The sequence below is a fragment of the Hippopotamus amphibius genome, chromosome 2 (genome assembly GCF_030028045.1).
Source record: "Hippopotamus amphibius kiboko isolate mHipAmp2 chromosome 2, mHipAmp2.hap2, whole genome shotgun sequence".
In the NCBI taxonomy this organism is placed as follows: domain Eukaryota; kingdom Metazoa; phylum Chordata; class Mammalia; order Artiodactyla; family Hippopotamidae; genus Hippopotamus; species Hippopotamus amphibius.
In genome coordinates this window covers 59,806,902-59,930,052 of record NC_080187.1, presented here as the reverse complement: position 1 = coordinate 59,930,052, position 123,151 = coordinate 59,806,902, and the positions used below count along the sequence as shown (strand labels likewise).

At 40.8% G+C, this 123,151-nt stretch overlaps 2 protein-coding genes and 1 pseudogene across 2 annotated transcripts; all 3 read right to left on the bottom strand.

The window, feature by feature from the left end:
* Positions 1–13,570: 13,570 nt before the first annotated feature.
* LOC130845227 (tumor necrosis factor receptor superfamily member 10B-like) lies at positions 13,571–84,242 on the bottom strand. Its single transcript, XM_057722135.1, has 9 exons — positions 83,996–84,242; positions 72,344–72,446; positions 42,352–42,465; positions 41,473–41,584; positions 40,287–40,537; positions 39,776–39,807; positions 39,144–39,317; positions 22,232–22,304; positions 13,571–21,038 (listed from the first exon to the last, which is right to left on the bottom strand). Exons 1-9 carry the CDS (start codon positions 84,176–84,178, stop codon positions 20,725–20,727), a joined length of 1,356 nt encoding a protein of 451 aa, XP_057578118.1. The 5' UTR covers positions 84,179–84,242; the 3' UTR covers positions 13,571–20,724.
* On the bottom strand, positions 78,156–79,304 carry LOC130845228 (acidic leucine-rich nuclear phosphoprotein 32 family member B-like; annotated as a pseudogene).
* Positions 84,243–119,129: 34,887 nt separating the features above from the next.
* On the bottom strand, positions 119,130–120,035 carry LOC130846048 (exosome complex component RRP43). The gene has a single exon (XM_057724009.1). It carries the CDS (start codon positions 120,027–120,029, stop codon positions 119,199–119,201), a length of 831 nt encoding a protein of 276 aa, XP_057579992.1. The 5' UTR covers positions 120,030–120,035; the 3' UTR covers positions 119,130–119,198.
* Between the last annotated feature and the right edge of the window lie 3,116 nt (positions 120,036–123,151).

Genomic DNA, 123,151 nt, shown 5'->3' with positions numbered 1-123,151 from the left:
AGATTTGCCTCACACAATGCAGATCCCGGTCAAGCAGGCTCTCCCTGACAGGAGATTTATGAGTGTGATAGAGGTTTAAACCTCATATCATGTAGTGGCTGGAAGTCTTATGTCCCAGTATTCTCATCTTTATTATCCTACTGTCTCTTTCTCTTTTTTCAGTCTTTACTGCCTCACCTCCCTTTACTTCTCCCTTGATCCTTTTACCTGCACTCCTGTCTCCTTTATCCTGAAAATTTCTTGTCTGTGACTCTTTAAGTTTTTGTCATTGGTATCTTTGTTTTATGTAGTTTTGTCGGTTCAACTGCTCCTGCAAGTCTCTGCCAAAATTGTGGGCAAGGTGGAGCATTTAAACCTTGAAATACAAATGCAGCCCACGTTGCCTGAGGCTCCAGCCTTGGGTTAGTTGGTGGGATTTTAAAGAACAAAAACAAAAGAAAGGAGCTTGCTTGTTCTCCTCTTCTGCTTTTGAAACACGGAACTATTCTTTCTGCCTGAACTTGAGGGGCATGCATCTCTCTCCTCTGCCTTTGCGGTGTAACTATTCTGCCTGGGCTCTCAGGAACTACCTGATTCATCTGTAGTCCCCTAGACTGAGGGGAAAAAAAAGGGCCATTTTAAATTCAAGCGGGAAAACTATGAGATCTCTGGTTCTATAAAAATTGGCCTGTCTGGCTTAAGCCCATGGGTTTAATTAATACAGACCTGTCTTCACAGTTATCAACATTCAGTATAATATTTTTATTGTACCTAGGGTTACTGAAAGTCAATAAATGCATATTGTTTTGTTATGAAATTTGTCAACAGGAAAAATAACCTGATATTATTAAAATTTTAAGTAAATGTAATTGAGATAGGAGCTTTTTGGTAAACTCTATAGGAATAATTACATTTTGGAAATGTCCCTCTAAAACTGTTTCTCCAAATTTTGGTAACTTGAAACTAAATTAAGTTAAATGATAGGAATTCTTGAATATCCAGGCCATTTCAAATAAGATGAAAAATTTAAATATTAATTGCTAAACAGGTCTAAATTTACCTGCTTTTGTCTTCTTGTGAGAGAGAAACTAAAGATGTTTGGTGCCACCTTGAGATGTTTTTACCAATCTATAGAATGCTAATATAGAAGACAGTTCATGGTTGCTTAAGGAAAGTAGGATGTGTGCTTTCAGAAAAGAAGGTATGAGGAATGGAAATATATTTTGTCAAAGGAAAAAGGGTGGTTTTGTCCTAGAGCATGTTATTTCTGAATGGAAAGAGTAAGGGACAAAGTATGGCTACAGAAAGTTGCAGAAGGTTTGTGGAAGAGGAACATTGAAAAAAGAATTTTGTATGTGGTCAGAGTTTCTAAGGTTGGATTAAACCGAATTAGGTAAATGGATTTTATCAAAAGTAAGCTGATGCAGGACTGGATTTGGTTTCTCTCTGTTGGAATGCTGATTTGATAACAGATTGTGTGAGTTTCTGTTCCTTTAAGTGATCTGTATTTACTTTTGATTTTTTTTTTTTTCACCTTTGCTGAAGGAATAATTATTTCACAGTGACTCATGATTCTACTTGACCTGGTGCTTTAAAACTTTTTGAGATTTTTGACAGACTTCCCAAATATCAGATTCTAAATAAAGTTCTTTTGATCTCCAGCTAAATTTGGGGTGCTTCAAAGGGCCCTTCGAACATCCCAAAGAGAGATCCTGAACGAATTGGGTTCACTGGGTATGTAAAGTTACATGGGAAAAATTGTCCAAACTCTCTGTTGCCTGTGTCAGATGGAATCATCAGGTTTTCCCCAGTTTTATTGTAGCCACCAAACAGATAGGGGAAAGAGATTTGGGTTCTTCTGCTATCTAGATTCTCACCTTACTCTATGTCCAAAAAAATTCCCTGTGGGAATACTCCCGCCTCTAGGTCCTCAGGTCCTGACCCCTGTGGCATTTTCCATTGTGCCCAACTCCGCACATTCCCCCAGGAGTTCCTTTTGTGCACCTCTAGGACACCCTTCACTCCAGGCCTCGGCAGCCCATACACTGTTCCAGACTACCTATTGGGCTGTCCACTTCCAAGCAGCCCACTTCCTAGGCTTTATAGATGCTCAATCTCAAGGAATACACCCTGAGATAGGGAAAATTTTTATAGGACATAAGCTTCATAGACAACAGTTCCCCTCCCCCCCATCAAGGAGAACCCTGGCAGCACACTGGCATTGGTTCAAACTTCCCCTATTGGGGACCCCTCATGCAAGGGACTGGAGACCGGAGGCACCTGGTCAGGGGTCGATGGGAGAGTAGAGGACACTCAAGATCCCATTAGGTAGGAAGGGAATTCAGAGGACGCTCTAATTCCCCTTCTGACAAAAGTGCCTGGTAAAATGTTGCCAGGACGCTGGACTTCATTTCTAGGAGTGCTCTTTGTTGCAGGTTATTCAACATGGGAGGATCCTCTTCTAAGCCAGAAGAAACACCTCTGGGATATATCCTTAAAAACTGGAAAATTTTTAAAATAGATGGGCTGGAAAGGGAAAACCTTAAACTCTACTGTAGGGGCTTCCCTGTTAGTCCAGTAATTAAGACTCCATGCTTGCTCTGCAGGGGGCACAGTTTCCATTCTTGGTCAGGGAAGTCCTGCATGATGTGCTGCATGGCCATAAATTATATTAAATAAAATAAAATAAAAATAAAATTGTTTTAAAAAAACCTCTACTGTAACACTGTCTGGCTTTTATATAAGTTGAGGGGATGGAGAAAAATGACCCAAAAAAATGAGTCTCTAAATTACAATACCATCTTGCAATTGGATCTTTATTGTCACAAGATGGGAAAATGGACTGAGGTTCCCTACATTCAAGCCTTCATAGTCCTTTACCAAAACCCTGCTCCAAGTGGCTCCTGTAATCAAAAGCCCGGGGAATCAGAAAGCACTCCTGACATTTTAGATGATCTCCTTTTAACCTTTCCCAATCCTCAGGGGGAAACCAAATCTTCCCTGCTTTTCCAGAGCAACCTGCTTCTCCAGAGCCACCTACTTCCCCAGAGGCGTCTACTTCTCCAGATCCCTCTGACTGGTCCCCAACTCCACCTCCCTATGTCCCTTTATACCCTCCATTACCTCAGGAAGGAGAGACTAGTCCCTCCAGGGTAACTTGTCATGGAATTTCCTACCACCCGGTATCAGGAAAAGTGTGCCCTCTTATGGAAGTGGCAAATGGTGAAGGGATAATCAGAGTACCTGTGCCCTTCTCTTTAACTGATTTAGCCTAATGCAAACAGAGACTGGGCCAATTTTCTGAACACCCTAGTAAGTTTGCTGAAGGGTTCCAGCCCTAACTTGGAGGGATGTCCAAACAGCCCTATCTACTTGCTGTACCTCTGAGGAAAAACAGAGAATTTGAGCAGCAGCCCAGGAGCATGGTGACCAGCTTGCCAGGGGCCAACTTGAACATTTTGTTATGGGTGGAGACACAGTCTCAAATCAGGAGCCCCATTGGAATTATAATTCTTGGGAGAGAACAGAAGACAGGAAGCAGATGATACAATGTGTATTAGAAGGGATGAGAAAGTGTATCCAAAATGCCAGTTAACCATGAAAAGGTTAAAGAAGTGACCCAAGAAGAAAAAGAAAATTCAGCTCTCTCAGGGACAGCTTGTGAAGACTTTTATCATTGATTCATCCACTCCCAAGAGTCATTCCCTACTGGGACAACATTTTTTTTTTTCATAGAAATGTGTGGGTTTTTTTTATATAAACGTTATTTATTTATTTATTTATTTATTTATTTATTTATTTATTTATTTATTGCCTGTGTTGGGTCTTCGTTGCTGCACACAGCTTTCTCCAGTAGTGGCGAGTGGGGGCTACTCTTCCCTGTGGTGCCTGGGCTTCTTATTGCGGTGGCCTTTTGTTGCAGAGCATGGGCTCTAGGTGTGGGGGCCTCAGTAGTTGTGGCACATGGGCTCAATAGTTGTGGCTTGAGGGCTATAGAGCACAGGCTCAATAGTTGTGGCACACAGGCTTAGTTTCTCCGTGGCTTGTGGGATCTTCTGGCCCAGGGATCAAACCCGTGTTCCCTGCATTGGCAGACAGATTCTTAACCACTGCACTACCTAGGAAGTCCCATGGGACAACACTTTATCAGCCAGTCTGCCCCTGATATTAGGCAGAAACCCCAAAAGTTACAATTAGGCCCACAAACCCCAATGCCCCAACTCCTAGAGGTGGCCCTTTGGGGTAGTTAATAATCAAGGTCAAGCTGAGAGGAAGAGAGAAACTGGCACAAAAACAGGCAGGCCAGGGCTCAGGCTGAACTGACAGCCATAGCTGTTAGCCATGCCTTGCAACCTCAGGACAAACCAAGGGGGCGAAGGAAGTTTAACCATCTGCTTGGAGGTAAAACCAGCAAGGGGGAAAGCTTCAAATGTAAGTCAACTGGCCACTGGGCCCAGAAGTGCCCCAAAGAATCCCCCGGTCCATGCCCAGTTTCCAAACCAACAGTTCATGGAAGTGGAAATGTCCTCAGTCCCAAAGGGAAAGGGGGACTCCCACTCCTGAGATGGCCGTGCTGGACAACTGAGGTGGCCCAGGGATTCTGGTGGCTCCCACCAATGAGATATCTATCTCCATCGAGGAACCCAGGGTGATCCTTGATGTGGCAGATGAGAAAATCAGTTTTTTAATTGATATGGGAGCCACTTACTCCGTCCTCATCTCTCATGCTGGCGACCTCTTTCCTCCAAAAGCTGTACGGTGCCTGGTGTCGACAGAAAGCCTTACACCCATTTCCTCACTGAGCTTCTCACTCGTCAGTTTGAACAGTGTTTGATCTCACATGACTTTTTAATTGTGCCTGAGTGTCCTACCCCACTACTGGGAAGAGACATTCTGGGTTCCATCAGAGCTATATTACAATTAAGAGGTCCAGAGCAGCCCTTTTTCTTGACTCTAAGACAGACGAGCAGGAAGAATAAGGTCCTGTTCCCAGCTATATTCTACATGCAGTAAACCCTGCTGTTTGGCACAAAGGAGTCCCTGGGATGGCTATAAATGCCCAACCTGTAAAAATTAGCCTTGATGCAGAAGTTGCTTATCCTAACAAGAGACAGTACCCCATAAATTTGAAAGCAAAAAAAGGTTTGCAATCCCGCATAGACAAATTATTTTTTCCCCCACATTTCTGTTTTTTCTGTTTTCTTTTCTTTTTATTGGAGTATAGTTGCTTTACAATGTTGTGTTAGTTTCTGCTGTACAACAAAATGAATCAGCTATATGTATACATCTAACCTCTCCCTCTTGGTCCTCCCTCCCACCCACCCCCCATCCCACCCATCTAGGTCATCACAGAGCACCGAGCTGAGCTCCCTGTGCTATACGCATGTTCCGCATATGTGTTAATATACAATATTTGCTTTTCTCTTTCTGACTTATTTCATTCTGTATGACAGAATCTCTACAAGCGACCCAATTTCATTGATTTTTATGGCTGAGTAATATTCCAATGTATATATGCACCACATCTTCTTTATCCATTCCTCTGTCAATGGACTTTTAGGTTGATTTCATGTCCTGGCTATTGTAAATAGTGCTGCAATGATATTGTGGCACATGTGTCTTTTTTGAATTATGGTTTTCTCAGGGTATATACTCAGTAGTGGGATTGCTGAGTCATATTCTATTTTTAGCTTTTTAAGGAATGTCCATGCTGTTCTCCACAGTGGCTATATCAATTTACATTCCCACCAACAGGGCAAGAATCTTTTCTCCACACCCTCTCCAGCATTTATCTTTTATAGGTTTTTTTGATGATGGACATTCCTATTGGTGTGAGGTGATACCTCATTGTAGTTTTGATTTGCATTTCTCTAATAATTAGTGATGTTGAGCACCTTTTCATGTGCTCCTTGGCCATCTGTATGTCTTCTTTGGAGAAACGGCTATTTAGGTCTTCTGCCCATTTTTTGATCCGGTTGTTTGGTTGTTTTTTTTTGTTGTTGTTGTTGTTTTCGATATTGAGCTGCATGAGCTGTTCATATATTTTGGAGATTAATCCTTTGTCAGTTGCTTCATTTGCAAATATTTTCTCCAATTCTGAGGGTTGTCTTTTTGTCTTGTTTACAGTTTCTTTTGCTGTGCAAAAGCTTTCAAGTTTAATTAGGTCCCATTTGTTCATTTTTGTTTTTATTTTCATTACTCTAGGAGATGGGTCAAAAAAGATCTTGCTGTGATTTATGTCAAAGAGATTTTTCTGTTTTCCTCTTGAGTTTTATAGTATCTGGTCTTACATTTAGCTCTTTAATCCATTTTGAGTTTTTTTTTTTTTACTATGGTATTAGGTAGTGTCTAATTTTATTCTTTTACATGTAGCTGTCCAGTTTTCCCAGCACCACTTTAAAAAATTTGTATTTATTTAATTTATTTTAATAAGGATCTTTTAAAAAATATTCATTTATTTATTTGGTTGCACCAGGTCTTAGCTGCAGCAGGTGGGCTACTTAGTTGAGGCATGCAGGCTCCTCAGTAGTGGCATATGAACTCTTAGTTATGGCATGCATGTGGGATCTAGTTCCACAGCCAGGGATCTAACCCAGGACCCCTGCATTGGAAGTGCAGAGTCTTAACCACTGCACCACCAGGGAAGTCCCTCCAGCACCACTTATTGAAGAGACCGTCTTTTCTCCATTGTATATTCTTGCTTCCTTTGTCATAGATTAGGTGACCAGTGGTGTGTGGTATTATCTCTAGCCTTTCAATTTTTACCATTGATCTACATTTCTGTTTTCATGCCAGTACCATACTGTCTTGATTACTGTTGCTTTGTAGCATAATCTGAAGTCAGGGAGCCTGATTCCTCCAGCTCTGTTTTTCTTTCTCAAGATTGCTTTGGTTATTTGGGGTCTTTTGTGTTTCCATTCAAATTGTGAAATTTTTTGTTCTAATTCTGTGAAAAATGCCATTGGTAATTTGATAGCAATTGCATTGAATCTGTAATTGCTTTGGGTAGTGTAGTCATTTACACAATATTGATTCTTCCAATCCAAGAACATGGTATATCTCTCCATCTGTTTGTGTCATCTTTGATTTCTTTTTTTTAATAAATTTATTTTATTTTATTTTATTTTATTTATTTATTGGCTGTGTTGGGTCTTTGTTGCTACACACAGGCTTTCTCTAGTTGCGGAGACTGGGGGCTACTCTTCGTTGTGGTACATGGGCTTCTCATTGCTGTGGCCTCTCTTGTTGTGGAGCATGGGCTCTAGGTGTGGGGGCTTCAGTAGTTGTGGCATATGGGCTCAATAGTGGCTCATGGGCTCTAGAGCGTAGGCTAAATAGTTGTGGCACACGGGCTTAGTTGCTCCGTGGCATGTGGGATCTTCTCAGCCCAGGGCTTGAACCCATGTCCCCTACTTTAGCAGGCAGATTCTTAACCACTGTGCCACCAGGGAAGCCCATCTTTGATTTCTTTCATCAGTGTCTTATAGTTTTCTGAGTATAGATCTTTTGTCTCCCTAGGTAGGTTTATTCCTAAGTATTTTATTCTTTTTGTTGCAGTAGTAAATGGGATTGTTTCCTTAATTTCTCTTTCTGGTCTTTCATTGTTACTGTATAGGAACGCAAGAGATTTCTGTGCATTACTTTTGTATCCTGCAACTTTACCAAATTCATTGATTAGCTCTAGCAGTTTTCTGGTGGCATCTTTAGGATTTTCTATGTATAGTATCATGCCATCTGCAAACAGTGGCAGTTTTACTTCTTTTCCAATTTGTATTTCTTTTACTTCTTTTTCTTCTCTGATTGCCATGGCTAGGACCTCCAAAACTATGTTGAATAAGAGTGGCAAGAGTGAACATCCTTGTCTTTTTCCTGATCTTAGAGGAAATGCTTTCAGTTTTTCACCATTGAGAATGATGTTTGCTGTGGGTTTGTCATATATGGCCTTTGTTGTGTTGATGTAGGTTCCCTTTATGCCCACTTTCTAGAGAGTTTTTATCATAAATGGGTGTTGTTTTGTCAAAAGCTTTTTCTCCATCTATTGAGATGATCATAGGCTTTTTATTCTTTTATTTGTTAATGTGGTGTATCACATTGATTGATTTGCATATATTGAAGAATCCTTGCATGCCTGGGATAAATCCCACTTGCTCATGGTGTATGATCCTTTTAATGTATTGTTGGATTCTCTTTGCTAGAATTTTGTTGAGGATTTTTGCGTCTATGTTCATCAGTGATATTGGTCTGTAATTTTCTTTTTTTGTGATAATTTTGTGTGGTTTTGGTGTCAGGGTAATGGAGGTCTCATAAAACAAGTTTGGGAGTGTTCCTCCCTCTGCAATTTTTGGGAAGAGCTTGAGAAGGGTAGGTATTAGCTTTTCTCTAACTGTTTGATAGAATTCACTTGTGAAGTCACCTGGTCCTGGACTTTTATTAGCTGAAAGATTTTTTTTTTGGTTGCTTATAATTTTTATCAGTGATTTGTTTTTTGCAAACTTATAACCAAAGATGTTTAACAGCTGTGGGATGAAAAACACAAACATTAAATACAGGAAATTAATTGCAGTGATTTCAGGAATCACTTCTAGTATTTAAAATTTTTTGCTCTCTCTTCCTTTTAGAAAAGATTAATTTAGCTACTTTAAGCTTCTCTATTCAGATCATAGACTAATCTGTTTGTTTAGGTGATTCTTTTTTTTCCCCCCTCAGATCTTTATTGGAAGATTTTAAATTACAGTTTCAGTTTCATTATTTGTGATTGGTCTGTTTATATTTTCTAATTCTTTCTGGTTCAGTCTTGGAAAGTTGTACCTTTCCAAGAATTTGTCCGTTTCTTCCAGGTTGTCCATTTTATTGGCATATAGTTACTTGTAGTAGTCTCATGATTTTTTGTATTTCTGCGATGTCAGTTGTGATTTCTCCTTTTTCATTTCTAATTTTATTGATTTGAATCCTCTCATTTTTTTTCTTGGTGGATCTGGCTAAACGTTTATTGATTTTGTTTATCTTTTCAAAGAACTGACTTTTAGTTTAATTTATCTTAGCTATTGTTTTCTTCATTTCTATTTCATTTATTTCTGCTCTGATCTTTATGATTTCTTTCCTTCTACTAACTTTGGGGTTTTTTGTTATTGTTGTTATTGTTTTTTTTCTAGTTGCTTTAGGTGTAAGGTTAGCTTGTTTATTTGAGATTTTTCTTGTTTTCTGAGGTGAGATTGAGTTGCCATGAACTTCCCTCTTAGAACTGTTTTGCTGCATCTCATAGGTTTTGGGTTGTTGTGTTTTCATTGTCATTTGTTTCTATGTATTTTTAAATTTCCCCTTTGATTTCTTTAGTGATCTCTTCGTTATTCAGCAGCATATTGCTTAACCTCTATGTGTTTGTGTTTTTTACAGTTTTCTTCCTATAATTGATTTCTAATCTCATAGCATTGTGTTCAGAAAAAATGTTTGATATGATTTCAATTTTCTTAAATTTTCTGAGGCTTGATTTGTGACCCAAGATATCATCTATCCTGGAGAATGTTCCATGTGCACTGGAGAAGAAAGTGTATTCTGCTGCTTTTGGGTGGAATGTCCTATGAATATCAGTTAAATCTATCTGGTCTATTGTGTCATTTAAAGCTTGTGTTTTCTTATTTATTTTCTGTCTGAATGATCTGCCCATTGGCATAAGTGGAGTGTTAAAGTCCCCCACTATTATTGTGTTACTGTTGATTTCCCCTTTTATGGTTGTTAACATTTGCCTTATATGTTGAGGTGATCCTATGTTGGGTACATGGATATTTATAATTGTTATATCTTCTTCTTGGATTGATCCCTTGATCATTATGTAGTGTCCTTCCTTATCCCTTGTAACAATATTTATTTTAAAGTCTATTTTATCTGATATGAGTATTGCCAGTCCAGCTTTCTTTTGATTTCCATTTGCATGGACTATCTTTTTCCATCCCCTCACTTTCAGTCTGTATGTGTCCCTAGGTCTGAAGTGGGTGTCTTGTAGGCAGCATATAGAAGGGTTTTGTTTTTGTATCCATTTAGCCAGTCTTTGTCTTTTGATTGGAGCATTTAATCCATTTACATTCAGGGTACTCATCAATATGTATATTCCTATTACCATTTTCTTAATAGTTTTGGGTCTGTTTTTATGGGTCTTTTCTTCTCTTGTATTTCCTGCCTAGAGAAGTTCCTTTAGCATTTGGTGTAAAGCTGTTTTTGTGGTGCTGAATTCTCTTAGCTTTTGCTTATTTGTAAAGATTTTGATTTTCCCATCAAATTTGAAGGGGATCCTAGCTGGGTAGAGTAATCTTAGGTGTAGGTTTTTCCCTTTCATCACTTTAAATACATCCTTCCACTCCCTTCTGGCCTGCAAAGTTTCTGCTGAAAAAATCAGATGATAACCTTATGGGGATTCTCTTGTATGTCATTTGTTGCTTTTCCTTTGCTGCTTTTAATATTTTTTCTTTGAATTTAACTTTTGATAGTTTGATTAATATGTGTCTTGGGATGTTACTCCTTGGGTTTATCCTGTATGGTACTCTCTGCGATTCCTGGACTTGGGTGGCTATTTCCTTTCCCATGTTAGGGACGTTTTTGACCATAATCTCTTCAAATATTTTCTCAGACCCTTTCTCTTTCTCTTCTTCTTCTGGGACTCCAATAATTCGAATGTTGATGTGTTTAATGTTGTCCCAGAGGTCTCTGAGAGTGTTCTTATCTTTATTCTGCTCCTCGACAGTTATTTCCACCATTCTATTTTCCAGCTCACTTATATATACTTCTGCATCAGTTATTCTGTTGTTGATTCTTTCTGGTGTATTTTTCATTTAAGTCATGTTGTTCATCACTGATTGTTTGTTCTTTAGTTCTTCTAGGTCCGTGTTAAACATTCTTGTATTTCCTTAATCAGTGCCTCCATTCTATTCCCGAGATTTTGGATCAACTTTACTATCATTACTCTAAATTCTTTTTCAGGTTGGTTGCCTATTTCCTCTTTATTTATTTGGTCTTGTAGCTTTTTATCCTGCTCCTTCGTCTGTAACATGTTTTTTTTGTCATTTCATTTTTTTGATGGATGAGGCTGTGTTCCGGTCTTACTGGTTGTTTGGCCTGAGGTGTCCAGTACTGGGGTTTTTAAGCACTTGGGTAGAGCTGGGTCTTGGTGCAGAGATGAGGACCTCTGGGAGATCTCATACCAATTAATATTCCCTGGGGTCTGAGGTTCTCTGTTAGTCCAGTGATTTGGACTCAGTGCTCCCACCACAGGAGCTCAGGCCTGACCCCCAGTCAGGGAATCAAGATCTTGCAAGTTTCATGGTGTGGCAAAAAAAACAAAAAACAAACAAACAAACAAACAAACAAAAAGAGCAAAACAATAACAAAGAATAAAAAATAAAATAAAATTAGAAAAATAAATTAGAAAAAAAATATGAATGAAAACACAAACCACAATGCAAAACAGAACCACAACAGCAAAAAAAAAAAAAAAAAAAAGGCCGGAAAAGGCCTTGGGGGGTGGGGCTTGGGGGTGGGGCCTAGGCTCAGGACCCACATGGCCAGAAAAGGCCCTGAGGAGAATGGGGGTGAGGAACTAGGCTCTGCATGGAGGGAGGGAGCCTCAGAGGGCTGAGATTTAGGCCTGGGGCCCCAACAGGCTCGCTGGGGTCAAGTGGGTGGGGGAAATGCTGGCCTCATTCCCCTCTGATCTCCCAATCCCCTGAAACCCTGAAGGTTTCTCCCTGTCCCTGCTAATCCCTGCTCTGTGTGTGGGCCCCTCCAAGCATGGGAACCCCTCCCCCAGCCACCCCTCAAGGGTGCTGGTCCCATCCCACCTCCACTTGTCCTCCTCTCCTTCTTCCCCCATGTCCTACCTGGTCACTTGGGGATTCCTCCCACCCCTTTAGGTGTCCAGGGGTTCTCACCAGCACCTGGTAGGTGTCCTAGTTGTGAGGAGATGTGAACACACACCTTCCTACTCTGCCATCTTGACTCCTCCTCTGACTCATAGATAAACTCTTAAAACATGGCCTCTTAGTGCTCTGTCAGTCTTCACGCAATACCCCTATTCTGCCAGTTGTTAAGCCAAATGGGGAACATTGAATCGTACAAGACCTTAGAGCACTAAATGATGCAGTGGTCCCTATACATCCTCTCATGGCCAATCCTTATAATATATTAGTCCAGGTTCCTGGAGATGCCAAAAGTTTTACTGTGCTTGACCTCAAGGATGGCTTCTTTTGCATCCCACTTCATCCCTCATCATAGTATCTGTTTGCCTTTGACTGAACTAACCCCAACTAGGGCCAAATGCAACAATATAGCTGGACAGTATAGCTTCAGGGATTTTAGGGCAGGCTACATTTGTTCACCCAGGCCCTAGGAAAAGAACTAAGGGAAACACACCTAAAAGAATGGGCCATTCTACAGTATGTAGATGATATATTAATATGTAGTCCCACCATGGAGGCCTCAGATCAAAATACCATTGAAGTCCTTAATTTCCTTGGGGCCTGGGGTTACATGATCTCCCAGAAAAAAATCACAAATGTCAAAGCAACAAGTTAAATATCTGGGATATATTATAAACCCTGGAAGTAGACAGTTATCTCCATATGGAAAACAAACTATATTAGGCCTAAGTACCCCAAAGACAAAAAAAAATCTTTATACTTTCCTAGGCATGGCAGGATTTTGCAGGATTTGGACTAATGGCTAAGCCTCTATATGAAGCCACTAAGGACGCAGATATAGAACAATCATTACTTTGGACGGGGAAAAAGAAAAGGCTTTTAGCAATATAAACCAAGCCCTTACCATAGCTCCTGCTCTGGGTCACCCCAATTAAAAAAAAAATTATCTTGAATGTAGCAGAAAAACAGGGGACAGCCCTGGGGATCGTTGTATAAAAGCTGGGAGAATTTCCTCAGCCTATAGGCTGTTTTTCCAAACAACTAGCTTCCATGGCCCAAGGTTGGGCTGGCTGCCTCCGGGTGGTAGCTGCCACTGCTTTATTAGTGAAAGAAGCTAACAAGCTTAACTTTGGACAGCCACTGGCAATGCAGATCCCTCATCAAGTACAAGAGATTCTGGAGATTAAAGGCTACCATTGGATAACTGGAGGCCACCTTATTAAATACCAGGATTTACTCCTTGACTTCCCAGAGATAACCCTCAAAAGTTGCCACACCCTCAACCTGGCTACACTGATGCCCACTGAAGGCCCAGAACTAACACATTCCTGCCTTGAAACCCTTGACCAGGTTTATGCCTGTCGGCCTGACCTAATAGACCAGACCATAGAAAACCCCGAGGAAGAATGGTTTACTGATGGTAGTAGTTTCATTAAAGATGGCGTCAGGAGGGTGTGCCATTGTGAACACTTATAATGTTACAGAAGCAAAACATTTGCCACCTAACACTTCAACTCAGGGGGCTGAACTAATAGCCCTAACTCCAGCCTTAACCTTGGGGGAAGGAAAATTACCTATACAGACACAAAATATGCCTTCCTTGTTTTACATGTCCATGCAGCTAACTGGAAAGAAAGAGAACTTTTTTTTTTCATTTTATTTATTTATTTATTATTTTTGGGGGGTACACCAAGTTCAATCATCTGTTTTTATACACATATCCCCGTATTCCCTCCCTCCCTCGACTCCCGACCACCCTCCCTTTCCAGTCCTCTAAGGCATCATCCATCCTCGAGTTGAAATCCTTTTGTTATACAAAAGAGAACTTTTAAATGCAAAAAATTTCCCTGTAAAATATGGGGCTGAGATTTTACATCTCACAGAACTGTCTCAAAAGGCAGTCACTCACTGCCATGGGCACCAAAAGGAAAATTCTCAAATTACCCAAGGGAACAACAGGACAGATCAGGAAGCAAAGAAAGCAGCCCTGATGCCCATACCAGGTAGAGACCAACATTGAGAAAATTTGACAACAAGCCACTTGGCTTCAGCAGTTAACCACAAATCCTCTGTATTCAATATGGGCGGAGAAACTTAAAACTAGTTCTCTAGTTTGCTCTCTTGGATCCCACAAGGTATAAAAACCTTTCTGGCAGGAGGTTTTCATTTTCTTATAACCCTTTCCTTTTCAGTCATATTGATTTATGCCATATTTTGTTTACTGCTCTGTTGTCTTCCCTACTGCTGTAAGCCTGTGACTAAGACTTTTCTGTTCAAGAAGGGATCAACAAGTCCAGACCTTCCATTCTAAAAATAGAGAAACATGTTAAACTTTAACCCTGAGATTAACAAAAAATATATACCCAAGCAGAATGGCTTGTTGGCAGAGATGACATCCCTCCACTGTCTAGTCAACAGTTAAGAAAGCCCTCCCAAAGTTAACCTGGTTCCTTTCCTTTCTAGGCCCTTTCATGGCTATTGTTGTTCTTTTCCTTTTTAGTCCTTATTTCTTTAACCTTTTGGATAAGTTTGTGTCTTTTAGGCTCCAACAGTTTGAAGTAAGGTTCATGATGGTTCAAGGAATTCAGCCCATTCCAGCGGAGAGTGGCCCAGGTTCCTACAGGTCCTTGGAACAGTTAGCAAGGGACTTTTACACCTCTAGGGTAGGCTAGGGTCTGTGGCCCCTGTCCAGCAGGAAGACGTTTCAGAAGAAGAGACCTACAGCCCCTTACCCCTTAAGAATAAGGGTATAGAGTCTCTCAGAAGGGAATGAGACCAGCTGGGACCTGGGATCTTTGCTGCAGTGCTGCAATGCTTGCACCTGGACAAACATCTCCTCAAGCAACAAAATACAAAGAAACTATATGTGAATAAAAATAACTGCATGCAAGCACAGTTGGGGCAAATTCTGAACAAAAGGTACAGAGAGACCAAAAAACCTAACTGCCACTTTTGAAGAACACAGAGCAAAAGCAGGGTACTACACATGCCTCCTGCACACAATACCACCTAAAGGGTGGGCAAACCACCTAAACCACCCCTCTGGCCTGACCTCTGGACACACCCCTACCCTCATCCCATATAAGGAACAAGCCTGCCCCGCCTCCCAGGGAGTGAGCAAGAAAGGGAACCTGACCCTGTTGTTTGTTCTCACTCCCCACTGCTGCAGCAGGGGCCTCAATAAAGACTTGCCTGAAGAAAAAAAAGACACATTAGACCAGTTGTAATTAATTTATGTGTGTGTGTGTGTGTGTGTATAAAACATTCCATCCAAAAGCAGCAGAATACACAATTCTTTTCAAGTGCATATGGAACATTCTGCAGGATAGACTATATGCTAAGCCACAAAACAAATCTCAGTAAATTAAAGAAAACTGAAATCATATCAAGCATCTTTATGACCACAACACTATGAGACTAGAAATCAACTACAAGAGAAAAACTGCCTAAAACCACAAACATGTGGCAGCTAAACAATATACTACTAAACAGCCAATGGGTCACTGAAGAAATAAAAGAATAAATTAAAAAAAACACATGGAGGAGACATATGAAAATGAAAACACAATGATCCAAAATCTACAGGACACAGCAGATGCAGTTCTAAGAGGGAAGTTTATAGTGATACAAACTTACCTCTGGAAACAAGAAAAATATAAAATAAATAACCTAACCAAAGGAACAAGAAAAAGAAGAAGAAACAAAACCCAAAGTAAGTAGAAGGGAAAAAATCATAAAGATCAGAACAGAAATAAATGAAATAGAGACAAAAAAAAGTAGAAAAAAAATCTAAGAAACTAAAAGCTCGTTCTTTGAAAGGATAAACACAATTGATAAACCTTTAGAAAGACTCACAAAGGAAAAAAGGGAGAGAGCCTAAATCAGTAAGTCAAAAATGAAAAGAAGTTACACCCAACACCACAGAAATACAAATGATCATAAGAGACTACTACCAACAACTATATGCCAATAAAACGGACAACACAGAAGAAATGGAAACATTCTTAGAAAGGTACAATTGCCCAAGACAGAACCAGAAAGAAACAGAAAAAAGGAACATACCAACTACCAGTAATGAAATTGAATCAGTAATCAAAAAACTCCTCCAAAACAAAAGCCCAGAACTAGAAGTCTTAATAGGGGAATTCTACCAAACATTTAGAGAAGAGTTAACACCTATCCTTCTCAAATCATTCCAACTAATTGCAGACAAAGGAATGCTTCCAAACTCATTCTACAAGGCCAGCATCACCCTAATATAAAAGCTGACAAAGATATCACACACACAAAAATTACAGTCCAATATCACTGATGAAAATAGGTCCAAATATCCTCAACAAAATATTAGCAAACAAAATCCAACAATATATTGGAAGGATCTATATACCATGATCAAGTAGAATTTATCTCAGGGATGCAAGGATTTTTCAATATCTGCAAATATGATACCCCACATTAACAAACTGAAGAATAAAAACCATATGATCATCTCAATAGATGCAGAAGAAGCTTTTGACAAAATTCAATACCCATTTATAATTAAAAACTCTCAAAGTGGGCATAGAGGGAGAATACATCATAATAAAGCCCACATATGACAAACCTACAGCTAACAACATACTCAATGGTGAAAGGCTGAAAGCATTTTCTCTAAGATCAGGAACAAGGCAAGGATGCCTGTTGTCACCACTTTTATTCAACATAACATTGGCAGTCCTAGCCACAGCAAACACACACACACACACACACACACACACACACACACACACACACACACAATTCCTTCCAATTTAGAAGGAATCCAAATTGAAAAGGAAGAAGTAAAACTGTTATTGTTTGCAAATGACATAGTAATATACATAGAAAATCCTAAAGACACCACTAGAAAACTGAGAATTTGTCAATGAATTTGGTAAAGTTGCAGGATAAAAAATTAATATACAGAAATCTGTTGCATTTCTTTTTTAAAAAAATATTTTATTTATCTATCATCTATCTATCTATTTATTGGCTGCATTGGGTCTTCATTTTTGTACTTGGGCTTTCTCTAGTTGTGGTAAGTGGGGACTACACTTCATTACGATGTGCAGGCTTCTCATTGCAGTGGCTTTTTTTCTTGTTGCGGAGCACGGGCTCTAGGCATGTGGGCTTCAATGGTAACGGAGTGCAGGCTCAGTAGTTGTGGCACATGGGCTTAGTTGCTCCGAAGCACGTGCAATCTTCACAGACCAGGGATCAAACTTGTGTCCGCTGCATTGGCAGGTGGAATCTTAACCACTGCCCCACCAGGTAAGTCCCTGTTGCATTTCTATACACTAACAACAAACTATCAGAAAGAGAAATTAAGGAAACAATCCCATATACCATCACATCGAAAGGAATAAAATACCTAGGAATAAACCTACCTAGGAAGGTTAAAGACCTGTACTAGGAAAAATAGAAGACACTGATGAGAGAAATTGAAGATGATACAAACAAATGTAAAGATACACTGTGTTCTTGAAAGAATTAATATTGTTAAAATGACCATGCTATCCAAGGCAACCTACAGATTCAATGCAATCCCTATCAAAATACCAATGGTATTTTTCATAGAAATAAAACAAATAATCTTAAAATTTGAGTGGAAACACAAAAGACCTGGAATAGGCAAAACAATCTTGAGAAAAAAGAACAGAGCTGGAGGAATCATACTCCCTGATTTCATACTATACTACAAAGCTACAGTAATCAAAACAGTATGGCACTGGTACAAAAACAGAAATGTAGATCAATGGCACAGGATAGAAAGCCCAGAAATAAACCCATGCACCTATGGTCAATTAATCTATAATAAAGGAAGCAATACAATGGAGACAAGACAGTTTCTTCAATAAGTGGTGTTGGGAAAACTGGAGAGCAACATGTAAAATAATGATATTAGCATAGTCTCTAACACCATACACAAAAATAAACTCAAAATGAATTAATGACCTAAATGTAAAACCAGATACTATAAAACTCCTAGAGGAAAACATAGGCAGAACACTCTTTGACATAAATTGCAGCAAGATCTTTTTTGACCCACCTCCTAGAGTAATGAAAATAAAAGCAAAAATAAACAAATGGGACCTAATTAAACTTAAAATTTTTTGCAAAGCCAAGGAAACCACAAACAAAACAAAAAGACAATCTACAGAATGAGAGAAAATATCTGCTAATGATGTGACTAACAAGGGATTAATCTCCAAAATATACAAAGAACTTATACAGCTCAATAGCAAAAAAACAAACAACCCAATCAAAAAATGGGCAGCTACATGTAAAAGAATGAAATTAGAACACTTTTGCACATCATATACAAAAATAAACTCAAAATGGGTTAACAACTTAAATATAAGACCAGAAACCATAAAACACCTGGAAGAAAACAGGCAGAACACTCTTTGACATAAATCATAGCAATATATATTTTTGATCTGTCGCCTAAGACAAAGGAAACAAAAGCAAAAATAAACAGATAGACCTAATTAAACCTAAAAGACTTGCATGGCAAGGGAAACCACTGACAAAACAAAGAAACCCTATTGAATAGGAGAAAGTAGTTGCAAATGATATGACTGATAAGGGGTTAACAACCAGACAACTCAATTAAAAAATGGGCAGAAGACCTGAATAGACATTTTTCCAAAGAGGAAATGCAGATGGCCAACAGGTACATGAAAAGATGCCCGACAGCGCTAATCATCAGAGAAATGCAAATCAAAACCACAATGAGATATCATCTCACACCTGTCAGAATGGCTATCACCATAAATAAGTTTTGGCAAGGATGTGGAGAAAAAAAGAACCCTCATACACTGTTAGTGGGAATGTAAGTGGTGTAGCCACTTTGGAAAACAGTATGGAGGTTCCTCAAAAAACTATAAATAGAATTACCATGTGATCCAGCAATTCCACTACTGGGTAAATATCCAAAGAAAACATAAACTCTAATTCTAAAAGATATGTGTACCCCAATGTTCATAGCAGCATTATTTACAACAGCCAAGTTATGGAAACAACCTTAGCGTCCATCAACAGATGAATGGATGTGAATACGAGGTACATGCATATAATGGAATACTACTCAGCCATAGACAAAGAATGAATTTGCCATTTGCAGCAACATGGATGGACTTAGAGGGCACTATGCTAAGTAAAATAAGTCAGATAGAGAAAGATAAATACTGTATGATATCATGTATATGTGAAATCTAAAAAATACAACAAACTAGTGAACATAACAAGATAGAAGCAGACTCACAGATACAGTGGTTATCAGTGGTGAGAGGGAAGGGGGAAGGGACAATATAGGGGTAGGGAATTAAGATGTGCAAACTGTGATGTGTAAAATAAGCTAAAAGAATATAATACACAACATGGGAAATAAAGTAACTATTTTATCATTATTCTAAGTGTAGTATAACCTTTAAAAATTGTGACTCACTATATCATATACCTGTAACTTACATAATATTGCACAAATAAAGAAGTAACAGAAAGGGATACAAGAACAAAACTCTAAAGTTCCAGCCATTCTAGGCTCAATTCTCACAGGTTTTAACAATTGGTACCTGAAACTAACACAATATTGTAAATCAACTATACTTCAGTTTTAAAAAATGGAAAATTTCAAAAAAAAAAAGAAAGTATACATTCCAATGGTAAATAAAGAAAAAAGAAGAATTGGTAATTATATGTTCCCTTCAATGCAGAAGTGAGACACATACAGAGGCACTAAGCTCCTCATATTTGGAATCTGAACCCTAAAAAGGAAGTTCTGGGACTCAGGTTCACAGAGTACTGGAAGTGAGAGGGCCCATCTAGTGCTGAATCATCCAACATTGAATACAATCCATGAGCACCGTCCACTCTTCCTCCCAGAGAACTTGGTAGATACTGGGAGCAGATCCCTGTCCTCTCTCCCCGGAGCCCAGATGGAACTGAAGGTTCACTAACAAGACCAGACATGGCACATGACAGAGAAGCTATTTGACACTCACATCTAACCCATGTCCCACCCTTCCCACTCAGGTCCACAGGAGGAGGCCCATGCATGACAGCCCAGTTCATGGATACCAGACACAGGGCTGCATGTGGATGCCACTTCTCCTCACCTGTAATAAATAATATAAATAATCCCACAACTGTAAACTTGTCAGTTGGAAATGATGAACACTTTAAAAGTTGCTGGTCATCTAATCCTAGACAAAGTCAAACTCCCATATGAGGGAGAACTGATCCCATCGGTGCCTCCCAGTGTGATGGACTTCATCCTCCTCCCCCTTTGCACTTTTACTCATTTTGTGATTGCCTGCTCCCATCCAGGGAACCCATGTAGTCAACCTAATAAGCATATTTCCAAAAGGTTTCCTATGTTCATATAAATTTATACAAAAATATTAAAATGGAAAGATTCTTATCATAAAATATTGTCATAATTAAACATAAGTACACACATATCAACATGAGTGGCTCTCACAATATAAAAAATACACGTAAAAAGTGCAATTCTGGTAGGATGACAAAGTACACTAAACTAAATGACATCCTAAATCAACTCTTAGAACATACACAGGCATAAGTATTTATAAATATTTCTGCCATCATTTGTCAATGACATTTCATAAAAACTACTCCTGTTTTACTAAAAAGTTCTAGAACTCTACAACTGCTGCACATATCGCATGAGAGTGTTCTTTCAAGTATTGGTCAAGTGCTGGCTGTTTCATCCAGGCTGGTGTCCAATCATGCCTCCCTTTCCAGGAGAAAAGGTAAAGTAGGGAAGCTCTGGTTTCATAAAGAGATTCTTTTACACTCAGGACACAATAGAATCTGCTTCACCATCTTCATAGACATACTTTCCCGAGTCCAGCAGGTGGTCCTGAATTCTCTCCTTTGCCAATCTTTCCCCCAGTGTTTCCAAGGCGTCCAGCAGGGTGTTGACTGATGCCTGCCGTCCCTTGCTGCTGAGCCAGGTCTCCAGCATTTCATACAAGGCATCTCGAGGGACCCGGACCCTTTCTCTGACCAGACGGATCTCATTTTGCTTGAGACCCAGCTTCCTCATGAGCGAATCCCAGAGGTAACATGGCACCATGGTTGCAAAGTCATCGAAGAACAGTCTCAGGCCTAGATTGGGAGAAAGTCGCAGAGACAGAGTTGAGGCAGGGTTCAGAAAGGGCAGAGGAGCCTCAGGCCAGCCTAGACCCCACGGGGGGACCTGAGGAGCTCCCCCTGCTGGTGAACCTGCTGTTCTGCGTCCCTGACCTGCTTCCCATCAGCACAGAGTCAGGCCACACTGCATGGGCCTCACCTGTACCCAAGGCACTGCAGGCAGTCCAGGTCACCAGAGAGTCCTGCCCTAAGAGGGGGATGAGGGCCCACTGGGGAGGGGAGATGGACATATAGTGAGGGAGAAGGCAGTCTGTAGTAGGAGACAGAGGGTGGGACACAGTGGTGCAACAGACCTCAGAGGAGGGCACCTGCCCTTCTCACAAGAGTGAGGTCCCCTGGCTACCACCTCTGCCCTGGGGACAGAGCAAGGGCCTTGAGGTAGGAAGGTCTCTGGCCTCACACCCAGCTCGGCCTCACTGACTGACACTGCAGCAGAGCTAGATGGGGACAGACTCTGAGCAAGAACTTAACCCGTAAAATGCAGTAAACCCCCCCTGCCTCATGAGACTGTACTTGGGATTCAATGCGACGCATGTGAAATGCAGTGCACACCATCGTCCATAGGTATATAAGGTGGGCACCGAACACAAATTTATATTTTCTAACAGCTACACTGAAAAGTGTCAAAAAAAATAACAAGTAATACTAATTTTCGTAAAATATGGTACTAATTCAATATATTCTAAAATTGTCATTTCAGCATGTAATCAGTATACAAAACAAAACTGCTGAGACATCTTACAGTCCTTTTTTCTACCAATTCTTTGAAATATGGTATCGAGTTATACTACAGCTCATCAGATTTGGCCACAGGTCAGGAGCTCCACAGCCTCTTGGGGCCAGTGGGTGCCCTGCTGGACAGCACAGCCCCTTAGATGCCTCAGGGAGGGCCAGCCTGGCCCTGAGCAGCAAGGGAGGAGGGAGGATGGTGGAGGACGGAAGGACAGGGAGGTGTTAGGGGCCACTGATAGGGGACAGAGGGGTACAGGGTGGGGAGAAGAGGGGGCAGAGGGGGAATTAGAGTCTTGATGGTCTGGGGACAAGCCATCCCCTGCTCTGAGTTGCCCTAACAGCTATAGGGACAGCAGTGAGGACACTGTCCCTCTTCCCTCCACTCCTGCCCCGCTGCCTGGTAAAAAAACACTCACTGTCAATGGGGTCTGAGCCATTTGCTGGAACCAGTATCCTTCTCATCCGGAACCTTTCAGCTCCTGCTGGTTCCTGTAAAACACAATGGAGAAAAGCCTTGGTCTTAGTCAGGGGTCCATGATTCCAGACTGAGCCCGGCAACCAGCCCACTGTGTGACACGGGCAGCCACCTCCCCTCCCAGGTCTCTATGGAGATGGAGAGGAGTTTCCCACCCTGAGCAGTTCACAGGCTCATGTGCTCATGGAGGGGCATGTTCCTGCAGTAATGCTCACTTCTTAAGTGTCTGCTACAGCTTTGACAACTGTATAGAGCTGAGTAGCCATCACCCAATCAAGAAAGGGAACATTCCCACCCCCACACAGTCCCTTCTGCCCCTTCTAATCCTTTCCTACCCACTCCATCAGGAGACAAGGACTCCATCCCAGGCTTTTTGTAACTCAAATGAAGAGTATTTACAAGGGCATTTTGGAAAATGTAAATTAAGGGTCTATTATATGTATATGAAGGTGCTTTGACCAATAATAATGTACCATATCAACAGTCTAAATAAGGGAATGAAAGCATGTGATAGCCTCCGTGGAGACTGGAAAGGCATTTGACAGAATTAAACATGAATTCTGACTTTTTAAAAATATCTAAAAATAGGAGGCTGCATCCTCAATGATAAAATCTTCTATATGAACACGAGTCAACATCATTCCTTATGGTGAAATATTGGAGGCATTCACAATGAAATCAAATCAAGATCAAAATATCTGCCTTCTCTAAGCATTTTTGAACATTGTGAGTTCTGGATGATGCAGCAAGCAAGATATGAAGCAAAAATGAGGCAGGACTAGAGGAAGTGGACAGAAATAATAATTATTATTTTAATGTGACTGTATATATCAAAAACCCTAAGGTTTAAGCTACAGTACTTAAAAATTAATGCATGTTTTTTTGTTTTTTTGTTTTGTTTTGTTTTTTAGCAGCAAACAGAAACTTTATTCATTGGCCAAAGGATGGAGAAGGAGGAGCTCATGCTCTAAAAATACTTTCTCCCCATTACAGGCAAGGCAAAATTCCTGTAGAAAAAGGTGAAGGAGGTTATAGGGTACGGGGATCTTTTATCATCCTGACTTGTGGAAACAGGTGGCGATTTTCCAGAATGCAGCTCATGCCTCTTTTCAGCCCTCGTGTGGTCCTTCAGTGTCTGGGTCAGAAGCAGGTCTAACCAACATGGCACAGTAGGTCAGAGATCTTATTACAATGAGATGGTAATGAGATGTAGAGAGACCTTTGTCCCAATTTTTAGATTTAGCTAGCTTATGCCGGTTTCTTGTGGTTAAGCCTTCTTCTAATTATGCAGAAACAACTAGAAGATACAGTCAGTTTTGGGTTTTCTGCAAGTTTGCCCAGAGTAGGGGGGTTACCAGAAGTGGGAGGCTTCTTTACCTCCTTGCCTAAGACAGGTGCCCTTATTCTTTAGTTTAGGTACAGATTGACTTGCTCCCCTGGGTGACAAAATTTTTCCTTATTTTATTGACAAGGAAACTGAGACTCAGTGTTAATCCTAATTCTGAAATAAACATGATTACCATACATTGGATGACTTCTCTCTCCTAAAGCCGCTGGGTAGCTCTTTGTTTTCAGATAGTCAAATGGCAAAGTTATAATAGCTTCCTGTTCTTAAATTGTTAGTACCAATTTAATCCCTAAGATTAAAGGTGAAAATAGATTAATCTCTTCTGATACATTTTTTAAGATTGAGCAGTAGGGAATTCCCTGGCAGTCCAGTGGTGCAGTGGTGAGGACTCTGTATTTTCACTGCCAAGGGCCTGGTTTCAATCCCTGGTGAACTAGGATCTCACAAGCTGCAAAGTGCAGCCAAAAAAAAAAAAAAAGATTGAGCAATAATATTTATCATCTCCCCCAAAATCTTACTTTGACATTGTTTCCTACCTTCTGAAAAGCCTCACCCTTTTCCTATATGAAAGCATTGTTTCATTTACTTTATTTCTTATTTTATTTTATTATTATTATTATTTTGGCTGCATTGGGTCTTTGTTGCTGTGTGTGGGCTTTCTCTAGTTGCGATGAGTGGGAGCTACTCTTAGTTGCGGTGTGAGGGCTTCTCATTACGAATGCATGTCTTGATAAATGTTAAAAACATAGCAGAAACAACATATTAGAAAATGGGATTATAAGAGGATCCAACCATTAAGAGTAAAAAAACACATGAGATATACAGAAACAGCTTTGACAAGAAATAGGCATAATCTATCTGAAGAACTCAAATCTTAGTTGAGCCATAATAAAAATCCTTGACTTGAAATGCTATCTCCTTTTTAAAATATATTTTTCATTGAGTTATAGCTGATTTACCATATCATACTAGTATCAGACGTACAATGTAGTGATTCAAAATTTTTATAGATTATATTCCATTTAAAGTTATAAAATATTGGCTATATTTCCTGTGCTATACAATCTATTTTTGTAGATATTTGTTTTGTATATAGTAGTTTGTACCTCTTTTTTTAAAATAAATTTATGGGGCTTCCTAGGTGGCGCAGTGGTTAAGAATCCGCCTGCCAATGCAGGGGACACAGGTTCGATCCCTGCTCCAGGAAGATCCCACATGCCACGGAGCAACTAAGCCCGTGTGCCCAAAAAACAAAAAACAAAACAAAACAAAAAAAAAATAAATAAATTTATGTATTTATTTATTTTATTGGCTGTGTTGGGTCTTTTTTGCTGTATGCGGGCTTTCTTTAGTTGCGGTGAGTGGGGGCTACTCTTCGTTGTGGTGTGCGGGCTCCTCATTGCCGTGGCTTCTCTTGTTGCGGAGCATGGACTCTAGGCATGTGGGCTTCAGTAGCTGCAGCACATGGGCTCAATAGTTGTGGCTCACGGGCTTTAAAGCGCAGTCTCAATAGTTGTGGTGCATGGGCTTAGTTGCTCCATGGCATGTGGGATCTTCCTGGAGCAGGGATCGAACCCATGTCCCCTGCATTAGCTGGCGGATTCTCAACCACTGCGCCACCTAGGAAGCCCGGGGCCACTATTCATTGTTGTGCGCAGGCTCCTCATTGCAGTGGCTCCTCTTGTTGTGGAGCACAGGCTCAATAGTTGTGGTGCACGGGCTTAGTTGCTCTGTGGCATGTGGGATCTTCCCGGAGCAGGGCTCGAACCTGCATCCCCTGCATTGGCAGGTGGATTCTTAACCACTGCACCACCTAGGAAGTCCGGTTTGTACCTCTTAATCCCCTATCCCTGTTTTGGCCCCCCCACTTCCCTTTCCCCTGGTAACCACTAATTTGTTCTCTGTATCTGTGAGTCTGCTTCTTTCTTGTTATATTCATTTGTTTTTTTATTTCTTAAATGCCACATTAGGTGATAACATATAGTATCTATCTTTCTCTGTCTGACTTATTTCACTAAGCATAATACCCTCCATGTCCATCCATGTTGCTGCAAATGGCAAAATTTCATTCTTGTTTATGGCTGAGTAGTATTCCATGATATATATATGTATTTATGCATGTGGGCTTTCTCTAGTTGTGGTGAGGGAAGGCTACTCTTCCTTGCCGTGAGTGGGCTTCTCATTGCAGTTGCTTCTCTTGTTGCAGAGCACGGGCTCTAGGCACACAGGCTTTAGTAGTTGTGGCACACAGGATCAGTAGTTGTGGCTCATGGGCTCTAGAGCACAGGCTCCGTAGTTGTGGCACATGAGCTTTGTTGCTCCATGGCATGTGGGATCTTCCCAAACCAGAGATCAAACCCGTGTCCTCTGCATTGGCAGGTAGATTCTTAACCACTCAGGGAAGTCCCAATACATGCATCTTTTAGAATTAGTGTTTTCACTTTTTAAAAAATATGAATCCAGTAGTGGAACTGCTGGATCACATGGTAATTCTATTTATAGTTTTTTGAGGAAACTCCATACTGTTTTCCAAAGCGGCTGCACCATTTACATTCCCACTAACAGTGTATGAGGGTTCTTTTTCCTCATATCCTTGCCAAAACTTGTTATTTATGGTCTTTTTGATGATAGCCATTCTGACAGGTGTGAGATGATATCTCATTGTGGTTTTGATTTGCATTTCTGATGATTAGTGATGTCAGGCATCTTTTCATGTACCTGTTGGCCATCTGCATTTCCTCTTTGGAAAAATGTCTATTCAGGTCTTCTGCCCATTTTTTAATTGAGTTTTCTGGTGTTTTTTAAATATTGAGTTGCATGAGCTATTTATATATGTTGGATAGCAACCCCTTATCAATCATATCATTTGCAAATATTTGCTCCTATTTAGTAGGGTGTCTTTTTGTTTTGTCAATGGTTTCCTTTGCTGTACAAAAGCTTTTAAGTTTAATTAGATCTATCTGTTTACTTTTGCTTTTGTTTTCTTTGCCTCAGGCAACAGATCCAAAAAAATATTGCTATGACTTATGCCAAAGAGTGTTCTGCCTATGTTTTCTTCCAGGTGTTTTATGGTTTCTGGTCTTATATTTAAGTTGTTAATTCATTTTGAGTTTATTTTTGTATATGATGTGCAAAAATGTTCCAATTTCATTCTTTTACATGTAGCTGTCCAGTTTTTCCAGCGTCACTTACTGAAGAGAATGTCTTTTCTACATTGTTTATTCTTGCTGCCTTTGTCATAGATTAATTGACTCTAAGTGCATGGGTTTGTTTCTGGGCTCTCTATTCCATTATGTTGATCTGTGTGTCTGTTTTTGTAGCTTTGTAGTATAGTATGAAATCAAGGAGCATAATACCTTCAACTTTGTTCTTTCTTAAGACTGTTGTGGCTATTCCAGGTCTTTTGTGTTTCCACACAAATTTTAAGATTATTTGCTCTATTTCTATGAAAAATACCATTCATATTTTGACAGGGATTGCATTGAACCTGTAGATTGCCTTGGATAGCATGATCATTTTAGCAATATTAATTCTTCCAATTCAAGAACATAGTGTACCTTTCCATTTGTTTGTGTCATCTTCAATTTCTTTCATCAGTGTCATATAGTTTTTCAAGTACAGGTATTTTACCTCCTTAGTTAGATTTATTCCTAGAAATTTATTCTTGTTGATGTGATGGTAAATAGGATTATTTCCTTAATTTCTCTTTCTGATAGTTTGTTGTTAGTGTATAGAGATGCAACAGATTTCTGTATATTAATTTTGTATCCTGCAAATTTACCAAATTCATTGACAAGCTCTAGCAATTTTCTAGTAGTGTCTTTAGGATTTTCTATGCATATTACAGTTTTACTTCTTCCTTTTCAATTTGGATTCCTTTTCATGTATTTTTTTGTGTCTGTTTGCAGTGGCTAGGACTTCCAATACTATGTTGAATAAAAATGGTGACAGCGGGCATCCTTGCCTTGTTCCTGATCTTAGAGAAAATGCTTTCAGCTTTTCACCATTAACTATGTTGTTAGCTGTGGGTTTGTCATATATGGCCTTTATTATGTTTAGGTATGTCCCCTCTGTGCCCACTTTTTAATTATAAATGGATATTGAATTTTGTCAAAAGCTTCTTCTGCATCTTTTGAGATGATCATATGGTTTTTATTCTTCAGTTTGTTAATGTTGTGTATCATATTGATTGATTTGTACAAACTGAAAACTCCTTACATCCCTGGGATAAATCCCAGTTGATAATGGTGTATATTTCTTTTACTGTATTGTTGGATTCAGTTTGCTCATATGTTGTTGAGGATTTTTGTATCTATGTTCCTCAGTGATATTGGACTGTAATTTTCTTTTTTGTGATATCTTTGTCAGCTTTTAGTATCAGAGTGATGCTGGCCTTCTAGAATGAGTTTGGAAGCATTCCTTTCTCTGCAATTAGTTGGAATGGTTTGAGAAGGATAGGTGATAACTCTTCTCTAAATATTTGGTAGAATTCCCCTCTGAAGCCATCTGGTCCTGGACTTTTGTTTTGGGGGAGTTTTTTGATTACTGATTCAATTTCATTACTGGTAGTTGATCTGTTCCTATTTTCTATTTCTTCATAGTTCAGTCTTTGGAGATTGTACATTTGTAGGAATTTGTTCATTTCTTCTATGTTGTCCAATTTATCAGCATGCAGTTATTTGTATTGATTTCATAATGATCCTTTATATTTCTGCAGAGTTGGTTTAACTTCTCTTATTTTTTTTACTTATGATTTGTATTGATTTGGGGCCTCTCACTCTTTTCTTGATTAGTCTGGTGAAAGGTTTATTAATTTTCTTTTTCTTTTCAAAGAACCAGCTCTTAGTTTCATTGATCTTTTCTACTGTTTTGTTTAGTCTCTATTTCACTATTTATTCTCAGATCTTTAGGGTATTTCTTCCTTCTACTTATTTTGGGTTTTGTTTGTTCTTCTTTTTCTTGTTTCTTGAGGTGCAAGGTTAGGATGTTCATTTTAGATTTTTCTAGTTTCCTGAGGTAAGCTTGTATCACTATAAACTTCCCTTTTAGAACTGCTTTTGCTATGTCTTATAGATTTTTGGATCATGGTGTTCTCATTTTCATTTGTCTCCAGATATTTTTAAAATTCTCCTATGATTTCTTCAGTGATCCATTGGTTGTTTAATAGTATATTGTTTAGACTCCATGTGTTTATGTTTTTTGCAGTTTTTTTTTTTCTGGTAGTTGATTTCTAGTCTCATTGCACTCTGGTCAGAAAAGATACTTGATGTGATTTCAATTTTCTTAAACTTATCAGGTTTCCTTTGTGGCCTAGTATATGATCTATCCTGGAGAAATGTTCCATGTGCATGTCTATACAGCACAATGTATATTCTGCTGTTTTTGGATGGAATGTTCTCTCTCTCTCTCTCTCTCTCTCTCTCTCTCTCTCTCTCTCTATATATATATATATATATCAATTAAGTACATCCGGTCTAATGTGTCTTTTAAGGCCAGTGTTTCCTTATTGATTTTCTTTCTGGATGATCTGTCCATTGATGTAAGTGAGGTGTTAAAATCTCCTACTATTATTGTGTTACTGTCAATTTCTCCCTTTATGTCTGTTCATATTTGCTTTATGTGTTTAGGTGCTACTACATTCAGTGCATATATATTCACAACTGTTATATCTTCTTCTTGAATCGATCCCTTGACAATTAGTTCATGTCTTTCTTTGTCTCTTATCACAGTCTTTGTTTTAAAGGCTATTTTGCCTGATATAAGTATTGATACCCTGGATTTCTTTTGATTTCCATTAGCATGGAATACCTTTTTCCAACCCCTAACTTTTAGCCTGTGTGTATCTTTAGAGCTAGTGGGTCTCTTGGAGGTATCATATATATGGGTCTTGTTTTGTATCCACTCTATGTCTTTTGATTGGAGCATTTAGTCTTTATTCATTTAAAGCAGTTATTGATAATTATGTACTTATTATCATTTTGTTAATTGTCTTCAGATTTTGGGGGTAATTCTTTTTATTTTTCCTTTTTCTTCTTTTGTTCTCTTCTCTGTGACTGATGACTATCTTTATTGTTATGTTTGTATTCTTTTCTCTTCTCTGTGTGTATGTACTATAAGTTTTTGATTTCTGGTTACTGAGAGGTTTATATATATCAAACTATCTATATGTGTGTTTGTGTGATTATTTTAAGTTGCTGATCTCTTACTTTCAAGAGAATTTTATAAACCCTGTTTTTTTATTCCTCTTGCCCCTCAATTCCTGTTTTTTACATTATATTTTATACCTTTTGGTTTTGTATATTTCATCACTACTTATTGTGGATATAGATGATTTTAATACTTCTGTTTTTTACCTTCCTACTACCTTTTATGTGGTTGATTTACTATCTTTACTGTATATTTGCCTTTACCAATTAGGTTTTTACTTTTGTAAGTTTCATGTTTCTAGTTGTGGGCTTTTCTTTTCCACTAAGAGAAGTCCCATTAACATTTCTTGTAAGGCTAGTTTGGTGGTGCTGAACTCTTTTAGCTTTATTAGGTCTGTAAAACTTTTTATTATGTTCATCAAATAAGAATGAGAGACTTGCTGAGTATTCTTGGGTATAGGTTTTTCCCTTTCAACACTTTAAATATATTGTGCCACTCCCTCTGGCCTGCAGTTTCTGCTGGAAAGTCAGCTCATGGCCTTATGGGAGTTCCCCTATATGTTACTTGTTGCTTTTCCCTTTTTGCTTTTAATATTCTCTCTTTATCTTTAATTTTTGCTATTTTAATTACAATGTATGTTGATGTGGTCCTCCTCAGGGGTTATCAGGGCTAGTGCCAGTCACTGGTATGTGGAGCCAAATCCTGAGATCTCTGGCTGCAGGGCCATAGAGGTCCTGAAGCTGGAGTCAGCCCACTAGTGGGTGGGATTGGATCTTGAAGCCACTGGCTGAGGGGCTCAAAGTGTCCCAGAGCTATAGTTGGCCTGCTGTTGTGCATGGCTGTGGGCCGGTGGGGTTCCAGAGCTTATGGTGGCCTGCTGATGTATTAGCTGGGTCCTGATAAGTCTGCTGAGAGGTGGCAGTATTCCTGAGGCTGGGGCCCAGTGGGTCCTATGGCTGGTGTCTGCCCACTGGTGGTGGGGGCTGGGTCTCTGGCTGCAGGGCCCTATGATTTTCTGGGACTAGTGCCTGTACACTGGCGTGTGGGGCTGGGTTCTGGGCCTACTGGGAGACAGGGCTGTCCAGGGGCAGCTGTGGGCTCAGGTGGTCTTAACTCAGGCTGCCTACTGGTGGGTGGGGCTGTGTCTCTACCTGGCTAGGTGCTTGGCCTGAGGCATCAAAGTGCTGGTGCCTATAGGCTGGTGGATGGGGGTAGGGCTGAATCCCAAGGCTAATCAGCTAGAGCAAGAATTCCAAAATGATGCTTTCCAGCACCAGCATCCATGTGGTAGAATGAACGCCCCCAAATTGCTACCAGCAGTGTCTATGTCCCCAGGATGAGATCCAGTTGCCTCTTGCCTCTCCAGGACTCTCCAGGATCAGGAGGTAGGTCTGATCCACACTTCTTTCAAATTTCTGCTCTTCCCTGTGTCCCAGAGGTTGTGAGATTTTACGTGCTCCCTTTAAGATGCAGGTTCTATTTCCCATAGCCCTCCAGGTCTCCTGAAAGTAAGGCCCCATTGGCCTTAAAGCCAAATGTTCTAGGGGCTTGTCTTCCTGGTGCAGAACTCCTGGGCTGGGGAGCCAGATGTGGGGCTCTTGCTCCTTGGGGAGAACTTCTGCAAATATAATTAGCCTCCCATTTGTGGGTTGATTGCCCAGCGATATGGGTTTTTACTGTACTACAACTCAGCCATCTTCTGGTTCCTTCTTTATATCATTAATTGTAGAAAATATTTTCTGGTAGATTCTGGTATTTCTCATCAATAGTTCCTCTGTAAATAGTTATAATTTTGTTGTGCCTGTGAATGGAGGTGAGCTCAGGGTCTTTCTCCTCCACCATTATGTTTACTCTCTCAATACTATCTTCTTTGATAAGAACAGTATTGAATATTAACAAGATCTTAATTCTTCCTAGATCAATTTATGAATTTAAGGTAATATAAAAAGTTTCAATAATTTTCTTAGGTGAGGAGGATATCTGATAAAAAATTCCAAATTTTATCTGGGTAAGCAATAAATTTTGAAAAAGTAAGTTAAGAGGGCTCTCTCAGGTATTAAAACATATTAGACAGTTTCACTGGTATTGTATATAGATGGCATATGCATAAAGATTTTAGCAAAGAATCACTGAAAATTATCCCTCATAGTTACCTGAAGTAAAAAGAACTAAAGGGCTGGAAAAAGATTACAGGATGAGGCCTTCACGACTCACTGAGAAACTTTCCACACTGCTTAAATTTTCTCAATGTGGATATGTATTAACTACTGTGAAAAAATGTAAAAAGTGATCAATCAAGATGGAGGGATTATTTGTCTTTTCTGTTTGTTTATTTGTTTCCTTTTACACTTTCTCTTTAAACAGAATGCAGTATAGGAGAAGAATCAAGATGGCGGAGTAGGAGGACGTGCGCTCACTCCCTCTTGCAAGAGCACCGGAATTACAACTAACTGCTGAACAACCATCAACAGAAAGACACTGGAACTCACCAAAAAAAAACCACCCCACATCCAGAGACAAAGGAGAAGCTGCAATGAGATGGTAGGAGGGGCGCAATCATGTTAAAATCAAATCCCATAAATGCTGGGTGGGTGACTCACAAGCTGGAGAACAGTTATACCACAGAAGTCCTGAGGGTTCTGAGCCCCACATCAGGCTTCCTAACCTGGCGGTCCAGCAATGGGAGGAGGAATCCCCAGAGAATCAGACTTTGAAAGGCAGCGGGATTTGATTGCAGGACCTCCACAGGACTGGGGGAAACGAAGACTCCACTCTTGCAGGGCACACAAAAAAGTGTGCTCACCAGAACCCAGGGGGAAGGAGCAGTGACCCCATAGGAGACTGAACCAGACCTACCTGCTGGTGTTGGAGGGTTGCCTGCAGAGGTGGGGGGCAGCTGTGGCTCACCAAGGAGACAGGGGAACTGGCAGCAGGGGTTCTGAGAAGTGCTCATTGGTGTGAGCCCTTCCAGAGTCCACCATTAGCTAGCTCCACCAAAGAGCCTGTAAGCTCCAGGGCTGGGCGACCTCAGGCCAAACGACCACCAGGGTGGGAACACAGCCCCACCCATTGGCAGACAAGCAGATTAAAGTGTCACTGAGCTCCACCCACCAAATCAGATTAAAGTGTCACTGAGCTACACCCACCCAGCCCAACCCACCATCAGTCCCTCCCATCAGGAAGCACTCATGAGCCTCCTAGACAGCTTCCTCCACAAGAGGGCAGACAGCAGAATCAAGCAGTATCAGCACTATTTCATCTTGTGGAACTGAAAATCACAGCCACAGAAAGATGGAGAAAATGAAAAGGCAAAAGACTTTGTACCAGATGAAGGGACAAGATAAAACACCAGAAAAACAACTAAATGAAGAGGAGATAGGCACCCTTCCAGAAAAAGAATTCAGAATAATGATGGTGAAGATGATCCAGGACTTTGAAAAAAGATTGGATGCAAAGATTGAAAAGTTGCAAGAAAAGTTTACCAAAGACCTAGAAGAATTAAAGAACAAACAAACAGAGATATGCAACACAATAACTGAAATGAAAAATACACTGGAAGGAACCAATAGCAGATTAACTGAGGCAGAAGGACGAGTAAGTGACCTGGAAGACAGAATGGTGATAATCACTGATGTGGAAAAGAATAAAGAAAAAAGAATGAAAAGAACTGAAGAGACCCTAAGGGACCTCTGGGACAATGTTAAATGCACCAACATTCGCATTATAGGGGTCCCAGAAGGAAAAGAGAGAGAGAAAGGACCTGAGAAAATACTGGAAGAGATTACAGTTGAAAACTTCCCTAACATGGGAAAGGAAATAGCTACCCAAGTCCAGGAAGCGCAGAGAGTCACAGGCAGGATAAACCCAAGGAGAAACACGCCAAGACATACAGTAGTCAAACTGACAAAAATTAAAGACAGAGAAAAGCTATTAAAAGCAACAAGGGAAAAATGACAAATAACATACAAGGGAACTCCCATAAGGTTAACAGCTGATTTCTCAGCAGAAACTCTACAAGCCAGAAGGGAGTGGCATGATATATTTAAAGTGATGACCGGGAAGAACCTACAACCAAGAATACTCTACCCAGCAAGGATCTCATTCAGATTTGATGGAGAAATCAAAAGCTTTACAGACAAGCAACAGCTAAGAGAATTCAGCACCACCAAACCAGCCTTACAACAAATGCTAAAGGAACTTCTCTAAGCGGGAAACAGAAGAGAAGAAAAGGACCTACAAAAACAAACCCAAAACACTTAAGAAAATGGTAATAGGAACATACATATCGATAATCACCTTGAATGTAAATGGACTAAATGCCCCAACCAAAAGACAAAGACTGGCTGAATGGATACAAAAACAAGACCCATATATATGCTGTCTACAAGAGACCCGCTTCAGACCTAGGCACACGTATAGATGGAAAGTGAAGGGATGGAAAAAGATATTCCATGCAAATGGAAATCAAAAGAAAGCTGGAGTAGCGATACTCATATCAGATAAAATAGACTTTAAAATAAAAAATGTTACAAGAGACAAGAAAGGACACTACATAAAGATTGAGGGATCAATCCAAGAAGAAGAGATAACAATTATAAATATATATGCACCCAATATAGGAGCACCTCAATACATAAGGCAAATGCTAACAACTATGAAAGAGGAAATTGACAGTAACACGAACATAGTGGGGGACTTTAACACCCCACTTACACCAATGGACAGATCATCCACACAGAAAATTAATACGGAAACACAAGCTTTAAATGACACAATAAATCAACTGGATTTAATAGATATCTATAGGACATTACATCCAAAAACAGCAGGTTACACCTTCTTCTCAAGTGTACATGGGACATTCTCCAGGATAGAACACATTTTGCGTCATAAATCAAGCCTTGGTTAATTCAAGAAAATTGAAATTGTATCAAGCATCTTTTCTGACCACAATGCTATGAGATTAGAAATCAATTACAGGAAAAATACTGTAAAAAACACAAACACATGGAGGCTAAAGAATATGCTACTAAATAACCAACAGATCACTGAAGAAATCAAAGAGGAAATCAAAAAATACCTAGAGACAAATGACAATGAAAACACAACGATCCAAAACCTATGGGATGCAGCAAAGGCAGTTCTAAGAGGGAAGTTTATAGTGATACAATCCTACCTCAAGAAACAAGAAACATCCCAAATAAACAATCTAACCTTACACCTAAAGAAACTAGAGAAAGAAGAGCAAAAAAAACCCAAAGTTAGTAGATGGAGAGAAATCATAAAGATCAGAGCAGAAATAAATGAAATAGAGACAAAGAAAACAACAGCAAAAATCAATAAAACTAAAAGCTGGTTCTTTGAGAAGATAAATAAAATTGATAAACCTCTAGCAAGACTCATCAAGAAAAAGAGGGAGAGGACTTAAATCAATAAAATTAGAAATGAAACAGGAGGAGTTACAATGGACACTGCAAAAATAAAAAGCACCATAAGCAATTACTACAAGCAACTATATGCCAATAAAATGGACAACCTGGATGAAATGGACAGATTCTTAGAAAAGTATAAACTTCCTAGACTGAATCAGGAAGAAATAGAAAATATGAACAGACCAATCACAAGTAATGAAATTGAAACTGTGATTAAAAATCTCCCAACAAACAAAAGTCCAGGACCAGATGGATTCACAGGTGAATTTTATCAAACATTTACAGAAGAGCTAACACCCACCCTTCTCAAACTCTTCCAAAAAATTGCAGAGGAAGGAACACTCCCAAACTCATTTTATGAAGCCACCATCACCCTGATACCAAAACCAGACAAAGATACTACAAAAAAAGAAAACTACAGACCAATATCACTGATGAATTTAGATGCAAAAGTCCTCAACAAAATACTAGCCAACAGAATTCAACAACACATTAAAAGGATCAAACACCATGATCAAGTGGGGTTTATCCCTGGAATGCAAGTATTCTTCGATATACGTAAATCAATCAATGTGATACACCACATTAACAAATTGAAGGATAAAAACCACATGATCATCTCAATAGATGCAGAAAAAGCTTTTGACAAAATTCAACACCCATTTATGATAAAAACTCCCCAAAAGGTGGGCATAGAGGGAACCTACCTCCACATAATAAAGGCCATATATGACAAACCCACAGCAAACATCATTCTCAATGGTGAAAAACTGGAAGCATTCCCTCTAAGATCAGGAACAAGATAAGGATGTCCACTCTCTCCACTACTATTCAACATAGTTTTGGAAGTCCTTGCCACAGCAATCAGAGAAGAAAAAGAAATCAAAGGAATCCAAATTGGAAAAGAAGAAGTAAAACTGTCACTGTTTGCAGATGACATGATACTATACATAGAAAATGCTAAAGATGCCACCAGAAAACTACTTGAGCTAATCAATGAATTTGGTAAAGTTGCAGGACACAAAATTAACACACAGAAATCTCTTGCATTTCTATACACCAACAATGAAAGATCAGAAAGAGAAATTAAGGAAACAATCTCATTCACCATTGCAACAAAAAGAATAAAATACCTAGGAATAAACCTAACTAAGGAGGTAAAAGACCTGTACTCAGAAAACTATAAGACACTAATGAAAGAAATGAAAGAAGACACAAACAGACGGAGGGACATACCGTGTTCTTGGATTGGAAGAATCAACATTGTGAAAATGACTATACTAAAAAAAGCAATTTACAGATTCAATGCAATCCCCATTAAATTACCAATGGCATTTTTCACAGAACGAGAACAAGAAATTTTACGATTTGTATGGAAACGCAAAAGACCCCGAATAGCCAAAGCAATCTTGAGAAGGAAAGACGGAGTTGGTGGAATCAGGCTTCCTGACTTCAGGCTATACTATAAGGCTACAGTGATCAAGACAGTATGGTATTTGCACAAAAACAGAAATATAGATCAATGGAACAGGATAGAAAGCCCAGAGATAAACTATGGTCAACTAATCTATGACAAAGGAGGCAAGGATATACAATGGAGAAAAGGTAGCCTCTTCAATAAGTCGTGCTGGGAAAACTGGACAGCTACATGTAAAAGAATGAAATTAGAACACTTCCTAACACCATACACAAAAATAAACTCAAAATGGATAAAAGACCTAAATGTAAGGCCAGACACTATAAAACTCCTGGAGAAAAACATAGGAAGAACACTCTTCGATGTAAATAACAGCAAGATCTTTTTTGATCCACCCCCTAGAATAATGGAAATAAAAACAAAAATACATAAATGGGACCTAATGAAACTTCAAAGCTTCTGCACAGCAAAGGAAACTAGAAGCAAGACCAAAAGACAACCCTCAGAATGGGAAAAAATATTTGCAAATGAATCAACAGACAAAGGATTAATATCCAAAATATATAAACAGTTCATCCAGCTCAATATCAAAAAATAAACAACCCAATCAAAAAATGGGCAGAAGACCTAAATAGGCATTTCTCCAAAGAAGACATACAGATGGCCAAGCACATGAAAAGCTGCTCAACATCACTCATTATTAGAGAAATGCAAATCAAAACTACAATTAGGTATCACCTCACACCGGTTAGAATGGGCATCATCAGAAAATCTACAAACAGTAAATGCTGGAGAGGGTGTGGAGAAAAAGGAACGCTCTTGCAATGCTGGTGGGAATGTAAATTGATACAGCCACTATGGAAAACAGTATGGAGGTTCCTTGCAAAACTAAAAATAGAACTACCATATGACCCAGCAATCCCAATGCTGGGCATATACCCAGAGAACACCATAATTCAAAAAGACACATGCACTCCATTGTTCATCGCAGCACTATTTACAATAGCCAGGACATGGAAGCAACCTAAATGTCCATCAACTGATGAATGGATAAAGAAGATGTGGTACATACATACAATGGAATATTACTCAGCTGTAAAAAGCAATGAAACTGGGACATTTCTAGAGACATGGATGGACCTAGAGACTGTCATACAGAGTGACGTGAGTCAGAAAGAGAAAAACAAATATTGTATATTAACACATATATGTGGACTATAGAAAAATGGTACAAATCAACCGGTTTGCAAGGCGGAAATAGAGACACAGATGTAGAGAACAAACATATGGACACCAAAGGGGATAGCGGGGAGGACTGGTGGGGGAAAGAATTGGGAGACTGGGATACCAAACTGTACACTCTAAATATATACAGTTTATTGTAAAAAATAAACAAATAAAAAGTTAAAAAAAAATTTAAAAAAAAAGAATGCGGTATATAGTTGACCCTTGAATGACATGGGTTTGAACTGCACAAGTCCATTTACATGTGGATTTTTTTTCACTAAATATGTACTATAGTACTATATGATACACAGTTGGTTGAATCTGAGGATGCAGAGCCATGGGTACGTGGATTTTGGACGGTCTGTGTCCCTATACTTAGCTTTGTTCAAGGGTCAACTGCTGATGCAGGAAAAAAAACACCCCAAAAGAACCCTCTAGATGGAAAGAGATCATTGTCCATATAAATATCTCACATGTGATAGAGGAAAGACCAAAAGCAGAGGGAAATGGGAGAATCGGTTGCTAAACAGGGTTAGAGGAAGGAGACAGTGACTCAGAATTCAGGGAGCTCCTCATATCATATCGTATCACAAAATAAATTCCAGTTAGATAAAATTGTTATATGCTAAAAAATCATCATTAAATTTAAAAACTCTAAGAAATTAGAGAATTTCATCTTATCTTACGTTGGGGGGAATGACTTTTTAAGCTTATGAAGAATGAGAAATATTTCCACAGGTTGACTACTCAGTGTCAAAACTGATGAACTGATATGAACCCAAACTGGATGTCCAGGTGTGTGTAGATAGTAAAAAAGCACTTCTACATGCTGGCCCCGAAATTCTACTTCTTCGAAGGAGCCACCATACAAATATGATCAGCTATCTGGACTAAGATTTATTTTCATGCATGTTTAGTGTAATAATAATTTTGTAACAAATTTGATACTCCTATTATTTTGAGGAATGGCTTATTATATTTTTATAGCTTTGCAGTGGAATATTATGCAGCCCTCAATCATTCAACAAATATGGGAGTGCCCACTTTGTGCCTGCCTGTTCTAGACTGAGGATACAGTGAGAACTGACCATATAATAAGTAGTGTAACATTGCATAGAGCTGACAGTCTACAATATCAGGGTAGCAGGCTCGTTTCCCCTTCAGGACTCTGACCTCCCTCCATCACCACTTCCCCATGGCACAGGAGACCTGACCAGCATCTGCCTTTCCCTGTTTCTATTGCACTCCTGGGCAAGCAGAAGGGCCTGGGCACCACACTCACCAGCAGAAGTTTTGCTTCCCCCTGGGACTGGGCCATGACATCTGTTGGCTTCATCTGCTCTTCTACAAACTGCTTAGGGACCGGATTGATCAGCGAATCTCTGTTGATCAGCATATTGTGGGCATTGTCCACAGCCTCAGGACCTCTTAAGGGATGTGAGCGCCAGAAAAGGACCTTGGGAAGGCAAAGAGCTGACTCAGGAGCCCATACCCACAGATCCCTGTAGCATCTGGGAGGGGACATTATGGGTTCTGCCTCCCCACCTACTCCCATACTGTGCCCCTCAGGTGGGGGCAGACTCAGCACATCCAGGGCTCTGTTGATGGTACCCAGACCCTGGTGCTGGACAACCACCCCCCCATCCCATGCCTCATGGTCCATCCAGGGTTATGGGGTGAGGGTGTCTCACAAGCAGTAAGAAGGACAGGGCTAGCACTGCCAACTAGCCTTAGGGCTGCTCTCAACAGGGCAGTTGCTCTCCTACAGTCAGCCCAGAGCCCCCAGGCCACTGGTGAGAGCCAGGGACAACAGCATAGGATACATTGAGGACCATGTCCACCCAGCACCTTATTGTGGGTCTGAAGCAGTTACTGAGGGCCTGATGCCACCAGGTCCTACAGAAACCAACTCACCCTGTCCTTCCACTTAGGGTCCACACGACAACCTAGAAGAGAAGAGGCATCCACCTGAGCAGTGCAGAGGGCCCTCTTACAGCACCTCCTCTCCCCCCACCCCCCACCCGGGACAGTGCCAGGGACAGGGTGTGGGCTGGGGGCTCAGACACTGAACAAGGAGCCCAGGGCCTGGTGACAGTGAGCAGGCCATCCCAAGTCTGGAGAACCCTCGGGGAGGGAGACGCGAAGGGGAAAAATGACGTAAAATGAAACCCATATAAAATCCTTGTGGGCTTCTGCTGAACAGCCCTCTCCTCCTGACTCTTGTCACCCAGTCAAGGTGCGGACCACCTCTCTGCCCTGGCTGGGGCTCCTGAAGACATTAAGAGCCGACCCTGCCCCCTGCCCACCAGATATGGCCGGAGGAAGAGGGGACTGTCAGCTGAGATGAGGAACAGGAGGACTGGGGAGACGGAGGAGGGGGCCGGGGCCAGAGCCAGCAACTTCCCCTGCCCTCCCAGAACCTCACCTTTAAAGAAGAACTGCCAGAAAACATATGCGATCGTCATCAGCAGCAGGACACTGGCAGTTACAATTCCGATCACCAGCAGTGAATTGCCCGAGGAGGGAGAGGGAGTGGTGGACAGTCTCGGTCGCGTGATCACTGGCTCTCCAGGAACCATGGCCTCCCCACTGGCCTGGGTACCTGATTTTTGGTCCACACATTTGAGGTCACTGAAGGGGCTACAGGGCTTGGCCATGACCATCCCATCAGGGCACCTGGGTACAGACACACAGAGGACATGGAGGGGAATCCGTCAGGAAAGCTGGTCGGCTGAGGAGGAAGAGGGCACAGACTCCCACCTGGGGTCCCCCAACAAGACAGTGGAGGAGGGACAGGCTTCTCCTGTCTGCAGGGCAGGGTCCCCTCAGCCCCCTTGTTGGGTGGGAGAAGGACCTGGGCTTGGCCACTTCAGCCCCCAGGGCTCCTGATGAGTGTTCAGAGCTGCCCCTTCAGGAGCTGGGCTTGTGTGAGGAGGAACCTCATCCGGTCAGAAGGGTTTTGGTACAAGCCAAGCCTCATCCTCCAGTCAAGCTTTAATACAAGGAACCTCTTGTCCTGTTGACTCTTCCTACCAATCACAGCCAACTCTGGAGCATCAGAGGAGAGTGAATTACTATGGGCCCCTAAGTCCCCAAATAGGAAAGATTCAGGTCTTATTGAGGGAACGAGGGCTGGATGTGAGGTCAGCTGAGTTGGCTTGGGGCTTTAAAGGAAACTTGAAGGAGGTTCAGTCTTATTAAGACTTGACTGTGGGGACTTTTGTGTTCATGAGCCCTTTCCTGCATAAAAAAAAAATTAAAAAATTCCATTTTATGAGTGAATTGTCACAAAGATGAATATAAGCCAGGCTGCATGCTACTCATTTTCTTCCCTCTGATATCAAAAGAAATGGAAAATTTCTATTGACTGCCTCATGGATCCTAGTCAGTGGCCTACTGTGTCTAATAGAAAAGCTGACCTGGCCAAAGGCAAGCAGTGCTAAGGAGGTGTGGGAAGGTGCAGGGGGCAGCAGGGGGACACGCAGATAGACGAGGAGAGGCTGCTGCAGGCTCAAGAGACTGCACCAGCACAGGGAAGCCCTGGGGTGGAAGTGGGGCTCTGCGGTATTTCCCTTGAGCTGTTGGGAACCATCTAGGCTCCCACGTCTCACCCAGAGCTGCACTTCTGGCAGAACTCAGGTGAATCTCCTTCGTGGAAAGTTCCAGGTTTGCATTGACACTGTGTGTCCTTAGTCACCGTGCAAGGGGTCCTCTCTTCTTCACCTGAAGACAAAGGATAAGGTTTGGGGATATGTTTCTGGCTCATGACCCTCAACCCTTCTTCACCAACCAAAACCCCACCCACTTAGCTCTCCTCAGTTTATTGTAGCCTGGAGTGTCAAATTCTGCAGCAACACATGTGAGGCATATAAAGGACAGCCCCTGTTCACCTGTCACCAAGACTCAGAGGTGTGAGAAAAGGACCATGATTCATTATTTAATGCATTAGGACAAGGAGGGAAATCTTTTAGCTCACAGAGTCAGTAGGAAGGGCCAGGTATAATCTGAGAGACCCTGGATGGAGAGGAACCCTTAGGTGACTTCTTAAAACCTAGCCCTGCTGGAGAGGCAGAGGGGCCCTAAGCTGTGAAGGCTGAGAGAGGCCAAGCCCTGCCAGGAGCACAGAGCACAGAGCTAAGAGGGGCTTGGCACAGGACTAGACCCATGTCACAGCTCAAATCTAGCATTTTGCACTTGGCCAGGTCTTTTCTTATGCTGTAACTATACAGATCCCACCCCTCTTCCCCATCAAGGGACAGATTACTTTCCCTCCACTTTCATTTAATGATTTAAAAGATTTATCAACTGTGTGGCATGCATTATAAAAATAATTTCTATTTTTATTATATTGACCTAAGACATAATCATAAAACAGGGTATGATGAAGACCAAGAAGAACTGGAATTGGAATCCAGGTGTCCTGATTCCATGTTGAATACAATTTCCACCTCATCATGCCTGCACTTGTTATAAGTCCCCACGTTCTGTACCTGATTTACAGATTGTACATGGTAGGCAGGAAGGGAGCATATTCCAGTGATTAGTAAAGTCCACTCCATTTGCACAGGATATACAGTCTTTTCCACCTTCTGATACATGGTACCCTGGGAAGAGAGAGAAAATCTGGTGAATGAATCCCCACAGGATTCCCAGGGGCTGGCAGTGGTGACTGGGGTATCCCTCTTTCGGCCATCGATGGAATCCAAATGCGGGAATTCATTTTATCTGGCATCAGCCAGTTCATCAATTCTGCATCTACTATACACCCTTGACTAGTATGGTAACAGAAATACATTACAGGGTTTCCCTGGTGGTGCAGTGGTTAAGAATCCGCCTGCCAATGCAGGGAACACGGGTTTGAGCCCTGGTCGAGGAAGATCCCACATGCTGCAGAGCAGCTAAGCCCATGCACCACAACTACTGAGCCTGGGCTCTAGAGCCCACGAGCCACAACTATTGAGCCTATGTGTCACAACTACTGAAGCCTGTGTGCTTAGAGCCCATGCTCCACAACAAGAGAAGCCACCACAATGAGAAGCCCACACACTGCAACGAAGAGTAGTCCCCACTCTCTGCAACTAGAGAAAACCCACATGCAGCAACGAAGACCCAAAGCAGCCAATAAATAAAAAATAAACTTATATAAAAAAAAAGAAATACAAGTCAATATAAAATTCAAATATTATAGGAGTCATGTTAAAAGAGCAGAAGGAAACAGGTCAAATTAATTTTAATAATGCATTTAAATCAATATATTCAAAATATCACTTAAAGATGTAATAAACATAAACCATTCAGATAGTTTACATTAATTTTTCAAAATATGTCTTAGAATCCAGGGAATATTTCTCCTTTACATCACTCAGTATTCAGAGTGGCCATATTTCAAGTGCACAATACTCACATGGACCTAGTGGCTACTAAATTGGACAGTGCCATCAGGTCCCTAGGGAGTAACAGAAGAAAGTCTTAATCCCTGTCCCCAATGAGCTCCAGGTCAGTGGAAGATACAAACAAGATCAGAAGTAGTATGACAATCACAGAGAAGCCTTCAGTTAAAGTTCATGCCATCCTCCAGCAAAATGGAGGGAAAAATGGGTCCTGTATGTAAAGAGTCAAAGAAAGATCCAAAGAAAGCGTGGCTTTGTGCCCTGCAATACAAAGGCATTCTCCAGGCACTGAGCTGAGACCTTATAGAAGCTGTCGCTGGCTGGGAGCCCATGTCCCAAATCATACAAAAATTCTTTTCAGCTTATTTCACTTAGCACGATGTTTTTGAGGTTCATCCATGTTGTAACATGTGTCAGAATTTCATTCTTTTTTAAGGATGAATAATATTCCACTGCATGTATATAAACTATTTACTTTATCTGTTCATCCATAAATGGACACTTGGGCTGCTTCCACTTCTTGGCTATGATGAATATTGCTATGAACATGGGTGTACAAATATCTCTTTGAGACCTTGATTTTAATTCTTTTGGGCATATATCCTGAAGCAGGTATGCTGGATCATACAGTATTTCTATTTTTTAATATCTTCAGGAGCCACCATACTGTTTTCTGCAGCAGTTGCACTATTTTTACAATCTCACCAACAGTGTACAAGGGTTCCAACTCTCCACATCCTCACCAACACATTATTTTCTGTATTGCGATAGTAGCCATCAAATGGGTGCGAGGTGATATCTCATTGTGGTTTTAATTTGCATTTCTCTTATGATTAATGATGTTGAACATCTTTCCATAAGCTTATTGGCCATTTGTATATCATCTGTGGAGAAATGTCTAGTTAAGTCCTTTGCCCATTTTTAAATTGGGATGCTCTGTGTTTTTGTGGTTGAGTTGTAGGATTGATTTATATACTCTAGGTATTAAACTCTTATCAGTTATTTGATTCAGAAATATTCTCTCCCATTCTGTTGATTGTTTCCTTTGATGCACAGTTTTAAATTTTGATGTACAGAAAGTCCCCTACCTACAAGCATTCAAGTTATGAACTTTCAAAGATGTGAACGTGTGTTTGCATGTTCAATCAGGTAAGTTATTTCATATGTCTGGTGTACATTGTCATGTGCATGCATCCTCTACAGGTGGTTGTGCTTTTGTGTATTTACTGTATAGTACTGTATAGAGTACATTAGTACAGTATCTTTATTTCAAGCCCAGGATGTCCAGAAGCAAGTGTAAAAGCAGCAGTGATGTAGCTGGTACTGCTAAGAAGCACAAGTGATAACAAGGGAAACAAAAGTGAAAATAATTGAGAGGAGTGACAAGAGGAAGAAGAAGTAACTGAAGAACCAAAGAGATTCGTGACACAGGAAATGGTAAGGGGATTTTCTTTATTTGAGGAGGCACTATTAGTTTTTGAGGTACAGGACCTGAACGTAGAATGGTACATGAAGGTTGCAGCAGCTGTTCAGAATGCAATCCAGTGTTACCATGTCATCTATGATGAGAAAAAAAACGAGCTACTACCCAGACATCACTGGATCATTTTTTCAAGAGGATAGATAGAATAAAATCCAGCAAGGAACCAAAACCTGCAGCCAGAGGCCCCAGGAACCACCTCTGCCCATCAGTGGGCTGGCACTAGCCCTGTGAACCACTGGGTGCCAGCCCTACCCACCAGCAGGCTGACATCAGCTCTGAGACATTTTATGCCCCTCAGTCACCCTCTCTGGGATCCAGCCCCACTCACCAGTGGGCTGACACCAGCTTTGGGACACCCCAGACCCTGTAGCTAGTCATGTCAGGAACTGGTCCCACTTATCAGCAGGTGACACTAACTCTGGGACCGCTGGTCCTGCAGCCAGCCACCATGGGACCCTGCTCCAACCACCAGTGATCCAGCACTAGCCTTGGACCTCCTGGGGCTCCACCTTGTGTTCCAGCCCTGCCCACCAGTGGCCAGCAGACACCACATTAGGCAGGGACTAGCTGCCAAGTGAACTGAGGGCCAGCCATGCCTACAAGTCAACCCATAGTAGTCAGCCTGCTATAACAGAAGGGCCCACATAGCACACATGGGGTTACCCCTAGAGCATACAGCTCTGATGATGAGAGGGGAGTGTGTTGCTGGGACCCATAGGACATCTCCAACAAAAGGCAATTTCTCCAAGATTGGGAAATGTAACCAACATACCAATCCACAGAAATAAAAACAGTGAATTAGGTAAAATGAGGTGACAGAGGAATATGTTCCAAATGAAAGACCAAGATAAAACCCCAGAAGAATTAAGTGAAAATAGAGATAAGCAACCTACCCAATAAAGAGTTCAAGGTAGTGATCACAAAGAGTTCTTTTAAGAACTCGGGAGAAGAATGAATGGACACAGTAAGATTTAACAAAGAGTTAGAAAATATAAAGAAGAACCAAACAGAGCTGAAGAATATAATAACTGAAATAAAATATACACTAGAAGGAATCAACAGTAGATTATACAGAGGAATGGATCACTGAACTGGAAGACAGAGTAGTAGAAATCACTCAAGTTTCACAAAAAAGAATTTAAAAATACAGGACATTTTAAGAGAACCTGGACAACATCAAGTGTACTAAATTCACATTATAGGTGTGCCAGAAGGAGGACAAAAAGAGAAAAGGGGGCAGAGAACATATTTGAAGTCACAATAGCTGAAAATTTCCCTGACCTGGGAAAGGAAACAGACATCCTGGACCAGGAAGCACAGAGGGTCCCAAACAGGATAAATCCAAAGATGACCACACCAAGACATACTGAAATTAAAATGGTAAAAATTAAAGATAAAGAGAGTATATTAAAAGCAGCAAGGGAAAAGCAACAAGTTACACCCAAGGGAACTCCCATAAGACCATCAACTGACTCTTTAGCAGAAACTCTGTAGGTCAGAAAGGAGTGGCACAATACATTTAAAGTGACAAAAGGGAAAAACCTACAATGAAGAAAACTACTTGGCAAAGCTATCATTCAGATCTGAAGGAGATATTAAAATTTTACAGAAAAGCAAAAGCTAAACGACTTCAGCACCTCCAAACCAGTTTTACAAGAAATGTTAATGGAACTTCTCTCAGCATAGAAGAAAAGACCACAACTAGAAATATGAAAATTATGAAAGTAAAAAGCTAATTGGTAAAGGCAAATATACAGTAAAGGTTGTAAATCTACTTATAAAACCAGTAAGAAAGCTAAAAGACAAAAGCAGTAAAATCATCTATATCCACCATAAGTAGTTAAGGGATACATAAAACAAAAAGATGTAAAATATGATATCAAAAAAAAGTAAAGATTGGGGGTTGGGGAGTAAAAATGCAGTTGCAGTGTTGTTAAACTGTGTTCAAATTTAAGAGAGCAGCAACTTAATCATATGCATATGATTATTTCAAAAATTTATGTTAGATAGACACACAAAGGGAAAGGAATCCAAAAAAAAAAAACACTGAAGATAGTCATCAAATCACAGGGAAGAGAGGAAAAGAAGAAAAAAGAAACCAAAAAACAACAAAACCCCAAAACAATTAAGAAAATGGTAATATGTACATGTCTATTGATAATTACTTTAAATATAAATGGACTAAATCCTCCAATCTGCTGCTTACAAGATACTCACTTTAGCACTAAAGACACTCACACCAAAAGTGAGGAGATGACAAAAGATATTCTATGCAAATGGAAAAGAAAAGAAAGCCAGGGTAGCTATGTTAATATCAGACAAAATAGCCTTTAAAACAAAGACAGTTATAAGAGACAAAGGAGGATATTACACAAAGATCAAAGAATCAATCCAGGACTTCCCTGGTGACACAGTGGTTAAGAATCTGCCTGCCAATGCAGGGGACATGGGTTCAATCCCTGGTCCAGGAAGATCCCACATGGCACAGAGCAACTAAGCCTATGTGCCACAATTACTGAGCCAGCACTATGGAGCCCATGAGCCACAATTATTGAGCCCACGTGTTGCAACTACTGAAGCCCATGTGCCTAGAGCCCATGCTCCACAGCAAGGAGAAGCCCACGCATCTCAATGAAGAGTAGCCCCTGCTCACTGCAACTAGAGAAAGCCCTGTGTGCAGCAACAAAAACCCAACACAGCCAATAAATAAATAAATAAATTTATTTAAAAAAGAGAATCAATCCAAGAAGATGATATAATAATTATAAATATATATGCACTCAACATAGGATCACCTAAATATATGACAAATATTAACAGGAAAAAATGACAGTAACACAAATATAGTAGGGAATTTTAACAGCCCACTTACATCAATGGACAGATCATCCAGACAGAAAATCAAAAAGGAAACACTGACCTTAAATGACACATTAGATCAGATGAACTTAATAGATATATATAGAACATTCCAACCAAAAGCAGCAGAATATACATTCTTTTCAAGTGCACGTGGAACATTCTCCAGCATAGATTGCATGCTAGGCTACAAAAGAAGTCTTGGTAAATTTAAGAAAGTTGACATTATATCAATCATCTTTTCCTATCACAATGCTATGAGATCAGAAATCAACTACAAGGAAAAAAAATGCAAAAAACACAAACAAGTTGAGGATAAATAAACAAATACTAAGCAAGCAACGGATCACTGAAGAAATCAAAGAAGAAATTAAAAAATACCTGGAGACAAATGAAAATGAAAACATATGACTCAAAATGGGATGCAGCAAAAGCAGTTTTAAGAGGGAAGTTGATAGCAACACAAGCCTACCTCAGGAAACAAGAAAAATATCAAATAAACAATCTAATCTTACACATAAAGGAACTAGAAAAAGAACAAACAAAACCCAAAGTTAGTACAAGGAAACAAATCATAAAGATCAGATCAGAAATAAATGTAATAAATATTTAAAAATCAATAGACAAAATCAATGAAAGTAAGAGCTGGCTCTTTGAAAAGAAAAACAAAATTGATAACCCTTTAGCCAATGCATTAAGAAAAAAAGAGAGAGGGCCCAAATCTATAAAATCAGGAATGAAAAAGGAAAAGTTACAACTGACACTACAGAAATACAAAAGATCACAGAGAGATTACAACAAACAATTATACATTAATAAAGTGAAGAACCTAAAAAAAAAAAAAAAAGAAAAAAAGAAAAGAAAGAAAAATGAAAGAAAGAAAAGAAAAGAAAAAATCCTAGAAATGTCCAATCTCCCACAACTGAATCAGGCAGAATTAGAAACTTTGAAGAGAGCAATTACTAGTAATGAAATTAAATCAATAATTAAAAAAATTCCAAAAAACAAAAGTCCAGGACCAGATAGCTTCACACAGGAATTCTACTAAACATTTAGAGAAAACATTCATCATCCTCAAACTATTCCAAAAAATTGCAGAGGAAGAAATGCTTCTGAAGTCATATCTGATACAAAAACCAGACAAATATATGGAAAAAAATTACAGCCCAATAACACTGATGAACATAGATGCAAAAGTCCTCAGCAAAATATGAGCAAACTGAATCCAACAATACATTCACAGGATCATACACCATGGTCAATTGAGATTTATCCCAGGGATGCAAAGATGGTTTAATACACAATGTAATACACCACATTAACAAACTGAAGAATAAAAGTCATCTGAATTGATGCAGAAAAAGCTTTGACAAAATTCAGCATTTATTTGATAAAAACTCTCAACAAAGTAGGTACAGAGGGTACACACCTCAATATTATAAAGGCCATATATGGCAAGTCCACAATTACCATCATACTCAATGGTGAAAAGCTGAAAGCATTTCCCCTAAGATCAGGAACAAGAAAAGGATGCCCACACTTGCCACTTTTATTTAACATAATATTGGGAGTTCTAGCCATAGCAATCAGACAACAAAAAGAAATAAAGGCATTCATGGGGGCTTCCTAGGTGGCGCAGTGGTCAAGAATCCGCCTGCCAATGCAGGGGACACGAGTTCAAGCCCTGCTCCAGGAAGATCCCACATGCCACAGAGCAACTAAGCCCATGTGCCACAACTATTGAGCCTGCGCTTTAGAGCCAGTGAGCCACAACTACTGAGCCCATGTGCTGCAACTACTGAAGCCCATGCGCCTAGAGCCCGTGCTCCAAAGCAAGAGAAGCCACGGCAATGAGGAGCCCGTGCACCACGACGAAGAGTAGCCCCCACTCACTGCAACTAAAAGAAAGCCCGCGCACAGCAAAAAAGACCCAACACAGCCAATAAAATAAATAAATAAATAAATAAATAAATAAATTTATTAAAATAAAAAAAGAAAGAAAGAAAAGGCATCCAAATTGGAAGGGAAGAAGCAAAACTGTCACTGTTTGCCAAGGACATGACATTATACATAGAAAATCCTGAAGACATCACCAAAAAACTACTAGAACCCATCAGTGAATTCTGTAAAGTTGCAGGATACAAAATTAATATAGAGAAATCTGTTGCATTTCTATACACTAGCAATGAACTATCAGAAATAGAAATTAAGAAAACAATCCCATTTAGTATTACATCAAAAATAATAAAATAACTAGAAATAAATCTAAGTAAGGAGGTAAATGACCTATACTCAGAAAACTATAAGACATTGGTGAAAGAAATTTAAGACGACACAAACAGATGGAAAGACATACTATGGTCATATATTTCAAGAATTTGTATTGTTAAAATGACAATACTACCTGAGGAAATCTACAGATTCAATGCAATTCCTATCAAAACACCAGTGACATTTTTCACAGAAATAGAACAGATAATTCTAAATTTTTTAATGAAACACAAAAGTCCCCAAATAGACAAAACAATTTTGAGAAAGAACAAAGCTGGAAGTATCACACTCCATGGTTTCAAACTACACTACAAAGCTACAGCCATCAAAACAGTATGGTACTGGCACAAATGGAATAGAAGAGAGCCCAGAAATAAACCCACACTTATATAAATAATCTATGACATAAGAGGCAAGAATATACAATGGGAACAAAGACAGCCTCTTTAATAAATGGTGTTGGGAAAACTGTTAGGCTCCATGCAAACTGTACTATCTTCTCACACCATATACAAAAAATAAATTCAAAATGGTTTAGAGACTGTAATGTAAGGCCTAAAATCATAAAACTTTTAGAAGAAAACATACGAGCTCACTCTTTGACAACAGTCTTAGCAATATTTTTTTGGATATATCTCCTCAGGCAAGGGAAACAAAAGCATAAGCAAATGGGACTGTATCAAACTAAAAAGTCTTTTCACAGGAAAGGAAACTATCAACAAAATAAAAGCCTACCTGCTAAGTGGGAGGAGATATTTGCAAACAACATATCCAATAAGGGTTTACTATCCAACATATAGAAAACTCACACAACTCAACATCAAAAAAGCAATCCAATTAAAAACTGGGAAGGGACTTCTTAGGTGGTGCAGTGGTTAAGAATCTACCTGCCAATGCAGGGGACACGGGTTCGATCCCTGCCCCAGGAAGATACCACATGCTGTGAAGCAACTAAGCCCATGCACCACAACTATTGAGCCTGAGCACTAGAGCCCGTGAGCCACAAATACTGAAGCCTGTGCACCTAGAGCCCAAGCTCCGCAACAAGAGAAGCCATCACAATGAGGAGCCTATGCACCACAATGAAGAGTAGCCCCTGCTTGCTGCAAGTAGAGAAAGCCCGTGTGCAGCAACAAAGACCCAAAGCAGCCAATAAATAAATTAATTAATTAACTTATTAAAAAAAAAAAAAACTAGGCAGAGGATCCGAATAGACATTTTTCCAAAGAAGACATACAGATGGCCAACAGGCATGTGAAAAGATGCTCAACATTACTAATCATCAAGGAATTGCAAAAAATAATCAAAATCACAATGCAATACCACCTCTCACCTGTCAGAATGGCTATTATCAAAAAGACTACAATAACAATTGTTGGCAAGGATGTGGAGAAAAGGGAACCCTTGTACACTTTTGGTGGGAATGTAAATTGGTTCAGCCACCATAGAAAACAGTATGAATGCTTCAAAAAATAGAATTACTGCATGATCCATCACTTTCACTCCTGGGTATTAGCAAGAGAAAACAAAAACACTAATTTGAAAAAATATATGCACCTCTATGTTCATTGCAGCATTATCTACCATAGCCAAGATATGGAAGTAACCTAAATGTAAATCAACAGATGAATGGATAAAGATGTGGTAAATATACACAACAGAATATTAGTCATAAAAAAGAACACATTCTTCTCATCTGTGACAACATGGATGAACCCAGACAGTATTATGCAAAGTAAAAAATTTAGAGAAAGGCAAATAACGCATGATTTTACTTATACGTGAAATCTAAAAATCACACAAAAAAAGAACAAACATAACAAAATGTACACAGAGTCATTACATACAGAGAGCAAATAGGCAGTTGCCTTAAAGGAAACGAGTAGAGAGAGGAGAGAAATAGGTGAGGGAGGTTAAGAGGTACACACTCCCTGTTGTAAAATAAATGAATCACAAGTATGACACGTACAGTGTGGGGAATATAGTCAATAATTATGTAATATGTTTGTATGGTGATAGATGGTAACTAGACTTATCTTGGTGATCGTTTTGAAATTTATAGAAATATCAAATCACTATGTTGTGTAACGGGAACCAACATAGTGTTGTAGGTCAATTATACTTCAAAAAAAAATAAACTCATGGAATAAGAGATCAGATTTGTGGCTACTAGCAGTGGATGATGGAGGGAAGAGGAATTGGATGAAGGTAGTCAAAAGATAAAAACTTCCAGTTATATGTTAAATAAGCACTAGGGATGCAATTTACAACATGATAAATATAATTAACATTGCTATATGTTACATATGAAAGATGTTAGAGAGTAAATCCTGAGTTCTCATCACAAGGAGAAATATTTTTTTCTACTCCATTAATTTTTAGCTACATGAGATGACAGATGTTCACTAAACGTACTGTGGTAATCATTTCATGATGTATGTTAAGTCAAATCATTATGCTGCCTACCTTAAACTTATACAGTACTGAACGTCAATTATATCTCAATAATACTGGGGGAAAAGGAACAGAACTTATCCCAAGAAAAATGATTTCTTCAAAATAAAGAATAGGGAAAATTGAAAACAGGTTTTTAAAAATGTTCTCTTATAAAACTATTGTTGACTTCAAATCTCTTTTATTTGTTCTTAATACAGCCATCCCAGCTCTCTTTTGGCTGTAATATCTTTTCCCATCCATTTACTTTCAATCTGTTTGTGTCTTCACATCACTAGAGGGGTTAAGTGCCAATGTGAGCAAGCAGAACAACAATAACAAATCAGTGAACATGAAGATAAGGCTATTAAAATTATCCAGTCTCAGGAGCAGAAACAAACAAAACGAATGAAAAAAATGAACAGAGCCTGAGGGACCTGGGGGACGCCATGAAATGCACCAATATACACATCATGGCAGCCCCAGAAGGAGAAAAGAGAAAGGAGCAGAAAAAAAAATATTTGAAGCAATAATTGGCAACTTTAAAAAAGTTTCTTATAAGATTCGACTATATATCCAAGAAGCTCAGTGAACTCCCAAGCAGCATTTAAATTTAAAGAGCTCCGTCCAGAAACATAGTCAAAAGCCATACAGACAAGCAGAGAAGCTTTAAAACAGCACGGTAAGAGATCTAGGTGGTGAAGTCGCGCTCTCCAAGGCCTAAGCCGGAGGTTCCTGGCGAAGGCGACCCCTCTTCTGGTTCTGCCCTCGGGCCCCTCACCTCTCCTCCCTGCCAGCCCGACGGGTCGGCGGTGTGTGGCAGGCAGGGATGCGGAAACCAGCCCAGCGTCGTCTCCAGCCGACGCCGACCCCGCGGGTCCTCTGACGCAGCGGACACTCTCGCCTCCTTGGCTTGTGTCTCGCGAGAGGCTCTCCCTGGGGTGGGGTTTGGGGCGGGGGGCGTCCTTCGGTGCGAGAGCTCTTCTCGCCCTGCCCGGGACGGTACCCCTGGAGCATCCAGGTCGTCCCTCAGGTGCCCGAGGCCGAGAGGTGGCGCCGTTTCCCACTGCCAGCGAGCCCCTCGGATCCCCACCGCGGTGGTGCGTCCCACAGCAGCTTTCTTGGGGGTCGAGACGGTAAGGGAGGCGCGCCTGTCCGCCTTGTGGGGCAGCTTCCTCGCGGCAGTCCTCGCCGAGTGCCGGGGCCGGGGGCGGGGGCGGGTAATGACTAGGCCGGCTCGCGCCCCGTGCTCCCCCTTCGCCAGGGCTGCACGCGGGCGTGTGAGCGACTGTGGCGGTCCGACGATGCCAAGCGGGCTCTGTCAGACGAGCCTCCTCAAGAGGCAGACGGCGGAGGCTGAGGCAGCGCAGGCTTTTCCCGCCCGGCCTTGACCGCGAACGCGCACCCAAACCGCAGGCCACCCCGCTCCCCCTAATCGAGAACTGGCTGAAGGGCTTCCTTGCGCCCTGCCGGGAGACGATGGGTGGGGGGCGCCGCGCCCTCGGTGAGAAAGCCTTCTCTAGCCGTCCGAGAGGGACCTGGGGGTACCGGACCCGTAGCCTCCGCCCCCCAAAGCGCGCAGTAGCTACCGCGGCGACTGCCACAGCGTGTGGGCAGAACCCCTTGCCTCCGCAGGAAGGGCGCGCCGGGCCCGCGGTGGGGCCGAGTGTCGCTCTCTGTCTGCTGCCGCCCGCGCCTTCGCGCTCGGAGTCGGGGAGGGTCCAGCCAGGCCGGGCGGGCGTCCGGAGCGGAGCCGCGTGTGCGCGTGCATGCGCGGTGCCCCAGTCGCGTGCCAAGGGCGGGGGACGCTCCGTCCCGACTCTCCGGTTCCCCGCCCCCGGCGAGCAGCTGTCCCGCCTGCTCTCCTCCGGAGTCGCAGCCGGTGGCGGTGCGCGGGCACGGGTCGGGCCGCCTCGCTCGGGAGTGTTTCCCCGGGACGTGAGGCCCCGGGGCGGATCAGATAGAGACGGATCTTTGGGGATGGATGGATGATTGGGTGGACGCCCCTCTGTGGCTGGGGACTGTCGCGCGGAGGCCCGGGCGGCGGGGCCGGGTCTCGGGAGGCTCCAGAGTGACTCAAGCCGGCCGGCATCCCAGGGTTCGCAGGACTGCTCTCGTGTCTGTCGCAGTGGGATCCAGTGCTTGCTTTCCTGGTGGCCCGATGGCTTCTGAGACCTTCCTTCCCCAGGCAGCGCCGGGCGCCCCTGCCTCGCGGCCCTCGCCCAGCGTGCACGCCGCCCCTCTCCGTCGCTGCTACCAAAACAGCCTCGCCGTGTGCGGGAGTCACTCCCAGCCGCCACAGCCGGCGACGTCCCCGGGCGAAGTGCTCTCGGACTGGATCCGGGGCTCGGCGCGTGGGGTCGTCAGTACGTGTCAGGAAGAGAGTTCTCGCGGGCCGGACGGGGCTCTGCGGTGTCCGCGGTGATAGTCACGAGCACTGCGAGGGTGCCCCGGAGCCGAGGAGGCCAGTCGGCCTTCTGCGTGCCAAGGGATCGCCCCTGTGCTGGAGGCCTCTGTTGGTGAGACCCCCGCGTAGTGCCCCTGCGGGCGACTCGCGTCTGGGTTGTTTTGGCAGCCCCCGGGATCCTCCAAGCCGCGCGCGGCCTCCTATCCCGGCCACCGCTTTTCTGGCGCCCCTTTTCGACGCCAGTTGTGCCTCGTTCCCCTCTCTCTATCAGTCCGTCTGTTCCTCCCGTCTGCAGACCCCCGGGCCGCGACGCGCTCCCGTGCGTCTCACTTCCCGGTCCCGCCGCGGCTCTCCTGCGTGTGCATCGCCGCCGCCCGACTGCCAGTGGCGTTGCGTGTGGGCGCGGGACCAAAGTCCTCCGCGGCGCCCCGCTCCGGCGCGTTCGCCCCAGCACTAGTCGGGTCCTGGCCAGCCGCCGTGGACCCGTCGCCGTGGCCGCGCCGCCCCTGGGGAACGAGAGCAAAACGTGCGCCCGCTTGCTCAGACGCAACTGCCTGGAGCCCTGGCCCCGCTCCAGTGCCGCCAAGGGGACCCCGCCCGGGGACGCCCCCGCGCCCCTCCACGCCGCCAGGGCACCTTGCATCCTTGTTCGCTTGCGGGTGGTCAGCCGTCCTAACCTCCGCCCCGGTGTTCTACTCCCCAACTTCTTCGACTCTGGGGGTCCGCGGCCATGTTACCCACATCCTGCCTCTTGTGCTGGACACCCCTCGCGCGCAGTTGCAGGCCAGCTTTCTTGGTCTGCCGGGTTGGAGCCCTGGCTCTTGTCTACCTGGTTGATCCTGCTAGCAGCATATGCTTGTCACAAAGATTGTCATGCATATCTAAGTACACAGGGCCCTTACTGCGAATGGCTCATTAAATCAGTTATGGTTCCTTTGGGTCGCTGGCTCCTCTCCTACTTGGATAACTGTGGTAATTCTAAAGCTAATACATACCAATGCGTGCTTTGGGGGTGGTGCATGCATTTATCAGCTCGAAACCAAACGAGTCAGCCTCCCCACGGGCCCCAGAAAGGGTGGCACTGGCAGCTTCCCTGGTTCTCGGTAACTTTGGCCCATTGCAGGCCCTTTGGGGGCCATGACCTATTCAAATGTCTGCCTTCTCAACTTTTGATGGTAGTAGCTGCCCCCACCATGGTGACCATGGGTAAGGGGGAATCAGGGTTTGAATCCAGAAACCCAGCACATAAGACATGATTCATCACATACAAGGGATTCTCAGTAAGATGATGAGCTTGACTTCTCATTAGAAATCTTGGAGGCCAGCAGGCAGTGGAAGGACAAATATAAAGTGCTTAAAGAAAGAAAGAAAGAAAAGAAAAAACAGAAACAAATAACTTGTCAACCATGAAGTTCTATATCCTGCAGACTGCTGGCAGATTTCTGGATTTTGCCCTTGCCAGCTTCCACAACTGCATGAACAATTCTTGAAAATAAATCTTTGTCTATCTATATATACAATTTCTATTGGTTCTTTTTCTCTGGACAATTCTGACAAATTTTTGGTACTGAGAGTGATTCTAGAAGAACAGTATCTTTTTTTTAAAGAAATTTTATTGAGATATAATTGGCATACAATAATGCATATATTTAAAGTGTACAATTTGATATTTTTTCTTATTAGTAATGTACATATGGCAATCCCATTCTCCCAGTTCATCCCACCACCCCCCACCCCCTCCACCCCCCACCGTGGCTTTACCCCCTTGGTGTCCATATGTTTTAGAAGAACAGAATCTTAAGGATGATGGGGTTTCTGGAATTGGTTCTCTAATCTGATTAGACTTAAACACACTGATGCCTCTATTTCCTATAATAGAGTACATGGCCAAGGGGGAGGGGGGTGGGAGAGGTTGGATTTGGAGTTTGAGAGTAGCAGGTGCAAGTTGTATATAGAATGGATAAACAATAAGGTCCTATTGTATGGCACAGGGAACTATATTCAATATCCTATGATAAACCATAATGGAAATAATATGAAAAAGAACATATATATGTGTGTGTGTGTATATATGTATATGTATGTATGTATGAGTTACTTTGCTCTACAGCAGTAACTAACTCAACATTGTAATTCAACTATACTTCAATAAAAAATAAATTTAAAAAAAGATTGCACGCATAGTCCATGGATTGATGTGACAATAGAGACATGCACAATATCACCATTGGATCTTCTAATCAAATAAGAGACAAGGTCTCCTATAGGCACATGAAAAGATGCTCAACATCACTAATTATTAGAGACCTGCAAATCAAAACTACAGTGAGATATCACCTCACACCCATCAGAACGGCCATCATCAAAAAGTCTACAAACAATAAATGCTGGAGAGGGTGTGAAGAAAAGGGAACCCTTCTATACTGTTGGTGGGAATGTAAATTGGTATAGCCACAATGGAGAACAGGGCGGAAGTTCCTTAAAAAACTTAAAAAAAAGAGCTACCGTATGATCCATTCCTGCGCATATATCTGGAGAAAAACAGTTGGAAAGGATACATGCATTCCAATGTTCATTGCAGCACTGTTTATAATAGCCAAGACATGGAAGCAACCTAAATGTCCATTGACAGATGAATGGATAAAGAAGATGTGGTATATATATACAATGCAATGTTACTAAGCCATAAAAAGGAACAAAATAGTGACATTTGGAGCAATATGGATGGACCTGGAGATTATCATACTAAGTGAAGTAAATCAGACAGAGAAAGACAAAAAAAAGTGATACAAATGAATTTATTTACAAAACAGAAACAGACTCACAGACTTAGAGAATGGACTTATGGTTACCAGGGGGGAAGAGTTGAGGGGAGGGATAGTTAGGGAGTTTGGGACTGACATGTACACACTGCTATATTTAAAATAGATAATCAGGACTTCCCTGGTGGCTCAGTAGTTGAGAATCCACCTGCCAGTGCAGGGGACCCAGGTTCAAGCTCTGGTCTGGGAAGATCCCACATGCCATTGAGCAACTGTGCCATGCGCCATAACTACTAAGCCTGTGCTCTGCAGCTCCTGAAGCCCGCACGTGCCTAGAGCCCATGCTCTGCAGCAAGAGAAACCACTGCAATGAGAAGCCTGTGCACCACAACAAAGTGCCCCCACTCACCTCAACTAGGCAAAGCCCACACGCAGCAACAAAGACCCAACTCAGCCCATAAATAAAAATAAATAAATAAATAAATTTAAAAAAATAGATAACCAACAAGGACCTATTGTAAAAATAATTTTAAAATTCAGAAGTAAAAGTGCAATTTCTCCCCTTTTCAAAGTCTTATAGGTTAACACTATAAAGTTTTTGATGAATATCCTTTTTAGACCTTCTCTTATGTGTACTACCTTTATAACTAAAAAAAAGGTATTGAAAATGTCAAGAGACATGGAACAGCTCTACTACACTTGTATTTTCATTGTTTAGTTTCACAGTTCCCTTCTGCTATCCAACTATGAAGATGGTATCTTGGAAAAAAATTCTTTTATTATAAACTCTAATGAAGTGGTAAAAGTGAAAAATAAAAGAAACAAGGTCTAGATGACCATTTATATTTAACACTTTTTTATACCTTTTTATTTTAAAGGTGTATTTTATTTTACTATTTTAACACCTTTTGGGACTTTTTAAAAAATTGTGGTAAAAATATACAGCTTTCAATTTACCATCTTCTCCATTTTAAAGTATACATTTTAGTAGTGTTACGTATATTCACAATGCATGTTGTGCTACAGATCTCTAGAACTTTCATCTTATGAAATAGACACTCTGTATCCATTAGAACTAATTCCCCCTCCCTACTCTCCCCAGCCCTTGGCAATCATCTTCCTACTTTCTATTTCTATGATTTTGAGTACTTTAAATACTTTCTATGAGTGTAATCATACAGTAATTGTCCTTTTATGACTGTTTGTTGTAGCATGTGGCAGGATTTCCTTCTTTTTCAAGGCTGCATAATATTCTATTGTATGTATGTAACACATTTTCTTACATTTGGGTTGCTCTCACCTCTTGGCTATTGTGAATAATGTTGCTCATATATGAAGGAGTATACAAATATCTGTCTGAGATCCTGCTTTCAATTCTTTTGGATATATTCCCAGAAGTGGAATTGGTGGATCATATGGTAACTCTATTTTAATTTTTTTTAGGAGTCTTCATACTGTTTTCCATTATGACTGTATCATTTTACATTCCTACCAACAGTGCACAAGGGTTTCAATCTTTCTGCATCCTCACCAACACTTGCCATTTTCTGTTCTTTTGATAGTGGCCATCCTAATGGATATAAAGTGATATCTCATTGTGGTTTTGATTTGCATTTCTCTTATGATTAGTGAAGTTGAGCACCTTTTCATATGTTTATTAACCATTTTTTTTGACTTCTTTGGAGAACTGTCTATCCAAGAACTTTGCCCATTTTTAAACTGGGTTATCTTTGTTGTTGTTGAGTGGTAAAAATTTCCTTATATACTCTGGATATTAATCCCTTATCAGATATACAACTTGCAAATATTTTCTCACATTCAGTAGACTGTTTCACTCTGTTGATTGTTTACTATCATGTGCAGTTTTAGAGTTTTATGTAGTTCATTTGTCTTTTTTTGTTTTTGTTGCCCCATGCCTTCAAACATTATTATAAAACTAATGAACAAAATGAGATTGGCTGCCTGCTTTTAATTTTGCTGGACAAAATGGGGATAGAAGACGATGAGCTCAGGGATTTGAATTCCCAGCTTAATCACTGCATAAATGACCTGAGAGCTTCTATGTCCACCCTGAAAGAGACACATTTCCTATAGTTGTAGAGCTGAGAGTGCTGAAAACCAAACCTGGTATCTAGTGGCTGAATCACAACACAAATTGTGCATGCAGTACACTCTGAAAGAACTGCTTGACTTTTCCAATTTAAGTAGAATCTGGGGAATATGTGTGGGATGGATATTAAGGCTGTGGAATAATGCTAGAAAGAACATAAAGTTGGATCAGGCCACATTTATTGATATGGGTCAACTAATGTTGCAATTTGGGAGTTACAAAGGGCTCTAATTGTTTGATCGGTTGGTTGGTTGGCTGGCTGAAACATGGACTAAAAAGTAGCTCACGGTAAAATGAACTTGGAATGCCAGACCTGTTTTGGTATACAGTAAGGGAAGGGAAAGACTCAGAGAGAGTGGAATGTTAGAGTGGGTTTGGCATTTAAGACCTGCTCACACACTCTGGGATGGTTCAGAGGACACATCTTTCACTAGGACTCTGGGAAATAACTTTGTGAAGGATCTCTAGCATCCTTGAAGAGCTCTGTGATTGCTCTTCTCTGTAGACCAGAAAGTACTGTGGGAACTGCAGCCACTGAATTAGGAAACCTAAATGTAATGAGGGTAATTGGATCCCAAGGTGGCAGGGGCCAAGTGGTGGCACTCAATGGCCAAACGTAAGGTGGGCATGGTTATTAAATGGACAGCAGAGTCCGAGTAGTGCTCAGAATAGTTTTACTCACAGAAACCTGTGACATTGGTGAGTTGGTCATGGTGTTCCTAGAACTGAAATATTTAGGAAAGTCTACAAAATTTAAGCAGAACAATTCTAGGTCAAGTGATCAAAACTCTAACTTGAATCATAAAAGCAGAGAGTCATGGCCCCTTAATCAATTCCCAGACTTGAGCCTGTCTACAGACCTAGAACACTTTGAATGAAGGAGAATCTGGGTACCCTTGAGGAAAAACCCTGACATACTGCCAAAAGTTTATATTGTTAATCTTTCTCTGAGCCTTACCCAAAAGGACCTATAGCCTTTTACCAGAGTGACTGTGCTTTGGGGAAAAGGAAATAATCAGACCTTACAGAGATTATTGGACACTGGCTCTAACCTGACACCAGTTCCAGGAGACAAAAAACATCACTGTGGTCCACGAGTCAGAATAGGGGCTCGTGAAGGTCTGGTGAACAATGGAGTTTTAGCTCAGGTCCATCTCACAGTGGGTCCAGTGGGTCCCCAAACACATCATGCCATGATAGCTCTAGTTCTGAGATGCTTAATCGGAATAGATGTACTCAGCAACTGGAAGAATCCCCATATTAGTTTCCTGAGATGTAGAATGAGGGCTACTAGGTGGGAAAGACCAAGCAGAAGCCACTAGAACTGCCTCTACCTAGAAAAATAGTAAACCAAAAGCAATACTGCATTTCTGGAGAGACTGCAGAAATCAATACCACCATCCAGGACTTGAAGGATGCATCCATTTTTTCTGTCTGGCCTGTGCAGAAGACAGATGGATCTTGGAAAATGACAGTGGATTATTGTAAGCTTAACCATTGCAACTGTAGCACCAGATGTGGTTTCATTGCTTAAACAAATTAATACATCCTCTGGTACATTTGCCTGGTTGACGTGACAAATGCTTTTTTTTCTCCGTATCTGTTAGTAAAGACCAGCAACCAGCAAGTCCAGCAATAGACCTTCACTCTCCTACCTCAGAGGTACATCAGCCCTCCAGCCCTATTTCATAATACAGTTCACAAGATCTTGATGGCCTTTCCCTTATATGGGACATCACACTGGTTCATTACATTGATGGTGTTATGCTGATTGGACCTCGTGAGCAAGGAGTAGTAAGTACTTTGGTAAGACATTTGCATATTAAAGAGTGGGAAAGAAATCCAACTAAAGTTCAGGGGCTTTCTGCCTCATTGAAACGTCTGTGGGTCCGGTGTTGTGGGGCATGTGGAGCTGTCCTTTCTAAGGTAAAGGATAAGCTATTCCATCTGTCTCCACCTACAACAGAGAAAGAGGTACAACACCTAATGGGCCTCTTTTGATTTTAGAGCAAAATATTCCTCATTTTGATATGTTATTACAGCCCATAAGGGAGTGACCCAAAAAGCTGCTAATTTTGGGTGGTGCCCAGAACAAGAGAATGTTGTGGAGGTTGATTACACTGGACCACTTCCATCATTTTGTTCTTATTGAAATAGACACTCTGAATATAAATTTGCCTTCCCTACATGCAACGCTTCTGCCAAAACTACTATCCATGGACTTTCAGAATACTTATCTACCCCTGTGGTATGTCTCATACCATTGATCTGACCAAGGAACTCACTTGACGGTAAGTGAAGTGCAGCAATGAGCCCATTCTCAAGGAATTCCCTGATCTTATCATGCTCTCCACCATCTTGAATCAGCTGGCTTGATAGAATGCTGGAATGACCTTTTGAAGACTCAGTTACAATGCCAGCTAGATGGCAATACCTTGTAAGGCCAGGACAAGGTTCTCCATAAGGCTGTATATGCTCTGAATCAGCATCCAATGTATGATATTGTTCTTCCATAGCCAGCATTCATGGATCTAGGAACCAAGGAGTGGAAATGGGAGTGGCACTACTATTATCCCTAACTATACACTAGCAAAAATTTTGCTTCTCGTTCCCATGACCTTATGCTCTGCTGGCCTAGAGGTTTAGTTCTAAGGGGAGGAATGCTTCCACCAGAAAGCCCAGCGATGATTCCATTGAACTGGAAGTTAAATGGAACCCAGCCACTTTGGGCTCTTCATGTCTCTGAATTAGCAGGCAAAGAAGTTACTGTGCTGACCCTGACTGCCAAAGAGAACTTGAACTACTACCCAGTGAAAGTAAGGAAGGTCATGTCTAGAATCCAGAAGATCCCTTTGGATGTTTCTTAGTATTGCCGTGCACTGTGGTTAAAGTCAGTGGAAATCTATAACAGCTCAACTCAGACAGGACTAATGGCTCAGACCCCTCAGGAATGAAGGTTTGGCTCACTCTACCATGCACAGATCCATGATCAGCTAAGATGCTTGCTGAGAGCAAGGGAAATGGAATGGGTAGTGTAAGATAGTTTAAATACCAGGTATGACAGCATGACCAGTTATGGAAACAAGGGCTGTAACTGTTATAAATATGTCTTCTTTAATATGTTATGCATGTGCTTTTGTATTCATATATGCTAAACAAATATCTTTGTTTTCTTTCCTCTCTTATCCCCTTATCATATAACATAAGATATATTGACTCTCCATCATAGTATTTAAGTATTGGTGTATTTTCAGATGTATGCAGCATTGTTGGATCATGTTAGATAGAACTGTGACCTTGTTATTGTCTTTATTTGGAGATTGAGTACGGTCAAAAAGATTTTAAATCTTTAAAAATTTTGTATTTGTTTTCCAGAGAAATGGAACCAATAGAGAGAGACAAAGAGTGTGTGTGTGTGTGTGTGTGTGTGTGTGTGTGTGTGTGTGTGTGTGTGTGTAGAAAGAAAAAGATTTTTCAAGGACTTGGTCCACACAGGGTAGGTGGACAGGGAAGAGTTGCAGTTTGATTCTGAAGGCAGTCTGCTGGCAGAATTCCCTCTTCCTCCAAAAAGGTGAATCTTTTTCTATTAAGACTTTCAACTGGGACTTCCCCAGTGGTCCAGTAGTTAAGAATCTGCCTTCCAATGCAGGGGATGCAGGTTCGATCCCTGGTGGAGGAACTAAGATCCCACATGCCACAGGACAACTGAGCTCGCACACTCTAGAGCCAGTGAGCCACAACTAGAAAGAAGCCTGCGCACCACGACGAAAGATCCCCAATGCTACAACAAAGATCCCACGTGCCGCAACTAAGACCTGACACAGCCAAATAAATAAATAAATAAATAAGACTTTCAACTGATTGAATGAAGTCCACCCACATTAAGGAGGGTAATATGCTTGACTCAGAGTCGACTGACTTAAATGTTTATCTCATCTAAAAAAAAAAACTGCCTTCACAGAAACATCTAGGAAGTATTTGACCAATTATCTGGGTACCATGACCTAAATTAGTTGACACATCAAATTAATCATCACAAATCCACCCCTTGTCAACTGGACACCCATACACATCTCCAGAAGATCCCTGTTAATAGGTGCACAACGTACAAAGATGTGATCTCTAACAGCATTATATAGGAGGAGAGATGGAGATGTATAGGAGCACAGTGTTTGGATTCCATTGAAATGTTGCCAGTATTATAAAAACTAGATTTTTATCAGTTTAAGATGGTAATTGTAGTCTCCAAGGTAATTATTTTTGAGAAAATAACAAAAATACACAGAAAAGGAAAGAAGAAAGGAATTGAAATGGTACTCAAAAAATCAACCAAATTTTTGAAAAGACAGTAATGGAGAAATTGAGGAACAAAATACATAAGGCATAAAGAAATTAAATACCTAAAGAACAGAAGTAAGTTTTACTTTATCAGTAATAATATTAAATGTAAATAATTTAAACCCTCCAATTAAAAGGCAGAGATGATCAGAATGGGGGGGGGAGGGATTGAAACTATAATCCTTCTACATGCTGTCCATGAGTCTCCTGATTTTTTTTTTTTTAATTTATTTTGGCTGCACTGGGTCTTCACTGTGGCATGCAGGCTCTTTGTTGTGGCAGGAAGGCTCTACAGTACATGGGCTCAGTAGTTTGGGTGCCCAGGCTTAGTTGCAGTATGTAGGATCTTAGTTCTCCAACCAGGGATTGAACCTGGGCTCCCTGCATTGGGAGCACCGAGTCTTAACCACTGGACCACCAAGGAAGTTCCTCCTGATTTATTTTTATCAATATTGAAATATACTTTAAAAACCCTACCTTAGGGCTTCCCTGGTGGTGCAGTGGTTAAGAATCCTCCTGCCAGTGCAGGGGATATGGGTTTGAGGCCTGGACCGGGAAGATCCCACGTGCCTCAGAGCAGCTAAGCCCATGTGCCACAACTACTGAGCCTGCACTCTAGAGCCTGTGAGCCACAACTATTGTGCCCATGTGCCGCAACTACTGAAGCCCATGTGCCTAGAGCCGGTGCTCCACAGCAAGAGAAGCTACCACCATGAGAAGCCCGAACACCACAATGAAGAGTAGCCCCTGCTCTCCACAGCTAGAGAAAGCCTGTGTGCAGCAATGAAGACCCAGTGTCGCCAATAAATAAATAAGTAAATAAGTAAATAAATAAATAAATAAATTTACCTTACACAAATCTTACTTAATAATGTATTATCATGATGACAATTTATATCAATAATAAAAATGTGATTAATAATGATGCTGTGGCAACTAAGAAGGCTGCTGGAAAACAATGAAATGTCTTTCTTACACTCTTCTTAAAAGAAAATAAAATCTGGATGAATCAATTACTTAATTTAAAAATAGAAAACCACAAAACTACTGCAAATATATATGAGAAATTTCTCTTATACAAGTTTATAAAGAGAAAGAACTATCTCAGTGTATCCCTCATCCTTCCTAATCTGTCCGTGGCTCTGATCACCACCATATTCAGGCCCACCCATCTTGTCCCTGGACCACAGCAACAGCTGCCAGAAGCCCTTCTGTGTTTACAGTTTTGTTGGTTTTTTTGTTTGTGACTAAGCTCTTCCCTCTCCACATCCTGATACCTTGACAGGCCCGCACTGAACGTGGAATGGAAAGGCACAAGAGCATTTCTTGTGATGCGCATGGAAATGCACATTCTTAAAGGGATTTTAAGCACCCCTTCAATGCTACTTTTGTCCTGAGGGTGTGCTTAAAATCCTTTGCCAGCTCTGGATGCCCTTGTACAGATGATCAATTTCTCACTCACTTTCCTTCTTGGGGTGAAGGAAACACATGCAGTGCAAAAACCTCAGTTAACCACTATATCAGGCATGATTCCTGCTGCTTTTCCCAGGGCTCATAGAACTACATGGAACACAGACATCACACCAGGTAGAACAACTAGGGGTACACCTCACAGACATGCCCTGGAAGGCCCTCCACCTGCTTCTGGTCTTGTCCTCTTTCAACCCAAGAGTGTGCTCTTTCCTTTGTTTCTTTTTCATTTATTACTGATCTGATCTTTATGATTTCTTTGCTTCTGCTAACTTTGGGGTTTTATTTGTTCTTTCTCTAATTGTTTTAGGCGTAAGGTTAGGTTGTTTATCCGGTATTTTTCTTGTTTCTTGAGGTAGGATTGTATTGCCATAAATTTCCCTCTTAGAACTGCTTTTGCTGCATCCCATAGGTTTTGGGTCATCGTGTTTTCATTGTCATTTGTTTCTAGGTATTTTTTTATTTCCTCTGATTTTTTCAGTGATCTTTTGCTTCTTTAATAGCATATTGTTTAGCCTCCATGTATTTGTATTTTTTACAATTTTTTTTTCCTGTAATTGATATCTAGTCTTTTTTTTTTTTTTTTTTTTTTTTTTATTATTATTTTATTTTATTTTTTTGGGGGGTACACCAGGTTCAATCAACTGTCTTCATACACATATCCCCATATTCCCTCCCTTCCTTGACGCCCCCCCCTCGATTCCCCCCCACCCTCCCTGCCCCAGTCCTCCAAGGCATCTTCCATCCTCGAGTTGGACTCCCTTTGTTATACAACAACTTCCCACTGACTATTTTACAGTTGGTAGTATATATATGTCTGTACTACTCTCCCGCTTCTTCTCAGTTTCCCCTTCACCCCCCGCCCCCTTCCATACCTCGAGTTCTCCAGTCCATTCCCTGTATCTGCTTCCCTGTTCTTGTCACTGAGTTCATCAGTACCATTTTTAGATTCCGTATATGTGAGTTAGCATACAATATTTGTCTTTCTCTTTCTGACTTACTTCACTCTGTATGACAGATTGTAGTTCTATCCACCTCATGACATATAGCTCCATCTCATCCCTTTTTATAGCTGAGTAATATTCCATTGTATATATATGCCACATCTTCTGTATCCATTCATTTGTTGATGGGCATTTAGGTTGCTTCCATGTCCTGGCTATTGTAAAGAGTGCTGCAATAAACATTATGGTACAAGTTTCTTTTGGGATTATGGTTTTCTTTGGGTATATGCCCAGGAGTGGGATGACTGGATCATATGGTAGTTCTATTTGTAGTTTTTTAAGGAACCTCCAAATTGTTTTCCATAGTGGCTGTACCAACTTACAGTCCCACCAACAGTGCAGGAGAGTTCCCTTTTCTCCACACCCTCTCCAACATTTGTTGTTTCCAGACTTTGTGATGATGGCCATTCTGATTGGTGTGAGGTGATACCTCATTGTGGCTTTGACTTGCATTTCTCTGATGATGAGTGATGTTGAGCATCTTTTCATGTGTTTGTTGGCCATCTGTATGTCTTCTTTGGAGAAATGTCTATTTAGGTCTTCTGCCCATTTGTGGATTGGGTTATTTGCTTTTTTGGTATGAAGCTGCATGAGCTGCTTGTATATTTTGGAGGTTAATCCTTTGTCCGTTGTTTCATAGGCAATTATTTTTTCCCATTCTGAGGGTTGCCTTTTAGTCTTGTTTATGGTTTCTTTTGCTGTGCAAAAGTACAGTCATTTTCACGATGTTGATTCTTCCAATCCAGGAACATGGTATATCCCTCCATCTGTTTATGTCATCTTTGATTTCTTTCATCAATGTCTTAAAGTTTTCTGCATACAGATCTTTTGCCTCCTTAGGCAGGTTTATTCCTAGGTATTTTATTCTTTTGGTTGCAATGGTGAATGGGAGAGTTTCCTTAATTTCTCTTTCTGCTCTTCCGTTGTTAGTGTATAGGAATGCAAGAGATTTCTGTGCATTAATTTTGTATCCTGCTACTTTACTAAACTCATCAATGAGTGCTAGCAGTTTTCTGGTAGAGTCTTTAGGGTTTTCTATATATAGTATCATGTCATCTGCAAAGAGTGATAATTTTACTTCTTCTTTTCCAATTTGGATTCCTTTAATTTCTTTTTCTTCTCTGATTGCTGTGGCTAACACTTCCAAAACTATGTTGAATAACAGTGGTGAGAGTGGACACCCTTGTCTTGTTCCTGTTCTTAGAGGGAATTCTTCCAGTTTTTCTCCATTGAGAACAATGTTGGCTTTTGGTTTGTCATATATGGCTTTTATTATGTTGAGGTAATTTCCTTCTATGCCCATTTTCTGGAGAGCTTTTATCATAAATGGATGTTGAACTTTGTCAAAAGCTTTTTCTGCATCTATTGAAATGATCATATGGTTTTTATCCTTCAATTTGTTGATATGATGTATCACGTTGATTGATTTGCGTATATTGAAGAATCCTTGCATCCCAGGGATAAACCCCACTTGATCGTGGTGTATGATTTTTTTAATGTGCTGTTGCAGTCTGTTAGCTAGTATTTTGTTGAGGATTTTTGCATCTATATTCATCAGTGATATTGGTCTGTAGTTTTCTTTTTTTGTGACCTCTTTGCCTGGTTTTGGTATCAGGGTGATGGTAGCCTCATAGAATGAGTTTGGGAGTGCTCCGCCTTCTGCAATATTTTGGAAGAGTTTGAGAAGGATAGGTGTTAACTCTTCTCGAAATGTTTGATAGAATTCGCCTGTGAATCCATCTGGTCCTGGGCTTTTGTGTGTTGGGAGATTTTTAATCACTGCCTCAATTTCTGTACTTGTGATTGGTCTGTTCATGGTTTCTATTTCTTCCTGGTTCAGTCTTGGAAGATTGTATTTTTCTAAGAATGTATCCATTTCTTCCAGGTTATCCAATTGATTGGCATATAGTTGCTTGTAGTAGTCTCTCGTGATGTTTTGTATTTCTGAGGTGTCCGTTGTGACTTCTCCTTTTTCATTTCTATTTCTGTTGATTTGCATCTTCTCCCTTTTTTTCTTGATGAGTCTGGCTAATGGTTTATCAATTTTGTTAATCTTCTCAAAGAACCAGCTTTTAGTTTTATTTATTTTTCTTATGGTTTCTTTCCTTTCTTTTTCATTTATTTCTGCTCTGATCTTTACGATTTCTTTCCTTCTGCTCACTTTGGGGTTTCTTTGTTCTTCTTTCTCTAGTTGTTTGAGGTGTAAGGTTAGGTTGTTTATTCGATCATTTTCTTGTTTCTTAAGGTAGGACTGTATTGCTATAAACTTCCCTCTTAGAACTGCTTTTGCTGCGTCCCATAGGTTTTGGGTTGTTGTGTTTTCATTGTCATTTGTTTCTAGATACTTTTTGATTTCCTCTTTGATGTCTGTAGTGATTCCTTGGTTGTTTAATAGTGAATTGTTTAGCCTCCATGTGTTTGTATTTTTTGCAGTTTTTTTCCTGTAATTGATATCTAGTCTCATGGCGTTGTGGTCTGAGAAGATGCTTGATATGATTTCAATTTTCTTGAATTTGCTGAGGTTTGATTTGTGACCCAAGATGTGATCTATCCTGGAAAATGTTCCGTGTGCACTTGAGAAGAAAGTGTAGTCTGTCGTTTTTGGATGGAATGTCCTATAAATATCAATTAAGTCGAGATGGTCTAATGTGTCATTTAAAGCTTGTGTGTCTTTATTTATTTTCTGTTTGGATGATCTGTCCATTGATGTAAGTGGGGTGTTCAAGTCTCCCACTATTATTGTGTTACTGTCGATGTCCCCTTTTATAGCTGTTAGCATTTGCCTTATGTATTGAGGTGCTCCTATATTGGGGGCATAGATATTTACCATTGTGATATGTTCTTCTTGGATGGATCCCTTGATCATTATGTAGTGCCCTTCCTTGTCTCTTTTAATAGTCTTTACTTTCAAGTCTAATTTGTCTGATATGAGTATTGCTACTCCAGCTTTCTTTTGACTTCCATTTGCATGGAATATCTTTTTCCATCCCTTCACTTTCAGTCTATATGTATCCCTTGGTCTGAAGTGGGTTTCTTGTAGGCAGCATATAGAAGGGTCTTGTTTTTGTATCCATTCAGCCAGTCTGTGTCTTTTGGTTGGAGCATTTAATCCATTTACATTTAAAGTGATTATTGACATGTGTGTTCCAATTACCATTTTCTTAATTGTTTTGGGTTTGTATTTGTAGGTGTTTTCCTTTTCTTGTGTTTCCTACTTAGAGAAGTTCCTTTAGCACTTGTTGTAAGGCTGGTTTGGTGGTGCTGAATTCTCTTAACTTTTGCTTGTCTGGAAAGCTTTTGATTTCTCCCTCAAATCTGAATGAGATTCTTGCTGGGTAAAGTATTCTTGGCTGTAGGTTTCTCTCTTTCAGGACTTTCAGTATATCCTGCCATTCCCTTCTGGCCTGCAGAGTTTCTGTAGAAAGGTCAGCTGTTATCCTGATGGGTTTTCCCTTATATGTTGTTTGTTGCTTTTCTCTTGCTGCTTTTAATATTTTTTCTTTGTGTTGAATTGTCGTTAGTTTGATTAATATGTGTCTTGGTGTATTTCTCCTTGGGTTTATTCTGTATGGGACTCTCTGTGCTTCTTGGACTTGGTTCATTATTTCCTTTCCCATGTTGGGGAAGTTTTCCACTATAACCTCTTCAAATATTTTCACAGACCCTTTCTTGTTTTCTTCTTCTTCTGGGATGCCTATAATTCGAATGTTGGTACGTTTAAGGTTATCACTGAGGTCTCTGAGGCTGTCTTCTAGTCTTTTTATTTTTTTATCTTTTTCCTGCTCTGTGGCGTTTATTTCTTCCATTCTATCTTCCAACTCACTTATTCGTTCTTCTGCCTCAGTCATTCTGCTGGTTAGAGCATCTAGAGTATTTTTAATTTCAGTTATTTTGTTATCCATTGCTGTTTGTTTTTCTGAGTTCTTATGAACTGTTTCTTGTACTTTCTCTAATTTGTTATCGAGATTTTGTATCATTTTTACTATCATTACTCTAAATTCTTTTTCAGGCATTTTTCCTATTTCCTCCTCATTTATTTGGTCTTGTGGGTTTTTTTCCTGCTCCTTTGCCTGCATGGTGTTTCTTTGTTTCCTCATGGTTGTCCAAGCTTTTGGGGTTGCTTGTCCTGGTGATAGAGGTGTTTATAGAAGACTGTCCAAGCCTCAGACTAATGTCCAAGTATTGGATTAGACGAATATTCAGTCGGCTATGTCAGGTTCTCCGCAGCCCTTTCCGGTGTCCGAGGCCGTCTGCTGGTGTTCAGCTGGTTCTCTGTGGGAATGACTGTGTCCTTCCATGCATTCCCAATGCATCTGTGGAGAGGGATGCACTCCACGTCTCTCTACTTCGCCGCCATCTTTTTCTCCTACTTGAGCAGTATCTTAAATGCTGCTGGTCCAGGAGAGTCTCCCAGGAGATGGAGGGGGTGGCTCACACTGGGCACACAGACACTGGCAGCAGCGGTGTTTGGCAACGTTCTACCTCCTGAAAGGCGGTGCCCGATATCTAGTCTTATGGTGTTGTGGTCAGAAAAGATGCTTGATATGATTTCAATTTTCTTAAATTTATTGAGGCTTAAGTTGTGACCCAAGATGTGATCTATCCTGGAGAATGTTCCGTGTGCACTTGAGAAGAAAGTGTACTCCGTAGTTTTTGGATGAAATGTCCTATAAATATCAATTAAGTCCATCTGGTCTAATGTATCATTTAAAGCTTGTGTTTCCTTATTTATTTTCTGTTTGGATGATCTATCCATTGGTGTAAGTGGGGTGTTAAAGTCTCCTACTATTATTGTGTTACTGTCGATTTCCCCTTTTATGGTTGTTAGCATTTATCTTATGTATTGAGCTGCTCCTATATTGAGTGCATAGATATTTACAATTGTTATATCTTCTTCTTAGATTGATCCCTTGATCATTATGTAGTGTCCTTGTAATAGTCTTTATTTTAAAGTCTAATTTGTCTGATATGAGTATTGCTACTCCAGCTTTATTTTGACTTCCATTTGCATGGAATATCTTTTTCCATTCCCTCATTTTCAGTCTGTATGTGTCCCTAGGTCTGAAGTGGGTCTCTTATAGACAGCATATATATGGGTCTTGTTTTTGTATCCATTCAGCCAGTCTGTGTCTTTTGGTTGGAGCATTTAATCCATTTACATTTAAGGTAATTATCAATATGTATATTCCTATTACCATTTTCTTAATTGTTTTGAGTTTGTTTTAGTAGGTCTTTTCCTTCTCTTGTGTTTCATGCCTAGAGAAGTTCCTTTAGCAATTGTTGTAAAGCTGATTTGATGGTGCTGAATTCTCTTAACTTTTGCTTGTCTGTAAAGCTTTTGATTTCTCTGTTGAATCTGAATGAGATCAAGAGTGTGCTCTTATCCCATTGGTCCTCTGCCTAAAACAAACCTGTTCCTTCAGTCTTCTGCTTAAAACTTTTTGGAGATGTCCCTCACTAACAAAATAAAACTCATGATCCCTCCACAGTGTCCAGGGCCCCATGTGATCTGCTCCCACCTGTCCTGATGAACTCTCCACCCTCCACTCACTGCAGCTGTCCCCTAACTTTGCTCAAACAAGCCCAGCCCTGCACCCTGGGGTGATAGTTCTCTGGGGCCCTCTCAGGAGCACTCTACCTGGCTCTCTGCATCAAAGCCCCATCTGTAGGAGGCCTCATCAACCCCATCTCTGTCCCACCCATCACTCAGTTATCCTTAGGGTTCCTGTCTCATCTCTCTGACTGTCACATTTGTCCATTGGTCTGGGTACCATCCTAGGAGGAGTGTTCCAGGAGGGCAGGGGTCTCGTGCCCTTGACTAGTACAGCACTTGGCACACAGAAGACTTCCACTAAATGCCTGTGAAATAAGAACTGGGAACTCCTGGGATCAGAAGACCAGAAGGATATGGAGACAAAGGTGGGGTAAGGGTTGGAAATCAGTCTTAGAATTTACCTGGTGGACACAACTTCCAGAAGCTGTGCCCCCATGCCTGTGGGGCAGGTAGTTGCTGGTGAACTCCATCCTTCCCTGTGGGCATGGTTGAGGTAGCTGTGACCTATGGGGACAAAGCAGGGACAGGCATGAGTGGCTTCCAGACTCTTACCCCTCCCAGAATCCATTCCACATTCCTTTCACCTCACCTCCAAAACTAAGCAGAACTTACATCTTTCTCCCAGCTCCAAACTCTTAAATATTCTCTGGTATTTATGTTTGAATGTTCATGATTTGGGGCTAGCCAAGTATATACACTTGAAAAACTCTTCTTTATCCTTTTCTCTTATAGAAGAAAACATGTTTATTCTAGAAAATATGAGCAGGTAAAGTTTTTATAAGAACACAAAAACTATATATGATCCCCTCATCTTAGAAATAGATTCATTAATGTTTTGTCTCACTTAGTTCCACTATTTCACCATATGTGTGAATATCCTCTTTCTCTTACACACACACACACACACATTTACAATTGAGGGTTATATAATATGCAAACTTAAAATAAATCAGGATACAGGATCAAATATTAAATACTTTTTTTGTTCACCAAATGTTGATTAAATAATGAATTTCTGGTTTAAAAAGGTGCCTCAGACATCTAGACCAATGGAACAGAACAGATAGCCTAGAAATAAACTATTGCATATATGGTCAAATGACTTGACAAGGAGTACCAAAATCATTTCATGGAGAAAGGACAATTTTTTCAATAAATTATCTTGGGAAAACTGGATATCCATATGCAAAAATATGAACTTGGACCCTTACACCATATACAAAAATTAACTCAAAATGGATCAAAGATAGAAGCATAAGTGTTAAAGCTATAAAACACTTAGGAGAAAACACAGGGGCAGTTCTTCATGACATGGGATTTGCAATGACTTCTTGGATATGACGCCGAAAGCATAGGAACATAAAAAAAATAGATAAATTGTGCTAACATCAAAATTTAAAACTTCTGTGCATCAAAAAAACACTTGTGGGAGAAATATTTGCAAATCATATATCTGATAAAGGGTTAATATCCAGAATATATAAAGAACTCCTACAATACAACAGCAACAATAATAAACAACCATTTTTTAAAATAGGCAAAAGATCTGAATAGACATTTTTCCAAAGAAGATATACAAATGGCCAATAAGCACATGAAAAGAGGCCCAACATCACTAATTAGGGAAATGCAAATCAAAACCACAATGAGGTACCACTGCACACCCATTAGGATGGCCACTATTAAGAGAAAGAAAGAAAGAAAGAAAGAAAGAAAGAAAGAAAGAAAGAAAGAAAGAAAGAAAGAAAGAAACTCATAAAATACAAGTGTTAGCAAAGATGTGGAGAAATTGGAAGTCTTGTGCAATTGATGGGAATGTAAAATGATGCAGCCCCTATGGAAAACAGTTTCCATAAAATTTGGGCATTTCTCAAGAAATTAAAAATAAAATTACTATATGATCTAGTAATTTCATCTCTGAGTATATATCCAAAAGAATTGAAAGCAGGGTCTCAAAGGGATATTTGTACACCCATGTTCATAGCACCATTATTCACAATAGCCAAAAGGGGGAAGTAACCCAAATGTCCATCAATGGATGAATGGATAAACAATGTGATGTATACATAAGATGGAATATTATTCATCTTAAAAAAGAAAGAAATTCTGGCACATGCTACAACATGGATGAACCTTGAGGACATCATGCTAAGTGAAATAAGCCAAATGCAAAAATACTGTATGATTCCACTTATGTGAGGTCCCTAGAGTAGTCAAATTCATAGAGAAAGTAGAATGGCCATTGCCAGGGGGTGGGTAGAGGGGAGAATTTGGACATTGTTGTTTAATGGTAGAGTTTCAGTTTTGCAAAATGCAAATAGCTCTAGAGATTGGTTGCACAGCAATGAGAATATAGTTAACTCTACTTAACTGTACACTGAACAGTTGTTAAGATGGTGAATTTTATGCGATGTCTATTTTACCCCAATTAAAAAAAATTTTAAGGTGCCTGACAAGCTGTCCCTAGTGGAACCTGTCAATGATCTATTAAATACCAGAGAGTCACAGAAAAATGACAATTTGTGTTACAATCTCTGAGGTATAAATGACATAAGAGCAATTGAAGACATTTGGGGGTTTGAGAATTAGATAGTAGTAAGGTATCAATGTCAATGTTTTGATTCAAAGGTTGTACTGTGGCTATGAGGGAGAATGTTCCCATTTGTAGGGAGTACACATCAAAGTGTTGAGGAATGATGTCCATCATGTTAGCATCTAGTTTTCAGATGGTCAGGAAAAAGGGTTTTGTATAATATATGCAAATTTTCTGTAATTTTGAGAGTGTTTTAAGATAAAGACTTAAATTAAGAAAATATGTCAGAATAACAATACAGCACCCTGCCCAGAACACAAAGGAGGTAAGCCTAGGGTTGGCCTCAGCATCCTGCCTATGGACAGTTTCCAGGCTGCAACTCAGGGAGGGACCCAACAGGGACCCCATGGCCTCTGTTGAGGGGACGTAGAGGAGTTCCCCGAGGCTGTATGCAGGGCTGAGAACTGGAGAAGAAAAGCTGCCCAGAGAAAGCTCTGGAGACATACAGAGGGGTCCATCCAGTGTGTGGGTGAGTGCTGATCTGTGCATGCATGGGAGGGACCCACTCCAGGCTGAGAAGAGACCATTGGAAATCAGCAGGCTGACAAGGATCGAGGCTCGCCCAGGGCTGGCATTGTTCATGTTCCCATTAACTGAGAGTGGACAGACTGCATAACAGGGGTGCTGGCTAGATATCAGTAGTTAACTACTAGGTCCTTGGTAGTTAATGAATTTAATGCCCAAATAAGGTATGTGTAGCCCAGGCATCAAACTTAAAAGCAAATATTGAAAGATCAAACTGATATTCAGTTTTCTTTGCTGTAACCAGAACAATACCCAGCCCTTTAAAAAGAACACAACAAAAATGAATACCTAAGAAAACAAAATTCAGAACATGTATCAATAAAAAATTACAAGGCATGAAGCAGAAAAAAAATCACGGTAAGTAGGAAAAATTCAGTCAATGGAAATTGTAGAAAAAAGTGACAGAGACCATTGAATTAATACACAAAGACTGTAAAATAGCTATCTGAATCTTATAAATACTCAGGAACATAAAAGAAGAAAATGAACACAATCAAGAAAGAGATGGATGATATATACATAAAAAAAAATGGAACCTCCAGAAATTTAAAAAATACCATATCTGTAATGACAAGATATAGTGATAGGTCTTTTCAACATGTGGGACTTGAACAACTAGATGTCCACACACAAAAACCAAATCTAGATACAGACCTCAGGAAGGAGAGAATACCTGCCATTTAGCAGCCATCACCTGCAACCGCTCTTGAGAGTGAGCCCTGAGGAAGCTCAGGATGTGCAAACATAGAATACTGGCCCCAGCTAGGTGAAGCGCATACCAAAGGAATGATTTCCGTGGCCCAGATTCTTGCACCTTCCCATACATAGAAAGGTGCTAAATTCCTTCCTTAACTTGGAATATCTGGTTTTCTTTAATTAACAATAATCTTTTGATGTTCCTGACTACCTGCCCTTTGTTACAAAACTCCTGTATATCCTGGCTCCTCCCTTGCCTCCTCAGGGCAGTTCTCTCAGGGTTACTTGAGATGCTGCCTCCGGGCTTGAAGTCCTAAAAATTCCCACTGGAGGACTTCCCTAGCAGTCCAGTGGTTAAGACACTGTGCTTTCACTGCAGGGAGTGCAGGTTCGAGACTTGGTTGGATAACTGAGATCCCATATGCCATGCGACATGGCAATCAATCAGTCAATAAAATAAAAATTTTTAAATTCTTGCTGAATAAAATATAACTCTCAACTTTCAGGTTGTGAATATTTTTTAACTCGACAGACGTTACACCCTTTACACAATTAACTGAAACTTAGCAAAACTAAATGTAAAACACAAAACTATAAAACCTCTAGAAGACAGCACAGGAAAAAACCTAAAAGAACTTAGCTTGGGTGATGACTTTCTAGATACTGAAACGAAGCAGGACCTTATGGTTCTTGCCCCCCGACCCCTCATGTCCTCTGCCTGCCTTTCATCTGTGAAAAAACTTTAGCCAAAGAATAAGTTTAATCAGAGAAGTGAGAAAATGCAGAAACAAAGGAAAACAGTCAAAGGAGACCAAATAATAATAATTTAGTCATTAAGCATAGTCAAGGACCTTTAGTTCCTTCTCAAGGGCTATAGATAATTTCTGAGCCATATCCTGTGAGCTGTCTCAGGATAGATACTGAAACCCCCACCAGGTGGAAGAAGTTAACTACATGATGACCAGACTATAGCCATGATATAAGCTGCCACAATTCTGAGAACTGGCCTCAAAGAAACGGAAACAAACCAACCCTGGAACTGAAGGTTAACTGTACCTAAAACAATCAAGATGATGCTGGTCAGACCACTGATGACCAATTTCAGGATGACTGTCAGAGCTGACTGTATGGTTTCTGCATGTAGCCCCCTCCCTCTGTCTATAAAAACTCTTGTCCCTTGATTGTCGTGGTGGGGCGGGGGGAGTTGGCCTTTGGACAGGTGTCCCCCCCACCTCCCCACCCCCCAGTTGCTGGCATCCAAAATAAAGCAGACTTTCCTTTCCACCAACCTGGCCTCTTTATTGGCTTTTGAGCAGCGAGCAGCTGAACCCCACTTTCAGTTCAATACAACTACCAAAGGCATGATCAGTGAAAGAAGTAACTGATAAGCTGGATTTCATTAAAATTGAAAATTCTGCTCTAGAAAAGACAGTATCAAGAGATAAGTCAAATCACAGACTGGGAGAAAGTATTTGCAAAAGATACATCTAAAAAGGACTGTTTTCCAAAATATACAAAGAACTTTTTAAAAACTCAACAATAAGAAAACAAACAACTCTTAAAAAATGAACCAAGACACTAACAGATATCTCACCAAAGAAAATATACAGATGGCCAATAAACATACAAAAAGTTGACCTACATCTTATGTCATCAGGGAAATGCAAAGTAAAACACAAATGTGATGCTGTACACACCTATAAGAATGGCCAGGGCTTCCTAGGTGGTGCAGTGGTTAAGAATCTGCCTGCCAATGCAGGGGACATGGGTTCGATCCCTGCTCCAGGAAGATCCCACATGCCGCAGAGCAGCTAAGCCCGTGCACCACAACTACTGAGCCTGTGCTTTAGAGCCCGCAAGCCACAACTATTGAGCCCATGTGCTGCAACTACTGAAGCCCATGCACCTAGAGCCCGAGCTCCGCAACAAGAGAAGCCACGGCAATAAGGAACCCGTGCACCACGATGAAGAGTAGCCCCCACTCACAGCAACTAAAGAAAGCCCACGCACAGCAAAAAAAAAAAAAAAAAAAAAGACCCAACACAGCCAATTAAATAAATAAATAAGTAAATAAATAAATAAATAAAAGAATGGCCAAAATCTGGACACTGACAATACCAAATGCTGATGAAGAGATAGAGCAAGAGGAACTCTCAACATTACTGGTAGAAATGCAAATGGTAGAGCCACTTTGAAGATAGTTTTGTGGTTTCTTGCAAAACTAAACATACTCTTAGCATAAAATCCAGCAGTTGTGCTCCTTTGTATGTACACAAATGAGTTGAAAATGCATGTCCACACAAAAACATGAACACAGATTTTTTTTTAATGTTAAGATTTAATTTACAAAGCTTCTTTGTTGTACAGAAAGTAAAAATACTGTTGCAATCTCAGTGTAACTGGTAGCCACGGATGGTTGACTTATCAATCACAACTATCACGCTACAGCAAGAGTCTTACACGAAAACCTAACAATGCTTACAGTTTTGTTGGGGTGAAGTCCCCAGGCTTGGTGGTATATTTCCAAGAGGGACTAAATGGAGGAAGGCGGAATGTCACAGGAACTATTCTCTGGCTCTCTGGATAGATGGGACAAGTTCTGTAACAGCTGCCGGGGTCCCGTTCCTGGGGTTTGTATCACAGCTATCTTTTTTTCTTTTTTCTTTTTTTTTAAACAGCTACCAAATCAAAGTCCAACCAATACTGAACAGTTCTTTTTTTGCAAGTTATTTGGGGTCTTAATCACCTTCTCCTTCATCATCTGTTTATCTTCACCTTCATCAGTTTCTCCATCATGCCCAAATTCTTCATCCCCACTGACTTCATCTTCATCATCCTTCCCTTCTACATCTTCTTCCTACTCATCATCTTCATTATCAAACTCTTCTTCCTCATCATCCTCCTCCTCCTCCTTGTCATCTTCTCCTTCTTCATTGTCGTCTTCATCCACATCATCCACCCCGGTATCTGAGTCAGGGGCTTCATGATCCTTTGGGTCGTAGCCATCCAAGTAGGTCAGCTGGGGCAGGAGCTTGAAGACACTCTCTCGGTAGTCATTCAGCGTAGTAACCTCACAATTAAACAGATCCAGGCTCTTCAGACATCCCAACTTTTTCAAAGGTTCCAGGGTGCTGATATCTTTCAGTTTATTTCCACTTAAATTTAGATGTATAAGGTTTGGGAGTTTTTCTATTAACATATCCAGACCTCCATAGATTCTATTGTCACTGAGCTCAAGCTTTTTCAATTTAGGTACTTTGGGGAGATTTGAAACTGAAATCAAGTCTACATTTATTAAACTAAGGAACTCTTAAGTTCACAAATTCAGCCGTTAAGGCCTCAATTTTCCCATCATTTGATTTGCAGTTGTCCAGGACAAGTTTTGTAACAGCTGCCGGGGTCCCTTTCCTCAGCTCCAGCTGAATCCACCTCTTCGTGTCCATGTTTCTCTCTTCCCTCCTCTTCAAACTTAACTTTCCGCGGCGGGGGCGGAGTAGGGAGAGGCGTCCCAGCCTATGCAGCGAGGGCCGTTGGAAGGGGTCTGCTCGCCCCAGAGACCGCAGGTGCAATCCTCGGCGGTGGACGGCGTGCGGGCAGGCGAGCGGAGCGCCTGGAGCCAAGTTACTAACGGGAGCGGAGAGAAACCATGGAGGGAAAAGGGGCTGGAGCGCACCGCTGGTCTCACTACTGCGGCCCCCGGCCCGCGGCCCCCGGCCCCCGGCCCCACACTGCTCTTAAACTGGGAACTCGGCGCCGGTGGCTGCTGGGCTTGAATCGGCCCCTAGTGGCCGCGGTGCGCAGCGTCGTGGCATCACCGTACCGCTGCTGCCAGCGGGGTGCGCGGCATCGCGGCCCTGGTGCTTGAAGGATAGGGCGGGGAGAACACAGATGTTGATAGCATCTTTTTTCACAATTGCCCAACCTTGGAAATAACCAAGATTTCTTTCAGTAGGTGAATCATTAAATAAACTGTGGTACATCGAGAAAATGGAAAGGTTTTCAGTGCCAGAAAAAAAATAAGCTATCAAGCCATGAAAAGACATGGAGGAACCTCAAATGCATATCACTAAGTGAAAGACGTCAATCTGAAAAAGCCACATATTTTATTATTCCAATGACATGACATTCTGGAAAAGCAAAACTATGGAGACAGTAAAAAGATAAGTGGTTTCCAGGGGTTGGGGGCCAGGGAGGAATGAATAGGCAAAGCACAGAGGATTTTTAGGGCAGTGAAAATACTCTGTATGATACCTTAATGATGGTATACATCTGTCCAAACTCATAGAACATACAACACCAAGAGTGAACTGTAATGTAAACTACAAACTTTGGGTGATTAGAATTGTAACACGTGTACCACTCTGGTAGGGTATGTTGATAATGGAGGAGACCATGTATGTGTGGGGGCAGCAGGTATATGAGGAATTTATGTACCTTCCTCTCAATTTTATTATGAATCTAAAACTGCTCTAAAAGAATAAAGTCTTAAAAACAAAACAAACAGCATGACAATACACACACAGAAAAAAAGGAAAAAAATATACTGGATGGGATTAACATATTAGGTTATGCAGAAAATCAATGAACTTGGAGAAACAGCAGTAAAAACTATTCAAAATGAAATACAGAGAGAAATAACAGAAAGAAAAAAAAAAAGATCCTAAGTGGAGTTTGAATCAGTATCAAGCATTCTAACATAAGTGTAATTGGAGGCTCAAGGGTGAGAACAGATGAAGTATTGGAGAAACAATAGTCAGAAATCCTCAAGGTTGGATATAAACTGTAAAGCCAATGTCCAAAAAATTCAAGAACCCACAGGTAAAAGAAACATAAAGAAGCCCACAAAACAAATCATAATCAAATTGCTGAAAACCAGTACTAAGGAAAATCTTAAAGGCAACCAAAGAAGAAAGTCACACTACCTACCTACAGAGAAGAAGGTGGGAGAGGCAACCAATGTCTGGTAGACACCAAGGCAGAACAAGGCAGAGCAGAGACAGAGCCCAGAGCCACAGCCTGCCCCTGCCCCTCACCAGGAACTTTCCAGCCCTGCCTTGAAATGTTAGGGGCAAGAGCAAAAAGTGGGGGAGGGGTGGGGGAGGTGTTGAAACAGTTAACTCAATCAAAACCATTCAAACATACATATCACCAAAAACATCCAATGAGGAAATACTGAAAACCTTCCAGTTTAATACTGAAGTTGTCCCTGTATCTTATTTTAAACGTTGTCATTCCTATTCTCCCCTTCTCTCTCACTCAATTTCCTTCTATAGATTTGGGTTGAGTCCGAGCATAGACACTTTTCCTCTTTGAGCTATAGTTTCTCATATGTAAACTGTAATTATCTCACCTCCCCTAAATATCCAAGGTGGTTGTCTAAAGTGTTAGCACACTGCTATGTTAAGTACAACGTAGATTTTTTTCCCCCTTCCCCTACTTTTCACGCATACCTGAAGAGGAATGGCAAGAGATGCTATCTCCCCAGGTCAAAATATACCTGCTATTATAAAGAAGGGCAGGCCAGAAATACCAGAAATTTATTCCTTCTGAACCTCATTTTCTCTATATTAAACACAGGTTAAAACCATCCCTATCTCCCCAGGTTATTAGGAAAATTACACTGAATAACGGATGCCTGGTCCCTGGCTGAGTGCAGGACACAGCTGCCCAACTGCACACGCTCCGTACATGTCACTAGTTCCACTTCTCTAGCCCTGACTCAGAAGGTGGAGCCATGCTTCTCTCCATCCCTGGCTGAAGGGAAGTGGTCCAAGGACAGAGACTGAGGCCTTCTTAGCAGGGGCCGGGGTGACCAGCCACCTGCAGCCTCATGGATGGATACCTTTCCTGCTCACCCTGCAAACTGCACCTGTGCAAGGCACTCACCAGAGGGGCAGCTGAAAGCATTTGGACGCACCAGGCCTGAGGCCCTGCACTGCCATCACTGTCTCCACCTCCTGTTGGGCTCCTCTGAGTTCCTCCGTGACCTTCCCAGCACAGCCCTCCATTCTGTTCTTCAGAAGCTTCTGCCTCCACCCAAGGGAGCCCACCCCATGGTGCTAATACAAGCAGGTAGCAGCCACTGCGGGGGAGGGGCGGCGCAACACTATGTACCCTGTGCCCCTCCCAGCCCTGAGGATGTGATTTGTCCTCCCACACAACCTCACACGGGGCCCACACAGCTCTCCGCAGTTTCCAGAGGGCCTGGCAGACATTTACTTCCTCCCATTTTACAACAAGAGGCAGGAGTACACAGGGTCCCAGAGCTGGAAGGCTCAGAGCAGGCCCACTGTCTCCCCCAGCAGTCCCAGGACTCCTACGGCCTGACTGAGCATCTGAGCCTCTGAACCTCACAGTTCCCACTTTTTCTGAAAGAGACAGAAACCTGGGGTAGAAGACCTAGACCAGAAATGGGGCCCCATCACACGTGCAGAGCAAGGACCTGGCTGAGCACCGAGCTCAGCTCTAGGGCTCATCTCATGTCATCCTTTCAAGAGCATGAGGACATGGGTCTCATCTCATGATAGGCAAGGCTGGGGACAGTAACTGGCCCTGGGTGACACTGTTCAAGTGTAGAGCTGGGACTGCAGTCCCCTTGCGCCCTCCCCTGATGCCCAATCTGGGGTCTCCTGGTCATCCACTCCCAGTCTCAGAAATCTCATGGATCCTTGAAGATCTCTACTGGCACCAAGGAAACAAAACCACAGCACTATGGTGCCCCATTTTTACTTCTTAGATCAGCAAAGAATTAAAGTTCAGTGTGGCAGGGGTACAGGGAAACAGGCACACTTGTGGACTCCTGGAATGAGTTAAAATGGTCCATTCTTTTTTTTTTTTTTTTTTGAGGACAGTTTGTCATTATATAAAACCTACTGACCTAACCACTGACACAACAATTTCCCTTATAAGGAGTTACCCAATAGATGGTACACATGCATGTATGACACATGCAAGGGTATATACTACAATGCTGTTGGAATTAGCAAAAAACAAAACAAAACAAAAAACCAACAAAACAAAGCAAAAAAAAACAAACCAGGATATAATCTAAAAAGATATTCATGAAAGACAAGAATGAAATAAACTGGTTCACCCACATCTGCTTTACCTATACAGTAAAATATTATGCTGTTAAAAAGAATAAGATAAACATCCATGTACTGACCTAAGGCATCTAATGGAATTGGTTATTAACTCAGAATATAACAAAAGTGATCATGACTGTAAATGCATTTCAAAAAAATAGGCATGAGAAGGGGAGTTTGGGATGTCAGAGGCCTAGACCATCAAGATCAGATTTTGACCTTGTCTACGCAGGTATTTTCACATTCACCTGGAAACACACCCACGTTACTAAAGTGAGTCATTCATGCAGCAGCCTTAAACATGGGTCTCAGCTAGTATAGACTAATTAAAAAAAAATTAATTCTGTAATCATTTTGTGATTATAAATGTTACTGCTTCTCTGAATTTTGAGTTAATTTGTTCAATGAAAATATTTAAAACTTCATGACACCCGTAATGTTGGTTTCACATTTAATTTTTTAAAAAAAACATACAGGGAGTCTGGAATATGCAGGGGTGGAGCACTTGGATGTGCATCACTATGGGTTTTCCCCTTTGCATCACGCACCTCAGGAAGGAGGGGGCAGCTCCCGTTCCTGGCTGCGTGATGGTCATTTAAGGGCAGCCTCGCAGGCAGTGTGACTAGAAAGAACTGGGATCCTGCTTCCTGCTGAAACTCAGAGGTCAGAACAAAACGTGTGGAAGGCAGCCTTCATTGCGGGATGCTGTTTAATCAATTTGCCATGAGCGTGTTTTAGAATTTAGGCATAAGTGTAAAACAGTAAAAAGAAAGAAAAGACAGCCAATCTCTGTCGCTCCAGGCAGCTTGCCCGGGAGTTTCCAGCTTGGCCCTGACGTCTCCAATGCCTGGAATACACCGCTGGGACTGCTTATGAGGCCAGCCGGCCACGGACCGGGAAGGGGAGCCCGAGCTCTTCTTCTGGCCCCGGGTCCGTCCTGCCGGGCCGTGACCCTGCTCCTTCCCCGGATTCTGCCCACTGTTGATCCTGCTCGGACACCCCGGCTGCAGGTGATCCAGGCAGGCACCCCGCCGCGTCCGCCTGCCCAACCCCCGCCGTCCACCCCCCCCACCCCCTGACCCCCGGCTTCTGCCGCTCCCTCCCGGCCGCCAGGCGCTCCTTCCTCCGAGACAGGAGTCACGGCGGGGACTCACCGACAGCAGGACACCCAGGGCGATGAAGATGAGAGCCAAGAGGCCCCGGAGCCGAGGCCGGGGGCCGGGGGCGCGCCCTACCCGAGCGCCCGAGGCGGCCGGTGGGCTCTGTCCCCGCTGCCCTGTGTTGTAGGGATGCGCTCGCTGTCCCGGCCGCGGCAGAGTGAGAGCCGGCAAAGCCATCAGGAATCGGCAGTGTCTTTCGTGGGGCGATGGGTTGTCCCTGCCGCCCGCAGGGTGTGCTGGGGGCTCACTCTCTCTTCACTCTTGAGAGGGTGGCGGTGCTCCCTTTTATACTCTCCGCGGCGTTGAGTCACCCGGGCGGGGCAAAGAACGGGAGCCAACAAGCAAATTGGCACACCGGTTGCTGAAACACGTGATGTGTAGTCGCGGAGGCCGTTGTCTTCTAGGTACATTCCGGGAGGTGGGGGGAGCGGGGGACATAGAACTAAGCCTTTCCAGCTACCCTGGGCACATAGTTTTTTTTGTTTGTTTGTTTTTGATCCTGTCCGTGCCAGGACAGGCACAGAAGGTGGTGGTGAGGAGTTTGAGGGCACGAAGTGGGAGTCGACGTCTCCCAAAAGCTGTACCCTCTGCTGTGACCAGGGTAGTGAGGTTGAGTCCGATCCAGGACCTGTCCTGATCCTGTCACCTTTCCAGAGCGAAAGCCCCTCATGTTTATAAACTCTGAACTAACCCGTCCTGACTTTGCTGTTCTACTCACGCTGCTACACCCCAACCTCCGCCCCACCCCCGCCCCACCCCCAAGAGTCTCATTGACTGAGTTGATATGTTTGGCTGCACCTAGGGTCACTTTGCAGCACTGCCCCTTTGCGAAGCTTCTTGGTCAGGGGCTTGATCTTAACATCTTAGTAGCCAGATGTCTGGCTGGAGCAGACACTCAATGAGCAGGTGAGCAGACAAAATGAAGGTCACAGAGGCATTGATCACTGAGTCTGAATTCAGGTTACCATTAGGCTTCTGACCTCCCCCTTTACTACCTTTCAAGTTCCGGTACTTCCACCTCCATCACTGGACTTTCACACTCAGGACTTCATATTATCTTGTCTCAGCCCTACTGCTCCTGTAGTCAGGCAGGCTAGAAGAGCCCATTTCAGCCTTTCTTCAGGATTTTCCTTCCCTGTAGATTCTATAAAGGAGAAAGGAGTGGATTAGAGAAAAAGGTACTGAGAGGGAGTTGATGATTCTGGCTTGTTCTTGGATGAGCTAGCCCCTGCCTCCTATTTGCCCCACCCACCACTCTGGCCACCTTCATCAAGGACCTCAATAATTAGAAATAACAGCCATATGGGAAGCTTAAATAGTCCCAGTAAGGAAAAATATGTATTGGGCCAAGTTTATATCTCTATAAGATCAAGATCTATGATCACTGAGCAAACTCTCTGTTAGACAACATATGTAAAACACAATGTGCAAAAGAAAGAGACATCTGAAGTAAAAATATAGAGAGGGGGAATAAGAAAGTTACTATGTTAACAGAATTGCTGATCAGAATATATGCAGTCTACAAAAGGAAAATAAATTAGAATGTAATACATGTTTGTGTCAAGTGAGTAGGAGAGATAATAGCTACTATATTTCCAAGAAAGAAGAAATCTTTTGAGTGAGATGGAATAAAGAATGAACCTAAAGGTAACTGCCATCATGATGAAGATAAAATGAAAAGACAACCTACAGACTGTAAGAAAATATTTGCCAGGATGTGACTGACAAGGGGTTACTTTACAAAACAGACAAACAGCTCATATAACTCAATATCAAAAAAACCCACAAAAAACAGAAAACAAAAAACAACCCAATCCAAAAATGGGCAGAAGACCTAAATAGACATTTCTCCAGAGAAGGCATACAGATGGCCAACAGGCACATGAAAAGATGCTCTACATCACTAATTATTAGAGAAATGCAAATCAAAACTACAATGAGATATCATTTCACACCAGTCAGAATGACCATCATCAAAAAGTCTGCAAATAATAAATGCTGGAGGGACCTTTCTGGTGGCGCAGTGGTTAAGAATCTCAGCAAATTTGAAGAGGGAATGCTGTCAAGCTCATTTTATGCAGCCAGCATTGCCCTCATACCAAAGCCAGACAAAGACACCATAAGAAAATAAATCTTTAGACCAATATCCCTCATGATTAGGGATGCAAAAATTCTCAAAAACAAAAACAAAACTAGCTAACAGAATTTAACAGTGCATTAAAAGAATACAACATGACCAAATGGGATTTATTCTTGGAAAGCAAGAATGGTTAAAATACCAACATCAATCAACATAATACTCTAAGTTAACAGGATGAAGAGGAAAAAAATGACCATCTCAATTGATGCAGAAAAAAGATTTGACAAAATTCAACACCCTCTCATAAGAAAAATGCTCAACAACTAGGAATAGAAGAAAACATCTCAGCAATATAAAGCCCATATATGAAAGATGCTAATATCGTACTTAGTGTGAAAAATGGAAAAAAATTCCTCTAATATCAATAACAATACAATGATGCCCACTTTAGCCACTTCTATTTAACATAGTAGTGGAAGTCCTAGCCAGACCAAATAGGCAAGAAAAAGAAATTAAAGGCTTTCAAATTGGAAAGGAAGAGGTAAAATTATCTCTATTCTCAGAGTACACGATCTTATATATAAAAACCATAATGATTACATGATCACATGATCTCTCACACACACACACCCTTATTAGAAACAATAAATGAATTCAGTAAAGTTGCAGTATACAAGATCAACACATAAAAATTAGTTGCATTTCTCTACACTAGCAATGAACAATATGAAAGGGAAGTTAAGAAAACAATTCTGTTCACAATAGCATCAAAAAGAATAAAATTCTTAGGAATAAACTTAATCACATAAGTGAAAGATTTGTACACTGAAAACTATAAAACTTTGCTGAAAGAAGTAAAGAAGACTAATAAATGGAAAGGCATGCCCTGTTCATGGTTGTTAGACTTAATATTGCTAAGAGAATTGCAATCCCAATGGTGGTTTTTGCAGACATAGAAAAATCCAGAAACTTATAGATTACATTTCAGGTTTTCCCACTTGGCACTAGTTACCACCAAGATTCCTAATCATGGGATTCTGCTCTGGAAAGCTGTGATTATCTGTATTTACCTGTAGGTCTCTCAAATTTTGGGGCAGCAGTTTTTTGACCTCACTTCTGTGGATATAAGAAATGTTATTTTAATTTATTTAGCTTTTTCACTGTTTTTAGGACTGAGTGGTGACTTCTGCTTCTTACATGTCAGAACAGTAACAGGAAGCCTATTTAAAACCTTTTAACAAAGAAAACTGGAGCCCCAGATGATTGATTGGTGAATTCTACAGATATTTATGGAAGAAATAACATCAATATTACACATATTCTTTCAGAAAATATGAGAGAAGGGAATGCTTCTTAACTGTTTTATGAAGCCAGCATAAACCTGATTTTAAAAAACTGACAAAGACATCACACACACACAGAAAAAAAAAAAAAACTGATCAATATCCCTCATAAATATCACTGCAGAAATCCTTAAACAACATGTACTTGAATAAAAAAAATATTTGAAGAAGACAATATATCATGACTAAGTGGAAATAAGCCTAGGAGTACATGTTAGATTAAATAGGAAATCCATGTATTTATCATTATAATGATAATGTGAAAGAGAAAAAAATATATGAACATCTTAATAGATGTAATAAAAGGCATTTGACAGCATTTAACACCCTTTCATGATAAAAGCTCTCATTATAATAGGAACAAAAGAGAATTTCCTCTGTCTGATAAAGGGAGGAATTAAACAGCCACAGTTAACATCATTGAAAATAGTAAAATACCCCAAAGTTTGGGAATAATACCTGGGGTTCTAGCTCATTACATCTATTCAACATTGTACTCAGGGTCCTAGCCAGTGCAATAAAGAAGGTAGAAAGACACAAGGATTTAAAAGAAAGAAAGAAATCTATATTCATTTGCAGACACCAGCTACTGGTTTTAAGTGAATCTAGCAGGTTGACATACAAACATCAATTGTAGTTCAGTGTACTAGCATCAAACTGTTGGGAAAGCAAATGACAAAACTTTGTTTAAAAGAGCACTAGAAAAATATAACACATAAAGTTTAGAAATTTAATTTAAAATAGTGTCAAAAACAGAATTGTAAACATGCAGGCCTCTAGGGTGAAAATTGCAATGCATTGCTGAGAGAAGTTAATGAAGACCTGAATTATGAAAATTCATGGATTGGAGGACTCCATTTTGTCAATTTTCCACAAAAATGACATATAAATTCAATGCAATTCTTATAAAATCCCAATTCTCCCAGGTTTTAATCATAGAAATTGGCAAGCTGGTTCTGAAATTAATATGGAAACACAAAGGTCCTAGAATATCCAAAACAATACTGAAAAGAAAGAATATAATTAGACAACTGACACTGACTTCAGGACATATTATAAAGCAGCATTAATTAAAACAGTGTGGTACTGTCAAAAGATTGGAAAATTAAATCAATGGAACAGAATAGATGGCTGTAAAATGGACCCAAACTTGTATGTTTCTTTAATTTTTAACCAATCTGTCAAAAGAATTCAATGGGGTAAGAAAAGTATTTTTAACAAATGGTGATGGAACAATGGCTATTGACATGGGGGGAAAAGGCATAAGAACTTCTATATTATACCACACTCAAAAATCAATTTGCAATAGGTTTTATATTCTATTGCACCATTTTATATTACCACCAACAGTGTATAAGAATTCCAGTTTCTCCACATCTTCAACATTTGGTTTTTTTCCTTTTTGATACAGCCAGACTAACTGGTGTGAGGTGATATCTCACTGTGGTTTTGATTTGAATTTCCTTAATTATTAGTGATATTGAGCATCTTTTCATATGCTTGTTGGCTGTTTGTATATCCTCTTTGGAAAAATATCTAGTCAAGGACATTTTTCAAACAGGTTATTTTTTTGTTGTTGAGTTGTAGGAGTTCCTTATATACTCTGGATCTGAACCCCTTATCAGATACATGATTTGCAAATACTTTCTCCCATTCCATAGGTTGCCTTTTCATTCTGTGATTGTGTCCTCTGATGCACAGAAAGTTTAAATTTTGATATAGTCTAATTTATCCATTTTTTGTTTTTGTTGTTGCTTGTGCTTTTGGTGTCATGTCCAAGGAATTATTGACAAATGATCCAATGTCATGAAGCTTTTCTTCTGTTTCATTCTAAGAGTTTTATAGCTTTAGTTCTTATGTTTAGATCTTTACTCCACTTTGAGTTAATTTTTAAAATTTATTTTATTCAAGTATAGTTGATTTACAATGTTGTGTTAATTTCTACTCTACAGCAAAGTGATTCAGTTATTTTATACATATATACATTCTTTTTAATATTCTTTCCATTATGGCTTATTATAGGGTATTGAATATAGTTCCCTGTGCTATATACATTAGGACCTTGTTGTTTATCTGTTCTACATATATAGTTTGCATATGCTAATCGCAAACTCTCAGTTCACCCCTGCTCCACAGCCTTCCCCCTTGGCAACCACAAGCCTGTTCTCTATGTCTGTGAGTTTCTGTTTCATAGATAAGTTCATTTGTGTCATATTTTAGATTCCACGTATAAGTGATATCATATGGTATTTGTCTTTCTCTTTCTGGCTCACTTCACTTCGTATGACAATCTCTAGCTGCATCCATGTTGCTGCAAATGGCATTATTTCATTCTTTTTTTTGTGGCTGAGTAGAATTCCATTGTATATATGTACCACATCTTCTTTATCCATTTATCTGTCAGTGGACATTTAAGTTGTTTCCATTGGCTATTGTAAATAGTGCTGCCATGAACATTGGGGTGCATGTATCTTTTCTAATTAGTTTTCTCCAGATATTGCCCAGGATTGTGATTGCAGGATCATATGGCAACTCTAGTTCTAGTTTTTTGAGGAAACTCCATACTGTATTCCGTAGTAGCTGCACCAATTTACATTCCCACCAACAGTATAGGAGGGTTCTCTTTCCTCCACACCCTCTGCAGCATTTGTTATTTGTAGTTTGTCATAGTTTTATACCTCTGCTCATCATGTGACACCAGATAGAAAATGAATAGGCAAACTACAACTTGAGATAAAAATACTTGCAAAACTTATGTCTAGAAAAGAATTGTTGTCTAGAATATATAAAGAACACCTACAACTCATTAACAGCTTCCCAGAACTTCACAAAGGAAGACATACAAATGACTGGTAAGTGCAAGAAAAAATGTTCAATATCATTAATCCTGAGGCAAATACATACTAAAACTTCAATGAGATGTTTCAACACACCTACTATATTGGCTAAAATTAAAAAGACTAACATCACCAAGTGTTGATGAAGATGTAGAGCAACTGGAACTGTCATATGTTGGTAATGGGAGTGTAAAGTGGTACAACCAATTATGCAAATATTCTGACAGTCTTCTAAAATTAAACACTCATGGACCTTTGAACTAGCGATTCCACTCCTTTGTATTTACCAAAGATAAATGAAAGCATAAGTCCACCAAAAACAAAAACTTGTAAAAGAATCTTTCATAGCCATTTTAATCATAGTTGCCAAAAGCTGAAAATGAACCAAGAGTCTATCAACAGAAGATAAATAAATGCATGGTGGAGTTGGGATATATTTATGCAAGGAAATACTATTTATCAATAAAAGGGAACAAAATACTAATACATAAAGCAACATAGACAAAGCTCAAAAACAATGTGCTGAGTGAAAGAAGGCTCACACAGATGCACTGATTTAAAATTCTGATATTGACCAAACTAATCCATGGTAGAAAAAATAATTGCTTCTAGGGGTGGTGTTGCAGAGTAGAATTATCTGGGAATGGACACAAGGGAATATTCTGTGGTGATGCTAATGTTTTGTGATCTAGATAGAGGACTTGAGTTACACAAATGTATGTATTTATTAAAACTCATTGAATAGTACACTTAAGAATCTTGCATTCCACTGTTTCTAAATTATACCATTAAAGAACTGTATACAAATATTGAACTCTAGTGACTTTGCATAATGCATCCTTCAAATCAGAATATTAACACCAACACATTACTATCTAATTCTCAGACACCATACAGTTTTTTTTGGGGGGGACAGCTTGTCAGGCGCCTTTTTAAAGCAAAAATTTGTTACTTAACATGTGATCCTGTATCCTGAGATTTTAAAAGTATGCAAATGTATAACCTTTATTTGTAAAAATGAGGGAGAGAGAGAACTCATACATATCTTCAAATAGTTGAAGGAAGATAATATATTAGTGATGGTATCTCAAGTTTAGAGAATCTACATTCTTATTTAAAAAACTTTCATTGCCCAATTTTCTGGAATAAATATGTTTTATTTTATAACAAGAGAAAAGAACACAGGGAAGATTGTCAGGTATATGTTAATTGGTTAGTTCCAAAAGGCCAAAGGACAAACAGGAAAACAGAAGAATGAGTTTAGAGCTGGAGTTAAGGTCCACGTTCTATTTGGTTTTGGCAGCTTTGGTGAAGGAAATGTGAGACAGATCCTAGGAGTGGTGAGAGTCTGGAACCACTCATGCCTGTCCCTGCTTTGTCTCCACATGTCCCAGCTGCCTCAGTCACGAACACCTGGCAGGACAGATTTTGCTAGCAGTTATCTACCTCACAGGGATGGAAGCACAACTTCTGGGAGTTGTGTCCACCAGGTAAATTCTAAGACTGACCTCTGACCCTTACCCCACCCTTGTCTCCATGTCCCTCTGGTCTTCTGATTCCTGCAGTTCCTGGCTCTTAGTCCACAGGCATTTATTTGGAAGTCTTCTTTGTGCCAGGTGCTGTACTATTGGAGGGCACAAGGCCCTTGCCCCACTGGAACACTCCTCCTAGGATGGTACCCAGACAGATGGACAAACGTGAGTCAGAGACATGAGATTGGAACCATGAGGATAATTGAGTGATGGGTAGGACAGAGATGATGTTGGTGGGGCCTCATGGGGATGGTGACTTTAATGCAGAGAGCCAGGTAGAGTTCTCCTGAGATGGCCCCCAGGGAACTATCACCCCAGGGGGCATAGCTGGGCTTGTTTGAGCAAAGTTAGGGGGGCACCTGCAGTGTGTGGAGGGTCAAGAGTTCACCAGGACAGGTGGGAGCAGATCACATGGGGCTCTGGACACTGTGCAGGGAGCATAGGTTTTATTTTGTTAGTGAGGGACACCTCTGAAACAGTTTAGGCAGAGGACTGATGGGATCAGGTTTTTTTTTGGCAGGGAAGTAACGGCATTAGAGCACACTCTTGGATTGAAAGGGAACAAGACCAGAAGCAGGTGGAAGGCCTTCCAGGGCATGTCTGTGAGGTGTACCCCTGGTTGTCCTACCTGATGTGGTGTCTGTGTTCCATGTAGTTCTATGAGCTCCAGGAAAAGCAGCAGGATCCATGCCTGGCAGGGTGGTTGACTGAGGTTTTTGCTTTGCGCGTATTTCCTTCTCCCCTACTTGGTTGAGTTAGGAATTGATCTTCTGCACAAGGACATCCAGAGCTGGCAAAAGTAGCACTGAAGGGTGCTTAAAATCCCTTTAAGCATGTGCATTTCCATGTGCATCACAGGAAAGTGTCCTATGCCCTTCTATGTGGGTGAGACCACATTGCACATGTGGGCTTGTCAAGGTGTCAGGATGAGGAGAGGGAAGAGCCCAGCCCCAAACAAACACATAATGAAACCATAAATGCAGGAGCGGTTCAGGCACTTGTTGCTGTGGTCTGAGGATGAGATGGGTGGGCTTGAATAGGGTGGGGAGCAGAGCTGTAGGCATAATAAGAAAGACTCAGGACACAGTTGGGGTGAGTAATTAGCAGTTGTTGATGGATTCTATGTGGGGAGTGAAGACAGAGGAGGCACCAGACTGAACTGCTCAGGATGAATTGAGCCTCTGAAGCCATGGTGTCTGTGCTGAACTAGCCATATATATCTGGGGACATCAGCATGTAGTTGGTACTTGATCCTGAGTCCTGGGTCCCTCAGAAGGAAGCAGTAGATCCTGAAGAGGAGAGAGGGCGCAACTGATCTCCAGGACTGGGACATGCAGAGGTCACTCCAGGGTCAGCGAAAGCACTGAGAATTAATGGCCAGGAGATGGGAGAGAGAACTCAGTTCCTGGGAGAGGAGAAAGTCCTATCCATGAGGTGTGGCCACTTACCAAATGCCTGGGAACGAAGACAGGAAATCTAAATTTGCATTTCCCTTACTGTGAATAAGGATGAGGACCTTTTTAAGAGTTACAGGTAATTTGTACTTTATTTCCTGTGAGCTTCTCTTCAGTTTTTCTTGTGTTATTATTATTGTGTCATAAGAATTTTAGATTAGGGAAATTATGCTTCTAAGTGTGATTTTTCAAGTATTTTCTTCTAGTTTGTTTTTTATCTTTGTTGTGATATTTGCCAGACAGAGTTTTCTTCTTAATTTTTATATAGTTGACTTTAATTTTGCTAGTTTCTTAATCATGCTAAGACAGTCCTTTTCCCGTACAAACTTGTAAGAAAACAATTTCCCACATTAATTTGCAGTAGTTGGTGGTTTCCTATTTTACACTTTTAAGTCATTGATCCATCTGACTTTATTTTCTTAAAAGTAGAGAGTAAGATACTTTTTAAAAAAAACTCTTAATTGATTATTAGGTTGTTTTCCTTTTGACATGCAAAATACTGTACATAATTAACATGTACAACTTGATGAGCTTGGAAATAAGTACACACCTATGAAACCATCACCATAATCTGTGCCATAAAACCTACCCTCATCTTCAAAAGTTTCCTCCCCTCCCTTATTTATTATTATTAATTTGTGATAAGAACACTAAACATAAGGTCTTACTTTCTTATCAAAATCTTAAATATACAGTCCAGTATTGTTAGTTGTAGACACTGTGTTGAACAGTGGAGCTCTAGGACTTACTCTGTACCATTTAACCCACACTTCCCTATTTCTCCCTCCAACCCCTGGAAACCACTATTCTACTATATACTTCTATGAGTTTGATTCCTCATATACTGGTAACATGCAGTAGTTCTTCTGTGTCTGGTTTATTTCACTCAGCATTATGTACTCCAGATTCATTCCTGTTGTTACAAATGGCAAGATTACTTTCTCTTTTAAGGCTGAATAATATTCCATTGTATGTATATACCACATTTTCTTTATTTGTTCAATCATCAATGGACATTTAGGTGGCTTCCATTTCTTGGCTATTGTGAATAATGCTGTAGTGAACATGGGAGTGCAAATATCTTTTTGAGATCCTGATTTGGATTCTTTTGAATATGTCCTCAGAAGTGGGACTGCTAGATCATATGGTAGTTCTGTTTTTAGTTTTTTGAGGAACCTGAATTCTCTTCCATATTGGTTGCACCGATTTACATTCTTACCAACAATGTGCAAGAGTTCCCTTTTCTCCACATCCTCATTAGCATTTGTTACCTTTTGCTGTTTTGATACAAAGTCATCCTAGCAAGTGTGAGGTGTTATTTCATTGTGGTTTTGGTTTGCATTTTCCTGATTATTAGTCACTTTTTCATATATGTGTTGGATATTTGTATGTCTTCTTTGGAGAAATGTCTATTTAAATTTTTTGTCAGGGCTTCCCTGGTAGAGCAGTGGTTAAGAATCCGCCTGCTAACACAGGGGTCACGGGTTCGATCCCTGGTCCAGGAAGATCCCACATGCTGTGGAGCAACTAAACCTGTGCACCACAACTACTGAACCCGTGCTCTAGAGCTCGTGAGCCACAACTATTGAGCCCATGTGCCACAACTACTGAAACCCACTCGCCTAGAGCCCATGCTCCACAACAAGAGAAGCAACTGAAGTGAGAAGCCCCTGAAGTGAGAAGCCCGAGCTCCTCAATGAAGAGTAGCCGCTGCTCACCACAACTAGAGAAAGCCTGCACGCAGCAACGAAGACCCAAAGCAGCCAATAAATAAATAAATAAATTCTTTGCCAATTTTAAAATCAGATTATTTGTTTTTTAGCCTTTGAGTTGTAGGAATTCCTTATATTTCTAAAATATTAGTCCTTTATCAGATTTATGGTTTGCAAATATTTTCTCCCATTCTGTAGGTTGCTTTTTTCATTTTAAAATTATTTATTCATTTATTTATTTTTTATTGAAGTATAGTTGATTTACAATATTATATTAGTTTTAGGTGCACAACATAGTGATTCAATATTTTTAATTAGGTTATACCCCATTTAAAGTTATTACAAAATAATGGCTATATTTCCCAGTGCTGTGCTTGTTGCTTATTTATTTTATACATAGTAGTTGTGCCCCTCAATCCCATATGCCTATCTTGCCCCTCCCTCCTTCCTTGTCCCCATAGGTAACCACTAGTTTGTTCTCTATATCTGTGGGTCTGTTTCTCTTTTGTTATATACATTCATTTTTGTTATTTTTTAGTTAAAATCACATATAAGTGATAACATAGAGTATTTGTCTTTCTCTGTCTCACTTATTGCACTAAGCATAATACCCTCCACGTCCATCCATGTTGTTGCAAATGGAGCTTTTTCATTTTGTGAGTTGTTTCCTTTGCTGTGCAGAAGATTTTTAGTTTGATATAATCCAGCTTGTCTATTTTTGCTTTTGTTGCTTGTGCTTTTAGTGTCATATCCAAGAAATCATTGCCAGGGCCAATGTCCAAAAGGTTTTTCCCCATGTTTTCTTTTAAGAGTTTTATGGTTTCAGGTTTTACATTTAAGTTTTTAACCCATCTTGTGTATGATGTAATAAAAGGGTCCAATTTCATTCTTTTGCATATGAGTATCCAGTATTCCCAACATCATTTGTTGAAGAGACTATCCATCCTCCATTATGTATTCTTTTTTTAACCATTTTTAAGTTGAAGTAGAGTTAATTTACAATGTTGTGTTAGCTTCAGGTGTACAGCAAAGTGATTCAGATATATATATAGATATATATAGATATATATAGATATATATAGATATATATGAATGACTTTTTCAGATTCTTTTCCATTATAGGTTATTATAAGACATCAAATATAGTTCCTTGTGCTATATATGTTGTTTATCTATTTTATACATAGTGTAAAATACATAGTAGTGTGTGTATGTTAATCCCAAACTCCTAATTTATCGACCCCCCAGCTATCCCCTCTGATGACCGTAAGTTTGTTTTCCATGTCTGTGAGTCTATTTCTGTTTTGTAAATAAATTCATTTATACCATTTTTTAAGATTCCACATATAAGTGATATCATAAGATATTTGTCTTTGTCTGACTTACTTCCCTTAGTATGATAATCACTAGGTCCATCCATGTTGCTGCAAATGGCAATATTTCATTCTTTTTAATGGCTGAGTAATATTCTACTATATAGATATAGATATATAGATATATATATCACATCTTCTTCTTCTTTCTTTCTTTCTTTTTTTTTTTCCAGCCATGCTGTGTAACCTGTGGGATCTTAGTTCCCCGACCAGGGATCGAACCTGCATCCCCTGCATTGGAAGCAAGGCGTCTTAACTGCTGACCACCAGGGAAGTCCTGTACCACATCTTCTTTACCCTTTCATCTGTCAATGGACATTTCAGTTGCTTCCATATCTTGGTTATTGTAAAACAGTGCTGCTATGAACACTGGGGTGCATGTATTTTTTTGAACTAGAGTTTTCTCTGGATACATACCCAGGAGTGGGATTGCAGGATTATATGGCAACTCTATTTTCAGTTTTTAAAGGAACCTCCATATTGTTCTCCATAGTGGCTACACCTGTTTATATTCCCACCAACAGTGTAGGAGGATTCCTTTTTCTCCCCACTCTCTCCAGGATTTATTATTTGTAGACTTTTTAATGATGGCCATTCTGACTGGTGTGAGGTGGTACCTTATTGTAGTTTTGATTTGCATTTCTCTAATAATTAACAATATTGAGCATCTTTTCATATGCCTTTTGGCCATTTCCATTGTATATTCTTGACATCCTTGTCAAAAATCAGTGACTGTATATGTGTGGGTTTATTTCTGGGCTTTCTATTCTGTTCCATTGGTCTATGTGTCTGTTTTTATGCCTGTGCCATAGTCTTTTGATTACAGGAGCTTTGTAATACATTTGGAAATCAGAAAGTGTGCCTCTAGCTTTGTTCTTCTTGCTCAAAATTGCTTCAGCCATTCAGAGTCTTTTGTGGTTCCTTAATGAATTTGAGGATTTTTCCTATTTATATAATTTGTACTAGTGGAATTTTAATAGAGTAGTATTGAATTTGTATTTCGTTTTGGGTGGTAATGACATTTGGGTAGTAAGACTTAATATAAACAATATTAAGTCTTCCATTCCATTAATATGGGATCTTTCCACTTATTTGTGTCTGCTTTGATCTCTTTCAACAGTGTTTTATAGTTTTCTGTGTGTGAGTCTTTCAACTCCTTAAGTCTATTCCCAAGTATTTTCTTTTTGATACTATTTTAAATGAAGTTTTATTCTTAATTTCCTTTTTGGATAGTTCATTGTCCATGTTTAGAAATGCAACAAATTTGTATATTGATTTTGTATCCTGAAATGTTACAATTTGTTTATGAGTTCTAACAGATTTGTTTGTGGAGTCTTTACAGTTTTCTACTTATAAAATTATGTCATTCAGAAGCAGAGACAGTTTTTCTTCTTCCTTTCTGATTTGGATGCTTTTATTTCTTTTTTCTTGTTTAATTGCTTTAGGACTTCCAATACTAGGTTGAACAGAAGTGGAAAGAGTTAGCATTCATGCCTTGTTCTAAATACTAAGGGAAAGGCTTTCAGCTTTTTACCATTATATATGAGGTTATCTGTGGATTTTTCATATATGGCCATTGTTGTGTTGAGGTACATTCCTTGTGTACCTGATTTGCTTCATTTTCATCATGGAAGGGTGTTGAATTTGTCAGATGCTTTTCATGCAGCTATTGAGATGATCATATGATTGTTATCCTTCGTTCTGTTAATATGGTGATGCACCTTGATTGATTTGCACATGTTGAACGATCTGTACATCCCAGGATAAATCCCACTTGTTAACGGTGTATGATCCCTTTAATGTGCTGTTGAATTTTCTTTGCTAATATTTTATTGAGGCTTTTTGCATCCATGTTCATCAAGGATATTTGCTGTACTTTTCTTTTCTTGTTGTGTCTTTGCCTGGCTTTAGTATCAGGGTGATGCTTGCCTCATACAAAAAGTTTGGAAGTGTTCCCTCTTTTATTTTTGGAAGAGTTTAAGAAGGACTGGTGTTAATTCTTCTTTAAATGTTTGGTAGAACTCATCTGGGAAGCCATCTGGTCCTGGGCTTTTATTTGTTGCAAAGTTTTTGATTACTGATTCAGTATCCTTATTTGTTATTTCATCTGTTCAGGATTTCTAGTTCTTCTTGATAGTCTTGGTGGATTTTATATTTTTAGGAATTTATCCATCTTCTGGGTTATCCAATTTGTTGTCATATAATTGTTGGTAGTGATCCATTGTGGTCTTTTTTATTTCTGTTGCTTTAGTTCTAATGTCTCCTCTTCCATTTATGATTTTATTAATTTGAATGTTCTTTTTTTATTTTTTAATTTTTTAATTTTTTTTATTTATTGGCTGTGTTGAGTCTTCGTTGCTTCCCACGGGCTTCTGTAGTTTCAGAGAGCAGGGGCTACTCTTCTTTGTGGTGGGAGGGCTTCTCATTGCAGTGGCTTCTCTTGCTGTGGAGCATGGGCTTCAGCAGTTGTGGCACATGGGCTCAGTAGTTGTGGCTCGAGGGCTCTAGAGTGCAGGCTGAGTAGTTGTGGTGCACAGGCTTAGTTGCTCTGCAGCATGTGGGATCTCCCCAGACCAGGGCTTGAACCTGTGTCCCCTGCATTGGCAGGCAGATTCTTAACCACTGCGCCACCAGGGAAGCCCCTGAATGTTCTTTTTTTGAATTAGATTAGCTAAGGACTTGTTGATTTTGTTTATCTTTTCATTTTTTTTCCTGCTATTTTTTTCTATTTAATTTATTTCTGCTCTGGTATTTGTTATTACTTTGCTTCTGCTAACTTTGGGTTTCACTTGTTCTCCTTTTTCTAGTTCCTTGAGTTGTCATGTTGGGTAACATTTGAGATATTTGAGATTTTTTTCCTTTTTTTTTTTTTTTTTGTTTTGTTTTGTTTAGGAGAATTAGTTTCTTGGTGAAGCTTCGCTTTCTGGCAGTAGATAGCTGATGCTAAAGTTGCACCTGTAAGAGTCATATCCCAAACAGGAAACTCCCTGGGAGAGGCAGGGAGTTTGGCAGCTGTACTTTCTGTGGCTCTGCTTTAGTCAGATAAAGGTGTTCAGATAAGAGTTCTTTCTGCATTTGCTGTGACAAATATTTTCAGTTTAAAGTAAACTTTATGCCACTCTTGTAGACCACTGATCCCTTCACCTCTCTCTTCCCTAACCCTGTGGGCACATCTCATTCTCTCTAAAGGGTATGAACGCCAATTACACTGTGGGGATTTCCCCACATCATCAAGCAATTCTCCGGCACCAGCTGAGGGTCCTACAATTAAACTCCGTTTTGACATTATCTACCAAAAGATACCATCAGATTCCATAGGCTAATGGCTCAGTCCCACAAGACTGCTTTCTGCTTCAGATGACAATTGCAAGTTCATGTTGTGACATGTGCTTCTGACTGAATGGCTGCAAATCAGAGGTTCCTATGACTTCCCTCCTGGGTTTGATTAATTTGCTAGAGCAGTTCACAGAACTCATAGAAACAGTTTACTATAAAATAATACAACTCAGGAACAGCCAGATGGAAGAGCTCATAGGGCAAGATACGTAGGAAGGGGCACAGAACTCCCGTGCCCTCTCCAGCCTCACCACTTTCCTAGCATCTCCACTTGTTCACCAACCCAGAAGCTCCCTGAAACCTCTTCTTCTGGGTTTCTTGGAAGCTTCATTACTTAGGCATGATTGGTTAAATTATTGGCAATCTGTGATTAAACTCAATCTACAACCCCACCGCCAACCCCCCCACCCCTAGGGGGAGGATAGGGTGGGATTGAAAATTTCCAACTCTCCAGTCACTTGGTTGGTTCCCCTGGCAACCAGCCCCCCTCCTTAGGTGGCCTAGGAATTTTCCAATAGTCACCTTTTTATCAGTACATCAATAACTCCACCACCCGAAGATAACTACAATTAACATTTGCTGTATTTTTGTGGACATTTTTTATGCATTTGTATGTTTTTATCTATCTATAAAGATATCAGTATATGCAGATTTTCTACAAAACTAGAATTATACCATACACTAAAAATAAAATGCTCATTGTAAAAAAAAAAAAAGTCACCTTTTTTGAAATAACAAAAGACACCTGCACAGCTCTCATGACTAAGGCCGTTCATCACTTAGGGTTTTAAGGAGCTCTGTGTCAGAAACAGGGATGAAGGTCAAATATATATTTCTTACCTTTTTTAAATAAATTTATTTATTTATTTGATTTGATTTTTTATTGGCTGCATTGGGTCTTTGTTGATGCCCACGGGCTTTCTGTAGTTGTGGAGAGCAGGGGCTACTCTTCATTGCGATGTGTGGGCTTCTCACTTTGGTGGCTTCTCTTGCTGCAGAGCATGGCCTCTAGGCACACGGCTTCAGTAGTGGGCTTCAGTAGTTGCAGCGTGTGGGCTCAGTAGTTTTGGCACATGGGCTTTGTTGCTCCTCGGCATGTGGGATCTTCCCAGACCAGGGCTCGAACTGTGTCCCCTGCATTAGCAGGCGGATTCTTTTTTTTTTTTTTAAACTCTTTATTGGAATATAATTGCTTTACACTGTTGTGCCAGTTTTTGCTGTACAACAAAGTGAATCAGCTGTATTTATACATATATCCCCATATCCCCTCCCTCCTGCAACTCCTTCCCACCCTCCCAATCAGCCCTCTAAGTCATCATCCATCATTGAGTTGATCTCCCTGTGTTATGCAGCAGCTTCCCACTAGCTATCTATTTTACATTTGGTAGAGTATATATGTCAGTGCTACTTTCTCACTTCATCTCAGCTTCCCCTTAGCCCTCCACTCCATGTTCTCTACATCTGCATCTTTATTCTTGCCCTGTCACTGGGTTCAGCAGTACCATTATTTTAGATTCCATATATATGAGTTAGCATAAGTATTTGTTTTTAACTCTTTCTGGCTTACTTCACTCTGTATGACAGACTCTAGGTCCATCCACCTCACTACAAATAACTCAATTTCATTCTTTTTTATGGATGAGTAATATTCCATTGTATATCTGTGTCACATCTTCTTTATCCATTCATCTGTTGATGGGCATTTAGGTTGCTTCCATGTCCTGGCTATTGTAAATTGTAAGTAGTGCTGCAATGAATATTGTGGTACATGTTTCTTTTTGGATTATGGTTTTCTCAGGGTATATGGCCACTAGTGGGATTGCTGGGTAATATGGTAGTTCTATTTTTAGTTTTTTAAGGAAACTCCATAATGTTTTCCATAGTGGCTGTACCAATTTACATTCCCACCAACAGTGCAGGTGAGTTCCCTTTTCTCTGCACCCTCTCCAGCATTTATTGTTTCTATGTTTTTTGATGATGGCCATTCTGACCAGTGTGAGGTGATACCTCAGTATGGCCTTGACTTGCATTTCTCTAACAATTAGTGATGTTGAGCATCTTTTCATGTGTTTGTTAGCCATCTGCATGTCTTCTTTGGAGAAATGTCTATTTAGGTCTTCTGCCCATTTCTGGATTGCCTTATTTGCTTTTTTGATATTGAGCTGCATAAGCTGCTTATGTATTTTGGAGATTAATCCTTTGCCAGTTGCTTCGTTGGCAAATATTTTCTCCCATTCTGAGGGTTGTCTTCTTGTTTTGTTAATGGTTTCTTTGGCTGTGCAAAAGCTTTTAAGTTTCATTAGGTCCCATTTGTTTATATTTGATTTTATTTCCATTATTCTAGGGGGTGGGTCAAAAAGGATCTTGCTTTGATTTATGTCATAGAGTGTTCTGCCTATGTTTTCCTCTAAGAGTTTTATAGTGTCTGGCCTTACATTTAGCACTTTAATCCATTTTGAGTTTATTTTTGTGTATGGTGTTAAGAAGTGTTCTAATTTCATTCTTTTACATGTAGCTGTCCAATTTTCCCAGCACCACGTATTGAAGAGGCTATCTTTCTCCGTTGTATATTCTTGCCTCCTTTGTCAAAGATAAGGTGCCCTTATGTGCATGTGTTTATCTCTGGGCTCTCTATTCTGTTCCATTGATCTATATTTCTGTTTTTGTGCCAGTACCATACTGTCTTGATCACTGTAGCCTTGTAGTATAGTTTGAAGTCAGGGAGCCTGATTCCTCCAGCTCTGTCTTTCCTTCTCAAGATTAGCAGGTGGATTCTTAACCACTGAGCCACCAGGGAAGCCACTGTATTTCTCATTAAAAATCACAATATCACACTCTCCCAGCTGAATCACTGCAAAAAGCCTTTCCTTTGGACAGCTGTCTGCCTTCTTCACTCACTCTGATGATCCTGTCAGAGCTCTGAAATCTGCCCAATCCAAATCACTTCCCAGGATTTCTAACCCTCCCCATGCCTCCTAGAGAGTGTCCAGGCAATGTCTTGTCAGGTGGCTCTTGCTTCATTTCTCTGGGTCACCAAAACCTTTCTCACACTAATGATCTTTTTGCCCTACCCTATTAGCCTAAAGAATTAACCTAAGGAAATAATCATAGATTATAAAAACATTTATACACAAAAATGTTTCTTGAAGCATTATATAAAATATAAAGCACATTGCAAGAATCCCTGTAGGATTCTGTTTGAGTAAATGATGGTATACCCATATAGTGTAGCATTAGAGAGTTATTAAAATAATGTTCTAGCAAGATAATTAATGATACAAAGTATGATCAAAGTATGGCAGGAGGAAAACATGAGATAATTAAAGAGTATATATTTTGTGGTTTTAAGAGAAGTCCAAAATTTTTTTATCATTCCCTCTACAAGTGGTTCAGCTGAGCTTAAGATAAAAACAGTAATTTGCTTGTAATGAATAGGATATAACAGAAGTGACAGTATGTGACTGCTAAGACTAGATCACAAAAGGCATTGTTCCATCATAAAAGGTTTCTTCCTTCCTCACTCTCTTGGATCACTCTCTCTGGGGAGGCCAACTGCCCTGACATGAGGACATTCAAGCAGTCCTATGGAGAAGTCTCTGCAGAAAGTGACTGAGTTCCTGCCAAGGGCCAGAAAGCAATAGAGGCTTCTTCACTAGCCATGTGAAGTGCCATCTGGGCAGTAGACCCTCCAGCCCTAGTCATTCTTTTTTTTTTTATTATTATTTTTTGGGGGGTACACCAGGTTCAATCATCTGTTTTTATACACATATCCCCGTATTCCCTCCCTTCCTTGACTCCCCCCCCCTCAAGTCCCCCCCACCCTCCCCGCCCCAGTCCTCTAAGGCATCTTCCATCCTTGAGTTGGACTCCCTTTGTTATACAACAACTTCCTACTGACTGTTTTACAGTTGGTAGTATATATATGTCTGTGCTACTCTCTCGTTTCCTAGTCATTCTTTCAGCTGACGACAGCTGGTTGAGGATCTGACCACAACCGAGAGACTCTGAGCCAGAACCACCCAGCTGAGTCACTCCCCATTCCTGACCCACCCAAGCAATTAGATTATAAATGCTTGTAGTTTTAAGCTTCAACATTTTCAGGAGATATGTAGGCAGCAATAGATAACAGTGTGCATGATGCAATGAGGACCAGATACCATCGACTCACCCGACCTCACTCTTCCCTTCCCACCTCTGTCCATCTCTTCTGTCCATTCATCTATGTCTAATGAAATGCACTAATATGATATATCCAGATGATGGAAAAACAGTGGGATTTCTGTATAGGTGTATCATTTTAATCTTCCACAGCAAATATGTCTGACTTAAAATACATAATAAATATTATATTAAAATATACAGTGCTCTACCTTGTTTATAAGAGAAGCCTTTTTAGTACGATAAAATCTACTTTAATGTAATTATTTCTCCCAACAAACCAAATGCTTATAAGCAAGCACTACCATGAAATAAGACAACAGTGTTGAAAGGGGAATTCCAGCTGGTTTCCTGAAGGGCCAACTACTTACCAACATTAACAGTAAGCACCGTGATTCAGCAGTAACAGAATGAATTTATTCAATGGTACCAGGTACAAAGCATCCAATGTACTTGATTTTAATCCTTGTATGGTCTAGAAAAGTAATTAGTATGAAACGACTGCCATTTTAACCATCCCCTGAATGTGCCTTGCTTTGCTTTAGCAAACTAATTTCCAGATTTTCTGCTTTTGCTCATAAAAAGAAGAATTACATAGGCATCCATCTTGAGCAAGCAGGCTGACCAAGAAATGCAGCCTGGCCTAGGTCCAAGCTAGGATCTGAGGTTCGCAAGACGTGGGGTGAGAGGGCGGAACTCTGCAGAGTCTCTGTGACTATGGCTTTATAGGGTAGAGTCACAGGGTTTGAGCAAATTTGGCTTTCAGCCAAAGCACCTCATGGTATTTTTAACTATTAAAAGGAAGTAAAAGGGAAAAAAACTGTAGTGTTCTGCTCCTACATCCTGTATTTTAAAGCAGGAAGTCCCTGATCATGCAGAGTATTTGAATACAGCAGAAAGATTTTTTTATCTCTCCCATTTCTAGCCAAGAACAAAACAAATTTTTGGAAGAACTAGGTAAGGGGCTGGAGTTGAGGATTAATTGGTGTTAAATCCAGGAGGATCAGAGGAGGCGAGGAAGATGGAAGAGGAGGCCGATTTGGGCTGCAGTCGAGAAAATCAGCACCGTTCTCCTGCATAGCACCCGTCTGAAGTGTAATCCACGGATATTTGTGGTTAGTCTGACCCTCCCACTAGCCCCATCAGGACAAGAGATTGAATCAACGCTGACCCACTGACCACCCCCCCGCCCCCCCACTCCTGAGTGCACCAGTGTGGTTGACCTATGTGAGCTGCCCTGTATTATGGAATCTGGCCTGTAGCCCAGCACACAGAGCACCAGACCCACCCATTTAGCGTGTTTTGGCAAAAGTGGCTGAGGATCACAGCCCAACAAACACCAATCCTGCTTCAGATTCCAGGCTCACTCTTGACTGCATTTTCTTTCAAAGGAGAAAGATTGTATATTAAAGATTTTTTTTGTTGTTTACAAATTTTTTTGCGTGGTCACTTCTGAACTATGTTGACAATATCATCCCTGATACAGCAGCACTGTCTTCAAACCCTCTCAGAGCCCAGGCACCAATCCTGCACTTTACTCAAGGCCACTGCCAACTTCCTCTCAGTGGACAGAATGCCTCCCACCTTTCTGTGTGGCTTGAGGAAGAGGGGAGGGACACAGGCTTAGGAACAGCACTGTGGAGTTCATGGCAAGAGACCACAGATGTCAGAGGCCCAACCCAGATCCTCGGGGATGAGATGGAGATTAGAGGAAGATGCTGGGAACTGTGAGGAGTGGAATGGGGGTTTGGAAACAGCTTAGTTCTGACAAACTAGAGAGATGTGGCAGTCTAGAGTGACCTGGACATATGTCTCTGAGCCTGGTGGCAGGAAGCACAGCCTTGCCCCAATGTGAATAGTGACATAGAATTGTGAAATCAGGGCCCTGTTGCCATGGAGAGACATTCAGAGAGTCATGAAGATAAATAATGCACAGTTTATTTATCTATAGAGTAGCGTTTGACCTCACAACCAAGCCGCATTCTTTCCTGTGGACCTCATTTGCATGCTGTGGTGTATACAGAAGTAGAAATATAACGTTGTACACATGACACCTAGGTAATATTATAAACCAGTGTTACTTCAAGTTAAAAAAAAAAAATAACATGTCCAAAAATATTCTATGATGTAGAGCTTTAAATTTATAAAATTACCTAAATACAGCTGATTCACTTTGTTGTACAGCAGAAATTAGCACAACATTGTAAAGCAATTATACTCCAATAAAGATCTGAAGAAAAAAAAATTTATAAAATTACAGAGGCCAAAGTTAATTCATCAGAATATACACATGTTCTGATAATGAAAGTCCTTACAATTCAGAATTTGCAATAATAAAATACATCCTTTGCTTATACATAAAATCATCTTAGTAATTCAATAGTAACTTGGTCATCACTTAATAATTATTAACATCTATGCAAAAAAATTCCATTCAGGCCCCCAATAAGTCCTGCCATTTTTATGCATTTATATGCTCCACCATTCTTAAAAATCTGAAGCCAGTAGCAAATTACATTAATGTTTTTATAAGTACATTGATTTATCTCATTCTTTTAAATAATGGCATAGTATTTTATTGTTTGAATGAACCATACTTTTACTCTCCCCTCCTATGGATAGTTGTTTCAATTACATTCTATTTATGTTTTTGCTAATTCCAACAGCATGGTAGTAAACACCCTTGTACATATCATATATCCATATAGCCTTGCGTACCAGGCTATTGCTTAACTCCTTAGAAGTGGAATTACTTGATCAGGGCATAAATGATTTTAGAATTTTTAAGATAATGACTCTTCTCCAAAAGAAGGCTGGACCATTTTAACTCACACCGGGAGTCCACAAGTGTGCCTGTTTCCCTGTACCCCTGCCACACTGAACTTTAATTCTTTGCTGATCTAAGAAGTAAAAATGGGGCACCATAGTGCTGTGGTTTTGTTTCCTCGGTGCCAGTAGAGATCTTCAAGGATCCATGAGATTTCTGAGACTGGGAGTGGATGACCAGGAGACCCCAGATTGGGCATCAGGGGAGGGCGCAAGGGGACTGCAGTCCCAGCTCTACACTTGAACAGTGTCACCCAGGGCCAGTTACTGTCCCCAGCCTTGCCTATCATGAGATGAGACCCATGTCCTCATGCTCTTGAAAGGATGACATGAGATGAGCCCTGGAGCTGAGCTCGGTGCTCAGCCAGGTCCTTGCTCTGCACGTGTGATGGGGCCCCATTTCTGGTCTAGGTCTTCTACCCCAGGTTTCTGTCTCTTTCAGAAAAAGTGGGAACTGTGAGGTTCAGAGGCTCAGAAGCTCAGTCAGGCCGTAGGAGTCCTGGGACTGCTGGGGGAGACAGTGGGCCTGCTCTGCGCCTTCCAGCTCTGGCACCCTGTGTACTCCTGCCTCTTGTTGTAAAATGGGAGGAAGTAAATGTCTGCCAGGCCCTCTGGAAACTGCGGAGAGCTGTGTGGGCCCCGTGTGAGGTTGTGTGGGAGGACAAATCACATCCTCAGGGCTGGGAGGGGCACAGGGTACATAGTGTTGCGCCGCCCCTCCCCCGCAGTGGCTGCTACCTGCTTGTATTAGCACCATGGGGTGGGCTCCCTTGGGTGGGGGCAGAAGCTTCTGAAGAACAGAATGGAGGGCTGTGCTGGGGAGGTCACGGAGCAACTCAGAGGAGCCCAACAGGAGGTGGAGACAGTGATGGCAGTGCAGGGCCTCAGGCCTGGTGCGTCCAAATACTCTCAGCTGCCCCTCTGGTGAGTGCCTTGCACAGGTGCAGTTTGCAGGGTGAGCAGGAAAGGTATCCATCCATGAGGCTGCAGGTGGCTGGTCACCCCGGCCCCTGCTAAGAAGGCCTCAGTCCCTGTCCTTGAACCACTTCCCTTCAGCCAGGGATGGAGAGAAGCATGGTTCCACCTTCTGAGTCTGGGCTGGGGGAGTGGAGCTGAAACTGTGCACCTCAGATTGGGACTTGAACCCACCTGCCAGAACTCGAACCCAGCTAAACTCAGATTGGGACTCAACCCACATGGTCCAGACTCAAATCTGACCAAAACCCTGAGTGGGACTTGAACCCACTTGACTGGGACTCGAACCCAGCCAAAACTCAGATTGGGACTTGAACCCAGCCAAAACACAAGATCTTTCAACTAAGATCACACACCTGGTTTCAGGACTTAATAAAGCTCAGGTTCTTGATGTCTCATCACATAAAGAATTCAGCAAGAGACAGAGTGATAGGTGAGAAGTTTATTTAGGGATTTATTTAGAGAGAAACACTCTGCAGACAGAGTGTGGGCCATCTCAGAAGGTGAGAAAGGTATGGGGTTGTCAGTGTTTGTAAGGGTGGGTAATTTCATAGGCTAATGAGTGGGCGGAGTATTCCAGAACTGGGCCACCACCCACTTTTGGATCCTCATGGTCAGCTTTGGAACTGTCATGGTTCCTGGAAGTTGACTTGTCCGCCATCTTGGGCCCATTTGGGTCTAATCAGTTTCTGTTATGTCCTCGGGCTGTGTCATTCTTTCAAAGGTTGTGCCCTGCGACTTCCCTTCTGTTTCAGAGCCAGTGACTTGTACAAAGCATGTGCAGCTGGGCAGCTGTGTCCTGCACTCAGCCAGGGACCAGGCATCCATTATTCAGTGTAATTTTCCTAATAACCTGGGGAGATAGGGATGCTTTTAACCTGTGTTTAATATAGAGAAAATGAGATTAAGAAGGAGTAAATTTCTGGTATTTCTGCCCTGCCCTTCTTTATAATAGCAGGTATATTTGACCTTGGGAGAGAGCATCTCTTGCCGTTCCTCTTCAGGTATGTGTGAGAGGTGGTGGAAGGGAGAAAGGATCTACGTTGTCGTCAACTACAAATTGGAACTTTCCATCTGCCTGTACAAGAATTAAATCACCTTGTGCTGCTGTAGCTACTGACCTTCCACATCCCCTGAAGGGAATGCAGGGTGGAGACCAGGAACGAGGCACTCTGTGCTTTGGAGGATGGGCAGAACAGGCCTTCCGATAGTTAGATGTTTTCAGGGGCTGATTTTATGAGCCCAGCCCTTGCATCTCCTCATATCTAGAAAAGCACTAAATCCCTGCATGGTGACGTCTGCTCCTTGTGACTAGCAGAAACCCTCTACAAAAATGTGTTTGATTGCATGTACTCCTCCTTTACCAAGAATACATATATACTAACCTCCCCACCCCCCTGCCTCTTTGAGCAGTTTCTCAGAGCTGTCTGGGATGCTGTCTCCCGGGCTGCAGTCCTCATTTTGCCCCAAATAAACTCAACTCGCAACTCTCATGTTGTGTATTTTTTTTAAGTCGACATTGTGTTTAACACCCCAGTGTGCTAACACTTTAGACAACCACTTGGACATTTGGGGGAAGTGAGAGCACTATGATTTACAGATGAGAACCTATAACTTAGAGAGGAAATGTGGGTATGAAGTCTAGAGAGAGGAATTGAGAGGGACAGGGGAAAAATAGGAATGTCTACTTTTAAAAGTAAAATATAAAGACAATTTCAGCATTAAGCTAGAAGAACTTCATTACTAAGTCATTGGAGTTTAGTTAAGTATTAAGGGTTAGTTAATAATTAACTTCTGATATCTAGCCAGCACCCCTATTATGCAGTCTGTCTGAAACAGGAGGGAAGGGGGCAGGGCACAACATCTGAAAGAATGACACAGCCCGAGGACATAACAGAAACTGATTAGACCCAAATGGGCCCAAGATGGCGGACAAGTCAACTTGCAGGTGCCATGACAGTTCCAAGGCTGACCATGAGGATCCAAAAGTGGGTGGTGGCCCAGTTCTGGAATACTCCGCCCACTCATTAGCCTATGAAATTACCCACCCTTACAAACACTGACAACCCCATACCTTTCTCACCTTCTGAGATGGCCCACACTCTGTCTGCAGAGTGTTTCTCTCTAAATAAATCTCTAAATAAACTTCTTATCTATCACTCTGTCTCTTGCTGAATTCTTTCTGTGATGAGACATCAAGAACCTGAGCTTTATTAAGTCCTGAAACCAGGTGTGTGATCTCAGTTGGAAGATCTTGGGTTTTGGCAGGGTTTGAGTCCCAACCACATGGGTTCAATACCCGATCTGAGTTCAGCTGGGTTCGAGTCCCAGCCAAGTGGGTTCAAGTTCCAATCAGGGTTTTGGCCAGGTTTGAGTCCCAGCCATGTGGTTTCAAGTCCCAATCTGAGGTGCATGGTTTCATGTCCACTCCAGTTAATGGGAGCATGAACAATTCCAGCCCTGAGTGAGCCTCAATCCTTGTCAGCCTGCTGATTTCCATGGTCTCTTCTCAGCCTGGGGTGATCTGTGCACCCTCCCACGCATGCACAGATCAGCACTCACCCACACACTAGATGGGCCCCTCTGCATGTCTCCAGAGCTTTCTCTGGGCAGCTTTTCTTTTCCAATTCTCAGCCCTGCATTCAGCTTCCTGGAACTTCTCTCTGTCCCCTCAACAGAGGCCGTGGGGCCCCTATTGGGTCCCTCCCTAAGCTGCAGCTTGGAAACTGTCCCAGGCTAGGATGCTGTCCTAGGTCAGCCAACCCTAGGCACACCTCCTTTGTGTCCTGGGAAGGGTGCTGTTATTCACCTACCAAGTAGTTGATGAGCCATTCATTCTGGGGAAATCTGGGCCCTGGGGAGGGAAATAAATGACTTCATATTCCCCTGCTCCTGGGAGCTCACAGTCTGGAGGAAGTGAGACCGGGGGCCTAAATAATCAAAAAGAAATGGCCTGAGATCCCATGACCCTCACCTCACCCCACCTCCAGAGAGGCTGTGATGTGATTCCTCTGTAGATTTACTCTGACAGAGGTGAGGCCCCGGGTTATGGTATTGCTATTGGAGGATGTGGTTTTTTATTAAAGTCAGCTTTGTGAGTAATGATTACACTAAAGAGAGCTTGTGCTGAAATACAGCTCTTACCATGGGCCAAGCTCTTTATACACGTATACTCTCATTGAATTCTCACAACACCCCTGCTGGGTAAGAACTCGGATTATCCTTGTCTGATGAGCAATGCAAGACACAGATAGGTACATGTGACCTGCTGAAGGTGACCCAGGCTTTTAGTGGAGGGGCAGGCAGGTAGGTGAGCCGCCCCAAGGTTGGGAACTGGGTCCCCTGCGGACTACTCCCCAGGTGAGCATTTGGTCGCTGAGGCCTGCAGTCAGGTAGCACAGGGCCACAGCTGGAGGGGCCCTGAGAGGTCATTTAGTCACTTCCTTTCCTCTCCAACCTCACATTTACCCTTACTCACATTTACCCTTATTTACCTGAATAAGGGTAAATGTGAGGTTGGAGAGGAAAGGAAGTGACTTCCCAGGATCATGTAGCTGTTTAGTGTCTGGCCCTGGATGAGAAGCCTGATGCCTGATCTCTCAACCTGTGGTCTTTTCATACAGTTAAAAAGAAACCATAAACCTCAGAATTAGATCTCAAGCCACAGGAAGACCTTGAGGGCAGATCTGAAGCTGATGTCAGAGTTTACAGCTTAGTTTAAGATAAACAAGGCAGGGCTTCCTAGGTGGCCAAGTGGTTGAGAATCCGCCTGCCAATGCAGGGGACACGGGTTCGATCCCTGCTCCAGGAAGATCCCACATGCCGCGGAGCAACCAAGCCTGTGTGCCACAGCTACTGAGCCTGCGCTTTAGAGCCTATGAGCCACAACTATTGAGCCTATGTGCTGCAACTACTGAAGCCCAAACACCTAGTGCCCGTGCTCCTCAACAAGAGGAGCCCGCACACCACAATGAAGAGTAGCCCCCACTCACCACAGCTAAAAAGAAAGCCCGAGCACAGCTAAGAAGACCGAACACAGCCAATAAAATAAATAAATAAATAAATAAATAAATTTATTTAAAAAAAAAAAAAAGATGAACAAGGCAGTTTTAAGGGTGTGTATGCTCTGGAGGGAATAAAGGAGATTGCTTGAGTTTATTCTTGATCCAACAAAACTAGCTAGTGTAAGGATCAAACTTGGTTCTAGAAAAGTCTAAAGCATGCATTGCTGGTGAGGCAAAAAAAAAAAAAAAACAAAGGGCAAGGAAATTCCCAGCTGACAGTCATCTCTGGGAAGAGGCAGGGTCCATGGAGTCTTATGCAGCCTAAGAACTGCAACACAGGGCCTCCTCCCTTCTGCCTCTGGCATTTGGTTTTCTCTCTCTCTCTCTCTCTCTCTCTCTCTCTCTCTCACACACACACACACACACACACACACACACACACATCCAAGGATGGACACTGAGTCCCTCAAGCAGAGACAACTGACCTCACACTAGAAAGCCTCCTCCCCTCCCTCACTTTGCCCCTCCCCCATTACTTTGAATTCATTCTTGTCTGTGATCCTGTCTGTGTGGACTTTCCCCTCCATATCCACCCGTGTCCTTGCCACCCGTGGCATTGTCACCTCTGCCTTACAGCCCCTCCAGGCTCTTTTCACCTTGGCCACCTTGGGAGGGTCTCTGTGTCTGTGCCTCAGCTCCCTGTGGCCAGAACTGTGCTGAAGAAAGGAAGGACCATGCCTTGTCCTCAACGCCCCACAGGCCCTGCACAGGGCTGCTCAGCAAGCCCCAGACCTGCCTGCCCTGAATGGACGGTGTTCTGGGTTCCAAGATGCCTGCACTAACCCTAGTGTGATGTTCTCCTCCTGCTCTAGAGGGTGTTTACGTGAGTGGTGGGAAATATGACCGATGGTTTTGAGACAGGAAGGGAGCAGGGCACAATCTTTAAAAGAATGACACAGCCCAAGGACACAGCATAAACTGATTAGAACCGAATGGGTCCAAGATGGCGGATGAGTCCAGTAGACCCTGAGCCTCAATATATGCTCATTGTAACACGTCAGCACACTAAATGACACACCCACAGGTGCCCTGACATCCACCATTTCGTTGACCTTAAAGGTGAAAGGGTGGGCGGGGCCCAACTCCTGGAAATCCCCACCCCTTCCCCAAAATAGCTGGAATACTCCTCCGCACTCATTAGCCTATGAAATTAGCCACCCCTATGAAAACTGACAACCCCATACCCTGGTGCCTCTCTCGCCTTCCGAGATGGCCCACACTCTGTCTGTGGAGTGTGTATCTCCCTGAATAAACCTTTTACTTTACCATGGCTCACTCTTGAAATCTTTCTTGCGCGAAGCCAAGAACGCACACTTGGCGGCCATCCCAGGGACTCGCCTGAGACCTGGGACGTGACCATCCTCTCGTGCTCCACACTCTCTTTCCTGGAACAGTTTGGCAACAGAACTGAGGTAACTGAATGTCATGCTGAGGGATTGCCCAGGTTATAGGCTCCCAGAGTCAGATTTCACTGTGTGGGCCCTGATCAAACCAGCACTTTTTTTTTTTTTAAGAAGAAAAGAGAATTTTATTCCAGTCTCAAACCAGTACTTTTAAAGATAATTGTTGATAAAGACAAAATTGTCTTCTCCGTGGGTAGTGAACCAGATGTGTGAACTCAGGCTTGGTCCAGCAGTATTTGGCTTGTATCCTCAGGGTTAGGTTGCATCAGTGAGGAAGAGGAAAGTGGAGGCAGATAAGGATCTAAGGAAGATGATCAGGATAACATTGGCAGGTGATGAAATGCGTTTGGCAAGAGAGAAAGGAATTCTTCGGTTCCTAGCCTGAGAGCTGGCTGAGGTCATTAACAAAGTCAGAGAGTAGGGAGTAAAGGGCTTTAAGATTTAAGTATATGAATGTGTTTAGAGTCAGTATATCATTTTCCTTCTCTCTGAAGATCTTACCATTTCTTGCAATGCAAGTCTACTGGCAAAAAAATTCCCTCAATTTTTGTTTGTCCCAGAATGTCTGCAGTTCTCCTTCATTTTTGAAGGATAATTTTATGGAGTACAGAATTCTAATTCGGTGCAGTTTTTTTCCTCAACACATTAAACATTTCACTCCACTCTCTTCTTGCTTGCATGGGTTCTTAGCAGTTGACTGTAATTCTTATCTTCTCTCCCCTGTAAGTAAGGCTTTTTTTTTTCCTCCTATGGCTTTTTCCAGGATTTTTTCTTTATCTTTGATTTTTTGTAACTTAAATATGATATATCTAGGTATAGTTTTTGTCATTTATCCTGCTTGGTATACTCTGAGCTTCTGCATTTGTGGTTTGGTGTCTGACAATAGTTTTGGAAAAATTGTCATTCATTACAGTTTCAAATATTTCTTCTGTTCCTTGCTCTTTCTTCTCTTCCTGGTATTCTCATTATGCTTATGTTATACCTTTTGTAATTATCACACTGTTTTTGAATATTCTCTCCCTGGGTTTGTTTTGTTTGTTTGTTTGTTTTGTTTTTTTCTCCAGTCTTTTTCTCTTTGCTTTTTAGTCTGGAGGTTTCTGAGGAAAGCCCAAATAAAGCTCAGAGATAATTTCCTCAGCCATGTCCAGCCTACTAATAAGTCCACTGAAGGTATTCTTCATTTCTGTTACAGTGTTTTTTGTCGCTGGCATTTCTTTTTTGGTCTTTCCTAGCATTTCCATCTCTTGGCTTACATTGACCATCTGTTCTTTGGCACTGTGTACCTTTTCACTATTAGATCCCTTAGCATATTAATCACAGTTGTTTTAAATTTCTGGCCTGATAATTTCAACATCCTTACCATATCTGAGTCTGGTTTTGATGCTTTCTTTATATCTTAACACTATTTTGCCTTTTATATGTATTGTATTTTTTTTTTTTTACAGTCAGGCATAACATACTGGGTAAAAGGAAATGCTATCAACAGGCCTTCAGTAATGCGGTTTTGAAATGTCAGTGTGGAGGGGAAGTGTTCTGTAGTCCTATGTCTAGGTCTTTTAGTGTGCCTCTACAACTGGACTGTGTATTTCACAACCCATTTCTCAGTTCCCTCTCTTCATTTATGTGAGACAGGATAAATGAACAGGATAGAGTTGCGTATTTTCATTCCCTGGGGTCATTTAAATTCTCATAAAACCCCAGCTGGTTAGGCTCTGGTTAAATAGTTAGTCCCGACAGCAGAACTTGTTATGGTGAAGGGAATACTCTGGTGTATTTCAAAACGGTTGTTTTCCCCTCCTCCTGCTGGAAGCATAAAGGGATTTTTCTCTGATATTCCTTGTGAGAATCTGATACAGCTTTGAGAAACAACACTCACAAAGGGTGTTCCCCCAACATTTCCCTCTCCACCATATATATACTGGGTCCTGCTGGAGTTTCTATCTCTCAATCTTGTCTACATTGAGGCTCCATCAATTTATCAATTATGGTTGAGATGTCCCTATCTGGTTCTGGTTCCCATGGAGTTTGTTGCTGGCAGGTTTCTGCTCAGTAAGTTGTGAATCTTTGTACGTGCCTGCCTATCTCTTCAATTTTGGAGACAGTCATTTGCCCTATGACCTCACTAGTCTTACAGATCTAAGTGTCACTGATTTTTTTTTTCTTTTTTTTAGTGTGTTCATATTTTTACTTATTGTTAGGACTGAGTGGTGACTTCTAAGCTTCTTACATGCCATGGCCAGAAACTGGAAGCCCATTTAAAACATTTTAGCAAAGAAAACTGCAGGCCCAGGTGGTTTCACTTGTGAATTCTATAAATAGTTATGGAAGAAATAACATCATTCTTACACATATACTTTCAGGATATGGGAGAAAGGAATACTTCTTCACTGTTTTATGAGGCCAACATAACCCTGATGGAAAAAAAAAAAAAAAGACTGACAAAGTCATTGTTCACACGGAAAGAAGAATGATGATTAATTTCCTCCTAAACATAGATGCAGAAATCCTTAGAAAAACAATATGCGATTGAGTCAGACAGAAAACAACGTACCCTGGCATAATATACTGGGTAAAAGGAAATGCTATCAACAATGTATCCTGACCAAGTGAAAATAATCCCAGGAATACAAATTAGATTACATCTGAAATTAATTGTTACTATGTAACAGTGTGAAGGAGAACAACTATATGACATATTAATAGATGTAGAAAAAGCATTTGACAACATTTAACACCCTTTCATAATAAAACTCTCATATTAGGAACAGAAGGGCATTTTCTCCACCTGATGAAGGGTATGTATAAAAAAGCTACAGCTGCCGTCATTTATAATGGTAAAATACTGAATGCGTTCCCATGAAGTTTGGGAATATTACCTAGGATGTTGTCTCATCATATCTATGCAACAATGTAGTAAGTGTCCTAGCCATTGTAGTAAGGATTGGAAAGAGAGAGAATTATCTTCATCTGCAGACAATGGATACTGGATTTAATAAATGAAGCTACAAGATCAGAGGACACATTGTCAACATATAGACATCAATTTTAGTTCTGTGTACTAGCAGCAAACTGTTGGGAAAACAAATTTTAAGTTTCTGTTTAAAAGAACATCAAAAAACATAATGTTTTGAAATTTAACTTAAATGCAGGGGACGTGGGTTCGATCGCTGGTTGGGCAACTAAAATCTCATATGCCACAGGGCAACTAACGCCCACATGCCGCAACTACTGAGCCTGTGCACTCTGGAGCCCTCACAGCAAAATGAGAGAGAAGCCCGCAGGCCGCACCGAAGAGCCCGCGTGCCGCAATTAAGACCCGACTAAGCTAAAAAAATAAATAAATATAAAAAATAAAATAAAATAATGTCAAGAACATAAATCATAAACATGCAGGACCTCTAGAGAGAAAACTACAAAGCATTGCTGAGAGAAGTTAATGAAGACCTAAATTAATAGAAAGTCATAGATCAGAAACTCTATATTGTTGATTCTCCCCTAACTAAAACATAAATTCAATGTAATCCCTATACCAATCCTAATACTACTAGAGTTTTTGGTAGCATTTGACATGCTGACTATAAAAATAATATGAAATACAAAGGGCCTAGCTAGCCAAAGCAATACTGAAAAGGAAGAAGAGAATTAGAGGACTGTCTCTACCTGACTTCAAGACATTTTATAAAGTGACAGTAAATTAAAACAGCGTGGTACTGTCATAAGATTGGAAAATTAAATCAATGGAACAGAATAGAAGATTGTAAAATGGACCCAAACATGTATGTTTCTTTAATTTTCAACCAAGGTGTCAAACAATTCGATGAGGAAAGAAAAGTATTTTAGCATATTTGATGGAACAGTGGATGTCTACGTGGGAAAAAAAAAGCATATCATCCCTTCAATCATTCCATATTCAAAAATTAATTAGACATAGATCATTACCTATCTATAAAACCTAAACTAATAAGGCTTCTTATTGAAAACCTGAGACTATAGTTGCAGCTTGAGATTAGTCACAGTTCTAATGCAGAGCATGCAAAAAAAAAATTAAAGAAAATTGATAATTTGGAGTTTGTCATAGTTTTAAATCTCTGCTTATCATATGACATGAGTAAGAAAATGAATGGAAGCTACAACCTCAGACAAAATACTTGAAAAAAAACTTCTGAAAAAGGATTGTTATCCAGAATATGTAAAGAACACCTACAACTCATTGATATAAAACCCAGCCACCCAGTGCAAAGTTGCTAAAGCTTTGAACAGGCACTTCTCAGAAGAAGACATAGAATGTACCAGTAAGTGCAAGGAAAATTGATCAATATATTAATCATGAGAAAAATGAATACTAAAACATCAATGAGCTGCTTTTACAGACACAGTAGATTAGCTAAAATTAAAAAGACTAACAACAGCAAATGATGGTGAAGATGTGGAGCAACTGGAACTTTCCTATGTTGGTAATGGGAGCATGTAATGGTACAACTGCTTACGAAAATATTCTGAGAGACTTCTTTTTTTTACATAAGTTTATTTTATTTATTTATTAATTGGCTGCATTGGGTCTTTGTTGCTGTGCACAGGCTTTCTCTAGTTGTGGCAAGTGGGGGCTACTCTTCATTGTGGTGCGTGGGCTCCTCATTGTGGTGGCTTCTCTTGTTGTGGAGCATGGCCTCTAGGCATGCGGGCTTCAGTAGTTGTGGCACACGGGCTCAAAAGTTGTGGCTCATGGGCTCTAGAACGCAGGCTCAATAGTTGTGGTGCACGGGCTTAGTTGCTCCGCAGCATGTGGAATCTTCCCGGGGCAGGGATTGAACCTGAGTCCCCTGCATTGGCAGGTGGATTCTTAACCACTGTGCCACCTAGGAAGTCTGTGTCTTCTAAAATTAAATACTCACCTGACCTTTGAGCCAGCGATTCCACCTGTGTATACTTACCTCAAATATATGAAACCATATGTTAAAAAACTCATAAAAGAACAATTCATATAGGTTTTAATCATAATAGCAAAAAAACCAGAAATGGCCTAGGGTATATATATCAACAAAAAAATAAGATAAGCCCTTGGTAGAAATTGGCATATATTTATATAATGAGATACAAGTTATTGATGGAAAAGAGCAAACTGCTTGTACATATAACAACATAGATGAATATAACTCAAAAACAATATTCTGAGTCTGACATAAATGCACTTACTTATTTAAGATTCCACTATTAGCAAAGCTAATCTATGGTGGAAAGAATAATTGCCTTTTGGGCTGGCCTTGCAGATTAGGATTACTTGGGAAGGGGCAAGAGGGACTACTCTGTGGTAATGATAATGTTCTGTGATGGTGTATTAGGGTTACATACATGTATGCATTATAGCAAAACTCATTGAATGGTACACTTAAGAAGTGTACATTTCACTATTTCTAAATTTTACTGTTAAAAAAAACTGTGAACACGTTTTGAACTCTAGTTAGGAAATATACTCTAAAGTATTAAGAGAAGTGTACTGGTATCTGCAACTGATATTATAAAAATGAGATACACAGATGAATAGAGGGGTGGGTAGAGAAATAAATACATGCTAAAGCAAATACAGCAAAATATTAATTATAAAATCTAGGTGGTAATTTTATATATATATTATATATAAACTCATATATATATGAGTTCACTGTACAGGTCTTTAAATTTTATCGGGTGCTTGAAAATGTTCATACTGAAATGTTGAAGGAAAAAGTCCAAGAGAGGGAAGCCAGGGAAGACAGGAGGGTATAGGATTATGAGGGCAGAGAAAGGAGATTAGACTGACGTTGCCTGGACTCAGGAAGCCCAGCCCGGAAAAGGGAGGCGTTGAGAAACACACGTGAGCTTAGCTGTCCCCAAATACTTGACGGGCTTTTATGGAAGAAGACTTTTAACTTTTCTAGGTCCAGGCAGTCGAACTGGGTTCAACATAAATTGTTTTTATTTTAACATTTTTTTTTCTTGAAATTCAATTTTCTACTTTTTTTTTTTTTTCAGAAGAATGTAGTTTGATATTTATTTAGTATAAAAGGTTTGTGCACAGTGTAACAAATACAGTTTTTATAAATCTGTTTTGAAAATGTGGTGGTGGTTTATTTGGGTTTCATACTCTTAAATACATCATCCATCAGTTTTTTTACTTCTTTGTGTCTTGTAACTGCTCGGCTCATACAGTCTTGAAGTTTAGCTCCAGTCAGTCCACTTCCACCTGGTTTGTGAAGACAACATAGCTTGCCTTCCTCATCCATTACTACTGTTAAGGTTCCAGTTGCCAGATGTTCCTCCTCTTCAGTAGGGTCAGCTATAAGCAGAGTGTCATCAAACACAGCAAAGGAAGTTGCAACTGGGTGAGTTCTAATATTCAAATAACTTTTTTTCTTTAAATTAACTTCTGCTAAAGCAGTTTCTTCATTTATAGTAACTTCAGGCAACTGTACATTTTTTAAAGCTGCTAACAAAGCAAAGGTACAAGCATCCAAAATGTTTCCATCATGGTTGAGGCAAATGAGATCACAGTATAGAACCCAAGCAAGCTTTCCTGGACAGATGCATAAGTCCTCTTTATGAATTATCTGTGAGTTTTCAATGACATCTGCAATGAACTGGCTGGCCACTTGGGCCTCTTCTCCAGGAGGTCCAGACGGAAATCTCCAGGAACACAGAGGTGATAGATCCACATTAGGAACAACATATCCTTTATCAGGGGCATCTGTTGGTGGTGCTCCAAATTCCGCTTTAATTCCACAAATTACTGTAGTATTTCCCAGCTTCACTAGAGCAGAACCATCTGCAGTACCAGTTGAGCCTACGTTGACAGTTGTGGTTCTGAATTCACCAAGTTCTCTTCCATCAGGACGACAGTTCTCTTTCAAAAATCTCCTGTAATACTCCAGAGCTTCCACAGTTTTGAACCCGGCCGCCATCTTCCACCTGCGGGTCTCTCAACTTTCTACTTTAAAACACTGAAATTAAAGTTCCAAAAACTTAGACATTTTCCTGAATCATTTGAAAAGTAGCTGCTGAAAAGATAAACACTATTAATGAATATCCAGTGTGTGCTTTCTACAAACAAGGACATTCTCCCCCATAACCACAAAGCAACCTTCAGAATCAGAAAACTAACATCCACGTATGACTATTGTCTCATAACGAGATCCGCTTAAAGTTCTCCGACTGTCTCCATGATATTATTTATAGCGCAAGATCCTCGTCTGAGTCCATGTATTGCTGTGTCATTTTTCTGTGATTCTTTGCTATTTAGTGGTGCATTGACAGACTCCTTTGGGGGGGAGCATATGAGTTGCTTTTTAAACTAGAAATTCATTATTCAACATTTGATCTTGTAGCCTGATTGTTAAAAGTTTGCATAAAGTAGAACCTTCAGTTGTAAAATGTGTGTGAGAGAGAGAGAGAGAGAGAGAATGAGAATGAATATTCATATATGTGGTCAAATAGAACTAAAAGACTAAAAGAAACGAACATTTCTTTGGGTTTATTTTTTCTTTTGAACAGGCAACCCTTTGTTGTTTCTTTGTATACCTCGTGATTTTCTTGTTGTTGTTGAAAATTGGACACTTAAATCTTGTAATGTGGTAACTCTGGAGATCAGATTTCCCTCCTTCCCCAGGATGTTCCTTCTTGCTGTTCTTATCATAGGGTGTTTGTGTGCTGGGAGTTAAGCCAAGGTATACACTTAAGGTCTTTTCCAATCTTTTTTTTTTTTTTTTTCCACAATCTTTTCTGAGCCTGCACCTTTCCCTGGACATGCATAGTGACTTTCCAAATTCTGCACATATGTGCTTTTTGAATGTTCCAGTCCTTATATATGTGATTCCTAATAGGGGAAGTAAAGAAAAATGAAAGTGGGAGGTAGGGGAAGTGAAAGTCACAAGCCATTTAAATCCCCTGGAAGTTGCTTCAGCCAGAGAGGGAGAGGATTACAACAATGGTGGGGGTTGCAACAGTGGCTTCAGTGCATGATTGCTTCTAGAGGAATCTGGCTGGAACTTCTCTTTCAGAAATGGGTGTGTCTTGTGAGCTAAAGAAATTTATAGTAATTCTGTAGGTTACTAGAAAGTTAACTTAAAAGTATTTGATTTGTTGGGGGAAATATTTACATAAATTTTCTCATACTAAAGCTTCTTAAAGAGAAAGGGCATAATATTATGTTTTAAATTAATATATGTTAGACAATTTTGCTGTAGAACATTAAAATGATGCATGTATTTTTGAAAGCCCCATTATTTCCCCATCATCTAGATTTTTACTCTCAACTCATGGGTACATTGCATTAGACAAGACAGATGAACAGAAAGAAGGAAAGGAGGAAGGTGGGAGTGGGTTTGGGATGACTCAATGATGACTGACCCTCAGTGTAACATGGACACTCTAATAGTTATTTATTGCTTTTTACAAACTGCCTAAGAACACTGCAGCTTAAAACTATAATCTGTAATCTGTTTATGTGTGTCAGGAATTAACAATGATTTAGCTGGGTGATTCTGGCTCAGGTGACCTATGCTTGTGTTCAAGATGTCAGCTGGGTCATCCATAGGACTGACTGGGGCGGGAGGGGCTGTTGCCCCAATAGCACAATCACAGCTGGTTATTGAAGAAGCCTCAGTCCTTGCTGGCTGTGGGCAGGAGGCCTCAGTTCCTCATCACAAGACTTCTCTGTAGGACTGCTCGAGTGTCCTCATGTCATGACAGCAGGCTTTCCCCAGGGAGAGTGATCCAAGAGAGAGAAGAAGGAGGAAGCCAGGATGCCTTCTGTGATCTGGCCTTACAAGTCACATACTGCTACCTCTGCCATATCCTGGTTATTAGAGGTGAGTCGCTAGTTGCAGCCCATGTTCAGCTGCATATGTTGAAAGAAAAACACCAAAGAATTTGTGCACTTGTCTTAAAACAACCACGTGTAAATACTACTAATAATCCTATTTTTTCCATATTTTGAAGATTTTTTCATTTCATTAATTATTTTGCTACAATATTACTTTTAATAACTCCCTAACATACTGTATGGATATAACATCAGTAACCTAACCAGAATCCAACTGGGAACATTTTAATTATTTTGAAGTTTTTGACATTTCAATAATACTGCAAGAAACATTTTGGTATGTAAATGTTTCTATAATCCATGATTTTTTAGCGAGGTTAATAGGTAGACTAAAATGGTCATTAGTGAGGAAATGATTTCAGCAACTCAGACAATGGAGCAAAAGCCACTTAAGACATTGTCTGGACCCTCTCCAGGGGGAGGCATGGGGAGGGGTGGAAATCCTGGTAAGTGGTTTGGATTAGGAAGATTCCAGAGCTCCTACAGGATCATAAGGGTAAGTGGAGGAGAGAGACAGCTGTCAAAGTAAAAGACTTTTTTGCAGTGATTCAGCAGGGGGAGCGTGAGGTGTGCCCACAAGAACAGAAAAGAAAGAGGAAGCCTGAGGAACAGCAGACAAGTGATGAGAGGTGGTAAAACTTAGGTACGAGGGGTCGAGAAAAAAGGGCAAAGATGTCTCAGGACACAGGAAAGGGGTGGGTGAAAAGTCATTTAATGCATTGGTGAAAATCTATTTTAAAAAATGAGTTTTCTATTTTCTGTTTGTTCAGTCTCAAGATATTGTGTGTTTAGAAGTTCATACGTATTTAATGAAATTTCATACAGTGCATGTTTAACATCCAGGCAGTGAGGCTGTGTGCACCCTGGTTACCTTCTATACTACTTGGAATGAATTTCTGGCCTTTCATACTATTATTTTTCATTTATAAAATGAACGTAATGACTTTTTTTTCAGATTTGCTTAATGATGAAGCTTTCTGAGCAAAGACTGTTGGCAACTTTGTTTACAGAATGTTTGAGTGGTAAATATGCCTTAGAAGGTGGAGACTGGCTACTGCCCTGTAGGGATTTAGAAGCTGTCCCCTCCCCATCAGGGCCATGTGCTCACATTCTAGGTTTCTTTCCTCCAAAAGAGACTAGTCTAGAGTAAAATATATGATCTTTCTTACGGAGGAGGAGAGCAGGGGCAGATGTGTCAACCAT

Bases quoted from the DNA above. Each gene is read 5' to 3' on its own strand.
- LOC130845227 (XM_057722135.1), bottom strand. From the start codon at position 84,178: ATGGCTTTGCCGGCTCTCACTCTGCCGCGGCCGGGACAGCGAGCGCAT. The intron at 40,538-41,472 runs GTGAGACGTGGG...GTCTGTACCCAG, and splicing joins TGCCAGAAGTGCAGCTCTGG to GTGCCCTGATGGGATGGTCA. The intron at 39,808-40,286 runs GTGAGGTTCTGG...CTTCTCTTCTAG, and splicing joins CTGGCAGTTCTTCTTTAAAG to GTTGTCGTGTGGACCCTAAG.
- LOC130846048 (XM_057724009.1), bottom strand. From the start codon at position 120,029: ATGGCGGCCGGGTTCAAAACTGTGGAAGCTCTGGAGTATTACAGGAGA.